Source organism: Lacerta agilis, chromosome 12, assembly GCF_009819535.1.
Source record: "Lacerta agilis isolate rLacAgi1 chromosome 12, rLacAgi1.pri, whole genome shotgun sequence".
Classification (NCBI taxonomy): domain Eukaryota; kingdom Metazoa; phylum Chordata; class Lepidosauria; order Squamata; family Lacertidae; genus Lacerta; species Lacerta agilis.
Window position 1 is genome coordinate 8,153,974 of NC_046323.1, and position 144,179 is coordinate 8,298,152.

The 144,179-nt window shown below is 43.3% G+C and overlaps 1 protein-coding gene across 1 annotated transcript; it reads right to left on the minus strand.

Moving 5' to 3' along the window:
• Window positions 1–24,736: 24,736 nt before the first annotated feature.
• Window positions 24,737–97,321, minus strand: STAC (SH3 and cysteine rich domain). Its single transcript, XM_033165700.1, has 11 exons — window positions 97,039–97,321; window positions 65,262–65,538; window positions 46,221–46,321; window positions 44,319–44,400; window positions 42,380–42,495; window positions 38,343–38,424; window positions 36,291–36,361; window positions 35,606–35,694; window positions 32,601–32,652; window positions 30,083–30,220; window positions 24,737–26,202 (listed from the first exon to the last, which is right to left on the minus strand). The coding sequence occupies exons 1-11, from the start codon at window positions 97,153–97,155 to the stop codon at window positions 26,104–26,106; spliced, it is 1,224 nt and encodes a 407-aa protein (XP_033021591.1). The 5' UTR covers window positions 97,156–97,321; the 3' UTR covers window positions 24,737–26,103.
• Window positions 97,322–144,179: the final 46,858 nt, after the last annotated feature.

Here is a 144,179-nt window from a genome sequence, read left to right on the forward strand (position 1 = left end):
GGCACTGCTATTGCTAAAGTTGCTTATCACTTAAGGAATGTGAGGCATTTCACTGGCCTAGAGTGTGACCTATGCAGCACCTTGTGCCCTGGTGTGGTTTTGTCACTATATGTCCTGATACCCTTAGGGGAACAGATGTAGTTCATTGGTTGACAGGGATGAGCTAATCCATCAATTCTGGTATCTCATTTTCCCATTCTTAAGTCCAGTTTTCCACATTGTCACATCAGTGCAATTTTTTTAATTAAAAAAAGTTCTCATGAAAATTCATGAGTCTTTTAGTGTGAATTTCTCCCAATATATGCATGTTTGTATGCAAATCTGCCAAACTGCTTACACTTGACCTCAGTGTTTGCATTTTTGTACATTTTACTTGGTTGGAGAACTACATTGCAAATTCCTGAAATGTGCAAATTAGGATAGTTGTGCTTCAGTTCTTGTATTGTTTCAGGAATTGCAAATTAGGTAGGTGCGAACTCTAGGAAAGGGCATAGAACATTGCTCTGCATACATAAAATCTCTTTTGACCAGCAGCTCTGGTGATAGAGGCATTCAGACCTAAGGTACTCGCTTCCATGTTTGAGTTCAGTGGCACCTGTCTGTGCTGCAATACCTGTTGCACCTGTGCTACAAGCTGGCTACGTACTCTGCATGTACTATTCTGTTAAAACTTTTTAAAATGCCACAGCCTCCTTTACTGAGCAGACTCTCCCTGTGAAGGGTAATTTATGTCCTAAAGGGAGAGGATAGTCCTTGTTAACAGCAATGATTTACGAATATCATCTGCTGTGCATGGTACGTGAATATTATGGTTACTGCACCAATTTCTGTTTGGGGGTAAAGAGCTTACAAGGCCCTAGACAAGGGACAACAGTATTGCTCTTTTGGAGAGATCCGAGCACATGAACTCCATCGCCAACTTTTGCAGATGAAACAGGATGTATAAAGACTGGCTATGAATGTCAGCAAAAGTTCAATGTTTGTTTATTACCCTTTGGAAAATTGCTTCGGCAAATTTATGCAGGTAGCTTTTCTGGCTGGATAAACATAGCAATACCACTTGGAGAAGCCCATCACATTTCTCACATCAATGGACAGCTTTCATCAGCTTTGCCCGAAACAGCCTCTGAAATGTCTGGGCAGTTAAAGTGAGCGACAGCTTTTACGGCGATGTCCATCTCCTCAGCGCATGCTGCCCATTCCTTGCTTAAAGCCTCTGTTGCAGAAGAGCACTTAGCCAACAATGGCAATCGAGACATTATCAGGAAATAGCAATGATTTATGACAGATATTATGTATTATGGGCAGAGAAGCATTACTTAGCTACTGACTGAAAATGAAGGAGTAATGGCAAATGGTCTTTTCCTTGGATACACAGGTAAAGGGCCAAAACCTTGCCTAGAGCATAATAAAGACCGACGGCTCAAAGTTTGATTCTCTTTCTCCCTTTTATTTATTCCTGAAAACTTGATTTATAAATGAGAACACTTGTTTCATTATAGAAAGAAATCTATCTGCTCTGTGCCCCCGACAAAATGATTTGCTTCTAAGCTGTTCTGCCTGCTGATATGCATTTTCCAGCCACATTTGTACACCAGCTTGTCAGTTCCATAAATCATTACAGATAAGTAAATCCTTCTCTTAACCTTTTGGAGTGATAGCGTGACTAATGTTTTCTGAAAAGTATTACTCCCAGTCTTGCTTGAAGGGACAGATGTGGATGACTCCGGACTCTGCATGACAGAACCAACTCTAAGAAACGGGCCTCGCTCATTTCACAGGTCTTGAAAACCCCATTCCTTGAATACTGTGTTATGCCAAAATTGTTAGCATTCATTGTATGATGCTGCAGCAAATATTTAGATTATGGACTGATCTTATTTAGGTCACCAGTTACTAGGATTTTTCTGAAGTGATTTATTTCATGATGCATCACAACCCCCAAATATAAGATACTCACCTGTTTGCCTCTCAAGCAATTTATCAGACTAGATCACAATCAATTAATTTGTTTGCAACAATCTTTTATTTATTTAACATGATTTATATACCACTTAATCACCAAAAAGCAGTTTAAGCAATTCAAACTTCCTACCTTGAGAAATTAGAAATCATTTTATCATTGATGTAGGTTATATAGTTGCATAGATGAGTTCCTAAATGGCAGTGGGCTTGGTTGTAGCTGGGTGGAGTCAATAGTTTTTTGTTTGCTCTGTTCTTGTTTGAGAAAGACAATAAAGTTCTTGTCTAGCTTTCCAACTTGTGTGCCTTCTGAGCTTTCCATGACATCTACTAAAGAACCCCTGCTTGTTGGCCATAGAACCCCCTTTATTGCACAGAGGTCTGGGGTCCTAACCTAGTGTATAGAGCTAGTGTTGGATGCAGGAGTTTGGGGGCACCCCCACCCCCATAACTGCCTTGCTCTAGGCAGGCTTTTACAGCAAGTTGTTTTTACTCTGAATTGTAAATCTTGCTTCTTTTTTAAAAGAAGCAGTGGGCTTAAAAAAAATATTTAGGACATCTTTTCCATTTCATATATTTAGTTTTGAATTAAATTGTGAGCTGCCTTATGTGATGGGAAATAAATAAATAGCTAATCGAAGAGAGACACTATTGTGCGGAAGGAGGAGGAACAGAAAGGTGCTAACTAGATGACGGTATTTGTTTAACAAAACTAAGTTTGCGCTTGAAGTAGCAAAGAACAAAACTAGATGTAAAGTTTTAAGTGTGGCAGACGTGGGTTGAATCTGCACTCACTGCCCTGAAAACTAGTCGGTGAATGTGTATTAAAACCACTTCCACTGTACTTAAGATGTTATGACTGACTTTGCCCTAATGGTGCCTGAGCAACTTACTCGGGAGTAACAGTTTAGGGTACACTTAGTTCAGACAGGGCCTTGGCTAGGTCTGTTGTGCAAAATAATAATATGGTTAAGGAGGGTGGAATGTAGGGCTTTTCCCATGCTTAGTCAGACAGGAAGCATGGTAAGTGTGTGATGTGATACCACAAAAGTCCTTCTGCACAATACCAATGATTCATCTAGTGTAGCATCCACTTTCTCACATTGACCAATAAGATACCTTTATTATTGTTGTTGTTGGTTGTTTATTATATTAATTCATTAACACAACATTAAAAATAACTTACAATCACAAAAATCCAAGCAAAAAAATGGCATGAGCTGCTCTCTGGGGAGGTCTACATATTTGTGTGGTCCCAGTGAGTCATAATTTGGCTTATTGTGTTATGTGAACCAGGCTACTAAAGCCATTAGCAGGCCTCAGTTAACAGTTCTCATGTCAGAATGTGAGAATTGCAGGAATACTAAGACAGGACTGCTCTCCTTAGGTAGAGTTGAAAAAAAAATCCCCTCTGGAAGCCCCACATTGGCACTGTTGTTGAAACCCGCTAAAGACTTGGCCCTGTAACATGGAAAGCAGAGTATCATTCTTGCGTAGTATCTGCCACAGAAGGCAAAGGCAGCATTGATGTGGAAGGCATTTGCTGGTTTACAAAGAAGACAAGCGACAAAGTTTGTTCAGTCATGAGCATATAATCCATCACCACAATGTTGCTTCGGACAATGGACTGACAGTTGCTAAATTTAGAAGCTGCAGTGTTCTTTGGAAGTGTGTGTGTGCGCGCGTGCGTTAGCACTCAATTTAATTTGTTGTCTCACAGAAAACATTTTCCTTTTCTGTCTCTTAACTCTAAAATTAATGTCATGTGCATTAATTTTCTGTTCCTTAAACTGGGCACAAAACTAATATAACGGGGTGCGGTTGGTCAAAGAGTACCAATGTTGAAATAACTCTGAACCATGTTTGATACTTCTGTAAACCTGCCACAGGAGTAAAGGTAAAATTACGTAGCAATGAAATTAATCGACTCTTCAAAATTCATTTCAAAATTTTCCGAGTGAATAACTTTGTCGTTGATTGGATAGTCTATGGATATTAAAATATTGCTCAGTATTCATAGAATAAAGGTAAAAGGTAAAGGACCCCTGCACAGTTAAGTCCAGTCAAAGGTGACTATGGGGTGCTCATCTCACTTTTCAGGCTGAGGGAGCCGGCGTTTGTGCACAGGCAGCTTTCCAGGTCATGTGACCAGCATGGCTAAACCGCTTCTGGCACAATGGGACACTGATGGAAACCAGAGCGCATGGAAACACTGTTTACCTTCCCGCCACAGTGGTACCTATTTATCTACTTGCACTGGTGTGCTTTCAAACTGCTAGGTTGGCAGAAGCTGGGACACAGCAATGGGAGCTCACCCCGTCGGGATTCGAACCGCTGACCTTCTGATCAGCAAGCCAGTATATGACATCTAGTAATATTTAATGGCATTTAAATTAATTGATAACTGATATACAATGTTATTTCAGATTTTACACCAGCTAAAATGAAAACAATAAAGATGGGTCAAATTTTGAGGTAAACTTTCACTTTCACATTCAAAATTAGAATTTTAAATCTGAGATTTTACATTCAAAATTTGAATGGTGATATCAGAAACTCTGGCAGGTTGTGTTGTCTTCAGCTCTAGTACAGGGCTATTATACGGTGGCTTGGTGGTTTCTGGTGTGAGATAAGAGATTCTGAGTGGCTCAAGTGATACTGAAGAGCTCTAATTTCTTGAGTGTCCCCTTTATTTGTGTCCTGCTATTATCAAAGGACTTTTTGCTTTGATTGAAGAGATATCATTTTTTATTAGTGAACAAGAAATGTGGAATTAAGAATAAGGGAGAACCAACCTTTGTTTATAAAGACTGTTGGGATTTAAAAAGTTAATTATTGGGAAGGATAGATGGTGTTTTATTTTCAGTTGCAACTGTTCCCCAGATGCTAATTTGGAAGCCAGAACAATATGTCCTTGCTCAGTGGATGCTCAGGTTGTAAAATAAGGCCACCATATGAATAGAGAAAAAGTTGTTGAAGGTCTGCTTTTTTTGGGGGGGGGGACAGGAAGCTGAGAAATGAATGTATTTCTATTATTAATTGCCTAATATGTATTAATTATTAATTACTCAATTGCCAACATTTTTCCATATCACAGTATGGGTCTCTTTTCCATGTTGACCTTGGCAATAATCCTATGAGATGGTTGAATAGGATGGAAATTGCGGATATGTGAGGGGTAAACTAGCATTTCCGGGATTCTTTATGGGAAGATATGATTTAAATGTCTGGCATGTACACAGCCTGTCCGTGCCAGAAGTATCCCCTCAGGAGTCAGATGGGTTAAGGGTATGTTGTCTTTCCAGAATGCACACGAAATAGTAAAGTGAAAACACGTGCATGCTATGCATACAAAGCAGATGATATATAAGTAAAACCAAGGGCAGGGGTACACATGCAAACCATACACCCCCAGATCCCCAGATTCCTCTCTGCATAGTTAAATATGAAAGTCTGAAGAAGTCTTCTTCAGACCTTCATAGCTATCACACAGACAGTGTGCTACCTGAATGCAGCTACAGTGGTTCATTTCTTCTTTCTTTACCTGAGAAAGAACATAGGAAGCTGCCTTTCACCGAATCAAACCAATGATCCATTTACTGAACTATGATCCCTCCTTTAAGTCAGGGGTCAGCAAACTTTTTCAGACCTTGTGGGGGTCAGGACTATATATATTTTTTATTTAAAAAATGAATGAATTCCTATGCCCCACAAATAACCCAGAGATGCATTTTAAATAAAAGGACACATTCTACTCATGTAAAAACACGCTGATTCCTGGACCGTCCACAGACCAGATTTAGAAGGCGATTGGGCCAGATCCGGCCCCTGGGCCTTAGTTTGCGTACCCATGCTTTAAGTGGAAATGACTGGCCTTTCCCCCTGCTCCTATACTGTACCTTGATTAAAATTGGGTGAGTGCCAGATGAAGTTGCTTTGGTGGCCATAGTTGGTCATCTCTGTTTTATGCCCATTTTAATGGAGGCTGATGTCCCTAGGACTATGTACTGTACTTCAATAAGGGGTGGCTTGATTTACAAAGACACTGGGAGTGTACAGCTCTTGGTGGCTTCAGGGGACTTTTCTAGCATTCCTGGAAAAGTTAAAAAAAACTGCTGACACCCCTATGATGTGTTAGTGTGTGTGTATGTTTATGGAAAAGATATAACAAAAACCTGCATTTTCTTTCACTCGCCTGTCCAAGGAAGCCACCTGTTGAGCTGCCCTGTTGTCCCCCTGTCTCATTCATCATTTTGGTCCCCTTTCCCAGCAGAGCAGGCTCACAGCTGTGCAGTGCAGCTGATGAAATTGCCACAGGGTCATGCGCCTGGCAGATATGGGGCCTTCCGGGTTGTGAGCTGTGGCTTCCAGGGAGAGTGAGGGGCTGGTTCTGTCAGTGGCTTCTCCAGCAGATCACTCAAGGCTTGTGTGCAGATGGGTTTACCCCTTTGCTTGCTTGCTGTGTCAAGAAATATGTTCTGTGTTTACCCCTTGAAGCAGCTGCAGATCTTCTAGGCAGTGACTAGAAGGAAGATTCTGTCAAAGGGTTTTTATTAGGTACTTTTAGGAAAACATAAGCTAACAGGCAAAGCTACTCCAGTTTACAAAACCCAATTTATTCCTCCAAAAATGCACTGTGTGCAGATGCAAACCTTTCTAGAAATGACTGTTTTTTCCTAGGTGTTTTTAAAAATAAGCCTTAAATGTTTTTAAGTATCTAGGTTCTCTTAGTGTGCTGGATCTTCCAATAGTAAGATTTTGACTTATTACTTGTATTGAAGGGGTAGGGCAGTGGGTGCCAAGTCATTTCCCTGCATACAATATATTTTCCAATCTTACATTATTTGCCTAAAATTTCCATACCTCTTATGATTTCATTTCTCACCAGGGAAAGGAGATAATCTTAACTCAATTATAATAAGTATTACATTTCTTTTACCCACCTCTGTAATTGGAAAACGGATCGGTAAAATAAGGAGATGTGAGTTGAAAGGCATTTGCATTCCAGAAAAGACGAGAAGCTTGTGTGATCAGGGTCGGCTTCTGTTAAATAAATTGGTTCGGGATTCATCAGGGAATATTATCACCTGGGTTACAGGTAGCATCTTTGAACAGGCTGTCTTGAAATTGCTTCCCGTCAAAATCTGCTCTCTGGGTCACTATTTTCTTGTTTTCTTTGGTTAATCGAGCAAAGCAATATAGCAAAAGAAAGGAGTGACATTTGGGGTTCTGGAGTGGCTTTTACCAGCCCACCTGCAGTGGTATGGATGAGCTTCTGACTTTGGCTTGCTTTCTGATGAGCTGAAGAGTTCCCCTTAAGATGTGTTTTCATTGATCTTGCCTGCATTATGGAATTCCAACCAGAGCCAGCCCAGTATGTTTTAGTGTTGAGGCAAAATGGGAAAGAGCCACCTCTGATGATGATGATGATGATGATGATGATGATGATGATTGTAAGGACGTTCAGTGGTTGCTCATGAGAAATCAGCCAAACGCAGAACTTCTAAAACTAAGTTCTTTATTGTGCAGATATTTACAGTGGAGCAAAAGTCCATCTCATCCCTCTGCAGAGTCCGGGAATGAACCCTTCCGGTTCTTTGTCCAGCAAAAGAGGCGCGGGATCCTAAACCCCCGCCTCCCCCTTCCACGTCTTTCCTGTCTGCGAACTCGGGGCGTGGGAAACTGTCCCTGTTCCCTGCTTCCCCCTTGGTGCTCAGGCTCTGCGATCTCTTCACAGCCCCTGCGCCGACTTCCTGCCTCTAACTCCCCCTCCCCACTGGAGGAATGGTCGCTTCCTGCTGAGGAGGGGGATGACGAACTGGTGAACAAAGGGGGTGGTTCCCTGTACTGCAGGCTCTCCCGGGATGCTACCTGTCGTGGGGAGGGGGGTTTCCTGACAATGATGATGGCATGTTGTGGGTATCAAGGAGTTAACGCTCTGTGTTAAGTGGAAATGCTGACTCATTAGGTATGAGTCCCCACAGAGGCACATTATAATAATCTAATCTGAAAGTTAGTCATACCCATAAGTTTAAATGGGTCTACTTTGAGGATGACTAACATTGGATAAAAGGTCTAATACTTGTAATGAAATTTTAGTGACATCTTTAGTTTTCTAAATGAATGCACAAGTCCTTTGGGTTCTGCTCAGCCCACCTGCACTTGCACTACAGAGTTTAACAGTTTTTGAGAAGTTTAAAGATATTTGTTGGAGCACCATGACATGGCTGTAATAACTCTGCTGAACCCTAAAGATGGCTTTTCTTGTTCTCTTGACAATTACTTTTCCCTTATTGCCTGCATGAGGATTTCTCATTGCGGGGTTGCTTGGGTGGCCCTGAGTTGTAATCAGTTATTATTCTTTGAGAGAAAAATCACTGAAGCATTTGATGGGGAAACTAAAACCTAGTATGTTTTACCTTGGATTTGCATACTGATGAGAAAGGGAGGGGGGAAAGGGATGTCATTAAACTGGTCCTACTTGTTTTGTCAGCATTATTTTAAGATTAGCAGAAATCACTCTGTGTGGAGGGGCTCAAGATAGAAAAGATTTAGATAGCAAAAAGTTAGATTTAGATTAAATGTTGGGGAAATCCTTTGAGCTGAACAAAAAGATTGATGCTGGAAGCATGAAGTACTAAAGAGATTACAGAGTTGCTAACACTCGATTGTTTCAAAGGTTATGAGAAGAAATATATGTCAAGAATAGTAGGCTATGCATGAAGTAGGGGGGGCATGTGGAGAGACCTAACCCTCCCTCCCTTACCTTTCCAGTGTTTTGGAAATCTATGGGGCCCATAATTTGGTGGGGTTCAGGGAAATGAATCACATCTTCTGAAATATTTTTTTCTTATATCCTTTGCTAGGGAGCACTGGATGACAGGCAACTTGGCAAATTCTGCCATAAAAACCTGGAATGTGCCTCAAACAGTGCTCTAAGGATCACTGCAGGTATATCATTTAAGGCTATGGACTCATCTACACTTGTTGGTTGTAATGTTAGAAATGTGTTATAACAACGTGGCACCAGAGGGCGCTGTAGAGCAGCGTGCCTTTGACAGTGGAAAACTGCTTTGAGAGTTATATAATGTTATGCCGCATAACGTTTTTACAGATCAATGTAGATCCAGTCTGTGTTGGCTTCTGGTCATGTGTCTATTATCTATCTCGATCTCTCTGTATGTAAAATCCATATGGCATGTGAGATGTTGGGCAGGAAGGATCTAATCTAGATCCGCTGCCCTAGCTCTCAGTTGGCAAAGAACTCTGAGTATAGTTTCTGCCAAAATCTTATAATGCTCTGATCAGTATGATACATAGGGAAACTAAGGTTCAAAGGTGGAGCAGGTGCTACACATGCTAAGCAAGCCAAGATGTTGATCCAATAAGCAACATGCCCCCTTGGCATAGCTGTCAACCTTCCCTTTTTTTTGCAGGAAATTCCCTTATCAGTACTATACTGTATAGACTATAGTACTGATAGGGGAATTTCCCCCTTGGGTGCCATTATATGGGAATAGGGTGGGCAAATGTTTGTTGCACCAAATGGGCAAGCAAATCAGAACTCCTTCTGGAGGGCTGGACCTGAGCTAACTGCTACCCCCAGTGTTGGTGTCTTAATGCCATAGGTGATGTAGGAGGTGACAGCTGCTGCTCTGAACCAAACAGGGTATCTGACTTCTCTGAAGATGATGTGGTTAGGGACAAGCTAGAAAGTGCCATACAAGATAGATATGCCCACATAGTTCATTGAGATTTAAGGAGCTTTGCATGGATTTCTATTTGAACAGTCATACTGTGACTTAACATTGTGCTGGCATTGTGACGGAACTATTTATAATGCCACTTTGTGTGTGTTGTTTCTGTTGTTGGTCTCCACCTGTCTGGAGAGGCAATGAAGTGCGCCTCCAGGGTGAAGTTGAACCGCTGGGGAATCACAGGGCCTGCTGTGGCTACGGAGACGGGTAACTTGTAAGTGCTGCCGTTTTGCTGTGTTAGCAGCACCAAAGTGTCCTGTCTGGGGTGCAAGCCTGGGCGGTATGTACCGGTATGTAGGTCCTAGGCTGACCTGACAAAAATATTACCCCCCCCCCGGCCTCACTGATGTGGTCCAAAGGGACTGTAGCCATTCAGTCATTGGCTGTTAGTTTTAATGTATTTGAATGGCTCTATAGTTAAAGGTATAGTTCCATAGAGGTTCTGTAGTTAAAGCTACTCTAAATACTTTGTGTAAAGGTAAAGGGACCCCTGACAATTAAGTCCAGTCGTGAATGACTCTGGGGTTGCGGCGCTCATCTCGTTTTAAAGGCCGAGGGAGCCGGCGTTTGTCCGCTTCCACAGACAGTTTTTCCGGGTCATGTGGCCAGCATGACTAAGCCGCTTCTGGCGAAACCAGAGCAGCGCATGGAAACGCTGTTTACCTTCCCGCCGGAGCGGTACCTATTTATCTACTTGCACTGGCATGCTTTTGAACTGCTAGGTTGTCAGGAGCTGGGACTGAACAATGGGAGCTCACCCCGTTGTGGGGATTCGAACCGCCGACCTTTTGATTGGCAAGGCGAAGCGGCACAGTGGTTTAACCCACAGTGCCACCCACGTCCCAAATACTTTGTAAGTTTCCTTAAAGTGTTGGTTTGGATTGAGTTCCTGCACCTTTCTTAAATAAACTAAGACATATTTTTAGAAAGTGATAAATTTGTCACGAGAAGAAATTTTGATGATACTTCTGATGGGGGGGGAATGTCTCAAATATTCAAGACATTCTTGGATCTGAACTTTCCTTGCTGTGATCTACACATGTCCGTGCTATTGCTTAGGGTCAAAGTTTTTCCAATCAAGTTGCGAGAGAGAGGTATTTTTTGAGACTCTCTTGCTGCAGTCCTGTTCATGTCCATTTAGAAGCAAGACCCACTGAATCCATTGGTACTTGTTCCTGAGAGTAAGCCCAGTTGAATCCAGTGGGACTTGCCTTTCAGTAGACGTGTATAGTAGGGTTACACTGCAAAAGAAGAGTTTATTAGTATTTAAAGGTTTGCGAAATTGTGAAAGTTAAAAGGCACATAATTCCAACTGCAAGTTTTCTGAAGAGCTAAAAACATTAATTAGAGGGCTGTATCGAGGTGAGTGCAGGTTAATGGAATTCATCAAATGCCAACTACTGGCCACAAAGCTATTCAAAAAGCTGCCCTCTTGTCCAGGAAGCTAGCTCAGAGATCTCATTGTGTATAATGAAACCACCCAACAAGGTTTTTATGAATTTGTGATCTGGTTTTTTATTTTCTTATAGTGAATAGGGTGGAAATGAAGCCTTGCTCTTTTTTTTTTCCCTAAAGAAGCCTTTACTTCAGACCTTGAACTGAATCTAACAGTTGGATTGGGCTACTTTCTGTGTTGAATTAGTGTGTGAACCAAATCTTGCAGTCATTGCACATGCCTAATAGATACCCCTCCCCAAAAGCTTGTACATTGGGGTAGCCAACATATGTTATGGGCTATATCTTCTCCTCATACCTGATCATTGGCCATTCTGGCTAGGGCTGATGGGAGGTCACCATTTTGGCTACCACTGTCATACATAAAAATTTGGTCTAGGACTGGTATTTATTAATCATGTATAATCTTGCACCCCAAATGCTATGCACACCTAGAAGTAAACTCGGCTGATTTTGATAAGAGTGGAATGGCAGGTTTGTTTATTCATTTCAGTAGTTATACCCCACTTTTCTAGGCCAAAGACATACTTAGAAGTATAAAATTACAACAGCAAGAAATCCATGACAGCAGTGAAACAGTGCAAAGAAGCACACTTATAATACCAGATAAAACACCTGAACTAGGGTCTCAAATTGGAAAAAAATGCACACCAAAAGAGTCTTAAGAGCAAAGAACAGCCAGATGAATCTCACTTGCTGGAGGCTGTTTCATACTTGAGGTGCCACAGTCAGAAAATCATTTCCTTTTCTTCCCTCCACCCTGGGCACCTTCGCTGGCAGGAGACCAATGGAAGGGGACTTGGGAGCAGAGCGAACATCCAAGCAATAATTGTCTGGCATTTTAAAGCAGTCCAGTGAACCAGACATGGCTTTCAGGTTGAGTGATTAGCTTTGAACCTTGTGTATTGCTCGTCATACAGAACTCGTTTTGCGTTGCCCAATTTCATTTTCTCTCCAATCTGCTTTTCTAGAGCCTTGAAATAAAACGTAATTGAGGAAGCCTGTCTCATATTTCCCCCCGAAGGACTAGAGTGGTAACAAAATAATAAAGGCTTTTTTTACTAATTGATGGTTTCTCTGGGGACATGGCGAAAATTAGAAAAGAGAACAAGAGGCCTCTTCCTTTGTAGCCTGACACACCTGAGTTGCTATGAGAGGCTCTTGTTCTACCTTTGTGGTTGTCATGTCTTGTGTGAACGGTAATATTGGAGGGTTTATGTTGCAAGCAAACCTATCCCTTATTGTACATTGTTCACTGCTGACAGATGAAAATCCACTCTTTACATGGAGAAGCAGCTTGCACTTTATGTGACCTTACACATTTCCAGGGAAGGAAGTCTTTGGAAAGCAGGTAGAGGCTGCCCTTTCTCTGCTGTGTTCGGCGGTGTGGTTGTTTGCTACTTACAAATGACTATTCTATGCAGCTACTAGTTGCTTTATAGACTTAAGCTGCAAACCATTGGTACCAACTGATACTTGAAATGTAGGGCACATTTGTTTACTGAGCCCTCTTAGGAGGGGAGAAACTATCTAAGCTAAATGGCCATCAGGTGTGTGTGTGTGCGTGTGTGTGTGCACACATGCGGTGTCGGGATACTATATCTGTTGCCTGAAATTTGAGCCATCTACATGTGCCATTAGTCAGACAACAGGAAGAGATCCTGTTCTAGGAGATAATTGCAAGTTTTATGTAGTGGACAGGATGACATGGGTTTCAAATTCAAGCAATAAAACACATTGGCTGGCCTTTGGTTGAACCTAACCCACTTCTGAATGTTGTGATCTTCTTGTATCTCTGATCTCTCGCTGTGTATGGTAAATGTCATGATAATCTTGACAGTGGAATCTTTGAAGGGAGTAAGACAGTTCTTCCCTTATGGAGTCTAGAGAATTTAGACCCACTTTTGGAAATTCCATGTGGCACATGTATGGCAGCTGCAACAGGGAGAGCACATAATGAGCTACTTTATGCTGAATTCGACCAGTTGTTCCTCCTCTATGCTAGGAGTTAGGACCCTCACAAATAGTTTAGATCAGGGGTCGGCAAGGTTTACCTCGCCTGGGCTGGTTCACTACAGCAGAGATCCCTCTGTGGGCTGGTGAGCGTGCGCAGCCACGATTTCCAGCATCTGCGTCTGCGAAGACACGATTTCCGGTGTCGGCATCTGTGCAGACGCGATTTTCAGCATCTGAGCATGCGCAGGTGCAATTTCCGGCACTGCTGAAGTGAGTCCCTGTGCCGCACTGTGCCAGTTTAGTGCAGCGCGCAGGGGCTCGTCGAGCGGGTGGCTCGGTTCGGGGGATGCTTGTGGGCTGGTTAAATGACCCCCATGGGCCTTAGGTTGCCTACCCCTGGTTTAGATGTTGCTTCCAGCATTCCTGACTGCAGGTTCCTCACCTCTGTTCTAGCCTAAATGCCTGTAAGCTGCTCTCTGAGGTCATCTTCAGGCTTGCTGCATAGAATCATAGAATTGTAGAGTTGGAAGAGACTCTGAGGATCATCTAGTCCAACTTCCTGCAATGCAGGAATATGCCACTGTCCCATACGGGGATCAAACTTGCGACCTTGGTATTATCGGCACCACGCTCTAACCAGCTGAGCTATCCTGTAATCCTTTAATAAGTTACCAAGGATTTATGTACAAAACATACGTCCTATTCCATCACTGAGTTGCTGAATCATTGTAACTACCTAATTAACAAAACTAATTTTCTTTTGCAAGAGAATTTCACCTAGAACATAGGTCTTCAACTGGTGGGTTCTCAAATGCATGTTTGGGTTAAAAGTGGGACCTGTGTCAGAAAAGTTTGAAGGTATAGACATATACTATGGATTCAGTAATGTTGTCCTTTATGTATCATGGGGTTTTAAAAATAAAAAATAAAAAACCCAGCCTAAATTTAAACTAATATATATGTATGTATATACACTTCTTTTCTTTTCCTGGATTTATTCTTCCAGGTGAACAATAGCTTTTGAGAATAAAATTGACTTTATTTAGACAAGTGAAATATCTCGCGGTTCAAACCTTCTGCCAGCATTTGTCTTGTTAAAAGCGTCAATAGAAAGCATTTCAATTTTTCATTCCTAGATAATAAAATGGCTTGTTCTTGCCTTTTCATTGAGATATATTGAGAAACTCTATTGAGGGCTACTTATTTTAATGGGAGATTCCTTGAGAATCAGCAACGCTCATTCATCCTTTTTCTTTTTTAGAAATAATGTCTTTCAGGAGGGATGTGTTGTTGCTATCTAGAGAGGGGGAAGGGAAATCTCTGTTCTGGCTGTTCTTGAATCTTTTGAAGCAGGGACATGAAAGATGTGAGTAATAGATGCTCTGAAAATATGTACCAGTATGATGAATTGACTTTGCCCTGGACTTGAAAGTCTTCACATATTATTCATGTTTGGCTCAGTAACTTCTTTTTGACCTCATAAAGCTAAGCTTCATGGTTGATAACAACATGCAGTTGCTATTTTAAATCTCTTTTGGTTTTTTTTTTAAAAAAGTATTTTTTAATTGAAGATTTTCTTGATTTACAAAGGTATGTGCAATGTCTCTCTCGTATTTTTTCCATGTAACATTTTTACAAATCAGTTTCGTTTGTTGAGACATTAGGAATAAAAGGGGGAAAGAGGTGAGGTGGGTGGTTACATCACAGTATAGAGGTGGTTTGTTCACTCTCCAGTGATGTTTGGACAACAAATACTGCTAACTCCAGAGTCTTGTGACATCTTAAAGGTTCTTGTATAAGCTTTCAGGTGGATCAGAATGCCCACTTGGTTGCATGGCAGTCAAGGAAGTGGTTAAATATAGAATACAGAGATGAGTTTGTTTGTTTTGTTTTTAAAGAAAGTAAAATAATGCAATCAAAACACTCGAGTTTTATCCACTGGAGTCTGAATAGAGACAACTGTTTCCTTTCCCACTGAAGGTGTTAAATTTATGCATCAATGATAAGATGTTTGCATCATTACCAGTTACTGTTGCTGTGAAGGTCATTTTGCATACAGTTGAGCACTTACTGTACTTTCTGCATGCCATTGCCATTTAACCTCAACCTTTACACACACACACACACATGCTTTTTTGGCACCCACGTGTGTATTTATATCTTTACCTTTACCTTTTACACTTCATGCATATGATAAGGTTTAGCCTTGATAAGTCTTAAAAACCCACAAGACTCACTGCTTCGGCTGCAGCAGATGACAACACCATCTTCTCGAAACACTACTATGTGGTCCATAAATGAATACAGTTGTTGTTTTTTTAAATCCCAGTTACATTGGGTTTGAAAGAAACTTCAAAGGGTTACTTTTAAAATCTGTTGCAACAACAGGCTGTCTGCCTCAAACACTAACAGAACAATCAGGAGCTAGCAGGATTGTAATTAGCTTAATGTCCCTGGAATGGCAATGTCTGATCCCTAATCACAGTAGCCCTGCTTGTTACTGGCCTTTCAGAGTTTGGACTAAGCCAAGTCATGCAGAAATGTCATTACTTAATTTCCTAGTGGAAATGTGACACAGTCCTTGCTTCTAACTCCTCCAGTTCTTAAAGATTGATGCTATGCACAGCCTGGGTCTGTGTGCTCCAGATAACAGAAGCAGGATAATTTTGCACCAACTTCCTTGTGCCAAATATTGAACTTTGATTAGAGGATGAGATTTATTCCAAACGATCCTGTTATTTAACAGCCATCAGGTGGTAAGAAAAAGTGTAGCTGAATATTCCATGCTCATTGTCCAGGAGTTGGTTCTCAGGCTGCTCATTTTCCACTCTATTGGCTGGATTTGAAGATGGAAGCCACTTGCCTAAGACTTAACAATCTCAGCCAAATATGTACTAAAAGGCAGAACTTATCAGTGAACAAAACTCACTTGAGTGGATGCTTTTTATAGAAATGAATGGGAATTAATGTGCCTGTTGTAGCTCTTGATGTGTGCATCTCCCTGCCCCCCCAATAGTTACAAAATTGGTCTCATAGGTAGTTTAATTTGTGAATTTAATTTGTGCAATAAAGTGTTTCTGGCATTGGTTTGTGTGTGGGAAGAACTACATTTGAATATCAAGGGTTAAATCAACACTTCTTGAATGGAATGATTTCACCTAAGGAACATGGATTTGCTATGAACACTGGAGTATCTGGGTGGAATTGCTGAGAGTACCTCAAAGCTCATTAAATCTTGTTGCTCTTGTGAGGGTGAGGATGGTGATGGAGAAAGGGTTAAAGTCAGGCTAGTAGTGTTAGGCCTCTGTCCAGAGTACTGAAATGTCTTGAACTTGCCCTGGACAGAAAGTCCTATAAGCTTGATGCAGATGGGCAACAAATGGTCTCTGCATACAACTAAGATTTAGAGACCGGGAATCTGCATCCATCTACAGTGCATTTGTATCCACCTTGCAAGTCAGACGGGGTACCACACATTGCCTCCATCTGTTCTTTTGCATTTGAATATGCATCATAATGTAAATGTGCCATCATACACAAATAGGGCAATTGATTTCTCAAATCAACAAGGGCATGTGAATTTCTGTCTTGCTTGTTCAGGAGCTGGGGCAAATGCTGTACTCCCTGGTAATGTCTGACGTGGTTCCTCGTGGCTGCTCACAGATGGCCAGCATGGTATCGTGGTTAGAGCGATAGTTTAGGGCTAGGAAGACCCAGGTTCAAATCCCCATTAAGCCATGAAGGGTGCCGGGGGAGCTTGGTCAGTCATGGCCTCTCAGCCTAACCTACCTCACAAGATTGTTGTTGAGTATAAACAAAGGGCAGAGTGTTTTGCTGCCTTCAGCTCTTTGGAGGAAGGGTGGGTATACGTTTAATAAATAGATAACATTCAGGGGGTAACTTTAATAATTTAATAATAATATTTTATTATTTATACCCTGCCCATCTGGCTGGGTTTCCCCAGCCACTTTGTGGAATAAGCACTCCCCTGCTGATTATTTTAAGACACCAAATAGCCCAGGTTGACACACAGAAGTCCTATTCATTTTTCTTTCACCCCATCTTATTTCACCTTTCCTCATTTTATTCGGCAAGGAAATGTCTTGCATCAATTTTCTTCTTATCAGCCAAGATCTGTTACCTATCACTTGCTCTTTGGTTTTCAAAAGGCAGCCTGACGTTGTCTTATTCATTTTAGTTAATTGCCATGGTTTGATGATCCCTCTTAAAATCCTTGGCAACTCTAATCCACTGCCTTGATAGGTGATTAATGACTTTTCATTCCCTTGACCACCGTGACAGACAGGAAAGTAATAAGTTGCCCCAACAAAGATCTTTCATCTAGCCTTCCATACACCTCAATCATTCCAGGAAGAAAGGAAAGAGTAATGAATGTTTCTGAGTTCTTCAAGAAAACTCAGATGTGTTGGTAGCAAATGTTAATTAAATGGGTTGTTTCAAATTAAATGAATAACTGAAAAGACTTTATTCTTTGTTCAGAATGGGGCTACAGGGCAAAACTAGATTTCATTAAGGGCTCGTTAAAAATGAGCCTACTTTTCTTTGCTAGAAATTCCAGCATAGTTCAGGTTTACTGCTTCTCTACCAATATTACAACAGAATCCTTACCCATGTACCCGGTAGTACCTTTTCTTTGAGGAGCTCAAGCTAGCATACTTGATTCTCCTCTGTTTAACTGCACAACAGCTCTGTGAGGTGGGTTGAACACAGTGACTGGCTCAAGGTCATCCAGGGAGCTTCCTGGCCAAGTGGGAATTCAAACCACGGTCTATTCCAACCACTAAGCCACACCACATGCTTGTTCGAATCCTGAGAGGCTCAGGACCAGCTAAGTTTAAGTTTAAAAGATGTGATGGCAAAAAACCATAGAACAGCAAAAAAGGAGCAGGGTTCATTGGAGAGAGCTTGTACCAGCGGTGGACAGGATTGTAGTGAGCTGGACTAGGACAGCGATGGGGAGCCATTTTGGCCTTGGGGGCAGATAATTTCTCCCACCCCATCCTGCAAGCTGTTGCGATGGCATGTGATTCACATGGGATTGGGAAGTCCTTGTTGGTGACGTGAAAGTCAGCTGGTTGTTCACCACACCTCAAACAGGGCGAGTATGCAGAGTATCAGCAGAGTATGCAGAGCCCTAGCAGAGTCTTCGGAGATTTCCCAGTCCCAGCAGAATATCTTCTTACAGAGTCCTCAGTTAAGGGAAAAACTTACCTCCCACATAGTTCAAAGTAACAAAGTGTTTATTGTCTCCACACACAAGACAAAGCTAAACCCTACGATCAAGTAGATCTATGTACAGATCCACTAACACTATCACCATGCTAGCCGACACTGCTGTGTAAAACTCACAGCCTCTTCCCCTGACTCCCATAGATTTAGTCAGATCCTGACAGTCATACAGGACAGCATCAGGATTTGCAACAGAACTTAATGAAAACAATGCCCCAGAGACTGCTATATCTGTCTCTACATTTTTTGAGCAATGGGAAGGTGAATGTCTCAGCCAACCATACACTCAGCCTCACTGGTGTTGCTATGGTAACCCAGAGCACCTGGCATCCCGACGTGGGGAATGTGCTACTCAAGACATGAGCCCAAGCTCTGTGTAATTTAACCCATCATTCATATGACACCAACAGTTGTGCCCACCTGTCAAAGTTGGCCTGCGGTGGGGGGTGGGGAGAGATAGTTATGGGGCAGGATTTAACACACCCCATCAGCTGAAGTGCAGGGTCTGAATTCCTGCTTTCTGCAAGGATCGGCTGTTTGTGCCAGTTCCCAACAGGGCATTGGTGTGGGGGGCTGGACCAAGGAGAATGGAACCCAGCTGATTGACAGGTGCATGTGGGCTTCAAAAAATGGCTTTGCAGGCCCAATTGGAGCACTGAGATTCCTCACCTCTGTGCAAGGACCTGGGAGGCATAAAGCAAATTGGGTGACCTTGGACCAGTTGCTCTTTCTCAGCCTTAGCCTACCTCCTAGGGTTGTTTTGAGGATAGTGAGGGAAGGGGAGGGAAGAAACCAATGTACCATTCCTTCAGCTCCTTGCAGGAAAAGCTGGAGTGTAAATCTAATTCTAAAAATCTGCATATCTGTTCTCAAAGCCACCTTGTTCATGAAGTCCCGGTAGCCCTGAAAAGAGTTAAAGCATAGCCTGAGCCCTGTCATATATTATTGGCTGCTTGTCATGGTGGTGCATTTGCGATGATGTGGATGTTAGACCCTGTTTCACTGGTGCCTCATGCTCAATCTCAGTCCGCTGCATTAGTGGTTCTAATCGATTTAGTACTGATGAGTTTTATTGCCCCTGGCCGTTTGTCGGGAGCGCTCTCTGCCAGCTGCAAAGAGCAGGCGAAAGGACCATAGTAATTATGATCTTCCTCTTTACAAATGGAATGTGACTGATTTACATGCCCTTTCTCTATCTCCTCTTCCCCGTCCCATTCCTCCCCCCCCCCTTGAGGCAAAAATCAGGATTCTCCACTCTCCGGTACCATCTAAGCTGAGTAATGGTCTGTCAGACTTTATTGCTCACACTTGACTACAAATTGACACATCACTTTGCCTTTTATGTGTCCCAGGTTGCCTTGTACATTTTCCACCACAATTGGAGCCCCAGCCATTCATCACAGATGCTCATATCTGTTTGATCAGGGAAATGCCAAGCTTCCTTCCTTGTAACATCCTCCAAGCTTAGAGGTCTATTAATTAAATTTGCACCCTGCCGATTGTTCAGGGAGGCAGCTGGCTTCATGCTCTGTATGAAGTTCAAATATCCCCCAGGTAGTTGGAGAATAGATGCCAGTAGTTTACAGACTTTTAAATCCTGGAGATAAAGTTCTTGAAGTTTCCGTCAGTACAAGAGCTCAGCTCTCTCTCCCCGCCCTCTCCCTGTCCACCATGCAACTCGCACAGCACAAAACAACCCTCTTACTGGTTTGCTTAAGGCCCATGGGTAGGCAAACTAAGGCCCAGGGGCTGGATTCGGTCCAATTGCCTTCTAAATCCGGCCTGTGGACGGTCTGGGAATCAGTGTGTTTTTACATGAGTAGAATGTGTGCTTTTATTTAAAATGCATCTCTGGGTTATTTGTGGGGCATAGGAATTTATTCACCCCCCCCCCAATATAGTCTGGCCCCCCACAAGGTCTGATGGACAGTGGACCGGCCCCCTGCTGAAAAAGTTTGCTGACCCCTGGCTTAAGCCCTCCTAGGCATATAGAGCCATGAATTGCCCTTCTGCCTACCAATCAATTTTGGATGTGTTGTTCTTCTGGATGTGTTGTTCTTCTGTGTATCCTTTTTTCTTAAGTGTATCCTTGTCCACCTCTGCTCTCCTGGTTTTGTTTCTGGCTTTTAGTCCTAATTGACCCAATTGTATGCTACTTTTAAAGGACTGTTGAACAACATTGGCTCAACTGCAGACTTTAGGTGCTGCTATTTATCAGTGTTTATAAATGGATTTAAAATAACAATGGTCTTGCTGGATGATTTATTTTTGTAGTTAACCATGAAGGATTTGCTGACAGTACATTCCACTTAGGAAAATGATTATTTGTCCAGCATTTTATACTTTGCTGAAATACGGCCGTGCAGGATTGCAAATGGAGTAGGTGTTAAAATGTGCTAACTGGTTTGTGCCAACAACGTAACATTTTAGTACTGAGACACCATGAAGATGTAAAGGGGATCTTCATTTAAATTAACATACCACGGTTGAAACAGAAATGTTTGGTTTTGGAAAGGTTTCGTAGTCTTTTTGTTAGATGTACAAAATATTTTAATTTAGCACGTGAGATTTCTAAACATCAGTGGAGGCAGGTGGGGGCTCCTTGGAAGAGCAATCACATTTTCTGGAATCACAGTTAGAGGGAGAGCATTTGAAGAAAACCGCCACCTCTCCTCTCACTGATTTCCCCCCTTAAAAATCACTCCGTCTGTTCACAACTTTGCCGCTGTACGTGTCGTGGACTGGCTTGGATGCAGAGGAGTAGTGGGAGGCCTGAGCTGCAGGGGAAGAAGGCTCAGAGCCAGGAGAGTGGTCAGAGGGAGAAGAGGAAGCCGACAGGGAGGAGGAAAGGTCAGAAGCTGAAGAGGTAACAGGGTTTAGTGAGCAAGAAGAGGCTGTGGCAGAGAGCAGTCCAGAATCAGAGGCAGAAGTGGAGGCTGGTGGCTCCAAAAAAGGGGCCATTGGCCCTTCCTAGAGTGAGATGATGGAGGGCCTCACCGCTGCTGCCATCATATAACAGACCCTCCAAATGTTCCTATTTTCCAGGGACAGTCCTGGATTTACAGAAGCCATCCCAGTTTCTGATTTGATCCTGGAATGTTGTATTGTTTTTATATATGTTGGAAGCTAGGGCAACTGAGTCAGATGAGCAGGGTAGTAGTAGTAGTAGTAGTAATAATAATAATAATAATAATAAATAAATAGTAAGGAATAGGAAATCCCTATTTTCATTGGACGCGGGTGGCGCTGTGGTCTAAACCACAGAGCCTAGGGCTTGCTGATGAGAAGGTTGGTGGTTCGAATCCCCACAATGGGGTGAACTCCCATTGCTCGGTCCCAGCTCCAGCCCACCTAGCAGTTCGAAAGCATGTCAAAGTGCAAGTAGATAAATAGGTACCGCTCTAGCGGGAAGCTAAACGGCGTTTCTGTGTGCTGCTCTGGATTTGGCAGAAGCGGCTTAGTCATGCTGGCCACATGACCCGGAAAAACTGTCTGTGGACAAACGTCGGCTCCCTCGGCCAGTAAAGCGAGATGAGCACCGCAACCCCAGAGTCGTTTGTGACTGGACTTAACTGTCAGGGATCCTTTACCTTTATTTTCATTGGAGAAATATTGGAGGGTATGATATAAATGAGAAGAAAAGTCATGGAGTGAGTCTAGGGAAAGTAAGCTGGGAGGGGGAGATGGGGAGATCAGCCACTGCCACTATCATCATGAAGAGGAGACAGCAGTGATTCGGGTGGCTCATTCTCTGACCCTGGCCCTGGTTAGATTGTGGAGATTATCAAGCGATAGGGTATGCCAAACACTATGCCTAAGAAAAAGCTATTGTATTTTGTTTATCATCACACCCTGTAAATTGAAAACGAGCAGAACCTAAAAGAGAGATGTATACATGTTTGATCACATGAGCATCCATTATCATTGCTATGCTAATTGATGATGTAGACAATCTGTTACAAAGTGGACCTTAGCTGATGTCACTAGATAAGTACAAAGTATTTTGGCAGAGGAGCAGCCTTTTGGGGGGACATAGTGACAGCAGGAACAAATGTCCCCATCTTAATTGTGCATTGCAAAGTTCATTGTAAAAAGAGGTACTTTGCGGCTGCTTAAGCAAAATGTGCTGATATAAATTGAGCAGCTCAGTCGAAACATGTTTGGTTGCATGTACCAAAGGCCCATACTATGACAAAACCCAGTGAGAGAAAAAACGGGGTTCAGCAGCATTTAGAGCTGGAAGATGCATTCTGTGTTCTTCGGGAAAGGAGGCGGCAGTGTGCACTGTAAGAGAACTCTCCTATCTAATGAAGAGGACAAAGTGCATGTTCTCTTTCCAATGACTGTGGGGTCTTTATTAAGCAGCACATTAAATTAGATGCGAACATCTAGCCTCTGAAATTAATTTTTCCTGTGATCCAGTGTCACACAAAAGCTCGTCTGTCCAAAACTAATCAGTTTGTTAGTGCTGTATCTGCTGTAACTGCAGACATGCAGGGCAAAGGGAAGAAAATAAAACCTTCCGTGGGGCACTAATTTACAATGTTACCAAGGTCCAATTTGTACATCCTGGTGCTCTATATACATTTGCCTTGGGGACACACGGGGGCTGGGCACACACCAGTGTTTAATGTGCATGTACATCACACAGATCCATTTTTTCCTCTGTACGTTTATGTGCACATTCATCCACACATGAGCATTCAGGTGAACTCTGTTTTTTTCTTTCACATCAGTGGGTAGTGCTTGGTGGCATGTATTAGCACATAACATGCATGTTGGATTTTTTCTCTCCTTACTGCGCTATCTGCAATTGTAGGCCCAGCCCACCCATGAGATAAGGCGAGGTGACTGCCTCAGGCACCTGCTTAACATTAAATAGCTGAGCACTAATACAAGCCTCTTTGATGAACCAAAGGAACATGAGAACAGTGATATGCATCAGTTTATAACAGTATGGTTAATTCAGGAATTTTTTTCTTTAAAAAAATCTTTATTTTATTGCTTAGTATCAAAAGAAATGAGACGTTGATTAAAGGCCATTGTGAATTGAAATTAATATTCATCTTTATCCTATGAAGCAGGATTGAAGGAGGAACTTGAAATTAACAGAAGCCACTGAAATAGGACAGAATCACAGTATGTTGCATTCAAGTAAACAGTAGCATGTATGGATGGATGGATGTATAATTTGACCTAGTCTTTGCGGATCAGAAGACACTAACTATAGTTTTTCGTCAGGCATTTCAGGACCCCACTTTGCTCAGATCAGTAAATGTCAAATAGAGCCATGGCATAAAAGAGGCTGTGTCGATAATGTGTCTAATGTTCTTCCCCTTTGTTATAAGGGACTTTTGTTTCCTAACACTAAGGCTGCAATCCCATAGCCACTTACCTGGGAGTAAACCTCATTGAACTCAGTGAGACTTAATTTCTGAGCAGACATGCATAGGATTACATTTTAAGTTGCCTGGTTTTCCTATGCAAAAAAAAAAAAGGATTTTTTGTGTGTGCAAACATATATATAATAAATTAAAAGATATGAAGCTGAATCCCCCTTCTCTTTTTGGGGATGGCTTTACTATTTACATGTTCAAGAGCTAGAAAATGGATGGAATGGTTGTCATCAGTGTCCAATTCTACTCCATAAAGTAACAGACAAACTTCTTCAAGCTACTCAGATATATACATGGACCTATGAGCCCACATATGGCTCCTGTTGTACGGATGAGCCATGCACACATTCAGCATTTCCATGTCGGCAAATGTAACTGCAGGATCGGGATGCAGGTTCAAAATCCAAAGAGTTGAGTATATGCTAGACACAGGAGCCCTTTGCTAAGTACAAAAAGTGGGCATGAACTTCCCAGCTGCACCATCTCTGGTAGCAAATACACACTGGGATTCAGCCACAGATTGGAGTGCAAGGCAATAGGTGAAGGTTGAACAGATGTACTTAGAGGTACTGGAATACGGCCACGTGCTTCTTGCTTAAGAGCTGCCAGCTAAGCAGTTTTCAAAAGTGTACAACTGTGGAATTGTTGTTTTTCTTCAGCAGGGGTGGCTAACCTGTGGCTAACTGCCAGATGTTCTTGGACTCCAACTCCCATCAGCTCCAGCCAGCAGAGTTGGTGGTCAGAGATCATGGGAGCTGCAGTCCAGCAATATCTCCTGGGCCTCAGGTTAGCCAACCCTGTTCTTCAGCCAAAGAGCTGAAGTGTTTTAAGGGGGGAACATGATTTTCTGTGGAGCTGTCTGCAACCCTTTCATCCTTTACAAGTATAACTCTCACCCCCTTCTTTTCCTTCCCTGATGTTTATATTGCCTTTGAGATTGTGTGCACGTTTTAAACATGCTGGTAAAACTTGTTCAAAGGGGAATTTCTAGATAGTTGATTTATAAAAAGAAGAACGAGAGGGGCTTGGAACTCTTAAAACAGTAAACGTTGGACAACAATACATTGCTTGTTACTTAAGTCTCTGAATTGTTGTGTACCTTGTAAATTCTGCACAGGCCCATAAATTCTGCGCAGCCTCAAGGATGATTCCTTGATGCAGACAGAGCTTCTGACTAGATTGCTCGTTGAACCACAATTTGAAACAGTGGGGGAAATTCTGGTTTTATAGTTGCAGTTCCCATCTGTGGCCAGATTCCAAAACTAGGCGTGCTTAAGTCTTGTAAGTCAATAAGCTAAAATGCGCCTAACTTTATGTTGGATTGTTTCTGGCATGTGCTTCAAGGTGAATTGCTAACACCTTTGGTCTTTTGAATTTGGTTGCATTTGTTCACAAATGTATTACCTCAGTATGTTTTTATTCCACTCAGTGTTTTTTGTCAGCTAGAATCGTATTTTCCCCTGTTGTGAAATGAAATTGGTTAACCATATAAACAGGAACATGCTATATACACACATATATTAAAAATATGCTCAAACAATATCAGAAAAATAGAAAAATTCTGCAACCCAGTTTTCCTACAGAAGGAAAAGGAAAAGACTATTTTGGACTAGGCCTGCTTTGGGGAAATAGTGCTTGTTCATCAGCTGTTTAAACATTTACATCCAACATGTGCTAAAATCTTTGCTTGTATACAAGAAACCCAAAGGACGTATAAGATCGCCACAGCAACATATATAAAAAATCACAGAGAAGTCCAGACCACAGACTGTTTCCTAAACCAACAGCTCCACAGTTCATCCCAAGTGAAAAAAGTCAGAAACAAACATTGTGCCGATTCTCTAAAACCATGGACAACATTTTAGGACCAGACTCACACTATATACTTCAAGCTGTAGTAATACATGGAAAAGGTCTGAACCCTTACTCATTCAATCACACTTCAAATGAGAAAGAAGTCCCAAACAGTTTTCTTAAGACACATGAACAGGGTGCAGATCTAAGTTTAGTTGTCTGTTCCCATGAGTGTAATAGTTAGCAGCCTTGCTCAAAAAAATTATCCAGTTTAACTTTTCACTTATTTTAAAAAGTAAACAAGCTATTCCTTTCCTAAGCCTCATGCCACTCTTGTCTGGCTCCATTCCTGATTGTTGTTGACCAACCATCTCTTGTTGCTTAAATGTCTGATATCAACTGATCATTGTGGTTGTCATATGATTTCCTTGGTCATCTGCAAGACTGCTTCGTTGAGGGTTACACAGTGCAAGATGAGGCAGGCAGGTCTCGCCAACAAAGCATCACAATTGCAGTGGTTGAACAGGGAAAACTCAGATGTTTTCTAGGGCATCTACAGGGACGAAGCCCTTTTTCTTTCCACTGCATACTTTGATAAAGCCGCCGTGTTCCTTTTCTGAAGTAATACAGATCTGTAGACAAAGAATGGAGAGAAAAGTTTAAACACCCCACACTCAATAACCACTTCTGTTCAGGAACCCAAATAGGTATAGGTGATGCTTCGTGGCTGTAAGGTCTGAGCTGAAACGGACCACCAGATTTCAAAGCCCACAACAATGGGATGCCCACCCACACAAGAAGCAATGGGGCCTGCATCATACCACTTTAGTAATCAGCTGTCCATCAGGCGAAATTTGTAACGTGTGCTTTCCAATTCAGCCTCATGAACATAACGTAAGATTTTCTCCTTCCTCCCATCCATTCTAACACTGGTGTGTGCCTTAAGTAGAGATCAGACAAAAGCAAGTTTCATGAGGCTCCTTGCATTGTGTGTGTATGTGGGGGCAGGGGCACCTGAATCCAAAACAGGCCTAATGAGATAGCCTGAAATCTCTTGCAATCTTCAAAGGTCTCCTTGTCTGATTTCCTGGGTATGATGAAACCTCTGGCTTTTGCTTGGCTGGAATGTTGCCTGCTGTGAAGTGGTAAGCCACACCAGTTGCTCTGCTCAGTTTCGTCTCTGGCCTCATCTACCATGGGCCTGTGGGCCTCAGTCTAAAAGAACCCCCCCCATCGCCGAGACCACATAACACCGGTCCTGAGAGATCTGCATTGGCTCCCAGTACGTTTCCGAGCACAATTCAAAGTGTTGGTGCTGACCTTTAAAGCCCTAAACGGCCTCGGTCCTGTATACCTGAAGGAGCGTCTCCACCCCCATCATTCAGCCCGGACACTGAGATCCAGCGCCGAGGGCCTTCTGTCTGTTCCCTCACTGCGAGAAGCAAAACTACAGGGAACCAGGCAGAGGGCCTTCTCGGTAGTGGCGCCCGCCCTGTGGAACGCCCTCCCATCACAGGTCAGGGAAATAAACAACTACCTGACATTCAGAAAAAACCTGAAGGCAGCCCTTTTTAGGGAAGTTTTTAATGTTTGATATTGTTGTATTTGGTTTCTGTTGGAAGCCGCCCAGAGTGGCTGGGGAAATCCAGCCAGATGGGCGGGGTACAAATAATAAATATTATTATTATTATTATTATTTTCTCTGCACCACCTCCCTGGATCTTCCCATGCCTTGGGCTCAGCAGTTCCTTTCTTCCCACATCTGTCATGTATTTAACTCCCAGCACAACATCAGGGGGATCTAGTGCAGAACTGGTCCCTATTTGTGGCTGCAGTGTTCAGGAAGCTTAGAGCACCGCCCACTTGTAACAACATATTGAAGGAGTTCTTTGTGCAATTTCTCCCCTAGGCCCTCCTAAAGTCGACGAGCAAGCCATGCTCTTTTGCATCCCTCTCAGGCTCCAGCTTTGTTACAAGGGTTTATATTATCTACTTGAAAGCAGAAGGGTACAAAGCTATATAAACACAAAGTGCTTTGCTTTCTGGGCAAAGCGACCCAGCATGCATTAGGAGGGCACTAAAAATATCTCTGCCTGTCTGAATGATGTTTTGTATTGCTGCTGTTGATATAACATTGTGCATAAAAACTTCCTCATTTCCTGCAATGGGCATTTTATGGTTTGTATGTGCACGTATTGCCATACATATATAACCCTCATTAATGTGCTGGCGAGTTTGTGTAAGAATGAGAAAAGGATACATTCCTGTTTGTCATGTTCAGGACCATTTTAAAATATCAAGGAACTCCACCTCAGGCTGAGCAAATGAAACCTTCAAATGAGTGTTCCTAGCAGTTGGTTTGGTTCAGTGATTTTTGTCGTCTAATGTCTGTATCAAAGAAAGAGAATGCAGCTCCACACTGTAAATTCGTATGTGCGCAACGTGGTCAGATAGGTTTGTCACATAAATATGTGAGCCAGCTGAGACCCACCACGTGGAGGCTCCTTGAAACGGCAGCTGACACAGGCAATGATCCGCCCATGCACAGGGTCTTACCATGCAAGCTGGTCAGCACTATGCAGTACATTTTCGTTCTGCCATGAAATGAATGCGCCAAATTCTGATAGGGTTGCCATATGTTCAGAATTTCCCAGGCATAGCTGGGATTTGGCAGTTGGAAACGGTGCCTGGGAGGAAATCGCCGAAATGTCTAGGACAGTGGTGGCGAACCTTTAGAGACCGAGTGCCCAAACTGTAAACCAAAACCCACTTATTTATCACAAAGTGCCCAAACTTTTTGAGCTTTTTTGGGGGGATCGCACAAAAGTTGCTTTGCTTTGGGGGGGGGCGCCCCAAAGCTGCTGAGATTTTTTTTTTGGGGGGGGAGAGAACAGAAATAAATGACAAATAATACCTTTGCTGGAATTAACATGCAGCGCTGACATCATCGTCTGCCAAAGCACCAAAAACACACACACACACAGCACAATAAGGGTTAAAAAAACGAACACTGTTATGCCCAATCAGAAACAACTACTGACGCAGCAAATTGAAAAGCAGATCAATCGCCGAACACAATCTCCAGCGACTAGCAAAAAAAAAAAAAAGTTCAAGGTTTCAACAGCGGACGCAAGCCTGGGGAAAAAACAACAACAACAGCACGGATGGGCCGATGGTGCGCGTGCCAGCAGTGAGGGCTCTGCGTGCCAAGTCTGGCACGCGTGCCATAGGTTCGCCACCACTGGTCTAGGATAATCCGGACGTATGGCAACCCATGCCGGAGGTATAGATTTTGGTGAATTTCCTTTAAAACAGCTCAAAAACTTCATATATTATTTTTTTGGCAAAGAGAGAGAGAGAGAGAGAAACAACAACTTTGTCAAAAGAAGCTCAACAATTTTTGTGTCCAGATTTTCACTTTTTGAAACATGGCAACCCTAAATTCTGAGCACACCACACAAGTTCATCTTCAGGGGTAGAGTGCCTGCTTTGTACACAGAACATCCCAGGTCCAGTTTCCAGTATCTCCAGTTGTGGCTGGAGAAGTCTTCTGTTTGAAAGCCTGGACGGTTACTACCAGTCAGTGTAGATGCTGAGCTAAATGGACCAAAGGCTTGATTTGGTGCAAAGCAGTATTCTGCATTGTTTTTGTTCATCTGCAATCCCTGGACTTTGGTATCCTCCCAAAACCGATTGCGCAAAAGGGCTAGATTGACCAGTGGTCTGACCTGCTGTCCCGTGTGCTCCTTCTTCCCACGGTAGTGGCAGAGTACTTGTCATTTCACTCAGTGCCTCCCCAAAATCCATTAATAGCATCAACGCATAGCATAATTTTGACTTAACTGGCTTTTTTTGTATGGGTATTAAAAAAAAGGAAGGAAAATTACTTGCTGTGACTGAGAGGCAGTGGAGTTGCTAGCAAGATGGACTGGCTTTTTAATCATTGCTTTTAATTAACAGAGACTGTGAACGACTCTTGTCCTATTATAGACTAGCTTTCTATTAATCTACGGTACTTAACTGCCTGGCATAAGCTGGACTGCCATGGGCTAGTAGGAAGCAGGAAGCAACAGTAATAAACAACAACAACCCCAGGTCCATATAATTTGCCATGGTAGTCACTTCCAGTTCAATTACAACTCAGTGTAAGCCCACTTCCTTGGAACGAATAGCTGATTTGCACATGCAAGTAAATAATTGACTATCACAGATCACACAAGTGTCTCTAGTGGAAAGTTTTGTGTCCAGTAACAGTGCTCCCCTTGTGGTGCCTAATCTGCGACATCCATTTCGCAATTTATCATGGGTGCTGTAAACTTCACACATGGCTGTGTGAACTTGCCTATTTATTTCATAGGTATGTATGCTAGGCACCACAATCTTGAATCTCCAATCATAATACATTCTCTTGGAAGTATGGACCATGGGATTTGGTGGAGCTAATTGCATGAGAAAAGTAGAGGTGTGATCACAACGTTTTAATGCACAGGAAGGAATTCCAGGTTTACTCACTTGATTCTCTTTCAGGGTTATCTGCCCCTGCTCCTTGCATCCAATAAACGTTCTGATACACCTGAAGACATGTTCATCTTGTTGTACTCTTTGAACAAAATTTGCTGGGAAAAAGCCAACTCGGTCTTCTATTTTCCCCTGCGAAGAAGGTGAAATGACAGAAGAAGAGTTATGCTGATCAGAAGGTTGGCGGTTCGAATCCTCGCAATGGGGTGAGCTCCTGTTGCTCGGTCCCAGCTCCTGCCCACCTAGCAGTTCGAAAGCACGTCAAAGTGCAAGTAGATAAATAGGTACCGCTTTGGTGGGAAGGTAAATGGTGTTTAAGTGCGCTGCTCTGGTTCGCCAGAAGCAGCTTAGTCATGTTGGCCACATAACTCGGAAGCTGTACGCCGGCTCCCTCGGCCATTAACGCAACATGAGCACCGCAACCCCAGAGTCGGACATGACGGGACCTAATGGTCAGTGGTCCCCTTTACCTTTACCTAATGCTCTTGAAGATGGTTTGGAAGCTGCTGCTACTGGTGCAGAATGCCGTGGCCTGATCTTAAAGACTTACACCGGTTGCTGGTTTGCTTCTGAGCCAAATTCTAGTTATTTATGCTGTTGCAGAAAGCACTAAATGACATGCAGCCCAGATATCTGAAGGAGTTACTACTCCTATATAGATATGGAGAGAGCCCTGTTGGCAGTTCTTCCATCCTATGAAGTTCATGGGGTGATAGGGTGTGAAAGGGTCTTTCTGCAGTGGCCCCCCGACTGTGAAATGACCTCCATTCTGAGGTTTGGCCACACTGTATATCTTATGACATCCGGTTCATTTTGCACGGGCTTTTGGGGGTGAAGGATGAGATCAGAATGTCCCTTCCATTTAATATTTACAAAGTACATTGTATTGAGTGGTACATAACTGCCCTGGGACTCCATGGTGAAGGGTGGGCTGCTGCATTGCGTTTTGTTTTGTATATATTACATTTTTAGCCTCCAAGGTCTAATGCACTGAGCCTCTTGGGCTTGCCGATCAGAAGGTCGGCGGTTCGAATCCCCATGATGGGGTGAGCTCCTGTTGTTCGGTCCCGGCTCCTGCCAACCTAGCAGTTCAAAAGCTCGTCACAAAGTGTGAGTAGATACTGTAAATAGGTACCACTCCGGCGGGAAGGTAAACAGCGTTTCCGTGTGCTGCTCTGGTTTTGGTGCTCTGTTGCACCAGAAGTGGCTTAGTCATGCTGGCCACATGACCCGGGAAAAAACTGTCTGCAGACAAACGCCAGCTCCCTCGGCCTGTAAAGCGAGATGAGCGCTGCAACGCCAGAGTTGTCTGCGACTGGACTTAACTGTCAGGGGTCCTTTACCTTTTATGGCATTCAAAGCAGTGTACATAGTTCTCCTTCCTCCCATTTTATCCTCAAAACCACCCTGTGAGGCAGATACAGCTGAGAGACAGTGACCAGTCCAAGGCCACCCAGTCAGCTATGAGTCCTAGTGGGGAGATGAATCTGAATTTATCCAGAGACTCTAACTGGTGCAGCACACTGTCTCTCACATTATGGTAATGCTCCCACCAAATAGGCGGATGGGTTGATTGCATCCTTCTGTTTCAGCTACTGCTCTGAATCAGCACCCCAGATTGAGAAAGAAGGGAAGAGCCCTTAAATTGTTGCAGTAATTTGCCAACAAGGCACTGCTGATGCTTGGGAAGTGGGGCCGTGAGGTTGCAGTTCAAGGTGCCTCTGGGGTTACTGCTGGCAAGTCTGCTTTTCTTCCACCCTCCCATCAACCAATGCCCCTTCCTTGCTGCTGCTGTGCCTTGCAAAGGCTTCCTTAGAATGTCAATAACAGGGCCAGATTTTGGTAATATGGCACCCTGAGCAAGGACAGAATCCCCTCCCCCAAACATTTCTTATTTTCATGCTAATTCACTTGGGCACAGTTGCTTTTTGTGGATCTTCTCAGTAGATACCCATATAAATATAGGTATTATTAATTAATTAATTAATTAATCAATCAATCAATTATGTGCCCTTTCTATGGGAGCCAGTGTGGTGTAGTGGTTAAGAGCGGTAGACTCGTAATCTGGGGAACCGGGTTCGCGTCTCCACTCCTCCACATGCAGCTGCTGGGTGACCTTGGGCTAGTCACACTTCTCTGAAATCTCTCAGCCCCACTCACCTCACAGAGTGTTTGTTGTGGGGGAGGAAGGGAAAGGAGAATGTTAGCCGCTTTGAGACTCCTTCGGGTAGTGAAAAGTGGGATATCAAATCCAAACTCTTTTTCTTCTTCTCTTGACTTTGTGCACTGTGCAGGGAAACTGTCCACACTGCCAGTAAAGTACTACTTTATATCAGCTACTGAGTGGCTACCAAGGAACAAAAGTGTTCCCTTAGGTCAGAGTTAAGCACACACCTTTCAAGCCTACAAAATGCTGCTCCAACGCACTGAAGCAAAGTAATGTGCACTAGTGCCAACACACACATGCAATGTTCATTTTCTTTCCACATTACTTTGGTAGTTGCGATCGTACCTTCCACCAGTCTTCATTTGAGTCCTCCAGAAGTGTGATCCTATCTCCTGGCCTACAATCAGAAGGCAGAAGCATTAGGAACACATTGTTTAGATAAATGAATGTGTATTACGTTGGGCATTTTGTTATGAGTTCAGTTCAGCAGAATTTTATTCATTCATTCATTCATTCATCCATTCATTCAATTTGTCTACTGCTTTTCATTCAAACATCCCAGGGTGCTTCACAACAGGAAAAATACAAAACGAGAACATAAAATACATAATAAAACCAAAACACACTAAGAACCCAAACGACAACAATAACAACAAAATATATTTCTTAAACCCTGCCCTTCTGACTGGGTTACTCCAGCCACTCTGGGCAGCTTCCAACAAAATACAAAGGGAGGGGGGAATCCTGCATCAAACATGAAAAGCTTTATTTTCATTTTAAAAGGCACAGTATGTCAACATTTTCTGTGTTAATTTACATTACTATTAGCTGGCTTTATTGAGTTTTAAATGGCGATGAATTGTGAGCTGCTTTGTAAAGCTTATTCAAGCAGAGCAGGCCAAGGATAATTTGAATAAAAATAGAAAGTTATTCTGTTTATGCTTGTTCATGTATAATGTTACCCATGAATTCCACAATTTCTTCAGTCTTCCAAAGTGACTTTAATGATGATTTTATCCATTTTATCCACATTCTGGGATTCAAACCTACTGATCTAAATGAACCAGCTGAAGTTCCCACTGTGAAGCCAATGAAATAAGCTGGTCATGATTAACTCAGGCCCTATAGCAAGGATGGGGAACCTCAGGCCTGGGCACCAAATGTGACCCACCAGGTGTCTCTGTCTGGGGCTCAGAACTCTCCCCAGACCATACCTCCTCTTCCTACTTTTGCTTTTGGTCCTGTCCACCACTGGCCTGTGGGAGGTTACCCAGAACCCCTCAGGCTGAAAAAGGTCCCCCAGCTCTTGCCTACAGCTTAAGCTAACTCTAGCAGGACGGGAATCATTGAGTCCTTTGATGCCCTCTCTAGATCCAGTGAACAATTATCTCAATTTTTCCTTTTGTTTTCACATCTACGTGCATCCCTATTGCAAAGTTCCTAAGCACCTCATGAGGAATCTTTAGTAAAATCCAAGTCGCTCCAATGTGACTGTTGGTTTAGCCAAACTTAGAGCAGCAGAGACAAATAAAAGATGATCCTGTGTCAATTCCAAAACGCCATTCTTCATACATGTCTAGTTTTTGGGTTAGCGCCTTGTTCTTGACGTAAAGTCATCACCATCAAATGTCAGCTACAGAAATGTTGAGAAAACTCTTATCATGTATGCCCCATGTAATCTGTTTATAGTCAGGGAGGAGCACAGCTGGGGGCTTGGAAATTAATATATATACTGTATGTTGAAATGTGATGGTGAGGACTGTTCATGCTAGAATCACAACAACAACAACAACAACAACAACAACAACAACAACAACTATCTGGGCCAGTGTCCTCAGTGGAAAGAAAGATGAATTCTTTCTCCTAAATGATTGCCAAAATGCATACTACTGGTTGCTTTTTTTGGGGGGGGGGAATCCTTCATCAATGGGAACTGCCTCAATATCATGATTTTTGAAATGCTAAACATCATCTGCTCCCCCTTCCTGATTCAGGAAAACACTCTGGCATATTCAAAACAAAATCGAAAATTCTTTCTAGTAGCACCTTAGAGACCAACCTGTAACTGGAACTCTGGCATATTTCCTGCTACCTGCGGCTCATATCTAGCTAAGAGTAAAAGTCTGAGGTCTGAGGCCTGTTTGATGGGAGAGCACTTAAGAAGGGAGGTGGAAGCATGTAGGGGGTGACTAGGCAACCACAAGACTTGTTCTTCAGCCCCAATTTTCCTTCTCCAGCTGGTCAGGAGGTGGCAGCTGCAATGGTTGGGGTGATGAAGTGGCAGGACAAGGTGGGTGGTGGCAACTGTGACTCTGAAATCTAATGCTGAGTAGTTGCCAGAGTGATTCACCTGATGACTCTAGCTCTGAAGACAAAGATTTTATCTAACTTAGGGCTGGGATTTACATTACATCCAAGCATCTGTGATGGCAGATAAATGGTTCTTTGGGCACAGGAAATGGGGATTGTGAGAGTGGCAGGATGAGTCAGCCAGAGGCCGAACACAAAACCCCAAAATGAAAAGTTGTTGGGGGAAGCTAGAGAAAGAGGGAAGCAATCCTCTCCCCTGCCGCTTCTCTGTCCCTAAGCGTCTCCTCCTGAAAGTCTTCTGCAGTTTTAAAGGGGACTGTTTATCTACTTCTGCATTTCGTTAGGTCATTTGTATATGAAACCATTGTCACAAAATGTGGCTCTCTTGGATTCATTTGTCTTGTCATTTTCGGTGAAGAAGGAGCAAGATGATGCCCTGTCACTACACCGAATAGACTTCTTCTTCTTTAAAAAACAAACAAAAAACTTTTATTTTTATCTAGACAATCCATTTTTGCCACACAGTCATGTATTGTCCTGCAAGTTCTATTTTTACATGCTGTGAATAAATTATCTGGGGATGTTGTGGTGGATGGAGCCTGAATAGCTGCAGAGGTAGACAGGGTTGTCATCTAGCCTCTCAGTTCAGCCTTCACTAACCTCCTTGAAGGCCACAACTCACACCGGCGCTCCTTAAGTGCTTTTCCTGGCAGGAATGGGTCCTTGAACATTGATAAAACCTCTTGCTTTCCTTGTCTGGAAGATGGAGAGAGACGTGTCTGTAGAAAGCGTGGCTGGAATACAGCCTACTGCATGAGCTTACTCTCGCTCTGTCCACTTTTGCTTCTGTCCCTACCTACTTTTTCCTTTGGCATTCAGCTCATTATTGGTGTGTGCAACCTGGAAAGTTCCCCTCGAGGAATTGTGGCCTTTGAGCTGGCTTGGCCCTGCTGTTACATGAACACATTTGCACAGCAGGTCAGATCTGCATCCTTCCCAATTCCCATTAATAAAAATACAAAAGTCTACCATAACTTCACCTCATTTCCAAGTCTTCGTTCTCTTGTGGTACAAATTTGTACAAGGCAACATAGGCATTTGTCTGTACTGCGTCTTTATTGAGAGATCCCTTCGGCGTGGGAAAAAAAAGAAAAGAGGATATATTGGAATCTGTTCTTTAACAGTAGCGCTTTGTATAGAACAAAACTGTAGACAAATTCAACCACATGCACTCTGAAAATGAGGTACTGATTTGATGAGGTAGGGTGGTTTTGTTTACGGAGCAATTGGGAGTAATAGTCAAGTTCGAGCCAAATATACTGCCGTGTTTATCTTAACTCGGCTCCCAGGTGGAGAACCCAAATGCGGGAAATCTATTATTTGGCGGTCTCTAGACTAATTTTGAAACAGAATTAACAAGCCGTCAGATTTCTGGATTTTGGCAGTGGGCTCCATGCTTTAGAATCTGTTGAATCACTTTGTCATGGACATAAATAAGGCCTCATTCATAGACACTCATAGGAGCCACTTTGCTACTATGTGATCCCAAACTGCCCTATACGTAAAAACCACCTTCATAGGAATGTGAAATTTAATTTCGGCTTTGTTACAGCACAGTCCTATATATATGCCTACTTAAATGTAGGTCCCATTGAATCCCATGGGGCTTACTCCCAGGAAAGTAGGTACAGAATTGCAGCTTTATTGTCACTTTAAAAAAATCACCTGTAGCATGGAGTTTATTTTCTTCGGTTCATCTCCAAAGTCCGTGGTACCATTTACTGAGTATGTGAACACTGTAATTAAGGGGACAGCAAATATTAGGACCGAAATCCTAGCTGCCAAACAAGCCAGCCATTTGTTTCACGTGTTTCTTTTATTCCAATGCTATTATCTTTCTGCTTTCGTTTTGTCATTTTGAAACTTCGCTCATAATGCGTAGCACCTTCTGCAAATGAAGTAGCAAAGCAGTTGACTCTGATGTGCTCCTATTGGCATTTCTGTAAGCCTTTAATGGGTATGTGGAATTGTCCACATCCACATGTGAACGTCAGTTGTCATCACGTTGCTCTTTAGCCCTCTCTACTCTACATCTCCACCAATGGTGAATCCTTGGTATTGCTAAACCCTGCTTTGGGGTTTTATATGCAGAGTACTGCAGCAGCTATTAATAGCATCTATGAATAGCACCCACACTATTAATAGCATCAACTTGTCATCTCAAAGAACAGTTCCATAATCAAAGGCAGTTGCATACTGTGTCTCTAGTGTGAAATGTTTCCATTAGCTCTTTGTAATGCCGGATGACTTCTTACCACCTGTGGCAGCAAATACAGCTTTTCTGTGGCCATGGACACCTTCATTATTGAATACCCCCCAGTAGCTGGCTCATGTAACAACTCTTGCTAGGAGATTTTTTTAAAAAAACCAAACAAAATGGAAATGATGCATACGTGCAAGAGGATCTCGAAAATTACACAAACTAAATTTATTTTAGTATCGGATCCACTACAGTATTGCTTTGAGCTAAGGAAGATGGTATTTTTTCAAGTAGCCAAAAAGACCAGAAATCAGCATTTGTAGGCTACCTTCCCCTGCACTGAATACTGAACCCCATCAGGCCACATGATGTCTCCTTCAAAAATGTTAGACATAAGAAACAAGGGAAGGACTGTGGCTCAGTGTTGGAGCATCTGCCTTGATGGTCCCTAGTTCCATTCCTGTTGTCTCCAGGACCGGTTGAGAAAAGTCAGTGTAGAATACGCTCAACTAGATGGACCAATTTTCCTAAGAGACCTGCCACGGAACGCCCATTCTGTCCCTAGCCCTACTTGTCATTTGTGGACTGGATTTCATGTTTGCATAGGAGTCGACATGTGTCTACACTCACGCTCAAACTGTGCAGTCTATAGAAGTATTAAATGCAGTGGGTGAAGACGGGTGCACCAGACAGCACGGGTGACTGCTTGATGTAAACCAAATCCCAAGATCACCTAAGATATACAGGTATGACATAGGATATGCCCTTGTACTGGGCTTATCTGCACTTACCTTTTTCCCTGCTCTTTCCAGCCGCAGCTCTGCACTTTAAAGCTCCATGTCAGAGCACTTGTTTTTTCCTCCAGAGGTTTCCCCGCAAAAACCTGCTTTTTAAAGCTGAAGTGCAATGAATGGCAGTTCGGGTTTTCCGCAGATTGTTTGCTCCAGTTCAACTTTAAAGAGCGGGTTTTCACAGGGAAAGCTGCACACACACAGAGAGAGCACTTTGACACAGAGCTTTTAAGTGCCTGGAAAGCGTGGAGGAAAAGTAAGTATGGTTAATAAGCCCAGAACATTGAACCAGAACATTGGCGCTGAAGTATATTCCTTTTCACAAACCTGCATGCCAGAAGCCTTGGGGACATGGGAACTTCAGGAACATGACAAAAGGTTTGTGCAGACAGCATGGGCAATTTAGTAAATATTCCAAGAGGAACATTTTATATAGTACCTGGTGTATAATTTACGTGCCGAGCTTCTGACTGTAAAGAAATCCAATGCTGTTCAAAGGAATGGTTAATGTCCCGCTGATGTTTGTTGGGACACACACAATCAGATCTGTCAACAAGTTACTCATGCAAGGCCAAGTCAGGTAGATCCCACAGGCAACAGTTTCTTTTAAAGGTAGAACAGGTGAATGACAAACAGGGACCTGAAAACATTTAGTGGGGATTATAATTATTTTTCCTTGGTTTGAAGATTGTTTGGGGCCACTGAACATCTGAGCTTTGCACATACCACTATTGCTGCGTTTCCTGTTTATGTCCAATACGCTTCCAGGACTATCACCTTCCTCGGGAACCTCTGCCAAATCTGATGTCTGTAAGAAAGGAGGAGAAGGGGTTTGAAAGCGTGAAAATGAGCAAAAACGAGAAATAGACGCACAAGAGATTGAAGCACACGGCAACAGCTTGGTGGTGGGTGTGGAAGGAATAGGGCGAAGTGTCAACAATGATGACAAAATGTTATTGAGAGGCAGAGTTCAAATATTTGATGGGAGAATAGCAGGACATTTGAGATGCGCTGTAGACCTAGATGCTGAATCTAATTCAAACAGGACTCTCTTATTTACACAGGAGAGGAAAATGGAGTTAAGGGGAAAGGACATGTGATTTTTTTTGGAGTTTACATATGCAGTGGATTATAATTCCATCATCTCAGCAACAACTAGCAAGGAGCACAATATAAATTATTATGCAACAAAATGTATTTATGACAGGAAGCGCACATGAAGGGAGATCCTGCAAGATGTCTGGAGAGTACAGTCTCTCTCTCTCTCTCCTATTTGCACATTGGGGCCTGAGCCATCTGGTGCCTAGGGAAGCAGACAGGTTTTGCACTACTGCAACCATGTCCCTTATTTCCATCCTTTCCCTAACAGGATATGCTCTGGAATCTAAAAGGTGTTCTCTGGAGTCTAGATTGCACTGACTGAGTCTGTTGAGAATCAAGTCCACCTGCTCATCTGCACATCACTCCATTTGCATAGCTCCACCCCCTTGCCTGCCTTCTAGGTTCTTTTTGGTGGTCACATCAGAACTTGACAAATTATCGGGAACTGGCTTCTGGACAGAGGTAGAGGTTCATAGATGCATACACATTAGATGTTGAACAGTTCTATCCCATGTCTGTTTACTTGTAAGAAACCTCTCCATTGTGACTGAGTGAACTGACAGGCCTTAGGAACAGCTCCAGGGACCCAAAGGCTAGCGCTGTTAGGAAGGTGTTGGATATCACTGTTAATATTACTGAATTGAAATCATTGCTTGGATTGCTATATTGTGTTTTGAAATGGATCGGTGCCAGAAATGTTTATTGCAATGATGATACGTTGTCTTGATCTTGCATCACTGTTGTGTTGTAGGCAGCTTTGGACACATCTAAGTGGAAAGGTAGCATAGAAATTAAAATTGCCACCATCAATGTGTGTCTTATCACAGTGATTTAAAATAACAAGTGGTGGCTTAAAAGGTCCCTCTGTTTCAGGCATGGCCCTCCAGATGTTTTGGGACTACAATTCCCATCATCCCTGACCACTGGTCCTGTTAGCTAGGGGTGATGGGAGTTGTAGTCCCAAAACATCTGGAGGGCCAAGTTTGGCCATGCCTGCTCTATACCTTCATGGATCCTGAAATCCCACACTCCAGTCATCTGAAGTACATGTGTTTTCTTCCAAATAAGACTGTGGTTTTAAGTACTACACACTTATGCGTAATCCACTACTTGACAGCCTGACTTGCCAAGGAGTAAATCCCACGACGTATTGCATTCTGTACTTACACCCACTCCCCATCTGATCAAAATTTCAAGGCAAGCTGGCAATATGTTCATGTTTTGCATGCTTGAGTAATCATTTATTACTTAACAGAAAGCTTTACTGATCTGACAAGAAACAATTACATTTGTGGAGATTCTGGTCTGTGGACAAGCTAAACAAATGAAGAGGAAAGTTCACAACGTTTGAACAAAGCTAGCATTTGCTTTGGGGAAATACAACATTCATAAGTTGTGAGGGTTTATAATAGGGCCATTTCAAGAAGCATAACTACTTTCACAAAAGTAAAATAGACATTTAAAACAGTATACAATAACAACTTACAGATTAAAGTTGAAATAGTTGCATGTACATGAAAAGACCTAAGATTAGACTAACATGCAGATTGACCCTGGGACACCCAGGAGGCCGGCTATGGCAGTTTTCCGGGGGGTATTCTGTGCCTACAAATCTGTGCGCAAAATCTGGCGACCATCCAGGTTCTCTGGTGATTTTTGCCTAAGAGGAGAAAATTGAGTTTTGGCTCGTCCGGAAGGTCAGCAAGCCTCACCAGATGGGGGTCGATGGTATCTCTACGTGCCTCTTCGTAAAAAGGACATTAAAAAATAAGTGTTCAGGGCTTCCTATTTCCCCTAATGGGCAGGTGCAAAGTCTCTGGGCACACGGGACTTTTCCAAAAGATCCTTCCAGAACCGGCGAGGGCAGAGCTGAGCTTCTGGTGGGAGTAAAGGCCCTTCTTGCATTTCTGGATACAAGGAAATGGAGGTATGCTGCCGGGACAGCAACATATCTCTCGTGTTCTGCAATTATGTAATCAGGGGACCTCAAGCAGTCCCGTTGTCTCTCTATGTCCATAATTCTTTGCCTGACCACGGATCTTGCTTGATCCAATCCCAAATTTAAGATGGCTTGAGGAGCAAGACCCAATTTCTGCAGAGAGTTCAGGACCGCTATCTGCCAGCCAGACTGGAACCGATCACAAAGAATCAGTGGAGCTATACCTTGGGGGAGCAATTTCAGTGTCAACCACTTATAGATTGATGTTAAGCTAATATGAGCCTCAACTCTCATCATCCCTGTTTCTAATCTAACCCATGCATTTGAAATGCATCTGGGGACTTGTAAGAGGGCTCTGAGAAATTTAGATTGAACTCTCTCAAGGGGAGTGAAAGAAGAGGACAGCGGGCCCAAAAAGGATCCATAAAGGAGCTGTGCCAACATTTTGGCATTTATATAAGGGACAAAAACCCCCGATTGAGTTCTAAAGAATTTGAGGATACAGTTAGCAGATCTTTCCCCAGCACTCCAGGTGGAATTAATATGAATGTTATTGGTTCCTGAGGCCTGGACCGCGACTCCTAGATACTTATAGTTCGAAACTTGTTCTAATTTGTGACCATGGAGTTCCCAGCTTCTAAGCTTTGGTTTTTCCACAAAAGCGAGAATCTTCGCCTTCTGATAATTTACAATGAGGCATTCCGTTTCACAACCGCCAGCCTTCTGATCGGCAAGCCCTAGGCTCTGTGGTAGGTTTGCTGAAATAATATTTTTAAAGCAGTCATCTGCTTTGCATGACCCCAGCACTGTGTACAGCATCATGATCCTATAGTAGGTCCAAGCTTCTGTTTTTCGGTTTTTAAAAAATAGAAATGCTGATGATCATTCAAAATCCTACCTGTGCAGCGCACAGTGAATCCATTTTGCAGAAGTAAGCATTTCAAGTGTTTTGAAACTGTTGGCTTCCCCATAATTATCAAAAATAGTTCTGGCCTTGTTTTTCTATCAGTGTTCTAAATCAAACCCATAAAATGGGATTTCCCATCTGTTCATTTTCTGTTTCTCTCTCTCTTACAGACTCATTTAAAGACTGTCTTTTTGTTTCGTTCTGCTGGCTATGCCAGCCAGATTCTATTGAGGATGGATTTTTATTCTATGGAATTTGCGTCAAAGCCCACTAGTGTGGTGTTTCTGATGGCAGTGACTTCTGTTTCAGTGTATCTGAAGAAGTGTGCATGCACACAAAAGCTCATACCAAGAACAAACTTAGTTGGTCTCTAAGGTGCTACTGGAAGGAAATTTTTTTATTTTTTTATTTTGTTTTGCTGTCTTGCTGTTATTTACTATCAATGCCTGTACCTTTCTTCTGCTGTCCATCTTTTCCAGTATTTTAAAATTGGGGCAAGGGTTTGTCTTCTTTTTTGCCTACTATGGGTGTCACTGTTTGAAAAACCACCATCAGCACTGTGTCAGGCAGGGTGATTATGAATGGGGATGCTCAGATCATGTTTTTTTTATTAGAGAATTTTAAATTACCAACCAAGGTACAGGCAGTGAAGCAGTAGCCTATATATCATTCCCAAAGAAATCAGGTGCCTGCAGAAGACGTTTGAGTAACTAATGATAAGAAGTGGCACATAACCAGGCACCCAAGTCCTTTCTGGGGAAAGTAGGTGGATATAATATGGAAAAAATTGGCAACAACCCAAAACAGCACACTTACTGAGTTCCTTTTTGGTGAATCTGAGCTGCTCCCAGAACTGCCTTTCTTCATTTTCTGGGCTAAGGAAGTTCCAAAGCGAAGTGTTTCATAGACAGGGTCAACCTTATTGCCACAAGCTGCAAAAGAATTGAAACACAGATAAGCAGGGAGAAAAGATAGGACGTTACAAGTTTTCCTCTTCCTCCTTGAAAAATATCGCTTATCCTTTCAAGATGGAAACTAACTTATCCACCTGGGCCGTGGACCAAAACAGATGTTCAGCGGTCGGTCCAGTCCGGGAACCTGGTCTCTGCCAAACATCTGGAAAGAGCGCCAATGTGATCATTATCAGCGCCACCTGTTGATTTGTATGCCAGTTTTCTGCAAAACTGTGCTTAAAGTAGCTCACAACGGATCGAATAAACAATAAGAAACAACAACAAACCCATAATGTGTTGTAAGGGTTCAGAATGTCAGTATAGAACCAGGGATGCTAATGTCCAAATGGGCATTCACTGGATGACTTGGGGGGGGGGTCCAGGCTTGTGCAGTGACTACTGTATATTCTGGTGTATAAGACTATTTTTTAATCCAAGAAAATCTTCTCAAAAGTCGGAGGTCATCTTATACGCCAGGTGGAGAATCTGCGGTTGAGTATATCTCAAACTCTATATTTTAACTGGAAAAGTTGGGGGTTGTCTTATACGCCAGAAAATACGGTACTTTTAATTTTGTCAAGATGTGGGCAACCCATATCTTGCTACTCATCTTTGACTTTCAGTTCATTCAAGGATGGCCCAAGACATTCTGGTGCCTGCGATGGAAAAATCTAAATGCTAACTGCTCCCACCGATCAATATGGGCCCAAATTCACTGGTAAGCTCACAGTGCTAGTGCACTTGGTAAACTCTTACTCATTTCAATGTGACTTGCAGAAAACAGAAACGCTACTAATTTTTTGTGCGCCATCCATGGGTCTGTTTCTTACTTGGAATGCCACCCCAGATTTGTCACCTGAGACCTCCCCTTGGCTAGTGACCTCTGCATTCATTTGAAATCCACGCCTTAGAGCTTCTTACTCAGTAATTTGATTAAGTTTATTTGCCAGTCACTTTCTTTATTCTGAGCCTTGCAACTTCTGCATCAGGGATGGGGAAGGTCAGAACCAAATATAACGCTCCAGGACTCTGTATCAGAACTCTCCCAGGCCATGCCTCCTCTCCCTAAATGCCTCTCATGAGAGCCAGTGTGGTGTAGTGGTTAAGAGCGGTAGACTCGTAATCTGGGGAACCGGGTTCGCGTCTCCGCTCCTCCACATGCGGCTGCTGGGTGACCTTGGGCTAGTCACACTTCTCTGAAGTCTCTCAGCCCCACTCACCTCACAGAGTGTTTGTTGTGGGGGAGGAAGGGAAAGGAGAATGTTAGCCGCTTTGAGACTCCTTCGGGTAGTGATAAAGCGGGATATCAAATCCAAACTCTTCTTCTTCTTCTTCTCTCACTGGCTCTGCTTTGCACCCTGTGTGTTTTTGCCTGGTTGGAATGTACCTGTGAACTCTGGTAATGCCTCTGGGTGGAAGTTAGAGAGGAGTGTCTGTAGAAACTAGCCTACTGCAGAAAGGTGAAACTTACATTTGTTGCTCTGCCTGCTTTGGCCCTTGGCCCCAGCCACCATTGGCATGTGGCCTTCAATGAAGGTTGTCTTGAAGAGACTGAAAATGATTATTCCCCACTCTTGCTCTGTGGAATGAAATGATGTTTGCTAGTGCTACCCTTGTGAAGTTTTTGTTCTCCAAGAGGGAATTACCTGGGCCCCCATGCAGGAACTGAGTCAAAGTCTTGCTTGTGACTAAGCATCACTCGCAAAAGGGCACAGAAGCCTTTGCGATATCAATGAACGCTACAACTTGCAGAATTGGGTGGCGGGGGCCAATAACGAAACAAGACTCTTATCTGAACTTACCAATAGGCATTACTTCTTTGATGCAGCCAAACTGCTCATGAATGAGTAGTGGAGAGCTGTAGTAACGGCGAAAACCTTTGGGCTAGAGAGTAAGCAAATGAGAGAGAGAGAGAGAGAGAGAGAGAGAGAGAGAGAATATAAGGCAATCACGACCCATTCAGTTCAGTGGGGTTGCTAGGTTCAGCAGGCATACAAAGAAGCTACAGTGATATGGTATATCTGCTAATTCTTTATGCAGAAGTCGGGAGCCTATGGCCCTCCCACGGTTGTTGGACTCAAAATTCCCATCAGTCCCAACCAACAGAGTCAATCGCGATGATGGGAGTTGGGAGTTAAACAGCACCTGGCAGGTGACATGTTCCCTATTCCTGCTTTACTGGGGCAACTTTACTTTTTACTGCAAAGCTGAAACTGAACAGAGTAAGTTCCTTCCTGTTGCTGGATCTGCATGGGATCTAGATCATAAGAATATATAAATTAATTTTTGTACTTTAGCATTCATACCGAGGGGAGACGTATGTTTCATTTTTAATTGGAAATATTTTGAAGGCTTCCCCTTCCTGGTAGATGTCCTCTTTTGTGGGGGTGGGGTGGGGGCAAGCTTCTATGCTCAATCGTGCCAATAAAACATCATTTATAACCCAAAAATACAAGGCAGCTAATAAAAAAAGACCAGCCAGAGTTAGAAGATTTAAAAGCCTAGTGTATAAAAATGTTTCACTTGGTGTCTGAAGGCTATAAAGCAAATAAATTAGATCTGACTAACTAGGTACTAATTATGCAAAGCAGATCCCTTGTATAAGCAGTAGGTGTTTCTTTTCTGCCAGCAAAAACCACTCTGTGGTGTGGTGAATCCTGGATGGATCAGCTGCACCCAAATGCACAAAATGGGGAGACAAAATGGGATTTCAGAAGGCACCATCAATTTAGCTCATGGGAGAGATAAATGCCTTTCCCCCCATCCACAGGAGTAGCCAGGCAGGAAGGGGTTTTGAAGGGAGGCGTTTTTTGCTCTGGAGGACCCCTCCCTATCTCCTCAAACCCCTTTCCTCTCTAGGAATCTGGTCTGGTTCATTTTAAGCCACAGAGAGAGCCAAGCTGCAGGATCAGATCTCTCTCTCTCAAAGCAGAAGCCAAAGAAGATGCTCGCTACACACAGAGGTGGGTGGTGGCTCAGTGACACTTCAGGTTCCCAAATGAAACTGGCAATGGAAGGCAAGGGAGCAATGCAAAGAAATTGGGCAGGGACCTAAGAGGGTTGGACACAGAGCAGACCACCCCCGTGTGCGCGATGTTGCTGAGCAGCTTTGCAAGAGTGTGCAAACGAGAACCCAAAGTAGGTTGCTGCTTTGCTCTTTCCCTGGCCAAGAGATGGAAGGAGCAATGAATGAAAAGGTGGAGAAAGATTTAAGGGTTTTTTGTTTCTTTTTGGCCGTTGGTAGGAAAGGCTTGCATTTGGGAATCTGGAACTCTGCAGGACAAAGTGAGAAGCTATGAGGGCTTAAGGGTTTTCAGCATGGGTCCTGGCATTTTGGGGGCAATTGGAGACTATAGGATAAGCAGTGAGCCCTCTGTAGAAATATGGGCCTTGGCAAATGCCCAACCAGTCCCGAAGCCATCCCTGCTGTAGCCCTGTCTGAAAAGCAACAACTCTTGTTTAACTGAGCCTGTAAGAGTCTATATTTCTTAGAGTTGGCATGTTCAGAGTATGATTTTTGAATCTGTGCCTAGAATAACTTTCTTGCTAGATTATCTTTTTCTAAGTACTGTGTGTTTCTTCAATTCAGCCAAGACATTAGGTGGGACCTGCTGGGCCATATCTCTTGCCCAGTCTGTTTTGTGGCTGTGTTTGATCCAATTACTGCCACACACACACACACACACACACAATTACTGCCTTACTAGTTTGCCCATGCAGCGTTGCTGTCCAATGCTCTCTGCACATCTGTGGTGAATGCTCAGCTTGCATGCCTTGCAGCGCAGTCCATGTTTAGCGTTTGTCCCTGTCAGAGGAAACAGAAATAATTTAATTACAGAATATCAATAGTTTCCATGCATCCAAGTGACCTCCCTCAAAGCTCAAACAGGTCTCAAACCTTACAGTACTTCACAAACACCCAGTCTTAATACAACTGTGCAGAATCCACAGACCTATGCCTGGTCCCCCCCACCCCCAACAGGATGGTTTACTTTCTCTTTATTTTCTAAAAGAGTACTCTACAGCTCAGCTGAGAAAAAGATCTCCTTGTTTGCAAATCATAATTGCCTCTCAAAACACAACCCTGTGTCTTATGGGAAAAGTTATGCATTGCTGTAACCACGATTTGATTTGCAATTGGCTTCATGGTTGTACATAGTTGTAATAAATGAATACAATGTTAGATTTTACAAAAAAAAAAAAATACAGCCCAAATGATCCAGTTTTTAACTTCGTCCCTTTCTTCAATCCTAGAACATCTAGTCGCTGCAGATGTGATGTTAAGAACAGATGTACTTGGGCAGCATACCTTAGTTTATCATTCTGCATTCAGAGTATCTTAAAGGGCAGGAATGGATAGCAACTTTTTAAAAATAAACATTAATAAGCTCCCTGGCCTGGGTGGGCGGGGCCAAGACTGACTCCACCTACAAAAGCTCAGGCTGCTGAAAAGGTCAGAGAGCAGCTTGACTGTCTCTTAGTGCAGACCCAGGTCATCGAGCCTGAGCTTCCACAGCTGTTGCCTGCCATGAACCACCACTGGCAGGATTGGCAGCAGATACGTTATATGCCTATGATAATATTTTATTCTCTTGCTAATTATGCTGTTTTAAATGTGCATTTTCTGTTTGACTTCTTTTGGTCATGATTTCTTTTGAAATCTTTAAGATATTTTTGTTGTTGATGATTTTGCTGTGTTAAACGTGCATACTTTAGTTGCCCTCCTTTGTAATATTTTATTTTGGTAATATTTTAGTTTCCCGTCAATTATGTTGCTTTGAATGTATACCTTATATTTGACTTTGTTCAGTAATGTTTGTTCTGGGTTGATTTATTTGATGTTTTAATGTGTTGTAAACCACTCAGAGACTTTTTCGTAAAATATAAAGCAGTATAAAAGTGAAAGGAATAATAATAATGATGATAATAAATAAAATAAAATAAAAAATCTTCAGAGGTAAGCCCACCTGAGTTCAATGGGGCTTACTTCCAGATATGTGTGTGTAGAACTGCAGTCTAATATATCATGGTCCTGATCCAGAAATAGAAGAAAAAGAGGATTCTTAGCAGTAGAGTCTACTGACACAAAAGATACAAGAAGCATCTGGTCATGATCAGGTATTGATTCTGTAAATCCCATGCACTGTGGTTCTTGAGTTACATCTTTCAGCTGGAACATGGTGTCCCTATGGCTAATCCTCATCACTCCTAAACGGTGCAGAAGAAAGACTCTCATCCATCAAAGCACATCTGTATGCCATCTCTGGGGCCATGGCAAAGGATTGTCGTTCCTTTTGTTGTGTGTGACTGTCTCTGGATCAGGAAGGACGGGGAGTGTGTGAGGGGCAGGGAGGGAGCCACTGGGCGCTGCAAGTTATTGATCCTATAATCCAGTCCACTTTTAGTTTTGAGCTATTGTCTTCCGCAGGGGCAATGTCATTACACTAATTCAGCCAAGCAAACTTTTGCTTTTGTGTGGCTTCGTGCAACTGTTGCCCCTGAAAAACGGTTGCTTTGTTACAGGATTTGGGGTGTACATCTATCAGTCTGGATGCCATCTTGGGGTCGCCCCCCCAAGCCTGTGGTTTCATGTCTCCAAGCTGGGATTCTGTAGAAAAAGAGATTCCTAAAGTTAATGCCATTAACTTGATGCTTCCAGCCAGGAACACCTCAAGCCACGTCTGCTAAATATCTCTTAGCAGTACGACCAAAGAGTACAGATAACTCACAATGTACACACGTTTAACACGTGCAGTTTCAACTTTTATGCAGCTGAGAACTGGCCAGTTGAAATCGCATACATTAAATGCATGGAAGGTGGAGAGATTAAAAGGTCTTTTGTGCAGGGTTTTCCCAGCACGGAAAGAGCCTTTAAGCTCTCTGCCTTGCTTACTGGGCTCCAAAAGAGCCTCGTAAGAGCCTCCCAGATCCCAGTAAGCAAGCTTGACAGTTTAAGAAACATTCTGCCTTGCTTACGGGGCAAGACATGGCACACTGGTACCAGATTATTTCTCCATCTAACCCAGAACTGTATGCTTTGATTGGCAGTGGTTCTCCAGCAGGGCCAGCCCAACACATTTTGTTGCCTGAGGCAAAGGATATAAAGGTGGCATCTCCTCATTCCACAAACATAAGATGACTGCACTGTACACTTTTGACAGTAGAGCATCCTTTTGCTGCACCTGAGGCAGCAGGCCAGCCTGGGGTAGGGCAAGCCAGGCCATGTGGCAATAGGGAAATACCTGGGGGCTTAGAAGCAACAGCTTAGGGCTGCTTCTGTCTCCTCCTCCCTGTCATTTGCTGCCTGAGGTGATAATCTCTCTTTGCCTAATGGTAGGGCCGGCTGTGTTTGCCAGGGTCTCAGGCAGAGGTATTTCCCAGCAGCTGCTGCTAGATCCTTTAAACTGCAGATGCCAGGAATTAAATTGAGGATCATCAGCATGCAAAACACATGATCTACCATTGAACTGCTGTTCTCCCTAACGTTTAATTTATGGAATAAAGAAGCTTTGGCAACTAGCAGCTTCCCTCTCCCATTTTTCCTTTTCCAAAGACAGTCATGCCTCTTGATTAGTGATACACTGGGATCCACATAAGAAGTTGCTGCTGTTTGAGAATATGCATCTGATGGATGGAAGTGGGACCTTTCATCTGCACTAATGGGGAGAGTGCATTATAGTCAGTTATTAGAGAGTCAGGGCAGGCAAAAGATGCTTTTTAAAAGGGGATCAGACAATTTCATGTGGGCAAAAAGCCACCAATGGCTACAAATCATTATGGCTATATGCATCCACCAGATTTCTGAGACAATATGCCTTCGTCGGTGCCAGTTGCTGGGGATTAACAGCATGACAGGACTATTGCCTTTCACGCCCTGCTTGTGGGCTCCTGAGGGGCATCTGGTTGGCTGCTGTGGGCTACAGGATGCTTGACAATGTGGGCAATTGGTCTGCTCCAGCAGAGCCCTTCTTATGTATTCAAAGGTGTACCCCAGAGCTTTCCAAACTGGGTGTCGGCAGCAGTGTGTAAGTGTGTCACACAAACACCCCCCACGCTCCTCCAGGGGCTGCAAAGGGTTTCGTTTAACCTCCAGTTTGCTAGCAAAACTGAATCACTGTGCCACAAAATGATGCAGGTCTAAAATGTGTGTCACCAGCATGAAGAGTTTGGGAAGCTCTGGTGTACCCTGTTCCCACTGATCCGCCTAAATAAGCATTTGCATGCCAAGTCAGAAATCAACTTTATCATGATGCTTCATCTGTTGAACTGCCCTCAGGCACAGCTGGCCTGGCAACGTGCAGTGTGGCATCCTTTTGTGCATATATAAATCTTCCTGTAATAAAAGCAGAATTCTGCAATGAAAATATATTTTCTGAAGCCCCTTTCCACAAAGGAGCAAGCAGTATTTTGGCTCTTCTGGCACTTGCCTCCAGATCTGTGTTGTGCTCTTAACACCACACAAGATACCCCCCTCCTTCCCACACATGTCTGAGCAGTGGAAGAGTTCATCATAGCTCAGTGCAGCCAGCTGTTGATATCATGTGACAGAGATCATGTGACAAGGAGAGGTTACTTAAGGAAGAACAGGTGATTATTCTATTCTCCTTTACTTTACTTTACTTTCCCCTAAATTGCACATCTGGATTATGTGTTGTTATTTTGCTTTTTTATGCTGGTCACTGACTGTAACAATAAAGGTTTGGTATTCCAGAAACGGGTTTACCACCCCAACCACTCTATCTGTGTAATGAAATCAAAAGACTGGACATAAGAATACAAACCCCTTTGCTTTCTGATGGGCGTCCTCTTACTGGGGTTGTTTGGATGTGGTTTTACTCAAAGCTACTTCAGGCAATCTATCAGCCTCGCTTACTTGCAGAAATGTAAGGAGCCCGCTTGAATGAACAGAGCAAGATTGGAGGAAGGGATTTGTACGAGATTATTAAAGCTCCCTCTGAAATTCAACCATGCTGGGGTTTGTTTTTTTTTTAATTTGACCATCTGTAAAACCAGCTCTTAACCTGTACTGAATTTCACAGAGCTAGATAAGAGACCTAATTAAGGGTTGCGGGGGGGGGGGGTTATCAAGCAGAAAATAACTAAAGAAATGGAAATCTCACTAATAGGATTGTTTTCAGGGATGAGGTTACCTTGCCTTTCAAGGAGCTGAAATGGGCTCGTGCTAGAGACAATTAGAGCAGCTGTTATTAAACTGTGTTTTTAAAATACTGTATTTTATTTTTTACTTGAAAGCCACCTCTCGATAATTGCTTTGAATGAACAGAGCTAAGTCAAAAATGAAACCTAAGCCAATCCTGTTCATCAAATGTTTCCATACAAAGTTTGTCTTAGAACCAAGGTATACTTCATGCAGCAAGCATGCTTTGTGGTCATGTGCTGATTCTGATGTACTGATGTGCGTTGTGCTCAAACACCAGAGACTGGGGCCTGCACAGTTGGGGCTGACCAATGCAGCCCAGCCGAGGCTCTGACAAATCTCTTACCTCCTTGGAGATGGGGAAAATGGAGGAATGGCAATCCATGCCTGACAGATTGAATTCAGGCTGGTGGGTCGCCAGCTGGACAGGCTTGCTGTCAAGTAGGAAGGAGAGATGTAACCTCCAACCTGATAAGAGGCACAGCAAGCTGGTATGAGGGAACTGGGGGCAGTCATGATTCCCTTGTGTAGCTATGTCCCCTGCCTGTCCCCTAACAGTTGGAAACCCAAGTCTCCCCTCCATGCTTTGTGCCACTAACTCTGATGCGTGTACATGAGATGTGCTTCTGGTATGTTCGCTGCGTGCTGGTCATCAGAGCTGTGAGTACGTGAGCGTAAAGGAAGGGAGAGGTAACAAAAGGAACTCTGGATGATGGCTGAGGCATAGTTTCAAGAGCTTTCTCCACCCCCTTTTAGACCTTCACTGAAGCACAGAGGAGGTGAAAACAGGATGGCAAATGCTGTCTTCACTTCTGACCTCTGCGGATTCATTTGTAGGCCTGCTAGGAGCACTAGACTTTTTCCTGCATGATCAAAACTCTGCTTTTTCTGAATGGAGAGAGCACTCTACGTGTACAGTTATACATTCAAAGGAATGCATGCTTGTCGAAGCTGGGCCTGCTGCAATCCTTGTCCTCCCACAACCATCGAGTGGATGAAGGTCAGAAAAAGTTTACTGGGGGTTCATTGACTGCTGTATGTGCTCCCCAACCCCAGAGTTTCAACTCATACGGCAAATGAGCACAGTAGGTAATCAAATGTTGAATCAGCCCCATGTCTTCCCCTTGTGAGTCATGCAGCCTATCCATCATTGATTTTAGTATTGCTGTATTTTTAAATGGCACATCTATGTTTGTAAGTGTGTTTATGACTCATGCCGGGGGGGGGGGAATAGCCAACTCTCTTGGAGATTGGGGTGAGATGACAGGTTCATGATATCACAGGTAGAAGCCAATCCTTTTTTTATTCTCCTAACTCAAACATGTAGAACCACAAAAATTTATTATGGAGCAAAAGATTGCTGTGTGTTTACTGCTTTCAGGAAGGAACACCCATATGCACTCTCTGTGTCTGCAGCACTACAGACCTGTGCACACGTATCTTTCTTCTGAAACCAGAACCATCCTTTTCCTTTAGGGACAAGAGATCTGCATCCGTTTAAGAAGTCAGCTGCAAGGACCTCAGCAGGCTGAATTCTAAATGCACAGACCTCTTTATATTTCTGTTACTTATTGCCGTTTGCTACCCGAGGGTATGTTCATAACAGCTTCAGAGAGAGGCTTGTGGGGCGCAAAGGCAGGCTTTGTACATTAAAATGGAATTTCCTTTAACCATTGAGTTTTTTTTCCTATCCAGCTGTGCAGGCTGAAGCACGAGCCATGTAGCCTGAGATCAGCCTTTGCCATGTTTCTGCCTGCCTCCCCCAAGTTGGGGGGAAGGAGAATAATCCCCCCCGAATACTATAGCTTACATTTTGCTGTCATTTCTTCATGTCTAAAAATTCTGTCTCATGTATTTTAGTACAGATTACAGCTTATGTTCTATTTTCTGATCTTCACCATTCCACCTACAGCTTGTTCTACAATCAAGAGGCCAGTATAGACCTGAAGATGGGCATCCTGATCTACACTAAGGAATCCAGAGAAGCAATCTATTTTTGTCAAGGTATTTAGCAACGGCACTTTTGTTTTGGTTAGATGTAAGCGATTATTTTGTATTTTACATAAGAACAAATGTGACCTGACTTAATTTATGGAACGCCTTTCGTACATTCCCTACAAGAATGTAAGTGGTGTATGTTTTGAAAACCATGAGACTTCTAAGACAACGATCCACATCTAAGAACTTTCTAACACACAGTTGCTCAAGTGTAAACCCCACTGAACACAGTGGGTTGTCTTCAATGTTAATCATACTCACAGCAGATTCATTGACATTACTTCCGGCGGCGACGCAATCGCCGGGTGGTCGAAGGCTGCTTCGGGTCCGAAGCGCCTTGTCCATCCCGGGGGTTAGGAGCCGCGCTACCGCAGCGCGCGGCTCCGGTTGGGGTGCGGGAAGAGCGTCCCGCACCCTGGGCTCCCCGGCTGCGCCCGCGGAGGCTCCGAACCCTTCCCTTGCCCCCCCTGTAAAGGGGGAGTGGGGGTGAAGGGACAACGGAGCCGGGCTTACGGGGATATGCCCCAACCGGGATGCAAATGCGGCGGCAAAGCCCGCGGTGAGCGTCTAAGTTCTACCTGTGAAGAATGGAGCTAAAGGAACCCGGTGGTCGTGAGTAAATAATCTTGGCAGAAATCGTGTTTTTGGAACGATCCGGGGGGAAGGAGAAAGGCAGCCTGCCTCCCTCCCTTCGAGCCTAAGAAATTAACCTATTTGAGGGATTGCTGCCACAGAACTGGTTACAAAGTATTTAAAATCGATACATGAGACTGGCAAACCTTTTTCTTGGGAAGCTAACTAGCGGAAAATATCTCCATTTAAAGTTGCGGTGTTTGCGCTCCAGCTTAGGAAAATGGCGACGAACAAAGAGACAGGAGAAGAAATATGATACCCACTTCCTCCTCCTCTGCCAGTATGTTGGGTTTCGTCCTTGAACTGGTATTGAACTCTGGACTAACAGATGAACAAAGGCTCACTGCCCTGAATGTGGAATTACTTTGTAGAAAAGTCAAAGTCTTGTGTGGGGGTCTGAAATGGAACCAACTGCCCACAGAGGAGGCTTACAAAACTTTTGACACTTTGGAAGAAAGTCTTGCCAAAGAGCTGAGAGGGTGGATGGAAAGATGGAAAGAAATGAGTGAGCTACTTCGGAGAAGAAATTCGCTTTTTGGGGGTGGCAGCCCCAAGGCGATGTCAAGATTTGCTATATCCAGTCCCCGAGGTGTGAGCTCGGGGGCCAGGGACAGAGAATTAAGGTATTTACAAGAAGAAAAGGAATGTTACAAAGAACCGGAGAAGCTGAGAGAGGAAGAGATGGATACCTCGGAGCTCGTGGCAAGGAGAGTTTTGGACTGTGCCTGGATCTGTGGACGTTTGGAGAGGGAAGCTGCATGGAAGTTCAGTGCTGATGCCATCAGGAGAAGAAGAATGGACAGAGGGGGTGTGGGGTGAAGTATTAATTAAAAATCTAAAGCAATCTGTTATGGTATTTTGAAATCGGAGGGTGAACACTGTCAACAATAGTTTGTTTTATTATTTGTTTGAACATGAAAGGAGATATTTCAAGTTTTTATGTTATTAGCAGCAGTTTAAAGGATAGAAGAGATAGATTTGATGAGGATGATTTGTGAGGATTTATGAGGATGTAGTATAAATAAAGTCAATTTAAGTGGTTTAAGTTTATAGATTAAGACGATTAAGATTAAGATGAAGATTAAGATGAATGTTCTACTTTATATATATAATTAAGTTTAATTTTTTTAAATGAAGAGGTTAAAAAGTAGATTATGGATATAAACTCGAAGGTGAAAAGGCAGGGGAAGTCAACTGTCAAGATTGGAAAAAGAATTTTTTTTTTTTGAGATGTCTAATTAAGAAGAAAAATCATGGCAATTTTTGTATTAGATGTGTAATTGTATTTGTTTTGTATGTGTATAAATGTAGGTGTGGTTAAGGTTGTATGTTGTTATAAGTAAAAATGTCAATAAATTCTTATAAAAAAAAAAGATTCATTGACATTAACGGACATCACTAGCTTAGGTCTACTAATTTTAATGGGTCCACTCCGAGACCTTACTCAAATACAACTCAGTGGGGCTTCTTTCTGAATAAATGTGAATAGAAGGATCACAAGGGAGAAACTCAACTCAGTTCATATTTAAAGGGGAACTTACCTAATTCGCACCTTTCAAAATAATTCATTGAACCAAATCAAAGTCATCCTTCAAAATTCACGCTCTTATGAATTTTGCAATGCAGTTAACCAGCCAAATAATGGTTCAATGCACACTGTTAGACAGGGATGCGTATTTTTTGTGTTTGCTGTGAAAAAAGTCCCCCCCCCCCGCCCCATACTGTAATGGAAGGTTTAAAAATCCAACACGAGGCTGGATGTTTTGGAGGTGTTCCTAAAATTGTGTGAGAGGCCACAGCAAACAGTGACTCATTAATAAATGTGACAACTTGTTTTGGTCCTGGAGATGATTCTCTTCACACTGACATCCAGCTCTTGGCAAGATCGGCTCTATGATGTCAAAGGAGAGCAGGCAAAGCATGAATCTCAATGTGCCCCAAGCCTTAACTCTTAGACTCTTTCTAATCCAATTCTGAGACTTTCTGGAATGCTCTTTGCAAAAAAAATGAGCATAACATTTAGGTTAATTGAAATTTGGATAATGAGGTTTTACTGGCTATATCATGGAGTACTTTTTATTTATTTGATTTAAATCTATAGACTATCTCTCTGCAAGCCCCTCACCAATTTTCATAGCAGCCATAGGTGCCAGCTCCTTGGGGCCCTGGGTGCTCAAGTACCCACAAAATTCCCCATGAAGGGACCGGGCACCCACAAATTTGGGTGCCAGGGCCATGCACACTGCAGGGCACCCACTGCCCCGGGCACCCATGTTCACGGGGCCAAGCTGTCACTCCTGACAGCAGCAATAACTATTTTATTCAGTAGGAAGTTGATTAAGCTAGACCTCTGACTTCTTCCAGCCTGCATATCATATGTCTGATCCAATTTCAAATTAAAATCTTTTTAGTTTAAAAATTAGTGGCCTGCACTTGTTTCTGTATGTCTGTGCAGTCATGCAGCTGTGCTTGTTAACAGGCATTTAGGAGCAATTATATATCTCAACCCTGAGAATAAAAACTTTAAAAGGGACTCATCGAGAAGTTGATATTTGTGCCTGCTTTATAACTGTCCCTGAATTTCCACAAGGGATGAAATTTTAGAAAGTCAAAATGTATGTAACAAGAAGGCCAAGACACAACACACAAATTCAGCTATAATATTCATGACGTTGTGCCTAGCAAACAGTTCTACCTTTGTGAGACACACCTTTTATTTGTACCTCGGATTACATACGCTTCAGGTTACATACTCCGCTAACCCAGAAATAACGCTTCAGGTTAAGAACTTTGCTTCAGGATAAGAACAGAAATTGTGCTCTGGCGGCGCAGCGGCAGCGGGAGGCCCCATTAGCTAAAGTGGTGCTTCAGGTTAAGAACAGTTTCAGGTTAAGAACGGACCTCCAGAACGAATTAAGTACGTAACCAGAGGTACCACTATAATGACTTAGGGCAGTTTTTCCCAACCCGAGACCTTCCGGGTATTTTGAACTACAGCTCCCACTAGCTGGTAGCCCTCTGTCAGCTACCTTCTTCTCTAGCCTAGTCAGATGTTTTGCAGCCTGCAATCCCTGTCAGTGGAATTCCCTCTAAGGCAAACATAAAGTGCAGCTGGAAGGGCCAGTCCAGCGACTCAAGCATGCAATGCCCTTACAACCCAAAGCAGAAGTCATATCAATTCAGCCATCTGCAAACACAAGACAGTGTCATTAGACCTAAAGGCGTCTGAATAGCTGCTCCTGGCTTCCCCTCTTGAGTGCTAGAGAAAACTATTGCTTTCATTTTTGGTCCACCTATACCCAAGTATTACCTCTTGTGTGATCACGATCATTTAGTATTAATGCATTTTAAATACTATACACGATGCACACGTAAGTAGAGAACGGTCTTGCTAATAAGAGGGTCAAACTGGCTTTCATTGTTCAAAACATGCCCACAATTTAGTGCCATTTCCCTGAGGGAAAGCAGAGCACCAAAGCTAACCGCTGTATATATAGTTTCACTCCTTGCCAGCCTTCGGATTCAAGACAAATTGCAGCATTCAGCAAGTGCCTTCTCAATATATTTCCATAAGTTGCTGCTAGTAGAGTATCAGACAGGGAGTGTGAGTTGCCCTAAAATGGTGGTGCTGGTGGCATCGCTTCTTTGCTGCCGGCAGAGGCAGCGTGGCAGGCAGGGCGCCCGCAGGTATGCCACTTGGGGGGCTCCTCCCACCTGAGGCAGTGGCTCCACCCTGCCTAAAAAGCTGAGCCAACTTTGCGTGGGACCAGAGGCGTAGGAAGGTCAGGTGGTACCCGGTGTGGAAAATTTCTTGTCACCCCCCCATTGATTCCCCCCCCTGCAAAAATGGTTTTACATTATTTCATATTTTCTTACAAAGGAATAATAACAAGTAATAATAATAATAAACTTTTATTTATATCCCGCCCTCCCCGGCCGAAGTTGGGCTCAGGGTGGCTAACATAACATTGGTATAAAATCAAAGAATGATTAAATTACCTCCTAAAAACATCTCAAAATCAAATTAAAGTCTAATTAGATGGCTTTCCACAGGGTTAGGGTTGGGAACAGTAAGTGCTCCACTGAACTGAAATTTCAGCCTTCACGACATAGGAAAACAGCCAAGTAAACAGCTATTTTGGTGGAGGAGGCTCAAGATATTAACCGATATGCATGAAATTTCATATATAGCTATATAATCCCTAGTATAGTAGGATAAGACCTTTGGAACAGGCATTTTTTTTTTTAAAAAAAGTTTTTTTTATGAACCGCCCTAGTAGGGCAGTAATTGTTCCTTGATAATTTGTCACCCCCTCCATTATGGAACATGGGGTGGCCTGCCCCCTATGCCCCCCCTTGCTATGCCCCGGATTGGAAGAGACTCTAATCTCCCCCCTCCACATTCAGCAGTCTTCTCCTACAGCTGTTCCTCATTGCCTGGATGAAGCAAGCAGCCATCATGACTAGCAGTCACAGACATCTGAAGAAGTGTGCATGCACACGAAAGCTCATACCAAGAACAAACTTAGTTGGTCTCTAAGGTGCTACTGGAAATAATTTTTTATTTTATTTTGTTTTGACTATGGCAGACCAACACGGCTACCAACCTGTAACTAGTCACAGACATCCTTAGCCTCTCTCGATGAATCTAGCCTCCTTTCAAAGCCATCTAAGCTTGCGGCCATCACCGCCTCTTGCAGCAATGAATTCTGCACACTGAGTATGTGCTGTGTGTATAGCTTATGAAGCATTACTAATGGTTATTTTCCTTTGCTTCTGGTTCCTTCAATCAAACTAAAAATAGGGGACAGAGTTTTTTGTGTGTGACAGCAATCACTCGTTCAGACCACTTCACCTCTTTCTCTCTCTTTTTTTTGGTGTCTATGGCAGCCACTGTGTGTTGGCACCTATGACTCTTTTACCAACAGAGGAATATACTGGCACCTCATTTTTTTACCCCCCCAAGCACTGGTGGTAATAATAATAATAATAATAATAATAATAATAATAATAATAATCAGTTAATAATTGGTCAGTTAATTAATTAGTTAGTTAGTTAGTTAGTTAGTTACTGTTGTATGAGACTACATATGGCCTGTTTTTGCCATCCTTGAGCTTCATCTATTTGCAGCTACTTCGCTTAAAAGACATAAAAGGCAGAAAACCTGCTTGTTCTGTGAGACCACCAGTAGAAATTTTCAGTGCCAGAATTTCAAGTGGAGTTCCATAGCCATTAAATTGGATGCAACAGATGAAGGTGAATCTTTTGGGATTTTTAGAGAGTAGGGAAGACACAAGGCTTCAGGTAAGTTAGCTGGTGATGCTGCAGGAAGCACAAATTCCATGCTGCACTTTTGTTAATCCAGCTGGGAAGGAAGATAGGAAGACTCCTAAGGCAGCTGTAGCAGGAGATTTTAAAGCAAGCTGTAAAATTTTACAAGGAACGGAAAGTCTATTGTGCCACTAAGGCAGCGTAGAACGAAATCGCCCATGGTATGGAGAAAATGGTATGGAGAAAATCAATAAAGCTCGTGCTCTTTCAATAATATCATTTGAGCCAGTTCTAAATGTGCAGCTACGTTCTTTTCACAATAAGAAAGTATACAGGTGCCTCAGAAGTCTGACATCTCACAAGAGAAGTTGTGTGCTGGGCTGCTGTAGCAAAAACAGCAAGAGCAATTTAGCAAACTAAAAGACTTAACAGATTCATTGCAGCATAAGCTTTTACAGCAAGCCTAAGAGACATTTATTGTAGGGAGAGAGTAGGTAAATGTGTGTATTCACACACAGAATTGGATTTGGAGTCCTCCCAACAATTTAAACAATTGCAACAAGTATAAAGAATTATAGGCAGGTCTACGGCGACACAACACATTTCACTGAATTGCAAAATGTAATGATACGTCTGGTGTGCCCACCTGGCTTTTCCAGGTGGATTCTTGGTTTCATAGCTAATGGTGATGTCAGTTGGGGTCTACTGAAAATGGCGATGCCTGCCAGGGCCTAAAGTCAATAACACAATGGGTTTAAAAAAAACCCCACCCAGGATGATCGCCATGTCTTTTGAAAGTCAAAGTCCCTCTGAATGGTGGAATTTCTGGGACATGACATTTTGGGAAAGCTAAGGAATTGGCCCTATAAATTAAAATTTCCAAAACTAACATATTTGTGTTTTTCCCCGTTCTATGATCATTAATTACCATCCAGAATGTGTCTTCTAGATCCTGATGGGTTAAAAAAAAAACCCCCAGTGGAAACAACTCAGTGTGTTCTTGCATGTAGGCATGCTAAAAACAAGCTTAAAATTAGAACTTATTTCCCAGGGACATATCTTTCTTTGGAAACAGCATTTTAAAAGGAAGCATTAGGAGTGAGCTATCTTCTCTGGAGACTTAAAAAAAAAAAGCAGCAGCAACAACAAAAGCTAATAGTTTCCCACAATTAACCTATGCTGCTCTCCGTCAGTTTCAGCGTGGCTTAGCTCACTTGTTTCAGCTGTAGCAGACTTTCTAGCAGGCCTACAACAGTTGCCCCCACACCTGAAACTGTAGGTGTACTGTTATTTTGCATGTAACTAATGTGAGTGATTGCCCACCCACCCACCCACCCACTGAGAGTGCAGAAAAAGCGCCACAGGTGGCATGAGTTGTATCAATGTACGTGGAACTAAAAGGGTTAGGACAGCAAACAGGGAGAGAAACTTAGAGTAGCATTTGCACATTTCTAGCATTGCAGGAGGTTACACTAGATCAGGGGTTGGCAAGGTTTACGTCGCCTGGGGCGGTTCACTCCAGCGGAGATCCCTCTGTGGGCCGGATCGTGCCCATGATTTCCGGCGTCTGCACAGATGCGATTTCCGTTGCTGCAGAAGCGAGTCCCCGCACCGCACCGGTTTAATGCAGCGCGCGGGGACTCGCCGAGCAGGCGGCTCGGTTCAAGGGCGGCTTGTGGGCCGGTTAAACGACCCCCGTGGGTCGCTTGTAGCCCATGGGCCTTAGGTTGCTGACTCCTGCACTAGATGACCCTTGGGGTCCCTTCCAACTCTACAATTCTATGACAAAAGTAGAACACCTGCATCAGGGTAGAGTTAGCACCTATTCTGATCAAAGTTCAGGGATGCAATGCTGAGTCAATTACTAAGTTAAGTTAATTGATTAAAATGCTTTTGACTGATTACAAAGGTTCCCCATCTTAACTGGGCTGGAGACTTACTGCCACGCACAGTAAGTTTGGGCTCTCAAACTTCAGTGGCGCCCTGTGATTGTATGCAAGGATGCCTACGTGGTCACCCGTGAAGCAGTTAATGCAGGGGAAGACGGATTAGGAACAGAGTTCAAGTTCAAAACACAGATAAATATTCATACTTAAGGGCTCCTGCAGTCTTCAGGAGAAAAATGGTTTATGCATCTCTGATAGTTTTCAATGATGGTTGTATTTTGAGGGGAGGGGGATCTAATTTATATTGCATAAAGTGAAATGAAATTGCAATTGATTACATTGCAAAACATAAAGTGAATGATTGCTCTTCCAGTTAAGGGGTGTCAAGAGAACATTCACTGACGAAACAAGATATATTATAAAAAATAAAAAAATCCTTCCAGTAGCACCTTAGAGACCAACTAAGTTTGTTCTTGGTATGAGCTTTCGTGTGCATCACACGAAAGCTCATACCAAGAACAAACTTAGTTGGTATCTTAAGGTGCTACTGGAAGGATTTTTTTATTTTTTATTTTGTTTTGACTATGGCAGGCCAACACAGCTACCTACCTGTAACAAGATATATTATGTACCGTATATACTCGAGTATAAGTCGACCCAAATATAAGCCGAGGCACCTAATTTCCCTACAAAAATGTGGGAAAGCTTATTGACTCAAGTATAAGCCGGTTCACCTTTGCCACTGTGGTAGAGGAGGAACGAGCAGCCCAAAGCAGCCCTTTGGGCTGCTCCTTCCTCTTCCTCCTTTGCTGCTGTGGAGCTCACCCCGTCGCAGGGTTTCGAACCGCCATTCTTCTGATCAGCAAGCCCTAGGGCTCTGTGGTTTAACTCACAGCGCAATGTTCCCTTGTGTTATACAGAGAAGGCTGGGATCCTGTCCTGTTTAAGCAGGAGCCAGGGAAAGTGAGCACCTGTGGGGTTTTAATACTTCCTTAACTGATAGGCTTTCTGCCTTCTGGGGTCTAAAGTTTGCATTTATGTGAGCAGTTCAGGAATGGAACAAGCTGCCTGGGGAGAGTAAAGAACCACCGTTCTTGTACACTTCTTAAGGAATGGTTGACTTGAGTATAAGCCGAGGGCAGCTTTTAAAGCACAAAAATGTGCTGAAAAACTAGGCTTATACTCAAGTATATACAGTAATCTTGGCTTTTGAGTTCCTTCCTGATTCTGCTGCTCTAACCAGTTCTGGGTAGACTGATGTGCACCAAAACATAACAATAAATTGGAGGGAATGCTTTCAGGGATTTGACACAGATGATGAGGCACAGTATGCAAAGAATGTGTGGAAAGTGAAGATTTTTTCCATTTGAGTCACTACAGGAAATGGACTTCAGGAATAGCATGGTTTTTGCTTGTTTTTTTATTATAAAAAAAGGATATATATTTTTCAGCACTTGTTTTCTTCAGTGGAAAACTGTCTGTACGTGAAAACACTACAGAGAAAGAAGGAAAGAAAAGGGGCCGGAGCACATCAAAGTACAGTAATAGCCTCATCTTTTGATGTGCTGGCTTTGCAGTTTTGGCCCAGACTGGCTCTTAAATAGTATCTTCCTGCAGAATCTTGATTCCTGCCTACCTCACCACCCCTAAAATACATTAATGTGTTATCTCAAGGGTGAATGGAAAAATATGACTAAACCAAACCAAACCAGACTGGATATAATATTGGACAGGGTAGGCTAGGTGGTTGGGAATGATCATTAGAATTGCTCTTTTACATTCCTTGCAAGTTCTATATTATTAGCCTACAAATAAATCACACAATAAATCATAACCAGTTTCAGCTAAAAAAGAGAGAGAGAAAGACTCAAGTGGTCATAAACATTCAGAGCTTGGGAACCTGCCTTGCATCCGCAAATACTCCGATTCTCACATTTTTCCTTTGCAAAAACTGAATACTTATTGTTAACCAAGCTATTCTAACAGCCTGAGGAATTAGAATATTTCTCAGCTTCATGGAATGTTACCATCATGCATAATCTGTAGGCCTCGGTGGCATCCTGAATCTGTACATAACAAGAGTCTCAACATCTTGTACAGGAAATATTAAACATAGCATTCTCATTGTATCTGCCTCTTATTAGGATAGGTTAGACAGCAAAGACATATCTGGTGAAAAACCAAGAAAAACCTTAGTTTCATCTGAAACAAAGGGTAGGGTTAAACTACTGCATTTTTCACACAATTATAATGACATAAGGAGGGTCCTCCAGATGTTCAAGGGGAATTCTCATCATCTCTGGCCATTGGCCATGCTGGGTGGGGATTGTCAAAGTTGGAGTCCAACAACATCTGCTGGGTCAGAAGAGGTTGAACCAGGTGATATGTTGATATCCTATTTTGCATGGAGAATTAAATAGCACGAAGACCCAGAATTTATTCCTAAATAAACACAGCTTGTGCAGAGTCCAGAACAAAAAGCTTCCACTCTTTTTGAATGATAAGCGCTTCTGGAATTGATTCAGGGATCTAGAATGTTTTGTTGGCATGCACAAACACAATTACACAAACATGTGTGTGATACATCTCTTTCTGTAGCCTCCAGATCCAGCCCTATATCTTTGTATTGAAGTTAACTTGCAGCCTTTTAAGTGCTTTATTGTTAAATATCCAGCATTCGCTTCCACTTTACTGTTTGTCTGCTTGCTTGGGGAGGTTCTGAAAAAAACACTATTGTTCCACCACATCTCCCCCAGTTTCCATAATATTTGTGCATGTGTTTTATTCTGAAAGGGCTGAATATGCCTCCAGACACATGTATGTAAAGGTCCAGGGATGTGTGTGAAAGTTTTTAGAGTGCACTAATCAAAGCACTGCATTTTGTTGCATCCTCTCCTCTGTCCCCAGGCCTCACGGTTGTCATTCAGTTTATCCAACAATTGTTGTAATGATCCGTTGGCAGTCGGAAAGACACCAGCTAAATTTATACACTGGTAAGAGTAAGAAGGATATTCTGGGTATTCACTGAATCTTGGTTGAAAAGAATACTAAGAAAAATATCCTTCTCTTGCAAAGCTCTTGCAAGTTTTTAAATTGCACACTTCAATTCAGAATATGTTTTATACATTTTTTTTATTCAAACTTGGATAGGGGGAAAGTATGCCCTCTTATCTTTGTAAATTTCAAACTCTCCTCTCAAATGCACTTCCACTGTTGTTGAAATTAACTTAAATATACAGAAAATATTTCCCAATATATATTTGGGGATGGGAGTTGTGGAGGGACGTGTAGCTCTTGTTTCTCGAAAGTCTACAATGCTCTCCAAGATCGGAATTCCCTTGATATTAATTTGCTCAACTTGAAAAGCCCCTGGCGAACAGCTTGGTGAAATAAGTGCTGCATAAGATTGTTGGCACTTTGGATTTCCACATTACCACTGGCAGACAAATCATAAGTGGGCAAAGTTAGGGTAAAACACCATTCAGTTAGACCATATCACAGAACAATCTTTGCCTAACCGGTACAGAAAACAGACTTATTTGCTTACATGAATCCTATCAGTGTGAGAACTTCCAACATATGCTGAAGGAAGTATCTGCTTATGAAACCTTGTACCAGTTATCTTCAAGATTATATTTATTGTTCCTCTTCCAGCTTCCTGCCAGATACCACTTCTTGGACTTCATCTCTCTTTCAACACCGTTAGAACTCTATGAATCTTTCCCATATGATATACTATTCTTTTCCTATAGAAGCACTGCTTCTTTCTTATAGAAGCATGGCCTCTAACAATCTTTAGGTTCTAGGACCATAGAAATACAGTACATTCTCAGAATTTGTAGATCATTAGGTTTATCAGGAGAAATGTTTGGTTAGCTCTGGCTAACATGCAGAAACACCACAGTGCACAGATGACATAATGATTCCTATATAATTCCCCTTCTCTATACAATTATTACCTCCACCCAAAGTCTCCACCCACCTTGCAAAACCACAGTGGTTCTACTTTGTCACAATTGGCCAATGATGTAGTCAGAAGATGGTTTTGAGTGTTCAGATGCATTAACTAGTCCAATGGAATCCCGTGTCAGTGAGGGGGAGATTAATACAATATATTTTATGGCATCTTGTGGCAAAATCTTAACCACTAGGGTATGAAACTATTAGAATCATCCAGTGGCGAACACAGCAAATATATCATAACCACCATGTCTACAGCTCAAGAACTTATTTATGAGATGTCTAGCAAGTAAAATACATAATAAATTAATAATCCACCTCTTATTAGTCTAGATGCTCTGATGTCACAGAAGGGTGGGCTAGCCAGGCATCTGAGCGCTATGAAGGATTTTAGAATTTCATTTCTAAATTTCAGGAATGTTTCTGAAAATTAAACTGCACAAATATTGTCTACAGGCCTAAGCTTTCAAGTGACATCTTAATTGGTGCAAACTGCTTGATTGGGTCCAAAGGACTGCAATCATTTCAGACTGATAGCATTTGCTGCTTAAGCCTCGGATGTGACATTTTAATGAAAAGCTTATATAGTTATTTGATTCCTATTTATATTATTCTGCACACTTATAAGATTCAGAGCTCTGGAATTCTCGAGGGACAACAAACCCTTCTATCATGATAAATGCATAAAAGGAAATGGATCCTTTGGACAAAATTTTGCCTTAGAGGTCTTGCATGCACATTTTAAAAGGGTCAAATAATCAGCCCAAGTTTTCTTTATCACATCCTGGAAAATACCATTGTACATCAGGTGCTTGGGAAGAAGCAAAACCATTCTTACCTACAATCATGTGGTTGCAGATGTCACAGAACGTAGGCTTTTTGAATATGTGCTCCTGGAAAATGTGAGTCTTGTTGCTTTCCTGTTGGTGTTGGACGATGGTTGGAGTAGATGTCTGACTTTCAGAGGTTGAGAGCTGGCCAGTTCTGGGGCTGATTTCTGATAGCAAATCTACCTGCAACTTCATGTCACTGTTTGTCCGCTGGAAAAAGTTGTCTGCACTTTTACTCCGTAAACTTTTGGTCTTGAAAGACAGCGATCGTTTCAGTTTCTGGAGCTGCAATGCAACAAAACATTGTTCAAATAGCAAAACTCATAGTATGATCAGATTCCTAATGACATGCAATTCTTGCTGACCGCAGTTGCATACAATAAACGTAATTCCAGTTACTGAAATTTGAATACAATCCAGACTGATGAGCAGCTTTGCATTGCCCCAACAATGCATTGCATATGTGCCTATTTAGAAATGGTTACTATGATTTAAATGACACACTCCAATGGGAAGTTCCTTGTGGAAGTTTTAGTGAAATCAATGGGAGTCGTCTCCTCTTGTGCAGTTCCCATTCTTTTCAATGGGATGATCTTCCTTTTCGATTTTGCTCTTTATATTATTTGGTTTTGTTCTATTGTGGGAGAGGCCACACATAGCCAGAAAGAGAACCTGCACCATTTTGTCATGCTTCTCCATGACAAAATGACATAAAGCAGGTAATGATGGCCACCTCTGAAGTCACAGGGGAAGGGCCATAGTTCAGTAGTAGATCATTGCTCTGCATGCAGAAGGTCCCAGGTTTGATCCCTAGGAGAGACTCTTGACTGAAACCTTGGAGATCTGCTGCCTGGCAGCGTGGAGAATCCTGAGTAAGAGATGGACCAGTGGTCTTACTGAGTTAAGACAACTTCCTGTGTCACACGTGTTCACAAGTACGGGAAGAGACACATTCCTAGGGACTTTTGCTCACATGCAAAATTGCTGTTTACTGCATCACACACCCCATTAACTCCCTTCCTAAACACACAAGCACCGTTGAGGTCTTAATTCAAGGATTTTTGAGATGAAAATAAATAACAGGACAAGGCGATAAACAGTGCCCTCCATCTTGTGTTTCCAGTCCCTTGGCTCTTTTTCTCAGAGAGATTTGCAGCCAGCTTTCTTCATACCTCCAGTGGGAGCGCTGAGCTTCATAACTAATCACCTGCCTACCACTGAAAGTGCTCCTGCAGAAATCAAGAGTCATTATCATTCCCCCTCGTTTGAAAACCAGAATTGCAGTTGCACAAGGTGACTGTAATGACATTCATTATTGATTTGCCATCCATTCCCACCATGCCACATGAGGTTAATTAAATGGTAAACATTATTCTTCTTCTACCAGGGAGAGAAACTAAGCAGTACAACTAAGTGCTTGTTTTTCTAAATAACAACCCTCTTGCTGGCTCAGCAATAGGCCCCGAGAAACTAATTTAATGCTATAAGCTCAGTTTCAGACATAACATGATTTGCTAATTAATTCCACAGAAGCCATTTGCCCGAATGTACAGAAATGCTAGGTTGTGTCTGGGCACAAAAGGAGGACCAGGGCAAATGGACTATGGATTAATATCGGCAATAGCTTCTATCAGAGTAATCCTTCCCATTACTTTAGGCCAGCCTTTGCCAACCGGTGCCCTCCAGCTATTTTGGACTACAATTCTCATCAGCCCCATCTGTCATGGCTTATAGTCCAAAACAACTGATGGACATCAGGTCAGTGGAGGCTGCTTTAGGCAACTATGTCAGTTATTGCTTCAGTTGCAACCAGGTTGTAGACTCGGACAGGACAGGAAGCATAAGGACCCAGTCTTCATGTTACTCCCTCCTCCCTTTGTCAGAAACTAATTTGAAGGATGTAAGGAGTGTGGTGGAGTCTCCTTCTTTGGAGATCTTTGAGCAGAGGCTTGACTGCCATCTGTCAGGAATGCTTCGGTGGTGTTTCCTGCTTGGCAGGGGGTTGGACTGGATGGCCCTTGTGGTCTCTTCCAACTCTATGATTCTATGAAAAGCCACCAATACTGGGACAGTTTGCACATCTCCTGGGTGGAGAGATCGGAAAGCTCTAGTTCAAGCAAGATAGAAATGTGGAGAAACAGTAGACAGAGGCCCTTGCACTTCTTTTTCCTTCTGTAACATTACGATGCCCAAGGTTGACCTCACTGGTGGGGGAACCCATTTACCACTAGGTTTTCCTTAGAGAACTTCCTGAGAGAAGTTTGTTCCTGAGAACAAGGACTCTGTCACCACTCAATGCCCTTTTATGTAGCCACGACCCTTGGCCTAGAAAGCACCCCTGCAAGACACACCAAACCATTGCACTTCAAAAACTGACCCATTGCTAATTAGTGTTGGGTTCCCCCCCTCTTTCTCTTATGAGTTCTTTTCAAGAAGTGATGTGCTTAGAGCACTCTTCCAACAGGAAACACATGCCTAGCATAGAGGTGCTCCTCTTGCCTCTGCATGCTCTGGGAATCGCCTGATCAGCGAAAGCTGTCTCTGGAGTCAAGGATACATCAATCTACCCATGGTGCAACTGAAAACCTTTGGGTACATGCATTTCCATATGCCAGCCTTGGGTTTGTATGAAAGAGAGAAATGTGCAAATATTTCCACTGTGCAGAGAGCAGCTGGATCCAAGGTGTGTTGCAAAGAATTATCAAAACAGCAGAGAGTATTATTGGCTGTTCACTCTCTACCTTAGAACATTTCTATACCATCAGGTGCCACAGAAAAGCATTAGACATATCAAGAAACCCATCGCACCCTGGTCACTGTTTCTTTGAGCTTCTGCCATCGGGACAGAGATACAGAACAATGAAGGCGAGAACGAGCCGTCTCAAGAACAGTTTCTTTCCTAGAGCAATTTTGACCTTATATGGAAACTCTGGACTCTGAAGTCATCTTATTTTATTTTTTATATTGTCCTGTACTGTACTGTGTTTATTAGTATTTTTAAATTATGTGGAGTGCCTTATTTGAGTTGATATAGTAACGGAGGAATTTCGTTGTTTCCCGCAAGGGGACAATGACAATAAAGATTTATTCTATTCTATTCTATTCTATTCTATTCTATTCTAGTCAGGGAGGAACCTAGGAAGCTCCCTTACACTGGGCCAAGCTAATTGTCCTCCTGGTCCACTCGTAGTTCAGTCTAGCTGGCAAGGGCTCTCTGGGGAGTCTGGCAGAAAGTGACCTCCAGGGGCAGCCCAAAACATTTTACTGCTTGAGGCAGATGGTGCGATGAATTCCCATATCAAGGTAGAGAGCAAGTCTTGAATGAAAGAAGAAAGGCTAAGACAGCAAAACCCCACAAATCCCCCATGGGAGTAAAATTACAACAGTATAGTAAATATTGTGACGCCTCTCCCTGACAGCCGAAATCAGCTGCCACTCTCTGCTTAATGGTAGAGTCTTTCCCAGGGTCTTCCCTACTTCACTAACAGCCCAAGATCCCTTTTAACTGCATATGACAGGGACTGTTAACCTGGGACGTTTAACATGCAAACCACGGGCTCTGCCTCAAAGCTCTCTATCTGGAAAGTTGCTGTCAGTCAATATTGAGCTAGATGAACCACTGGTCTGACTGGGTATAAGGCAGCTTCCACTAACTTCTTTGGGTCCCTCCTCAAGTGAGTAGTTTCGGACAATTAAGTAAATGGTTACTGAAAAATAATTTATCTGAAGGGTGCAGAGGTTTAATGAATTAACTCCTTTTCTTACAGGCAGAAAAGGTAGTTTCTCCAAAGTTTTAGGACACCAGCTGGATGGTGCTTTTGATACAGTTTCGTTTGCATGAAACTAAGTATGAATGGTATCCAAAGCAGTGCCACTATATCAGTTTATTGGAGTACAGCAGATCCTCTAGCGGCTTTTAAATTATTCCTAATAATAATAATAATAATTATTATTATTTATTATTTATACCCTGCCCATCTGGCTGGGTTTCCCCAGCCACTTTGGACGGCTTCCAACAAAATATTAAAAATACAATTAAACATCAAACATTAAAAACTTCCCTAAACAGGGCTGCCTTCAGGTGTCTTCTAAAAGTCAGATAGCTGTTTATTTCCTTGAAATCTGATGAAATCTCAAGCTTGATTTGAGGCAAGCAAAGTTTCTGGGATCACGTGTAAGCAATGATTTTGTTTGTAGTGTCAGAGCAGGGCTATACACAACACAAACATTTGGGGGTGTGTGTTCAGGTTCATGGGTTTGACTTGAAAGGAATAACCATGGGGGGGGGAGAGAGAGAATTGAAATTGCACACAGAGAAATCCTACTTGAACCATTAGATTATGCTAGCAAACTGGCTGCATTGATCTACCCTGGCCCTCGATCCCTGGGCAGGATGCTAAGAGCACCTGCCAGTTTAAAGAAATGGCTAACCGTTAATCCTGACATAGTACACGGTGAAGTTTCAAAGACTGCACTGTCGGAGTAACTTCAAGCATATCTGGATGAGGTATTTTCCTGCGACCCTTTTCAGTTGGGCCTCTGGCCTGGTATAGTAGCCTTGGTGGCTGATCAGGAATCATTCCCTTTTAGTACTTATAAACCTCCCAGCAGCGTTGGAGTGATTTAGAAGCCTGGGGCAGCTTTGATCAGCAACCTACTGTATCTCCAGGAGTTGCCATTAAGGTGGGAGCCATCCTCTCGACACCTGTATTACTGCAGCTTACTGGAGTGGGGAAGGGTTGCAATGAGATCCTTGGTATAACCTTTAAGCCTCCACAGTCTAGTACCTGAATCACTTCAGGACAGCCTCTCCTCATACATTCTCCCACACCAATTAAGATTCCGCACTGGGTGTCTTGGCTCTATGTTCCATCACTTTGTGAGCTGTATGAACTGAGCTCCAGCAAGGAGCAGGGCTTTATTGGTAGAGGCTCTGGGGCTCCAGAATGGCTTTGTAAGGGAGATTTTGTGTGTGTGTGCAAAACACACTTCTGATCATGCATTCAGCAGGGGATGCATGATCTTTGGTCAAATGGAAGCTGAAATCGGTGACGATGGGAATTACATTTGCTTCTGGTTCTGGTTCTCCTTTTCTAACTTGGTGTCCTTAATAGGGAATGTTTTGATTTCAGTTTTGGTTGTTAAGTTGTCTGCAGCATGGAATGAGATGGGCTGGAAATGCTTAAATTAAATTAAAGTAAATTAGTGTTATTATTGAGGTTGCTATTAAAAATAGATAAATAAATCCTGTGACTTGCCATCCTAGAAAAATCATCAAGTTTTTAAAGCTCATAATATTTCCAGCTCATTTTTCTTCTGGTTTGCTCTCCTCTGCGACACACATCAGTCACCCTTTGACCTTAAGCGCCCCAGGGGGAAGTTTCCCTTTTTAAATTATTGACAAAATAAAATAGGGAGTTCTAGTGAGTCGCTCACCAATCTTGGAATGATAAAGCTGTGATCAAGCAGAATTATTGGCAGGCAATGAATAAAGATGTGGCTTTCGTTCCTCCCGCTGTGCTGCTTCAACGATGTGCAAGTAAGCAAGGAAACCTATGCTTCAGAAAACAAGGAAGGACTTTTATGTCCAAATTTGCAGAGGATTGAATTCAGAGAGCAGAGCACCATGCTTACACCAAGCCATCACACTAGCCTACCTTGGTAAAGAAGGTGAAGGCAAAGGACCCCTGGACAGTTAAGTCCAGTCAAACCTGACTATGGGGTGTGGCGATCATCTCGCTTCAGGCAGAGGGAGCAGGCATTTGTCCACAGTACAGCTTTCCGGGTCAGAGGGACAGAATGGCTAAACCGCTTCTGGCGCAGGGGAAGAAATGGAGGCAGTGAGAGATTTCACTTTCTTGGGTTCCATGATCACTGCAGATGGTGACAGCAGTCACGAAATTAGAAGACGCCTGCTTCTTGGGAGAAAAGCAATGACAAACCTAGACAGCATCTTAAAAAGCAAAGACATCACCTTGCCGACAAAGGTCCGTATAGTTAAAGCTATGGTTTACCCAGTAGTAATGTACGGAAGTGAGAGCTGGACCATAAAGAAGGCTGATCGCCGTAGAATTGATGCTTTTGAATTATGGTGCTGCAGGAGACTCTTGAGAGTCCCATGGACTACAAGAAGATCAAACCTATCCATTCTCAAAGAAATCAGCCCTGAGTGCTCACTAGAAGGACAGATCCTGAAGTTGAGGCTCCAGTACTTTGGCCACCTCATGAGAAGAGAAGACTCCCTGGAAAAGACCCTGATGTTGGGAAAGATGGAGGGCACAAGGAGAAGGGGACGACAGAGGATGAGATGGTTGGACAGTGTTCTCAAAGCTACTAACATGAGTTTGGCCAAACTGCGAGAGGCAGTGAAGGATAGGCGTGCCTGGCGTGCTCTGGTCCATGGGGTCACGAAGAGTCGGACACGACTGAACGACTGAACAACAACAAATAGATAACTCTCTCTCTCTCTCTCTCTCTCTCTCTGTGTGTGTGTGTGTGTGTGTGTGTGAATGTAGTCAGTGTGGTCTAGTGGGTAGAGTCATAATCATAAGAGAAAAGCACTTATTTGGGGGAAAGCTCAGTGGCCACAGTGTTCATGTTTAAGCAACCACTAACATTAGAAGCTGTCATCTGGAATGAGATAACCAGAACAGATTTTTCCATAAATCTTCACAGGAACCACCGCTTGTTATGATTTTAAAATGTCCAAATATCAAACCATTAGGAAACAAACTCAGTGTAAATTTCTCACCCACTGCATCCTCAAAACAAATACATTTAAAGTCAAACCCCCTCATTTTATTCATTTTGTTTGTTCCGATGAAATTGATATAACATTTCACGCATTATAAATAATGAAAGGTATTAAGAAGATTGGATTCAATCACCCACTCATTTCTTTTCCTTCTTTCCCCCCACACATAAGCCAGCTTTGTTTACTGGATTTTTAGAGTAAAAACGCAACATTGAAAAATTTCTATAGCCATTGCCAGCTAAAGAGAGCCAGTGTGGTGTAGTGGTTAAGAGCGGTAGACTCGTTATCTGGTGAACCGGGTTCGTGTCTCCACTCCTCCACATGCAGCTGCTGGGTGACCTTGGGCTAGTCACACTTCTCTGAAGTCTCTCAGCCCCACTCACCTCACAGAGTGTTTGTTGTGGGGGAGGAAGGGAAAGGAGAATGTTAGCCGCTTTGAGACTCCTTCGGGTAGTGAAAAGCGGGATATCAAATCCAAACTCTTCTTCTTCTTCTTCTTCTAAATGTCCACCCTCCTCTGACTGATAGGACATTATTTTCTTTAAGCTTTCCTGAGATGCATGCAAAATAATCTGAATCTTGCATTGCAATAAAAAAACAAACCCCACACCAACATTTATCTGCAACCTTGAAATGTGTCAGGTAAACAGTTTATTACTATGGAAACTAAAGCATTTCCAATTTAAAGTAGTTGAAAGACCAATGTTACTCCAACTCACCTATCCCTTATAGACACACAAAGGCCCTGTTTGGCCACCACTCTAAATCAGGATTCCTTATCCTGGCACCCTCCATATGTTTTGGGCTCAACTCCATCATTCTTGACCATGCTGACCAGGACAGATTGGAGCTGTAGTCCAAAGTACCTGGAAGCCTGTTTTAATCTATAGTTTAGTGTGGTGTGAGGTATGGGGTCGTGTGCTTCTCTTTTCCTCTTCTGGGGCAGTTGTGAGGAATTGACAATAATTTGTTTCTGCTTTTCCTTAATCATTGCTGGTTGTGACTTTTGAACCAAAAAACTGTGGTTAATGCTAACTATGGTCTGGTTAACGAAGCCAGATGCATAAACCATGGTTTGAAGTTATCTGTTTCAACCAAACTGTACTTAACAATAGTTTGCTGGTTTGGACAAAAGTAACAAAAGTGGAAGTGTGAGATTCCAAATGCCTCTTTTTGGCTACGCTAGAGAAAGTGAGGGGAGAGCATGCAAGCCCAAGGTTCAATGCTGCTTATTCTGGCTCATTCAAAATTAGCCAGTGGTTGGTTCTTTGTGCAGTTCTACATGCACAAAGTCATGCATACACAGAGCTGCTCACTCCAGCAAAGTGAATGGCAAAACCTATTTGTACCCAAGTTCTACATGCATTCCAATGCACACACGGGACTCTGAAGCACTTCAATTTGAGGTCAAAGCTTATTCAAACAGAATCTTAGCCTGCAATCCTAAGCACACTTTACAAGCAGTAAGTGACACTGCACTCAGTTGGGTAAAATGCGTCTAGCACAGCATTGCATAAAAATATGGATGGAAAGTATTACTGTATACATGTAGCCCTCCAGAAGTTTTGAACTGTAACTCCCATCAGCTCCAGCCAGCATGTGAGTTACTTTAAGGTTGCTTTCCCCAGTCAATAATAATAATAATAATAATAATAATAATAATAATAATAATAATTTATACCCCGTCCATCTGGCTGGGTTTCCTGAGTGCTGCCTATCTGAGAGTAATGCACAGGAGACACCAGAATTAGCTTCATTTAAAACTAAAAGTAAATGTAAGATTATTATTTTTTAAAAAAAGGGTAAGATTTAAAGGTAATCGCAGAACGGGCCTGAATAGCATTCTAGATCAGTTCACTGTGAGGCCTCTGCCTTAGACCTGCTAACTGATATTAGCTCATTTGACACAGCTGATATTGTGCAGACCAAGCAGGCAAAAGCTGAACCAAACTTATCAGACAATGAATACACTTTGGAAAACAGGTACAAAGATGCAAGCCATGCTACAGGAGTAAGCCAGATGCTACAAGGAAGCTTCAAACATTCCCTGCCCCCAGACTCACACACCAGAGCCACAAGCAACTCACAGCAATGCATTTCCAAAACAATCAAGGAGCAGAAATTGATCAAATAAAGGACACAGCTGTTTTATAACAGGAGCTATTGGCCTTGCTGGCTGGGCTGATTCAAGTTGGAAGTTCAACAACATTAGGAGAGGGCACATGTTCTCCACCCCTACTTTAATATGAAAGCAGCAAACTCTTCCCATTCTCACCTATGGTTCACCTGTTGATCAAAGAGGCAGCTTCTACCAATCTGCCAGCAAAACTATAAGGAAAACACTCTAGTGTCCCAGTGCTAAGTCAAACCATGGTTTAGTGTGAATGAGAAAACATGTGGTTCCTGGAGAGAAGACTGCAGTTTGCTTTGTTCTCTGTCCAGTCCTACGGCTGATGTGCTTTGTGGTTTCATATCTGAATCTGGGCTTATGATTGATTTTGCTCCAGATGAACCAAGGTTTGTTTTATGGCTCACTGCTCATGGTTTGTGTGGAGAAGCTTGGATCTGGATGTAATGCTAAGCCAAATCATGGGTTACCTCACAGAAGAACAGCATTAGCAGAACCCATGGAGTGACTGTGGTCTTCTCTCGTGTTTGCTTATTTGCACTAAGTCCTGCTTTGACCCAGTGTTACATGTGACCTGTATCTGGTAGGGGTATTCCAGAGCGGGACTTTCCTCACACCAAAATGCATTTAAACGCCACTGGCTTCCATTCAGCAAAAAACTCAAATAGTAATCTGAGAAAGAGTTGGATTCCTTGGCTTGGAGTTGAATAATTTTTTATTTTTTTTAAATAAGGATGAAACTCAGGAAACCTCAAGAGAGCTGATGTCCCACTGTGCTCTGATTAGCTGCAGTTTGCTAGTGTAGCTCAGAAGGCCACCTTCTCATTTTGTGTAATTCATCCTTTTGCTGTAGCAATCACTTGAGTGACATGGTTAGATGCCCGCACCTGGTAGGCGTCCTGAAACCATTTGCAGCTTGCATATGGAAAGCTGATGATCTGAATTGTCAGTTTAAGGCGGGGGGGGGGGGCGTATCTCTAAGTTTAACCTTGGTAATGACACAACTATCTGACTTTTAGAAAACATCTGAAGGCAGCCCTGTTTAGGGAAGTTTTTAATGTTTGAAGCTTTACCGTGTTTTTAATATTCTGTTGGGAGCTGCTCAGAGAGGCTGGGGAAACCCAGCCAGATGGGTGGGGTATAAGTAAATAATAATAATAATAATAATAATAATAATAATAATAATAATACCTCAGTAGAATAAAACATTTTGACTGTTAAAACAGGAAGTCATATAAGCATGTTTGCTCTGATGTCATAGTAATTCAATGGGGAAATGATGGCATACAGCCCATAAAGTGATAATGGTTAGCCATAGGCCAAGTGGCCATTAAGGTTCAGAAATGTACCCTTAGTTTGTACACAGAACACTGCAGCATCTCCTTTGACATTTTTGCCCAAGCACGTGATGCGTTGGTACTGGCTCTGAAAATCTGCTATGGTTTTTTTTTTAAAAAAATAAAAGAAATAATTTTTTCTTTGGAAACTATGGATTTCATGTTCCTCCCAAGACCCAGTGATCCAGCTGAGTTCATTGCACTGACTTTGATATCTGTGAATAATGATGCATGTGTGTGAGAGAGAGGCTGGGGAGGAAACTGAGGCTCCACCCTAATCCATGTGCAAAGTTCTACTCAATGTGCAATGGTGAGGGCTGGAGCCTGCCATCTCCCACCATAAATGTCTGTTACCTGTGGATTTTGAACAACTGAAAGGGGCTCTTGACAGAAGGAGAGAACATATATCCAATGTACTCCTTAAAATTTTGTGTTTACACTAGACAACATAACCAGATTAGAAATTCCACTTCCCGGAAAATTCAAAAAATGGGCCGCTCTTAAGAATTTGGAAACCTCAACTCCTGATCTGAAAAAGGACTAGGAACTGAAAATACATACGAAGGGTACATGTTAAGCTATCAGGACGATTGAAAATGGCAGGTTATCACCACCAAGGACTAAATCTCCTTTATACAGGGGAAAGAAATGCAAGAGCATTCCAGAACTGACATATAAACTATTATTACCTCTGGTCTTGCCCGAAAGGTAGCACAGTGATTTGTAACCTAGATCTTTTTCCTGCCGAGATTGAAAATAGAGGTTGATAGATGAGCTCCATCCCATTCTCACAGCTGATTGCACTCCAGTGATGCAGCAGTACTAGCAGCCAGAGCTCCCGAAACTGCTGCAGCTGGGCAGCTAAGGGGCAGAGCGGGGTTACTCTTGGGGTGCAGGTTCTTTTTCCGGTGGGTACTGCACTGTCAGGTAGTGGCTGGCCACTGCAGCTGTAACCAATACTTCTACTGAGCCACGCTACTTGACAGTGGGCAGGCATGAGTGAGGGGGGGGGAGGCCTTCCAGAAAAGTCACTGCAGGACCTTAAGGGTCCCGTATTAAGCCTCTTGGGCTTGCCGATCGGAAGGTCAGCAGTTCTAATCTGCACAGCGGGGTGAGCTCCCGTTGCTCTCTCCCAGCTTCTGCCAACCTAGCAATCTGAAAGCATACCAGCGCAAGTAGATAAATAGGTACTGCTGCGGCAGGAAGGTAAATGGCGTTTCCATGCACTCTTGCTTCCGTCACGGTGTTCCCTTGTGCCAGAAGCGGTTTAGTCATGCTGGCCACATGCCCCGGAAAGCTGTCTGTAGACCAGTACCGGCTCCCTTGGCCTGAAAAGTGAGATGAGTGCCGCAACCCCATAGTCGCCTTTGATTGGACTTAACTGTCCAGGGGTCTTCTACCTTTTTTAACCTTTGCAGGACCTAATGGAAACCTTACTCCCCTCCCCACTCTCTGCAGCACAGCTGAACATGCCACCCACCTGCAACGCAGGGATAAGTTGCAGTTCAGTATCACCTGGAGGCCCTACCTCATTGCAGCGGTTAGCAGGTTTGAAGCATAGGAGGGAAAAGACAGGTTTGAAAGATGGGCCCCCACCGGCCTATCCTAATGGGTCAACCTGCCCCAGGGGGCTTACTGCGTGCAGCAGTGGTAATGACAGGAGTAACGGGCAAAAATAAATTTAAATAAAACAAGGACCCAGAACAGGCCCAGCTTCGACAATGTGTGCTGGGGTGGGCGCTGGAAAACACGAGCAACAGCAGAAGGAAGTGTGCACACTCAGAAGCCTATATTTCCTCCCCCCCATCAGCTTCTTCTGTCATTCCTTTTAATTGCAGTTGTATTGCTATCGGGCCTGGGCTGGAGTACAGGTGGGTTGGCATTGCTGTTAGCTTATCTTGCTGACCACTCCAAGCCCAGGCACGTGAGGATGTGAAGCAGCAAGGAATGGGGGCAATGAGACTCTGTAAGCTCACTAAGCACACAGACTCCTTACCTCCTTGCCTGCTAGTCCATCACTTCCACTGAGCTCAAGCATGACAAAGAGATGTAAGCAGGAAAGCGGTGTGTGTTTTGTGCAGCGGATGAGACTGCATGGGAAAGAGCACTTTAACAGACAATTAACAATTTCTTTAAAAAGGTAAAATATAAGCTCCTTCTATGCCTGAATCATAGAATTGTACAGTTGGAGGGGACCCAGAGGATCATCTAGTCCAGAGCTTTCCAAACGCTCCCCGTGCTCCTCCTGGGGCTGGAAAGGTGTTAAGTTTAACCTCCTGTTTGCTAGTAAAAGTAAATTACTATGTAGCAAAATAACGCATGTCTAAAAAAGTGTGTCACCAACATGAAAAGTTTGGAAAGCTCCAACCTCCTGCAATGCAGGAATATGCAGCTGTCCTATATGGGGACTGAACCTGCAAACTTGGCATTTTCAGCACTGCGCTCTAACCAACTGAGCTATCAGTGCTGAGCTTCGACGCGGTTGCACAGACACATCATTGGCTCAGCCCCAGGCCATGTAGCTCCTTGGTTCTCCCACTTGCATCAAACCCCAGTACATGGATGGGCCAAAAACCACATGGCCCCAGGGGCGTGGGCATCTGTGTGGCCCCTCAGCCCTTTTCTGTGTGCGATACCCATTCAATTAAAACAATCCCATTTTGCTTAATGTCTAAATGAAAGATCCTCCTGGGAGATGCATGAAAATCCAATCCAGTCTTCAAAATGCCTTCTTCCTGAAAAACCTTAGAATCCTCCTGATATAGATATATAAATTAAAAAGTCTTTTGGCATCCAACCCAGATTGTGAAATCTAGATTACAAATCTGACAGCCAATAGTGTTTCCTACCCTGCAACCTGTGGCTCCTCTTCCTTTGTAGCCTTGTGCATAAGTCAGAGGATATTGCAGTCTAAGCCAAACAAGGATGTACTGTACATAACCCCATAGCGTGTGGCTATTGTTGTTTACAGGAGGGTTTATAAGGGTATCATCCCATTTGCCCTTTTATTGCACTTTGAAGGGAAAAGGGCTGCTACCTCGAGATTAAAGTGGGAGAGTGTTAATTCTCCACTCTGTAGCACTTCCTTTCTAACTGTTTGCATAAAAGATACTCTGTACACAATCCCCTTTATGAGTCATTTTTACTCGTTGTCTTAAGTCAGCTCGCACTCTCTGTGTGCTTTTCCAGGGATGTGAAATGAGAGCAAATGCATGACCAGAGAGACTGATCAGGCGCTTGCTTTGCTGTTGCTTGCATTAAAAACGTCAACCCCAAACCCTAAATTAATGCTAACTTGTGGTATAAATTCCGCCCCCCCACCACAAATTTGCTTTTGTGTCTGCTTTAGAGGTGGCAGTTCCAGCAAAGTCCTCTAGAAAGTGAGGAAGTGAAGAGCCTTTCGGCAGGACTGCTGGCACCAGGTGATGCCCCGCTAAATGGGAGTAAAGGGCAAGACCAGAGTTGGAAGCCACCCAGAGTGGCTGGGGAAAATCAGCCAGATGGGTGGGGTAAATCATAATAATCATAATAATCATAATAATCATAATAATCATAATAATCATAATAATCATAATAATAATTGCCTACCCCCATGTTTAGGGAAGCTTTTAATATTTGATGAATCATTGTATTTTAATATTTCAACATTCTGCTGGAGAAGGGGACGACAGAGGACGAGATGGTTGGACAGTGTTCTAGAAGCTACCAACATGAACCTGACCAAACTGCGGGAGGCAGTGGAAATCAGGAGTGCCTGGCATGCTCTGGTCCATGGGGTCATGAAGAGTCGGACACGACTAAACAACAACATTCTGCTGGAAGCCGCCCAGAGTGGCTGGGGTATAAATAATAAATTATGATTATGATTATGATTGCCCGGCTTCTGAGGCTCATGTTTGTGCTTTATAACATTTTGCGTTTCATCTAAGGTAGCTAAGATAAAAGGTGCTCAAAGTTATTCTGGACCAAAGGGCTTCCTTAACTATCAGGGGTGCCAACTATAGGGAAGTCTGGGTGTCTGAGCACCCACAAATTTTTTGTTGTGGGTGCTCAGCACCCACATCGCAGGGGCCTCAACGCAACCTCTGGTGCCTTGTGAAGCACCGGGAGTCACGTCCGAGGTCTTGCAAGACCTCAGAAAGCAACTCTAAGGCATCGTGAGACCTTGGAGATGCTTTCCGAGGCCTTGCGAGTGCCACTGGAAGTCAGGTTCCAAGGCTGGGGGGCAGGTGACGTCATGACGCCACGCTGCAACATGACGTCATGACATTGTGCACACTGGGCACCCATAACCTGGGGCCCAAGTCAGCTCCCCTGTTATCTACACATGTCTTGCTCTTATGCCCATCCATAAGATAAATTTGGTAAGGTCAAGCATGTGTTGAAGAGATTTGTAGTCTAAAACATCTGGGAGGCACCAGCTGGGGGTAGCTGGTCTAGGCTTTCTAAGAGCGAAACAGACTTCTTCATCTAACTTACAGAAGCAATCCAAGTGCAGCTAACAGGTCTTTTATATATAACTAATGTGAACAGCCAGCCGTTGGTTCTGCATGCTTAGCCCTCAAGCATTCCAAGTACACTGGTGTAGTTCACAAAGCTACACTAAAGAAAACAATTTGAATTGGTCTATGGGCTGTGTGTTGTTTTAACGACCTATGTGTCCACAGTATATCCTAAAAAAGATGGGGAAGCCCTAATATTAACACAACAGTAGTCTAATGTAGTCAGGCTGAATACTGCCATTAGATCTGAAGGCAATTTTGGTTTCTCTCGGTTTCTTATTCTCCCAGTCTTAAGTTCATTTTTCCACTTTTCAGATCAGTTTCTGAATTATTATTATTTTTAATCTAATGAAAATCCACCAGCAATTAAGAGAGACTCTTTCCTAATATACACAGTTTTGTATGCAATTTTGCCCAATATACTCATTTTTTTCAGTTACAGGTAGGTAGCCGTGTTGGTCTGCCATAGTCAAAACAAAATAAAATAAAAAATTCCTTCCAGTAGCACCTTAGAGACCAACTAAGTTTGTTCTTGGTATGAGCTTTCGTGTATCTGAAGAAGTGTGCATGCACACGAAAGCTCATACCAAGAACAAACTTAGTTGGTCTCTAAGGTGCTACTGGAAGGAATTTTTCATTTTTTTCAAATCAGTTCTCTCTAATATAACTTATTTTTATTCTCACAAATATATGCACTTTGGGCATTCCTCCTAACCCATGCATTTTTATACCCATTACTTGTCTGGAGAACAGCACTGACGAATTTGGAGAAGTGCAAATGTCAAAGGATGGTTTTGTTTCAGTTCGTGTATTGATTCATAAAGTGCAAATTAGATTGATTCACCATTAAATGCAACCTGAATTAAATTTCTTCCCTATCACCCATTTATTTTCTACATTTGCCCTTTCTTTGTATAGTTCCGAAGGTGTTGATTTGTGCTTACTCATTTCCAGTTCCTTTACCTTTTCTTGCAACTTGGGCAGAGGACTAGAATCCAAGTGTTTTTGTCGTGAAGTTGCTAAGAGACTGAGTTCTGAATCAGATCTGAACAAGGAGCCGAGTCTGAGCAGGTACATCCTGCAACTGGCGTTCCTGGCGGTGAGGATGAGCCTATCCTCATACAGCTATGCAGAGCAAGATTTCTTATTTGGCTCCACTGCCAATCCCATGGAGGTCAGGAGCTGAAGCCAATGGAAATGGTCCCCCCCCCACTGCATAGGTTCAGTGAACATGTGGCAATATTTCTGAAAGGGGCTATCATTTGAAAACACAGAGCAGCAGAGCAGTCGTTACCACAAAGGGGTCTGTTGCTAAAGAAAGAGGCAGAACTTTTAAGGACACTGATGGAAATTCTCTCAAAGTAAGGTTTTCAGGGGAGGAGTAAGGTGGGATGGAGAACAGGATAAAATTTATATATCCGTAATTTTATGCCCCTGGTAGCATATTTCGCTACCAGTGTGGTGTAGTGGTTAAGAGTGGTAGACTCGTAATCTGGTGAACCGGGTTCGCGTCTCTGCTCCTCCACATGCAGCTGCTGGGTGACCTTGGGCTAGTCACACTTCTCTGAAGTCTCTCAGCCCCACTCACCTCACAGAGCGTTTGTTGTGGGGGAGAAAGGGAAAGGAGAATGTTAGCCGCTTTGAGACTCCTTCAGGTAGTGATAAATCAGGATATCAAATCAAAACTCCTCCTCCTCTTCTTCTTCTTCTTCTTCTTCTTCTTCTTCTTCTTCTTCTTCTTCTTCTTCTGTTATCAGAAATCTGAGTTTAGTGCTAAGAGTCACTGAAACCGACTGAGATATTTAATTCAGGTTCCTGAGCCACTTTGGAAAGCCCTTCAGTTAATGTGTACTATGGCACACCAACATAGAATTGTTTATACCAATTCCATCTTTGCTAGCATCTTGATTTTCTTCTTTTCTTCTTCTTGGATTTGGATGAGTTTCACCAAACACAGGGAAATAGGGGCAAGTGAATCAAAGTAACAACTGTATTAAAACAGGGAGAAGGGGGGTGGGAAATATCTCTAACAATGAAGGCTGCTTCCAGATGGGCATGTGTTGAGGGCTGGGTGCTCCTCATGCATACAAATTGTTGTAGCATCCACATGGTGGCTGTTGGCATAAGAAATGCCAGTCTGTATTCCTGCACACCCATTTACCCATCCAGACTTATTCGTTCTGGGGGAAAGCTGCTAAGTTAAAAGCAAAACCCTGTTGCAAACAACCTGTTTGTGATATTCACACGACCCATTTCCAATATTAAGCCCATGTCTGGAAACTGCTAAAGATAACGTGCTCACAGCACACTTGAGTTTCTCCAAATCCTACATCCAGGCCTAAAGGCAAAAAGTTACAGATTTGAATCTGAAATGTTGACAATCGAAAAACTAAAATCAGGGTGGGAGCAATTTTGATGAATTTTCACAATTTGGTCTAACCCTTCTCCTTTAAGGAGGGACACACTTTCTGTATGTGTATTTCACATTTTGGTTTGATTCTGAATATCCCTCCACTGCTATTATTGCACCTCTTGTCCACATGCTTATCCTTCTTTCGGGGCTCTGTTCTGTTCTTTGGGTCAAGTAGTTAGGAAAGAAACATTCAGTCTTCAGAGAGACAATGTAGGCCATCATCTCAAACAACAATTTTGCTGATCTACGAATCTCACTTTTTGTAGGATTTGGAAGTGCTGTCGGGGAAACAAGAGCAACAATAACCCCCAGGCTAAATGAATTTTCTCTTAGAAGCTGGTAGGGACAAAGTATAGGAAAAAAAATAGATGTAGCATATATTACTTTATACCAAATGAAAGAAATATAAGCTCCCTTCCTCAACATTCATTCATTGGACTTTGACCTGCCACCAACCTCCTCTGGAAAGGACTCACATGCCTTGCTATATGCTGGTCACTTAAAACTCTCTCTGCACGTACAGTATCCAGTTTTCATGGGAATGGCATATACTGCTTTCGTGCCTATACCTTGCTTAATCTATTCAGTATTTGGTACTAAGCAACAACCAACAAAACAATAGGAATAATTGTTTCAGGGTTTGTTAGTATGAATGTCTGGGAAATAAAGAAAGGTTACAACTGGAGAAAGAAAAGCTGCTTCTTTGTCAGACGTTAAGTATTGGGCAGCAAACATCTAGCAGAGATGGATTTCCCCTTGCTCATAGCAAGGCAGAAGCATCAATTTGTTTTTCTTGAATATGTGGCTCAGATTTAAAAAAGTAAGAAAGAACAGCCAAGTCTTTGGCATCTACTGTGCCTGGCAGTTCTCTGCAGACCTAGAATCACATATAAAACATCCCTCTCCTATTTTAAAAAAAGGGCTATCCATCTACTTTATAGGCTCCATGACACTCGACAAGACATGAACTTGGAATTTTGTTTTCTGCAAGGGATCCATCCATGCCCACTGCGTGAGAAAAAGAAAAGAATAAAGACTACGGAGTGAGGAGGCAAGAGAGACAGATTAGAAGAGGCATAGGCAAACTCGGCCCTCCAGATGTTTTGGGACTACAACTCCCATCATCCTTAGCTAACAGGACCAGTGGTCAGGGATGATGGGAATTGTAGTCCCAAAATATCTGGGGGCCGAGTTTGCCAATGCCTGTATTAGAACTTGGCTACATGGGTCTCAGGGAATTAGGTATTCTTGTTATTTGGAAAAACAAACAAACACCTCACTGTAAATTGAGCTTAATTGCCGTGAGCTGGTGAAAACGTGCACAGTAGTCATGTCTTGTGAAACTATTTTGTGATTTAGCATAAAGCCCAAAAGAGTACCCTGCAGTCTGGCAAGTTTCAAAGCTCCCCTCCTGCTCACTTTTTCAAACTTTTCAGCAAGGCTGAAGGGAAACGTACAAGCAAACCTCACCTCTGTTTTCTGTAAAGCTCTGTAGAAAAACCCGAGATCACCACTGCCCAAACAAACTGAGGTTTAATGAGATACATGGCAACTGATAAATGGGATCACATAACAGTAAGTACAGTGGTACTTCGGGTTAAGAACTTAATTTGTTCTGGAGGTCCGTTCTTAACCTGTCACTGTTCTTAACCTGAGGTACCACTTTAGCTAATGGGGTCTCCTGCCGCCGCCGCGCCACTGCCAAGCGATTCTTATCCTGAGGTAAAGTTCTTAACCCGAGGTACTATTTCTGGGTTAGCGGAGTCTGTAACCTGAAGCGTCTGTAACCTAAGGTACCACTGTACTATGTTACCCTATGTAAACACTTCTTTGTGTGCCTCCTTCACGAGAGATCTGGAGGGTGGCAACACGAGAACAGGCTTTTTCTGTGGTGGCACCCTATTTGTGAAATGCTCTCCCCAGGGAGGCTTGCCTGGTGCCTTCATTAGGTGAAAACTTTTATATTCAGTCAGGCATTCTCCTGATTAACATTCTATGGCTTTTTTTAAAATGTGTGTGTGGTTATCAGTTTGTTTTAGTTTCATTATATATTTTGCATTCTCATTTTGTATTTTTCTGTTGTGAATCGCCCTGGGAACTTCAGAGGAAGGATGGTATGCAGATTTAATTAATATAAACAAATGAACTTTAGAGTCACTGTTTTGTCTATGAGGGCCATGTAATGCTAACCTAGTTTAAAAATGAAAGCTGGGTTGTGTTTCGGTGTCTTCTTTCACATTCATGCAAGGGGTGACTTACCACTTCTTCATGGTATCAGCTTTAAGTGGCAACTAATAGTGCAAACACTACCTGAATGATACAGGATGCGGCCCATAAGGAAGCCATTTTGGTAATGTATGAATTAGGTTTCCATCTTCATAGGAAGGTGTTTAGAACAGTGTCCAAATCATTGTTGTTTTGACCTCTTTTAATTAAGAACATAGCAAGCTGCTTTATACTGAGTCAGATTGTTGGACCAGCATGGTGCAGTGTTAGAGTGTGAGACTAGGTACAGGGGTCAGCAAACCTTTTCAGCAGGGGGCCGGTCTAATGTCCCTCAGAGCTTGTGGGGGGCCGGACTATATTTTGGGGAATTCCTAGGCCCCACAAATAACCCAGAGATGCATTTTAAATAAAAGGACACATTCTACTCATGTAAAAACACCAGGCAGGCCCCACAAATAATCCAGAGATGCATTTTAAATAAAAGGACACATTCTACTCATGTAAAAACACGCTGATTCCTGGACCGTCTGTGGGACAGATTGAGAAGGCGATTGGGCCGGATCTGGCCCCCGGGCCTTAGTTTGCCTACCCACGGACTAGGAGCTGGGAGACCAGGGTTCAAATCCCCACTCATGCTTGTTGTGTGGATTAAATGAGGAGGGGGAGAACCATGAAAGTCATACATATAAGATTCATAATCATTTTCAACAGCATGCCCGTCATTTTGCTGTGACCGAGGTTACGGCTTGCTTTATCATAACAAACCCACGCCACCCCTCAATGCACGAAAGGATTGTTCTCCTGTTTTTATTTTAAAAATAGCCCCAAAGAATACATCAGCCAGAGTTGAGCATTTTACTCCCGTGAAGTCTGTGCCTAATTGGCATGTGCACCAGGTCAGCAGTATTCTGCTTTCCATTCAGAATGGTTGACTTTACTGAAACAAGCCTCATTAATAAAGCAGTGTGCATGTTAGGTATGAATAATGCTCCATTTCCCAATGCCATTTAAAAGCTTATCTACATCAAGCAAAGGATGTCTCCTGAGCTGCTGCTGACACTCTATATATATATATATATATACACACACACACATATATATATATATGTATATATATATATCTATGTATATATATATATATGTATATATATATATATGTATATATATATATATATATCTACAGACTCAGGAATTCAAACTGTGTCTCAAAAGCTCCTGAGGATGGTGGAATAACCTGATGGCAGTAGTTAATAAAACAGCTACTTTAGAGCTTGTTTACATGACGAGGGATAACAAGGTTGCATGAAAGATTGTTAATTTGCATCAACGGCCTCACATTAGGTTTGTTTAAATGCCGTGGGAATTCCAGACTGCAGGAAGGACACCTCCTGCTCCACCTACCCCAAGTCTTTTTTTCAAATCGCTACCTGTTTGTCGGGTAACTATTAAAATCCTTACCCGTTTGAATTTCATTGAAGTCAGCCTTATCAAGCATACAGACCAGGTTTGTGGCAAGAGAGGAGAGGTGAAAAACTCCTAGTTTTCTATGAAAGTCTTCAGTGTCAAGTTTGTTTACTGCGCGTGCAAGGAACTCAAAAGTAGAAAGACGCAAAGCGCTTTCAGCCTTGTGAAGAGAAAACAAGCCTAGGATGTGGTTCTTTAAGATAAAAGTTGTGCGCAGGTGTTCACATGAACACACGGAGGGTTAAACTGGGGGGGGGGCAACAAAGCCCTGCCCCCAACATCCCTAGGTACACCAGCTGCTCTTCAGATGTTTGGGCAATTAACGTAACAGGCGTAACCAGAAGGGGATTTTAATGTGCATTCAACTGAATGCACTTAGGTCACTTCCAGACAACCTGTGTATTGGGCATTCATCCACAGAGTTTGCAGGGATGCTATAGAATACCCAGTTTATTGAGCATTCATTCAGATCCATTTGCACAATGTTTGAGGGGCGTTATCTAATGTCCGCAGTTTATTCAGCTTTCATTCTGATTTGTTTGTGGGGAGGCTATGCAATATCCAGGAACTGCAATCCCACACCATCCAGTGTCTTTCTCTATCATTTCCCTTACCACAAAATGTCTTTTTTCGGGGGGGGGAGGGGTGACTTTACTGCACAAGAGCGCCAGAACCACTTGCACAACCGGAATTAGGCGATATGTGATTGAACCTCACCCCACAAAATAGTAACACTTGGGAAGTGGAAACATCTTGAAACCTCCCCATGAGAGAGAATCTTTGTTTATCAGGGTTTCCTAACGTGAGGGCTGTTTCTAAGCACATTCAAAAGGGTGTGCAGAACATCAATAGCTCGCATTGCATGCCCCCCCCACAATTAATTTCCTATAGCCCTCCAGATCCCCGAGAATTTGGCAGCAGTGGTGATGCCAAAGAAATTAAAACAGGCACCAAGAGCTTTTCAGGTTCTGCTGTCTCATGGTGGTGGATCCAGCATAGGTTTCTGTTGCAGAGGGTAACAGAAGAAGATATAGGGGAAATGGTGTTCAGTCATGAAAAATTGTCCTCAAATTGCTATCTAGGAGCATGGGTTGAAAGGCAACCCCAAGCAGTGTGTGTGTGTGTGTGTGTGTGTGTGTGTGTGTCTGAGTGTTTGGGTGTGCAAGAGTGGAGGAGCATAAGACCATGTAGTCCAGAGTTTAAAATTATGTATCTGCACCACTGAAGGGCATCCTAATATCAGTAACCCTTTGAGAATGACTGATACAAATTTTGTATCGCAGCACATCTGGTGCCCTCACATTGTACCAATGCTTGGCTTGCCAATGGACGTTCACCTGTGTGAAAATAGGTATTGCTTTACTGCACTAGAGTTTCTAATACAAGGATGGGGAACCTATGCGGAGCAGGCTGATTTCTCAAAAAAATAGTGTCTGTACACCCCTCCCCCCATCATACCTCAGGTTCTACAAATGCTAGAAACTTTTATTTTCTAAGAAAGCTTGGAATCTGGTGATAATGGTTCATTTGGGGGTTCACTGGTTGCCTCCTCTTGCCCCCCCTCCTGTGGGTACCCATTCATCTAATCCAACATTTTGCTGCAAACGGCCATCAGCCTCTAGGAAGCTGGCAAAAAAGCCATGAAGGCGACAGCTTTGCCCTGCTGCTACCAGGATCTGCTAGAGGTGTGAAGCCTATAAACATGGCTTCTCTACAACATTTTGCAGGAAGGATTCAATTGCATATTGAAAATTCGGCTTTGTGCATTAAAGTAGATTAAAGCATTTTGGTGCAACACTTCCTACTCCTTTTTCTTTTCTTTTTTTAAACCAGACTTTGTCAAGTGATGAAAGGAATGGGGAAATGCACTAACAACTGATTAATACGAAGATGTATAACCACAGGCTGAACTTTGGCAAACTTAACAAGATTTATCTGTCCTGGAGGAGGGTTAGTTGGGATTTTGTTTTTGTATCTTTTTCTTGTAATTGTTGTTACATATTGGTAATAATGAAATAATATATTCAAATAAAATAAAATGGAACCATTCGTTAGTGGGACAATATTCGAATCTAGGCAATATGTACAAGTAAAGAGGGGGAGATACATTACACGCCGATACCTCAAACAAGACAGAAGTTTAAAATCAGTTATCCATAGATAAACACCAGCTCTTCCTTGCTCGGTGAATGGATACACCTTGAAAAGTTCACAGTGTGTATGTCCAGTTTAGTATCTAATTAACTCCCTCCTCGGTATAAGAAGTCTCATTTATGCACAACATGTACTCACCATTTTATGCAGACGTATGGAAAACAGCTCTGGAAGAGCTGGCTGTTTTCAAATCCTCTTTGGGAATATTTTGAAAAGAGTTTCCCTCCTTGAAACTGAAGTTTGCATGCTGAATGTTTTCTCAGCAGACTGGAGGATGGATGAACATAGTCTGCATGCCATTTCCTTGCCCTTTTAAAATATTCAGTAGCTAGTAACCTATCCGTCACCAATAGAGACTCAAAAGGTATTAATTCTATTATGCAGGGGAAATCTCCGTGCAACTCTATCGGTCAAACACACCATGACTTAAAACCAATTAGCTTCAATAGGATTGCAAGCTGGATAATCTAGCTCAAGAGCTGGGTCTTCTCCACATATCTATATTAGAAACTTAACTTTATTAGGATGTATTTGCTACCCATTAAGTGTATGGGGGTATGGGTTTGTGGGTGGGTGTGCCTACAAATGCATAGCAGTCTAGGGAAATTCTTTGAAGACAATGTTTACAACAGGCTGTAAATGAATCTCTCTCGTACTTTCATTAGAACTGTGCTGAGCATAGGGCATAGGGCTTTAGGAAGCTTTGTGCAAATCTTTGACAGGTGCCAATCGCCTGGCATCAGTATGACATCAGATGATTTACCCGGCAGTAGTCCTGCCCAGGGGTCTCACCCAGCCCTACCTGGAGATTCCAGGGACTGAACATGGAACATTCTGTGTGGAAAGTGATGTTCTACCACTGAGCTGTGGTGCTTCCCAAAGGGCCGTATGCAGTGAGCTGCTGTCAGTGCATGATTCCTGGGGTGGGTTTTGAACCCTCATTCCAGGAGCTGCTCTCTGAAAGTGTCCTGCCGAGGGAGCTATGTGGGTGTTATATAGGGTGCAGTGAAGTAATAGGGGCATTCCAAAAGGTTTTTTTTAATTGGACCTAGTCAAGTGAGGAACTCAGACACTTTTATTGCTTTGCAAATAACAAAAACCAGAACATGCTGTAGTGCACAAATGTCCACAGCAGCCAGCTTTATGTTTTAGCACAAGGGGGTAGGAAGAGGCACATGCTGTGAAAGGAGACCCTGATTTTATGCAGTAGGCGATGCATTAAAACATAAGCAGGGAATCTGCAACCTTCCAGATGTTGCTGGACTCCAACTCCCATAATCTTTGGCCACAATGACTGGGGCTGATGGGAGCTGGAGTCCAGCAATATCTGGAGGGTCACTGGAGGCTCCCCTTCACCATATTAGAATCTAGGAACAGAATACTTGGTTAGAGTTTGAGTAGAATTTTTCTAAAGACGCTGCGCTCAACTCTCAGCTGTGGCTCCCAGAAGCTGTCAGTAATAATAATTTATTATTTATAACCCGCCCATCTGGCTGGGTTTCCCCAGCTACTCTGGGCGGCTTCCAACAAAATATTAAAAAATACAATAAAATATCAGACATTAAAAACTTCCCCAAACAGGACTGCCTTCAGATGTCTTCTATAAGTCAGATAGTTGTTTATTTCCTTGAATCTGATGGGAGGGTGTTCCACAGGGCGGGCGCCACAACCGAGATAGGTCCTCTGCTTGTCAGCACGCAACAGCGGCCACACTTCAGGAATGGCTTTGACTGGCCAGCTAAACCATGTGAAGGTGGCTGATGGGTCTCAAACCCACAGTGAGTTAGAGACTTCCCCTGCATGTGAAGACAGATGGAGTGGACAAGACCAAGAGTGGGTCCAATGGCCAGGAAGGTGGTTTCTGAACGTCTTATAGTGAGGGCAAATGGGGCTCATCAACCTGAGAAGGCAGCTCATCGAGGAGAAGGAAAAGTCAGGTCCTGCCTTGTGTTGTCATCTTTGAGAGAAGAAAAGGCTAGGGAGTAAATCCAGAGTGCAGTCCCTAAGACGGTTGGATGGTGCTTTGTACACCTCCTTCTGGCAACTCCTGTAGCTGGTGCTAAACGTATTGCTCTGCTTTCCTTTGGACGACATCAGTGAGGCCAAAGCCCAGGCACTTCCATGCACTTTGCCCTGGGGAGGCCACTTCTGTGCTGCTAAAGCAGCAGTTTGACTTCACCCTGGAGGTCCATTGTCTCTCAAGACAGACAGATGCCAACAACAGACAGGGAGCCTAGTATGACTTCACTTAGAATAAAATACCCTTTTCCCTGACTGAATCATAGTAAAGCACTGATAAATTTAACAGGAATGTGGTAGGATTCTACAGAAACCGCTCTAAAACTCTGATGCAATGTCCCAAAATTGTGAACAGACCATTACATTCCAATAATTACAACGCCAAGATAAATTCATTTCTATGATTCCTTGGGCTATAATTTTTAAATTGAAGCTTAAGAGACAGGAGTCAGAAGAGACAAGTAGAAAGATGTGAATGAACTGTTATAGGAGAAAGCATTAACTGGCCAATCTCTGCTGAAAGAGAAAAGTTGAAAACTCTTCCACAAGTCAGGATTTGCTCCATCCCTAAGAATATTGGTAAACAAAACAAACATATTGGACTCATCATACTCTACTAAAGCATGGACTGTATGCTATGATTTCATTCTTTCATCTGGCCACAGCAGTATGTTCTAGTTGATACTGGATGGATGTCTACATCACCTCAATTTTATATTATATAGAAGAATCACAAAACCAAGCCGTAAAATCTATAATCTATCATGTAATAAACTATCATGCGAAAACTAAAAAAGGGAACAAGTAAACAACAAGCAAGTATTACCCAAGATCAACACTGCACTTCAAACAGTAACTCAACAAAAATATCCCAAGTATATTATAAAGGTTAAGAATTCGTGTCAAATAGCATAAATGCCTGTATACAATAGAACATAGATAAGATCCAGTCTGCCACCTATATAATAAGCTGAAGCAGACAGGCAGACAAACAAATAGATAAAAGTAATTAAAAGAAATAATTCGGGATTGTTGCTAGCAATGGGATCGGATATATTAATGGCCCAATATGCTGTCTCCATAGGATCAGGTTTTATGCTACGATGCAACAGGTGGCGTGGCGATGGCTGCTGACTCCAGCTCCTGTCCAAGTCCTAATATACCGGTAGTAAGTGTCTATTGGCAAACACCTCCCTAGCTTCTGCAAACCACAGCTTTTTAGGTTTAGGTTTTATGTGCCATGTATATATATATACAGTAGCAAGGTACGATGTAATAGTAAACAGAGCACAACCATGCAACCTCAGGGGTGTCTGTTACTGCTTGTTCCACTGAAGTTCAAGTTAGACTTCATTCAACCGATCAAGGCAGACCAAGTTGTGTGACCCTTGGCAGTTTTATGGGCTGGAGTCAATACTAATAAACGTACTCAGACTGAAGCAGGCTGCATGTGTGTGGTGTGAAATGCTAATCAGATGTCAGCAAAGTACCAGTACGTCATTTGAATAAGGGTAGTAGAATCTGGCCTGTAATTTTTGGGAGACTCATACCTAAATCCAAGACACATTTGCTTAGAGTGATGGAGAATTCATGACCAAGTACCGGTATGTGTGGTTTGGATTGCTTGCAGGCTGCAAGTGTTTTCAAAACAAACATTAATAGGTTTCATTTGCAAGTAACCCTAAGCCATGGTTTGTCTTAGACAACTTGCAGATGAGCAAACAAGCCACGCTGATTTGCCCAAGCTTGCCTTGTGAGTTACAGCAATTTAAAAATACAGTATCAAAATGAGTTTTAAACAGATTGGTGCAATTAGCACAACTCAGTTCCACCTCCCACCCCAGTTCAAGCTATCTGTAACTCACAGCCATTTCTCACAACCAGCAGCATCACATGGTAACACTTCATCTCGACTGCAGCCCGACAGTTGGAGAGCGCATGTTTGGAAGGGGGTAGGGGAAATCTTACTATACAAAATAAAACTGGAATGTAAAGGAGAGACCAGTTTACGTTTCTTGCCAGCATGCTCTTTGAGTTTGAATGCATCAATGTATTAACCCACTTAAAACCTTCTTGAGAGATCTGCATTGGCTCCCAGTACGTTTCCGAGCACAATTCAAAGTGTTGGTGCTGACCTTTAAAGCCCTAAACGGCCTCGGTCCTGTATACCTGAAGGAGCGTCTCCACCCCCATCATTCAGCCCGGACACTGAGATCCAGCGCCGAGGGCCTTCTGTCGGTTCCCTCACTGCGAGAAGCAAAACTACAGGGAACCAGGCAGAGGGCCTTCTCGGTAGTGGCGCCCGCCCTGTGGAACGCCCTCCCATCACAGGTCAGGGAAATAAACAACTACCTGACATTCAGAAAAAACCTGAAGGCAGCCCTTTTTAGGGAAGTTTTTAATGTTTGATATTTTTGTATTTGATTTCTGTTGGAAGCCGCCCAGAGTGGCTGGGGAAATCCAGCCAGATGGGCGGGGTACAAATAATAAATATTATTATTATTATTATTATTCTACCTGCAGCTGATTCATTTGGTGAAAAACTTGGTAGCTAAGTTTGTAGAGCCTGAGACTCTTAATATCAGGCTCATGGGTTCGAACCCCACATTGGGCAAAAGATTCTTGCATTGCAGGGGGTTGGATTAAATGACTCTCGCGGTCCCTTCCAACTCTACAATTCTACGATTCAGTGATTCTGCTGATTGGCATTCTGTTATGGTTTAGTGCAGGGATAGAGGTCTAAACCACTGAGCCTTTTGGGCTTGCAGATTGAAAGGTTGGTGGTTCTAATCTGCGTGATGGGGTGAGCACCCGTTGCTCTCTCCCAGCTTCTGCCAACCTAGCAGTTTGGAAGCACGCAAGTGCAAGTAGATAAATAGGTACCACTGCGGCAGGAAGGTAAACGGCATTTCCGTGTGCTCTGGTTTCTGTCATGGTGTTCTGTTGCGCCAGAAGCGGTTTAATCATGCTGGCCACATGACCTGGAAAGCTGTCTGTGGGCAAACGCTGGCTCCTTTGGCCTGAAAGCAAGATGAACGCTGCACCCCATAGTTGCCTTTGACTGGACTTAACTGTCCAGGGGTCCTTTACCCTTTACCTTTTAGTGCAGGGATGGGGAACCTGTGGGCCTGCAGATGTGTTGGTCTTCAATTCCCATCAGCCCCAGTCAGCATGACCAATGGTTTGACAGTTGTAGTCCTACCATATCTGGAGGGCCACACATTACCCATGCACGGTATAGTGGTTAGAATACCTGACTAGGCCAGGTTCAAATCTCTGCAACAGTGAAAGGCCAAAGACTTCCCGAGGGATTAGATCCCACAAGAGACATCCAGCAAATCTAATTATAAATGATGTAGGCTGAATGGGGCAGGAGTGAGGGAAGAGTTATGAAAAAGTGTCCAATTGCAACTATCCATTAAACAGTAATTTGAAAATAATTGCACCAAGGATCACTGCAATCCCTTCTCAAATGACAGGTACTTGGCAATAAGCCTCATTTATTTCAAAGAACTTTTCTCAGAAAGTGAAAAAGTGCCCACTATGTTCTCGGCTCTCTCCCAGCCTTCTTTCTAAGGCCAGAAGGAAATAAGAAGATCTGTAAGAACAGTTGCTTTAGCATGTTTCCATGAAACAGTGCTAGGACCACACATGTAAAGGACCTGCAGGAGCAGACACCCTGGAGCTCAGGTCTCAGAGTTAAGGCCAAAAGGCAGCCACGGAATTGCAAAAGCAGCCACCTTAGTGCTGTGTTTACAAAACTGCATGACTTTGACCTTAAATCTGAGATCTGTACTCCAGAAACGAAAGCTGCCACGTGAGTGTTGCACCCATGGAAACAAAACATCCAGTTATGATATCTGCCTGTTACACTTGTGGGTAGGGAAGAGGGAGCAGTGTACTGTACTTCCCTCCCAACCCCTAATTATTTATCTACAAAGCGGGAGTATAAAGCAATTTCAGATTAAGCAGTAACCAGCAGGATTCTGAAACATTGGGGGGGGGGCGTGTTTCTGTTCTCTAACCCTCTTAACATGAAATGCCCCTGTCCAGGCCCCTGGCCAAGATAGAACAGGGGCCTTTGGAGAGCATTCTGGGGTTCACAGTGAAGTAGATAAAGTTTCAGGGTGGATGAATAAAAAGGACACATTTTCCCTTTCCCCTTTTCCTGAAACCTTCCCCAATTGTGCTATATAACATCAAAGGCTCTGCAGGTGAGGAACAAGGGGGCCGCCCCAAGGCGCAGGGGGCCAGAGTGGAGTGCAAGCGTTTGCAACATGCTCGCCTTCTCCCGTGAAAGGGAGCATGCATGCCCGCTGCCTGGTCTATGACCGTAATAAATTGATTGATTAATATAACATCAAAGGTCACCAGTCTGGGACTGGCTGCCATCCTTTAATATTTTTTAATAAAATGAACATATCTAAAACTTCGTCATCAATGGCTGCAGATGTGTACTAATAGTACAACCCCAACATGTGTTTGTTCGAGCCAATTACCAAAAGCAAAACTAGTTTCCCACCTGATAAGAAACAAACTCCAGAATGCCCCACGTAGTTTATCATTTCTTTCCAGATTTAACACTGGAGGGTGCAATGGTGACTGAAATTGGTTTCAATGGCAATTGGTTTCAAACTGTTGATTATTTGTGGAGCCAACATTTAAATTTTGCCTAAATGAAAAAAACTGACCAAATAAGAATACAGATCTTTAAAACATGTATTTCCAAATGCAAATTTGAAACCTGAAAGAGATTATTTTACTCCTCATTTTGTTTTGTTTTTTGAGTGTTGTATGAATATTAGGAATACTGGCATCACAGCAATAGCACAACAAAACTAGTAGCACTTCTTACGTTCTTCATTAGAATAAAACACCAAAAGTACTCCACAAATATGCTACTAAACAATGCCTGATGTTTAAAAGCCGCTTTGAGTTTTGAAGAACTATTGTGTCTGGCTGAAAGCAAAATTACCAGCATCTGAGACCTTGTATCAAAGCCTGAAGCCCAACAACACACCAGTGCTTACATTTGTGTTTTAACATGTGTGTATTTTGAGGGGTGGATACACACACAAAGACTGAATTCAGCATTGTGTGAAATATATTGATGCACAATATTTCCTGGGTAACTCAGTTGGTTAGAGAGTGGTGCTGATAATGCGAAGGTTGCAGGTTCAATCGTCGTATGGGGCAGCTGCATATTCCTGCATTGCAGGGGGTTGGACTAGATGATCCTCAGGGTCCCTCCCAACTCTACAATCCTATGATTCTATGATCTAAAATACTTTGCTTTGTGCCCAAAGTGCATACACCCCTCCACATCAAATCATAGTTAGTTACTATAAAAGGTAAGGAGAAAATGAAACCCTATTTATATTTCCTGAGTTTAGGCTACAATCGTGTCATCAGTTACCACTGACCCATATATGTCTCCCATAGATTTGGAAGGAAGTAACACATCAATAGCTATAATCAGGACTGTACTGTGCTGTAGCCACAACAATGCACAATCCCTCTTTGACAGCATGGTGGCAAGTCCATTTGTCCACATGACCTCCTCATTCAAAGCACAAACTTCCATTCTGCTGAGTACCACCTTTGAAGTGCCAGTTAGGATCATATCAGCTTCCACGAGGATGCTCAAAGGCCTGTCAAGGCGGCTACAGCGACTATTACCCATTTTACCCTACTAATAGTAATACTATTCCGGAGGAGCGTTCCGAATCTATTCCACTTGCAACAGGAGGGGGTGACTGTAAAATGGCACCACTACAGTCAAGGTGCTCATTTCGGAAGGTGCTGCAATCCTTTTCAAAGGGCGTGCCAGAGAATTGTGGCACGCCACATCACTAAAATCCGCTATGGCAAATGTGTGGGTCAGTCTTCTGTTGAATACCAGGGCACAAGGTCCATGAGAAGTTGCGTTTATCAGCAGCAACACTAATAGCTAACAAGTTGTTTTAGGTAACTCCTGCCCCTTACGTCATGCTCCCTTTAAACAGAAGAGCATCCTTGTTCTGCTCTTCGTTCTGCTCACTTACAGTTCTTTGTTTCTAATTCAGGTAATCCACTCAGAAACTTCTCACCTATTGCATCACTTAATTTTGAGGGGCGGAATGCAGAACAGAAGCATCATTTTCCTCAATCAGGTAAGCCAAACCAGGCCAATAAAATAGGATTTTTTTGCTGAGGGAGGGGGTGATACTGTTTATCATACTCTTTATTTATGTTGGAAGCCACCCAGAGTGGCTGGGGCAACCCACTCAGATGGGCGGGGTACCAAATAACAAAAATTATTATTATTATTATGGGTGGCAGTTCTTCCCCTACAATAGCAGCTCTTCAGCTAGACTTCAGCTACTGACCTATTTATCAGCTGAATGGCAAAGTTCCCGGAAAGACATTTTTTTAACATACAAACACACACACACACACACAACTTTCCTATAATAAATCTGCCACAGTCTATTTCATGAGGATCAACACGTGAAGCCAGAGCAACCGGAGTGCCAAACAGAGGAATGGTCTGACAGAGCGCTTTGAAACCTCTCCCTCCAGAAAATAAATGCAATAAACAAACTAATTCCAAAACCCAGCCAGTTGTCCCCGTCCCCGTCCCCCCCGGGTTCTTTCCCAGCTCCGCCAGGTGAATGGCGAGATCCCTCCTCACCAACATTTTTGCGGGCACAAAAGGAGGACGGGCACGTAGCGCGCCTGGCCACGGAGAGAGATCGATCCCCTCTCCCAATAGGGATCCATGGATATGTGGACGGAGCAGGACCGACCTTGGATTCCTGGCTGGTGGTGGAGGCAGGCGAAGGCGGCTGCTCGGGGCTCTCCGGGTCGCGGTCCTTCTCCACGTCCTCCGGGCTGACTTCTGTCGCGTCGCTGGGCGGAATCATGTTGGCCTCTCGGACGGAAAAGCCTCCCGTCTGGGGAGGCAGGAGAGCTCCGGGAGCCGCTGGTTTTTATTTCACGTGCTCCGGCTTCGCCATTCCTGCCCGGCGAAGGAACTCTCCTCCGGCGCGGCGCGGTTCTTATTCGCAAGTGGGGGAGCTCCTCGCCGCCTCCCCAAAAAAGGCTGCCCGCCTCCGCCGGCTTCCTCCTCCTCCTCCTCCTCTACCCTCCTCCTCGTCTTCTCCTCCACACACACGCCCCGCACGAGGGATCACCCCCCCCCTGCAAGTTATGGATAGCTCTCTACGGGCGGGAAAACTGCTCCGCGCCTTCTCCCCGCGTCCGCCGGGCGAGGCGTGCCGAGCGGGGAGTGAGCCGGCGCATAACGCGTGGAGCCGCGGAAGGAGCGGGGAGGAGGAGCCCGGGCACCTGGTGCGGAAGCATGTGCTGCCGTAGTAGTGGAAGGGGAGCCATGTGCAGCCCCACGCCGCGCTGCCGGAGGAGCCCCCGCGAAAGCGGAGCGCGGGAGGACGTGCCCACTGCTGCTGCTGCCTCCGCCGCTGTGGATCACATTCTGGATCACGCTTGTCTTTCTCCAGTCTGGATCACGCTTGTCTTGCTGTTACAGACTTGTCGAGTTAGAAAGGGTGCCGAGGGTCATCTAGTCCAACCCCCTGCGAGGCAGGAATCTCAGCCAGACAGGTGGCCCTCCGACTTCTGCTTAGACATCTCCCAAGGGAGGAGAGTCCATCACCTTCGGAGCTTTACTGTCAGAGAGTTCTTCCTGAGATTGACTTGGAATCTTCCCTCTTGTTGTTGTTTATTGAATTTATATATAATTCTTCCCACTTGTAACTTGAATCCATTGGTTGGCGTTCTAGCCTCCGCAGCAGGAGAAAACAAACTTGCTCCCCATCTTCCCTGTTTAGCTATTTGACATGGCTATCATATCGATTCTTGATCTCCCCTTTCCCAGACTAAACATGGCCAGCTCCCTCAACCATTCCTCATAAGGCTTGGTTTCCCTCCTCTGCACACGTTCCAGCTTGTCAATATCCTTTTTAAATTGTGGCGCACAGAACTGTCTGGACATAGTACTCCAGTTGTGGTCTCACCAATGGTCTGTTATTTCCCTTGACTTCTGTTGATGCAGCCTAGAATCATAGAATTGTAGAGCTGGAAGGGACTGTGAGGGTCATCTAGTCCAACCCACTGGAGGGCAGGCTCAGGTACCTGCTGGTACAGGTGTACCCACCCCTTATGGGATGTGCAGCCTGGTTCTCTTCATGCTTACTAGAAAATAAATCCCACTGATGTCAGTGGTGCTTCTTGCCATGTGCTGCAGCATATCCCATTAAGCCAGCTAAACTTCCTTCAAAGTAAGGTAAAGGTAAAGGTACCCCTGACCATTAGGTCCAGTCGCGGACGACTCTGGGGTTGCGCACTCATCTCGCTCTATAGGCCAAGGGAGCTGGGGTTTATCCGCAGACAGCTTCCGGGTCATGTGGCCAGCATGACTAAGCCGCTTCTGGCGAACCAGAGCAGCACACGGAAACGCCGTTTACCTTCCTGCCGGAGTGGTACCTATTTATCTACTTGCACTTTGATGTGCTTTCGAACAGCTAGGTGGGCAGAAGCAGGGACTGAACAACGGGAGCTGATTCGAATCACAGACCTTCTGATCGGCAAGCACTAGGCTCTGTGGTTTAGACCACAGCGCCACCTGCGTCCCTCCTTCAAAGTACATTAGTATAAAATCAGGCAACAGCAAGTTTTCACACAGAAGTGCGCAATAGGGATGATTTAAAATGATACATTTATTGCTCTGATAGCTCATCCTTCCCCTTCAAGGAGCTCGTTGTTGATCAGTCGTTCAGTCGTGTCCGACTCTTCGTGACCTCATCTGACTCACATTCCTTTTATTCACACAACACCAGCCCTGTGAGCTTCATGGCTGAAAAAGGACTTGAACCCAGGTCTTCTAATTTGTAGGCAAAAGCTAATCATGAAGTTACCCATTCTAGACTAAAAGGCAAGGCGGATGAGGATGAGGAAGGGCAATAGCCTTTATTAACCTCACTCTGAGCTCCCTCAGATGACCTGTTTTCGAAGCATTCAGCCTGACTTACTTGCACAAAGGAGATTCTGACTAAATATCAGGGAGAACTTTCTGACAGTAAGAGCTATTCGACAATGGAACGGTCTGCTCATTGCAGGGGGTTGGACTAGATGACCCATAGGGTCTCTTCCCAACTCTACAATGATTTATGATTTATGTGAGCTGTGCTATTCTAGCTGCAGGATCTAGGGACAAATATGCACTGATGAGACAAAGTCTGTGACAAAGGATGATGCTTATTTCCTCACATGTCACGGTGCATGAACACTCAGGGATGCCATTTTGTGTGAAGCAGACAAGATGAAGATGAAGATGCACAGGGGCCAAGGAAAGGTCAAATAAGGCATGCCTGTGCTTCATAGGGCAGCGTCTACAGGTTGCTACAGTGACAATGCTAGCACTCAGGCGACTTACTAAAGCATATTACCTCTGTTATGAAGGCCTCTGGCATTAATACACATTCTTTATTCTGTCCTTGCTCTCTCCCTCTCTGGTTCAGTTCAGAGGCTCTTCTACAGACCATGGTTTGGAGAATTGCATGTATCCTTTACTTCCCTCCTCTCACTCAAATTCCACCCTCTATTTCCTGTTTGCTGTGACCATAGTTTCCTGTGACTTCAAAATCAGGTTTCTGAGGTTAGCGCAAACCTTCAAGCCATGGTTTGCAAACTCACTTCAAACCACGGAGAAAGGGAGAACTTAGATTCTTTTCCCCAATCCTGACTTAAAAAATAATAATCTACAGCAGCTTCATTATTAATGCAGCTTGTTTAGCCATGTACATTGTTTAAAAAGCATCCACAAACCGAACTGCATAATACTGATGATTTATATGAGGGAGAAGGCAGGAAAAGGATCAGCATGACATTGAAACTCTTGTTTGGATTGTCAGATCTGGCAATTAAATAAAAAGCTTTTTCACTGTTAAGCAAAGCGCTGCAGAAAGAATTCACAATACATATGGCATCCAACAGATCTGTTAACAGTCAATAAATGTAGGGCAGAACTGCAAAACAGCAAGATGTCATAGCCTTACATAGGAACAGAAGAGCCTTCTGGATCAGGCCAAAGGCCCATCTTGTCCAGTGGCCAAGCAGACACCTATGCAAAGCCTGCAAGCAGACTCTCATATTTGCAACAACCCTCTTGTATTTGCTATTTCCAGCAAAGGGCATTTGGAGGCATACGGGCTCTGAAAGTGGAGGTAGAATAACCACAGTCACTAGTGGCACTGATTTATCCTTTTGCGAATTTGCCTAACCCTTTTTAAAAGCCAGCCAAAATGGGTGGTCATCACTACCTCTTGTGGGAGGAAATCCCACCGCTCAATGTGCTGCTGTGTGAAGTACTTTCTTCCATCTGTCCTGAATCTTCCAACGTCATATGCTGGGTATGTTTAGCCTGGAAAAGTAGAGAATGAGAGGAGGTATGATAGCCATCTTCAAATATCTTAAGAGCTGTTACGTAGAAGATGGAGCAAGCTTGTTTTCTCCTGCTCTGGAGGGTAGGACTCAAACCAATGCCTTCAAGTTAAAAGAAAAGAGATTCAGACTAAACATACGGAAAAACTTTCTGACAGTAAGAGCTGTTTGGCAGTGGACTGGACTCCTTCAGGCGGTTGTGGACTCTCCATCCTTTGAGGTTTTGAAGCAGAGGTTGGATGGCCATCTGTCATGGGTACTTTAGCTGAGATTCCTGCATTGCAGGGGGTTGGACTAGATGGCCCTTGGGGGTCATCATCAGATGTGCATGAGTTCAAGTGTTAGGAGAGAGGGAGAATAACTATTCTCTATCCACTTTCTCCACACCAATCTATCTCTTGCACACCTCTATCAAGTCCTCTCCTATTCTCATTTTCTCTAAACCCAACAGCGCCAAATGTTTCCTCACAGGGGAGTTGCTCCACCCCCTCGGATCATTTTTACCTGCCCTTTTCTGAACCTCTTTTCGCTCTACAACACGCCTTTTTGAGGGAGGTGACCAGAACTGTGCCCAGCGGTATTCCAAGCCTGAATTTGTATAGTGCCATGATGATATTGACAGTTTTGTTCTCAGTTCCTTTCCTAATGACCCCTCACATAACACTTGCCTTTCCCACAAGCGTCACACATAATGGCTATTCGTTTAAGCAATCCTGTCCAAATTTCCCCACCGGTGGCAGCGCCGAAGTCCCCAGCACCACAACTGCTGATACAGCAGTCTTTGCTAACCGGGACCACAGCTCCCATCAGCTGCGGCCAACGCAACACAACTGTGTCCCAGAGTCCGACAGTGTTGTGTGATTGCTACATATTTATAAAACGTAGAAGCTGAGCTGGCACAGAGTGACTGTTCAAAATAGCATCGGCTTCCTCCAAAGCAAGCAGCACCCACAAGGCACATTTGTGACCGACAGTAAAAACTCAAGTGTGTTCCTTTCTGGCTACTTCACAACTGCCAAACTCTTCTTCTCTGCCAAACAGGATGGAGGCTCAGTAGTTGTGGTACCCTCCAGATTAGTTGTTGTTAGACTATACTGCCCATCATCTCTGACCATAGGTCATGCTGGCTAGGGATGATGTGACTTTTGTTGGAGATTCATTCCCCGTGTCTGAAGTCATGGGATTGTTATCTATCACATGACGGTGTATGCTTTCATTCCACAGAGTGGGAAGTGATGGAGACAAGATATCTGTGTTACTGTGTTCCATGTCCTTTGTCCTTTCTCTTTGCTGTCCGATGCTAGAGAGAGAGGGAGCCATTTTGCAGTGCTCCGTGCGTGTTTATATGTAAATAAAGTAGATTAGCCAAAACGCTGAGTTGCTGAGGTCTGTTTACACATGCTGCGAAGACTCTGCGGATCCCTGAGTATGCTGATGCTTCTTGGTATCAGTCGCTGTGATGTTTGGGCAGAAGAAAGTTTTTGAAGCTCCCGAACGATCGACCAGGAGGGAGAGAACATGCCAGTCGGGCATGTGTCTCTGCTAGGGTACTACACAAGAGTAGGACCCACCTGCCAACAACTTTGAGTACCACAAGACTGGTAGAGCCACAGGTTCCTTGCCTCTGGGTTATGATATGAAATTTATGCTGGTTGGATTTTTAATCTCACTGTGGATTTACATGGTACTGTTGTGTTATCGTTAAGCTTACTTTCTCCTAGAGAATGTGTTTTATTAGGAGTCTCTGAAATCTACTCAGTCAAACAAAGAGATAAACACAGTGATTCGAACTCTGAGTGGATGCATTCCTTGTAAAAAAAGAGAAATGTGTTCCTTCCCTGAACTCATTCACAGAGGCTGCTCAACAGTTAACGGCTTCAACATTGTGAAATCAACCTAATTTCCTTTCTTAAAAATGAAACACGTCATGCATGTGTTAAGGACCATGTCATGCCATTCTCTGGCTTCATAAAAAGTAAATAAATTACCAAATTAGTACTGACACCTGCACTCTCCCTGCTCATCCAATTACTCATCTGACAGCTTTGACTGAATTGTCAGTTCCTTGACAGTTATCCCGGAAAAGATGACTAAAAACATTAAGTCGCAAAATGTCTCTCTTCCCTCCCCCCCCACTCTTATTTGATAGTAAGTAAGGGAAACAGAGTAAGGGGACGACAGAGGATGAGATGGTTGGACAGTGTTCTCGAAGCGACTAGCATGAGTTTGGCCAAACTGCGGGAGGCAGTGAAAGATAGGCGTGCCTGGCGTGCTCTGGTCCATGAGGTCACGAAGAGTCGGACACGACTGAACGACTGAACAACAACAACAACAAGGGAAACAGAATGCAGAGAATAGCCGTGGGGCAAAGGTGCACATGTGCAAGCATGCATTTAACTGAAAGTAATGCAGGTGGACTGCACCAGCATGCAGATGTGCAACTGATTTACACCACTGCTCTTTAAACTGCAAGGGACATTATTTGTGTCATTTAAAGTGACCTTATGGCGAGGAAGGAAATTGGTTTTAGAGCACATGCTCCTCCATCAAAGCTAAGGTTACCAGACGTCCCCATTTCCCGGGGACAGTCCCCAGATTTACAAATCAGTCCCCTGACAAAATCCTATCATTCTGACTCATTTCACTGAAGTGTCCCTGGATTCATTGAAAAAAAAAATCTGGTAACCTTAATCTAAGCCAATTGCTCGCACTTCATGATCCTTTAACATTTGCAAGCCCCTCTGCCATGGTTTTAACCTGCGTCTGCCCTGTGGAACACCCTCCTACCAGATGTTAAGGAAATAAACTACTATCTACTTTTAGAAGACATCTGAAGGCCGTCTGTATAGGGAATTTTTACAGTGTTGATGTTTTACTGTGCTTGATGTTTTAATTTGTTGGATGGCACCCACAATGGCTGGATTAACCTAGTCAGATGGGTGTGATAATGATGATGATGATGATGATGATGATGATGATGATAATAATAATAATAATAATAATACTGTGCTGTGGTTTTAAACTGTGAAGGGACAATGCAAGGGTTAAAGCAAGGGTTAGGAACCTGTTTCCCTCTTGGTGTGGTTGGACTGGAACCCCACCAGCCCTAGCTAAGATTGGCAACACTGAGGGATGGTGAGAGTTGTGGTCTGATGACAACGGCAGAGCCGCTGGTGATCAACCTTGGCTTAAGGAATCTGGGAGGAAAGGAATTGGGTTAGGAGGCCCCAACTCTCATGAGTGAGCTCTATTTGAGATCTTGTTTGAAATGTTGGCTTACACATAATATGAGCTAAGTGGCAGACCACATGCTATGCATGCAAGAGGTCTCGGGTACCCAAATGCTTGCGCCTGCAGATGCTCTGAGATCTTCAGCTGAGCCCTTTCTTCTGGTGCCATGGCTATCTGTGGTGCAGTCGTGGCTACAAGATGGTGGCCCTAGGGTTGTCTCTCTAGGGGTCCCATCCTACCTGTAAGGACGACCCCATTCAACTCTGCCCCTTCCCCTTTTGGCCCAGGGTGCTGCATGCAACATCCTGGGCCAACATTTAAAGGTGGGTAAACTAAAAACTGCCCATCACCTGCAAGTCCCCTGGCCCTCTCTTTCTGATGAAGGTGAGCAGTAAGTCACCATGAGAGACATGGAAGGTCACTTACAATGAGGGAACATCTCACCTAAAAGTGAAAGAAGGGAAGGAGCGGAGAAAATGTTCAGACAGGGCTTATTAGGAGCAAGAAGTGCTTTGAGCATTAGGGAGGAGAACGGGAACAATCTAGGAATACATAAATGTTTTGTGGCTACCCACAAAACAAGGTTTCGAGGCCTAAAGTGAAACGGAACATTTCTTAGTAAAAGCCATAGCAAATTAAGTTCGAGTGATATCTGGTTGCGACTAAAATTAGAATCTGAAATAGGATTTTGAGCACATTCATAATGCAACGGGCAGTGAGTGGAACACACATGCCTGTATTAGTTTCACAGACACCTTATGACTTTGCATTTACTTTTGATATTTTGTAAGCTATATTCAGATATAAAGTTAGCAAAGTCAGCATTTATTTTATTTTTAAAAAGAGGAAGAGACAAAACAGGAAAGGTTGAAGCCTGCCTTTGGCTCACATTGTCTGAATCAGAAGCCCAGGTGCCTCATCTCATGTGTGAAGGGGAATGGTGAGAGGAAGACACTTTGTGCATGCTCAGAGGCTCCCTCTTTTATTACAACTTGTATGTTCCAATGCCAAACCATGGCACTGAAAGGAGATTCTGGGTCTAAGTTCAGATGAAGCCGTAGGGAAGATCAGAGCCAGTTTGTCCATGAGGAGAGGGGAACAGAAGTGCAAGAGGTAATGCTATGCCCTGCCCACCACTGCTGCCATCCTGGTGGCATTCTGGTGCCCAGCCTTGCCGCTTGTCTTCTCCACCACTGGCTCCCAACTGAGTTTGGTGAGAGCCAGGGAATTCCTGTGTGGCAGGTTGCCGCTTGGTTCCTCAGCCCCTGGCTGCTGCTGAGTTGGGTGAGAGCTGGGCTGCAAAGGTGTCAGAAGCGATGGTGGAGTGGGAAGTGGGGGGGGGGGGAGAGACAATTCCTGTTTCGCCTCAGGTGGCAAAATGGGACAGCCCGGCCCTGGGTAAGGTCATTAAATTGGAGGAAGGGTGATAGCTCAGTTGGTAGAGCATGAGACTGTGAATCTCAGAGTTGTGGGTTCTAGCCCTACATTGGGCAAAAGATTCTTGCATTGCCAGGGGTTGGATTATATGGCCCTTGTGATGCCCTTCTATAAGGGCCATGCATGGGGTGGGGCTTGCCTTAAACTATAGCTCTAACAGATTCATTGGAAAATAAAGAAATTCCTTCCAGTAGCACCTTAGAGACCAACTAAGTTTGTTCTTGGTATGAGCTTTCGTGTGCATGCACATGAAAGCTCATACCAAGAACAAACTTAGTTGGTCTCTAAGGTACTACTGGAAGGAATTTTTTTTATTTTTTATTTTGTTTTGACTATGGCAGACCAACACGGCTACCTACCTGTAACTAGATTCATCGGAATCCCCCACATCCTACTTGCTCTGATAAATGAAATATGATACGTGCCACTTGCTTGCAGAAGCACTCCATGGAGTTTGTGGATTGCTTAAAAGGCTCAGAGCCCACACTCTGACCAATACAGAGACAGCTGCATGGCTGCACTGCGGGCCGTACACCTGTGCAAAACATTACACAGGTATGGGATGGTGCAGGCATATTCTGATGTTACAATACATGACCACTCAGAAGTATTGTGGCTTCCAGGTAAGTAGATATAGAAGGGGGACCCTATATGGCACCTGCCATATCTTGTCGGATTCAAACTCCCACCATCCTCAGCAGCATGGTCAATACTCAGGAATGATGAGAAGTGTGGCCCACGTCTTTGTTTCGCCGACTCGTGGACGTCCTTGAAATTGTGCCATCCGCAGAGCCGGAAATCAGCTTGAGTGCTTTAAAGCTAATTAGTCACCTTGGTGATGTACCACTTGATATCCCCCCCCCCCACATCCTACTGGCATTTCCAGTGTGGGTCTGTTCCCACAAACATGCTTCCCTCAGTGTTAGGCCTACTAAATGATAATTTTTTTAACGGGGGGCAGGGATCAAGTTCTCATAAATTTCAGCTGGGTCATTTTGGCTGCAATAAGAACTCGTGTAGTAATTCTATAGCTGCTCCATTGGGAAAATCAATGTGCTCATATCCGCGGGTAAATCCCATGGCTATGCTAGGAGATGAAACTGAACGAGTGACCTCTCAGGCTGAAAGCAGGAGCTTTCACTGGCTGACCTATAAAGCTATTGGCTTTTTAATGGTGTTCTAATAGGCTTCCAGAGAGCTCGAGGACACAGGAGTAGAAGTCGGCTCCTGCTGTGTCTGGGAGTGTTGCTGTGTCTGGCTGGGATCAGCCTTGGCTAAACTCCCGGGGCGCCTTGGGGCCATTTCTTACACCCACCAATCGCACCCTCTGTTCTAGTTTGGGTTTGCTCATCACTTTGGAGCAGAATAGGAATTCTGGCAAGCTGGTTTTTCCACCTACTCTGTACTGGATTCAGGGGGTGTTGGCGTTTAGGAGATGCTGCTGTTAAACTTGCCAATTTGGTTGCAGGGTCAAATGTTGCTAGGGAAGTGTGGGAAAGGTTAAGGCTGGCCCTGTTTCGCTGCCTGAGGTCCACCCCCCCCAAGCCTCACTTACTGGGGTCACACGGTGGTGGCTTCTGGTGAGATCCCACAAGAACTTGTGGAACTCTCATGAGATCTTGCTGGAAGCTGAAGCCTCTGCAGCTGGGTGGCTCCCACAGTGGCACAGCCTCACGGAATTTTGCTGCCTAAGGTGACTGCTTCAGTCTGCCTCATGGGTGGGCCGGCCCTGAGGCTAGGTGAACAGCCTTAGGCACATTTGAAAGTGAAGGGCATTCCCAGAGACCAGCTGCTCCGGGTTGTAGGGCTTAGATAGGATAATGAATGTTCCTGAGGCTCACCTGTGGCATCTCCCCAGAGTTGGGAAGCACTGGTGAGGGTGGAGCAGGATAGCCTCTCTATGATTTTATAGATCATAACGTGGGGCCCAGGCTTTGGGGGGCATGCCTTGGAAAGGGCAAGGTTTGGTTCACCCAAGGGAGATGCTAAGTGAGGTTTTGGCTCCTCTTGTTCCCCCTGCAGATATAGTTTACATAAAATTGTGTCCCTAGTTCAACCCATCCCTTGTGTCTTGATTTCTGGTCCCAGTAGCAATCACGGTTTCTCAACCCAGCAGACACCCTCAGCTGCCTCTCACTAGAATCTAGTGGCTGATGTTTCTTTAGGCAACCTCAGAGAGGTCCGCTTTTTGTCAACTGCAGCATTTTTGCAATGGTTGCCCTTGCTGAGCAGAGTTTTCACAGAGTTTTCATATGGGAGGAAGACGTTCTTGAGGTACCCTGATCCCAGATTTTAGGGGTTTAAAGGCTATAGTCAGCACATGGACTTCAGAGCAGAAGCAGAGGGGCAGCCATCAAGGCTGGTAGAAAATTGCCATACTGTAATGTGGTCCGTATAGTTAAAGCTATGGTTTTTCCAGTACAGTAGTAATGTACAGAAGTGAATGTACATTACAGTACATGTACAGTACAGTAATGTACAGAAGTGAGAGCTGGACCATAAAGAAGGCCGAAGAATTGATGCTTTTGAATTATGGTGCTGGAGGAGACCCTTGAGAGTCCCATGGACTGCAAGAAGATCAAACCTATCCATTCTTAAAGAAATCGGCCCTGAGTGCTCACTAGAAGGACAGATCCTGAAGTTGAGGCTCCAGTACTTTGGCCACCTCATGAGAAGAGAAGACTTCCTAGAAAAGACCCTGATGTTGGGAAAGATGGAGGGCACAAGGAGAAGGGGACGACAGAGGATGAGATGGTTGGACAGTGTTCTTGATGCTACCAACATGAGTCTGACCAAACTGAGGGAGGCAGTGGAAGACAGGAGTGCCTGGCGTGCTCTGGTCCATGGGGTCACGAAGAGTCGGACACGACTGAACGACAACAAATGTGGTCTACCCTGCTGACTTCTGGGAGAACTCTAGAGGCAGTATTCTGAACCAGGTGGAGATTGCAGGCTGTCTTCTGGGGAAATTCTATCCAAAGTGCAATGCATTAATACAACCAATGTCTAGAGCATGTTTGGTCAAGGCCAGATCTGATATATATGGTTCTTTCCTTTGAGACTAAAGTCTTTGCAGATGTGGAAGGGGAATAATTCTTAATGAACATACAATGAAGTCTGTCTGTCTGTCTGTTGCTAAGTTTTGTGTTTAAGTTAGCTGCCTTCCTTTCTGACGCAGACAAAGGGCTCATGGGTGGATATGTTAAATCAGGTAATTGCTGTTACTCATTTGAACAATGAAAACTAATTCCCTTGAATTACTTTTATTTTTGAACAACTGGGAAGTGGTTCTTTTCTTCTTGTGCTACCTTTAGAAAGTTTCCTACTCCCATCAGCACCTGCAGCATGAATATTTTGGTTAAAAATATAATCTTTGTATAAATCTCTGGACCATTTATTATTTATACTGTGTTGGACGTCTCTCAGTCCCAGGAAGCATTTAGGCTTGATCGATCAATAGGGCCGAATGAAAGACACAGAATAGTTCCTCCTTTCTGTTGGCTCCATGTCAAATGCAACCTTTTTTTTTTTTTTAAAAAAATAGATCATTCCTCATGAGCTATGGTTTTTCTGTTAGGTGAGGAATAAGCACTAGTTGCTCTGCATTCAAATAAGATTTATTATTTAAGTTTAGTACCTTCACGAATCACTGCAGTGCATTTCAATTCTTACATGCTTGGAGGCAACTGGAAATGTTACGTTTCCCTAATAGATTGAGTCTGCAATCCTAACCCCATTTACTTGGGAGTAAACCCCACTGAATTAATTAATTCCATTTATTGTGCACTTCCTCCCAGAGGAGCACAGGATGGCAAACAGCAAGTGATAACGTAAAACAAACAAACAAACAAAAAACCTTCTTTAAAACAAATCCAATGTAGATGCAGATTGGGGAAGATCTCAGCTTAAAAGGCCTGTTGTCAAAGGAAGGTCTTCAGTAGATGCCAAAAAGACAACAGAGATGGAGCCCGTATAATACTCAATACTCTAATATTCAAGGGAAGGGAAGGAAGATTCCTTCATTATGTGGATTGGGCTTCCTGATGAGATGGTACCTGCAGAAGACCCTCAGTGATTTATTTGGTATAAAGGAGATGAGACTATATTTTGGGCATCCTGGTCCTGAGATGTATAGGGCTTTATTCACCCAAACCAGCACCTTGAATTTAGCCCGGAACCTAATTGGCAGCTATCTGGCAGAATTAAATTGCTTATTTCTGAAAAGACATGGTAAGGAACGGCAGTGAAACAAGATTAAGCTGGTGAAAGAAGTGGTAGCTTCCCTGAACAATTCAATAATGCATGTTTTGATAATTAGTGAGGAACAATTGAGAACAGCAACAAAATCTTGCAGTGTGGAGCTCTCTCTGTTCAGCCACTTCAGTTAATTCCTCCCCACCCAAGAGTCTATCTACTCTATGCCCTTTTTATGGAGGGGCGGGGCTCTCTCAGGTGTTGCCCTCAAATATTTATTGTGCTTCTGCTAAACCTGAGATTCCCTCAAAGCTGCCCACTGGGATCTGCTCTATTCAGGAACTCCCAGATGTATTTGGATAGAACTTTTGCTACAGTATGTCTAAATGGGTCAAAACTATGCCTTAGAATATGTGACAGCAAAGCTAAAACTGGTGATGCTTGAATTTTTCCTTACACCCAAAAAGTCAATATCTGTTTTATAAATGTAGCAACATAGAAAGGAATCTCTCAAGTTCATTTTATTTTTTAAAAGAAATGCAGCATTTTAAAAAGGAGCACTGCTTTGTTTAGATTGGCACTGCCAGTTCTCTTAAAGGTCAGTGATAGTAAAGATTCGAAATATTCAGTACGTAGTGTCTGCGGTCTAATATTTTTGAGCTTGTAATCATTTTCTTTAGGAGCATTGATTTAATGTTCCTGCCACCGTTAAAGCACTCCTAGACCACAATAACAGACATTTGGCTATACATCACATTTTGAAAATATGATTAGAACAAATTTGGGTAGTCCTTAGGGAGAAAAATCACATGGATCTTGCTGGAAAATCAATTGTTTTAGTGAGAGAACAGAATGACTCAAAGCTCTCCTTAATTAACCAAGGAGCTGTTGCACAACTTCCATGTTCAGAAGACAGTTGTTTGCCCTTTCCGGCAGATTTAATCCAAATTATATCCATTCTCCCTCCATGCCAGTAGACAGTGTTGTATATTGTTCTTTATGGATTTGAGAACATTCTGTGTACACAAGAAGCTTCCCAGTAACCAAGTTGAGTGGGAGGAGCAAGACAGCAGAGAGGTCAGCGCTGTGAAAGTGCACTGGCAGAGCCAGTCCTTCTGCTGGTGTGTTTGTACAGCGCTGAGTTCCCCGCCGTCTTGTCCCTTATGCTCCATTTTGGTAAGCAGCAGCAACTCCACCTTTGGGAGGACAGATAAGCGTGGCTCCCAGTATTGGTGGGGCCATTTGGAGAGAGTCTCCGTTGATGATCTCATTATGCTGGCAGTTTAAGGTGGGAGAGGGCCTCCCTTTGTATACCTCAGACCCAGACCATCTATAATATATAATAATAATATTTTTTTAATTTATATCCTGCCCATCTGGCTGGATTTCCCCAGCCACACTGGGTAGCTTACAACATATAAAACACAACAAAACATCAAACATTAAAAAACAAGCTATCCTATACAAGCAACAAACAAACAAACAAATCAATAAAAACCAACAACAACAATAATAACAATAATGACAACAACAATAATAATCAGTTTACCGTTATACCCAATTTAAAATAACCACCAACCACAACTAAATACTTAACCAACACCAACCCAACAAAAATGAAACAGAGGAACCAAAATTTGAACTGTTTAAAACATTTTAGTGAGTTACCTCAACCCAAGAGTTGTTCCAGCAATGTCCCAGTGGCCTCCCAGGAGCCTTTTAGATGTTCAGGGTGAGTGTGGGCCTCGCCCCCTAGACCAGGTGGAAATGGGCCTTGCAGGTCTTTCTTCCAGCACTCACAGCAGCAGCATCTACTCAGATTGTGTCAGGAGATTGTGTATTTGACTATTCCTCCACTTATTTATTTCTAAAAAAACACAACCTTTTGCACTTCAAAAACAGAACAGAAAAGCTTGTGTGGGAGACGGCTATACTAGAATCTTTTGCCTCCAGCTTGTTAATTTCTGATCACAATGATGTAATGAATCTGAGTCACGCATTCTGTCAATTACTGACATAACTGATAAGACTTGAGGGCCGGAGCGGAGAGCCTGAGGACCTTCCAAATTCTGTTAGATGCCAACTCTCATCAGCCTAGCACTGTCCAACAACATCTGGAAGACCTCTCCAGCTTCTTCCTCACTGCTCACCTGGAGTGACAGTTAAAATGCCTGACAAGTTTTCTTCATCAGTTTCCAAATCTACCAGGTGGATAAAAAACAAACTTCAACTGAGGGTAAGTGTCCAAATCCTGAAGGATCACAATCATGTTCATTGGAGAGCCTTGACGACAGTTGATTTATGGCCTGCATTTTCAGAGCCAGGGTTGCCAATTTTTGAATCAAGCTATAGCTGTACCTTTAAGTCCAACTTGAGACTGGGGGATCTACAGATGGAAGCATTTCACAGTGTTGAGTATTGCTTACTCATTGTGGCAGATATTTAAGGCAGATATTTGCAGCAGCCAGTTCAAAAGTTGTTCTGAGGATGGGGACAAAGTCTTATGACCAATAGTTGAAACAGTGGCTAGATATAAGGAAATATGAAAGGGAGATGCAATAGTTATCTTTGAATATTTAAAAGGCTGTCATGTAGAAAATGGAGCAGACTTACACTGGTACATCGTGTTACGTACTTAATCCATTCCAGAGGTTCGTTCGTAACAGGAAACTGCTCGTAACATGAGGCTTGCTTTCTCTAATGGCGTCTCCCGCTGCTACTGTGCTGTCGGAGCGTGACTTTCACTCGCATCCCGGGGCAAAGGTCGCAACAAGGGGCATCTACTTCTGGGTTAGCGGAGTGCGTAACCCACAGCATTCGTAAGGGGGATGGTACGTAACACCAGGTACCACTGTATTTGGAAGGTAGAGCATCTGCCTTGCGTGTAGAAGGTTTCAGAGAGAAACTGCTGCCAGTGTAGACAATCTGAGCATTCTCTATTGCTTCAGAGACCTGGTGAGAACCAGGGGGTGGAAGATCACAGAATCATAGCATTGTAGAATTGGAAGGGATTCCAGGGGCTGTCTAGCCCAACCCCCTGCAACGCAGGAATCTCAGCTTAAGCACCCAGGACAGATGGTCCAACCTCTGCTTAAAAACCTCCAAGGAAGGCTGCTCTTACCATCAGAAAGTTCTTCCTGAGGTTTAGTTGGAATCTCCTTTCTTGTAACTTGAAGCCATTTGTTCAAGCCCTGCCCTCCGGAGCAGGAGAAAGCAAGCTTGCTCCATCTTCCAGAGATGCAGAGAAGCAGATTCTGCCTACGGTAAATGGTAGGAGGAACATCCTAATAAGAAGACCCAGCCAGGATACTTCAGGATACTGCTGGAGATACTTAAGCAGAGGATGGAAGGCTTGTTGGTTGGTTTCACATTGCATTGTAGATCCTGCATTGAGCAGAGAGGAGCTTGGACTAGATGACATAGAAGGTCCCTTCCAGGTCTATAGTTCTGAGATTCTATTCTATTCTAGTCATCAGTTGGATGAAGTGGGCAGTAAAGATGAATGATGAATATATTTATAAATAGATATGGAACAGTGGGGGTGTTTTATAATTTATAAAGTGAGATGATACCACGGTGTGCTCTTGTTCCTCTGTTTTAAGCTCAGCAGGGGAAGCCCTGCTGGTGAGGCTGCCCAGTTGGCATTGACTCGTGACAGAGCCTTCTTGGTAGTGACTCGTTATTTATGGAAAGGTGTGTCCATCTCCCACATTATTAACTCTCCTGTTAGATGGCTGAAATATGCTGTTCCTGGAAACTCTGAAGTAATTAGCTGTGAGGATAAGTGGTTGTTTTAAATGTTTTCAACTGTTGTCATTTTTTGTTGTTGAAAAAAAATGCATTGCTTTGCTATTTTGTTGCTTGCCATCCTGTGCTCCTTTAAGAAAAAACCAAATGTATGCATGTAAATATGAACACATAATTTGTTTCCTAGTCTTGTGTTGAGGAAGATAGAATTTGAGAAAGGTTTATTTCCAGATGTTCTTTGGTCAATTAAATGTGTTGGCACTAGTGGAGAAAATGAGGTACGATGGGTGCGGTCCGCCCCGGGTGTCATCCCTGAGTGGGGGTGTGCACAGCTCCGAGTGCCGGAGGAGCAAGCTCTGCCTCTGTGTGTTGGTCCTGATTCTGTACGTGTTTTAAATCCTATTGTTTTCAGCTGTACTTGCATGTATTTAGAGTCAAAGATCCAGGTATACTTTACAGGCCAAAAAGAAAGGGAGAAAGAAAAGGAAGCAGATATACTATTTAAGACATGGTCCTTTTATTATCAAAACAGACAGTTTAAAAACAGCAGCATACCACTTACTGCAAACTGACTCTCCCCCACCCAGACTTGTGCACACAGACACGCACACACTGTTCCTCACCAGTTCCGGCTTCTCTGAAGTCTTCGTCTCCTTGTTATTTTGGCTGATAAGCAAAAGGGTGGATAAATTGCATGTCGGTAATTCAGGCTTACAATTACAGGTAGGTAGCCGTGTTGGTCTGCCATAGTCAAAACAAAATAAAATAAAATAATTCCTTCCAGTAGCACCTTAGAGACCAACTAAGTTTGTTCTTTCGTGTGCATGCACAGTCTTCTCAGAAGTACTCAATGGCAGTTACTCCAAGATCAGTGGGATTAGGATTTTAATTTTAATAGAATCATAGAATTGTAGAGTTGGAAGGGGCTCCAAGGGTCATCTAGTCCAACCCCCTGCAATGCAGGAATCTCAGCTAAAGCATCCATGACAGATGGCCATCCAACCTCTGCTTAAAAGCCTCCAAGGAAGGAGAGTCTACAACTTCCCAAGGGAGTCAGCTGCACTGTCGGACAGATCTTACTGTCAGAAAGTTTTTCCTGAGATTTAGTTAGAATCTCCTTTCTTGCAACTTGAAGCCACTGGTTCGAGTCCTACCCTCCAGAGCAGGAGAAAACAAGCCTGTTTCCTTTTCCATGTGACAGCCCTTGAGATATTTGAAGATGGCTATCATATCTCATCTCAGTCTCCTCTTTTCCAGGCTAGTCATGCTCAGAGTAGACCCACTGAAATCAGTGAGACTGAAGGCACATTTGTTTCAGTGTATCTACTCTAGGTACAACCAAAGCTGTGTACACATTACCAGCTTAAAAGACAGCGAGGTGGCTCTTTTTCTCAATTCAGATTGAAGCTGAAGTAAACACCGTATTTTATAAGAATAGATGCAGAACAGATACAGACTGTGGGAGCACATATCAGAAATTAAGTTCCATTGAACTCAGCAGGGCTTCGGAGTTTATATGTATGGGACTGCATTGCCAGTAAATTAAACTTTTTATTGGTCTGGTGATGGGAACAGTAAGAGTTATAAAGTGGAAGCGTTTGAAAAAAGCTGTTAAGAGGGGAAATCTGAATGAATGTGATCAAATCTTCCTCATTGATTGGAAGAAAAACATTTCTTCCCCATTGTCTCCTGCAAACTTTCAACCCTCTGCTTTTTTCTAAAACTGTTGCTGTGCATTTCACGGAAAATGTTAGGCTTACCATCAACACGTCCTTTTCCGTGTGGTGGTTTAGAATACGTTCTGATTTCCAGATATGTAGGAAATAAAAGGCCAGCAATACAACCCCCTCCCCCCCACTGTCTCCAATTAAACGAAGTGTTAAGGGCAATTAGTGTAGGAATATAAATCCCACCCTTCCCTCGGAGAGCTGGTTTTAATAAAACATACAAGTGATAGAACCTAATTAGAAGAAAGACAGGAATAGCATTTTCTCTTCTAAGTGTCTGAAACAAGCCATCAAAAGGAAATATCCAAAGGAGAATGTTGTGACTCAAAAGGTTAGGTGAGATGGAGACTGCACTGTGCTGTAGAACAGGGATGAAGGAATCTCCAGTCAGGGAAGTCACAGTTCACCAACAACTGGGAGGCCACAGCTTCCGTATCCTTGCCCTTTGAGATCTTAGTTCATCCTAAGATCCATCCATAAAATTATGCAAATTAAATTGATAAGTGACGGTTGGCTGAGGTCCAGGTGAGCTAGCGAACAGATCTTGTACTTTTAACAGTTGTGCAGAAAAGGGAAATCTCTGCAGGGATTTGTTGCTGCAGGAGACGAGAGCAGCTGGTGCCTGTCAAAATTTCTTCCTCTACATCGCTGTTGATGACAGAGGAGCTCACAGCAGATAAGTCCAGGTCCTCTGGATGGGGTTGAGTAGCCCCATTATTTGCTGCTATCTGCTATCAGTTTGTTTGGAATCATCATATTTCCCATTAGGGATGGGAACTGGGGGGTTGAGGAGTAGGTAATGACATTTCCCAAAGGGTACATGTTTATTCCTCTCTTTATGAAATCAAGGGAAGTTAACTCACTTTGACTGGCTCCTGCCATAAATGTCCCTATTATATTCTTGGCTTATCAGTATATATCATGTGGCCCAGCATTAATAGCAACATTTAGAAGAATGTGAGCGCTTCCACTGCTGGATCTTGGTACGGAAGTCTGGGTAGGAACCTCTTAACCCTTGATAATGATCTTGAGGTTTTTGCTGCTTATTAATATGAGTAGAAATAATTCTGTGTTGTTGAGCATAAATGGGTAAGAACTACCAACTGTAGGCATAGTTGTCAGCTTTCCCTTTTTTTGCAGGAAATTCCCTTATTCCAGTGCCGTTTCCCACTGCAAAAAAAAAAAAAGGAAGGATGACAGCTATGATTGTAGGTCTTTCAGAACCGGTGTTATATGGTCTCAGTGGCCACTCCAAGTCACCAGTCTAGCTGCCGCATTCTGGCTTAGTTGTAGTTTCCGGGTCACCTTCAAAGGTAGCCCCACATAGAGTGCATTGCAGTAGCCCAAGCGGGAAATAACTAGAGCGTGCACCACTCTGGCGAGACAGTCTGAGGGCAGGTACGGTCTCATAAAATAAAATAAAATAAAATAAGGATTAAGGGGTTTTCTCAGGACAGTGGAGGATTGGTGTGCTGGTGGTGATACACACCCTTGTTCTGATAGGAAATGATCTGCCATGGGGAGGAGAACAAAAATGGGGGAGAGAAGAGGGTCATGGGGGAGGAGAGTGAGAAACACCCCTATTTTTCCCCGGGGAAAGGTTGGAGGGTATGTACTTGAGAGCCCACTGACAATGGAGGCGCCACACTATCAGGTCCTGCTGTGGAAGAATCTTGACCCTGGTGATCTCTTAAAGCAACGAACTCCCCAAATTAAGATTGGTGTCTCTGTAAAAGCAGCCACCATTATTGGCTGGAAATATATTGCTTTTCCTTTTCACTGGAACGATAATACAGGGCTTCTATTGATTTTGCTCAGATTAATTTTGTGGCGTGGGATGTTCTGCTTGTTGTTTGTGCTGCTGCTGCTGCTGCTTTGAAATGGAGATAAGGCCAGCAGACCATCATCTCGGGTTGGATGAATGTGTCTACAGTTAATTAGTCTCAATATTGATTTTCTGGGGTTTTTGTTTGTTTTGTTTTGTTAACCACTTGCCTGATGGATGTGGGCTTGTCATTAGCTTGGTATCAAAGAGCAATCTTACACAAAGAGAGTGAGTGAGAATTAGACACAATGGGAGTTGGAAGTGAGAGAAGTTGACAGACATGGCAAAATAGGGAGGGGTGTGTGAGCGGAAACTGGAGGAGAACTTGACTTACCTCTTAACCAAATAAAGTTAGTTTGTGGGGGAAGATTTATCTGTTGTTTGTTTCATTTGCAAGGTATGAAACTGTCAAAACAGCGACTGCATCAATTATATAATAGAACCTTGCCTATTAGAGACATATGCCTATTACATAGAGGATAGATGGGGTTTCTTGTAATGAGCGTGTAATTATAGCTGGCTGCCGTGCATAATTTATGTGCAAAAACTATTTTTTGTACTCTTGGGCTGGGAATGTACCTGTAAAATCCAGGATGGAACTAAGCCTGTAAAAGTACATTTTTGAGAAACTACATTTTTTGTTTCCGGTGCCTGAGGGTGAACCGCTGAGCATTTGGAAGCCCTAGAGATGGCTTTGTTCTGTCATTTCTTCCACTATTTAAAAGTAACAGGATATGCTTCTTGACTGGGCAAACCATGATTAAGTGTTCACAGAAGCCCCCCCCCCCAATTCCTTTTATTTTATTTTATTTTATTTATTGATACACTTAAAAGACAGCCCTGGAATTGATTACTGTCAAAAGCTCCTACTTGATCACTTGAGAGTGACTGGCTCAAAGGAGCAGAGAGAAGGTATGAGAGAGGGATGGATGAATCTTGTCACTTTCTGTCTTTTTCCATTATCATTTTCCCAATCTTAAATTCAGTTTCTCCATTTCTGCATCAGTTTGCAATCTTTTGAACAGTCTGCATGAGAATTAGCATGCATTTTAGTGCACATGCCTCCTAATATATGCCCTCTTGTATACAATTTTGCCTTATATATTGCATTTTTCCCATGGTATTATCTTTAATACATGCATTTTTGTGCACACTTCCCCCCTAATACATGGAGTTTTTCTTTTTTTACACATTTGGGATTGGAGAATTGCCCTACAAAATTCAGAGAATCTTGAATGATTTTTAGTTCCCATGCATGCATGCATCAGGTAGATTTGCCTGAAAATGCAATTTGAATTGATTCCCCCCCTGCATTCAGATGTGAGGATCCCTGGACCCAATAATATACCCCCCAAATTACAAATATGTATTACTATTGACTTGTAGCATTGGCAGTCAACAATGGGGCAGAGGGCCTCTTTTTTCAAATATGCTTTCACCATTCTGCCTGTGTCAACTGATCAACAACTGGATGGCAGACTTGGTTCACAAAATGAGGTGTTAATATTTAGGGGTGGAATGCTGATAGCATGCGTTTATACTGCAATGAATACTTGTCAGCATTGGTTTTGGAAGCTTCTTTCAGGCAGCTCATTTTTTAATCTAGCAAACAGTAATTTCTGCCAGCAGTGGAAGTGAAGGGAGATGACCAAGTTCCAAGATCAATTGTTCTAAAATAAAGGCTGTGTTTCTGTGAATTCCGTAATATATAGACTGCTAGGGTATGGGACTACTTGATATGAGAGACAACTTAAGTGCTTAGGTGTTTCTTCAAAATAAGCCAAGAACTTAGAGAACATTTATGTCTGCAGAAGTGGTGGCAAGGCCGCAGGGCCAGCTGCACTATTAGGTAGAATGAGGCAGCTGCCACAGGCGTGGGATTTTGGGAAGGGGAATGGAGCAGTGGCAAGGTGTTGGAGGACAGAGGTGTTATATGCCATGTGACCAGTTCTGCACCCTCCCCCAGCCACTCTGGGTGGCTTCCAACATATATAAAAACATCAAAAAACATTTTTAAAAAACACTTCCCTATACAGGGCTGCCTTCAGATGTCTTCTAAAGGTTGCATGGTTACTTATCTCCTTGGCTCGGGGGTCACATAACTCCATACCCTCCAACATTTCTCCAGTGAAAATAGGAACGTCCTAAGGAAAAATGGGACATCCAGAATCAAATCAGAAACCAGGATAGTTTCTGTAAATCCAGGGCTGTCCCTGGAACTAGGGACACTTGGAGGGTCTGAGGATGCTGTCCCACCAACTATTTGAAATAAATTCAACTGCCAGTCTCGTTGGTGTCTATACATGGAAAGGATTGGGGAGGGTGGGTTGCTACCTGCCCTTACGCTTGGCAGCAAAATATTCTGGGCTTGTCCCTGGGCTAGAGGTGATGGAACATTCCATGACTAGTTTTGCTGAGATGAAGAACCCTGAAGGGGCACGATTGACCAGCTTCATCAGGCTCAATGTTATTCCTTCTGGCACCAAGCTAAAGGAGGGGTGAGGAGCCTGAGGCCCTCCATCTGGCCCTTCCCATAAGTGGCATGTGGCCCCTGGAAGATTGCTCCATTTGGCTCCTCCTGCATTCCAGCTGGCGATTGCAAGATCTCTGTAACTAAGACCAAGTGCCTCCGTTGCATTTGACCACTGACCTACTTTTCCTTTTCTGTTGTGTCTTTTTGATTGTAAGCCTGAGGGGACGAGGGACTGCCTTGTGACTAATATTGGTAAACCAGCCTGGGAGTCTTTGGGTTGGTGCCCCCCACACCAGCTGTAGTATGGAGCTCAATTGCTTTAAATAAATAGAAAGATGGAGCAGTTCTCTCGTGTGCAAGATCCAGTGACAGGAATGGGAGCCCAGTCAAAAATATCCACAACAGTGCGCTTGTTCCGTTTGGAAATTTGTTCAAGCCAAATGGAAGTGAATGGGAGTTGTTGAAGAGATGTTGCAAATGTGCTTGAAAATCCCAAGGTATGTCTGCTGCGCTCTTGTGTGGATCCATTCATTTCAACAGGATTTGTGGAAGAAACCTTTGTAGTGGATTGTGCCCTGCCAATGCAGGGAAAATTCCTTCCTGGTTCCGAATACGGCAACCATCTAAGACCACAGCAGTGCTCGCTGACCTGTAACGCAAGATGTTAACCTGCAAGGAAGGAATTATTGACTTGCTGACTGGAGAAAGTGAGTTAATTAGAGGGAGGGAGGGCGGGTGAACCTGCGGGGAGAGAGAAACCAAAAGGGGGATGGCTGGGCGGCTCTGCCGCTTTTACCTGGCCCCTTGACCCCACCCCCGGCCACTGTCCTTTGTCCTCCTTGGCCGGGGGCTGGCCCCAGGGGCCCACCTGAGTTGTGGGAGTGAACCTGGCCAGGCGTCTGTGCCCTGTGCCGCAAACCCCGCCCACCTGAGGAAGGGAGGGCGGAAATTGGTAGCTACCATAATTTCCCCAAATTCCAGCATTCAGGTGGTGAGCATCATTGCTTATGTAGTTGCAATGGCCCCACCCATATACAAGAGGGAGGCATCATCTGGCAAGGGAGTGTGTGTAGGAGCTAGGCTGCTGTAAAGGTAAAGGGACCCCTGACCATTCTGTCCAGTCGTGGATGACTCTGGGGTTGCGGCGCTCATCTCATTTTACTGGCTGAGGGAGCCGGCGTACAGCTTCCGGGTCATGTGGCCAGCATGACTAAGCCGCTTCTGGCGAACCAGAGCAGCGCACGGAAACACCGTTTACCTTCCGACCGGAGCAGTACCTATTTATCTACTTGCACTTTGACGTGCTTTTGAACCTCTAGGTGGGCAGGAGCTGGGAACGAGCAACGGGAGCTCACCCCGTCGCAGGGATTCGAACTGCCAACCTTCTGATCGGCAAGCCCTGGGCTCTGTGGTTTAACCCACAGTGCGTGTCCTCACTTTTACTCCATCTCTGCTCTGTGCCCCCCAAAAGGGTGCCCCACAGTGAATGCCGTCCTCAGACTCAGAAACATTCCCCATTATGAAATGGAATGTGACAGATCTGAAGCCCTCGAACATAACACGGCAGCTGGAAGCTGTGAGAAGCCTTGGTTTCCTGCATTCTCATAGCTATATAAAGGGAGCCACAACAACAGTGTTAAATATTTATCTTTTAAAAAGTACCCTTCTCGCCTATATTTTTCACATTAGCGTGATTATAAAGGGTAAGCAAATAGCTCATTGGAAATCCCTGCTGTGATGGGTTTGTTGTTTGGGTACACACACAGACATCTCTTCCAAAGTCATTGTGTATGCTTCTAATTGAAATGCAACTCATCTAACAGTAATTAAACAGAGCTGACTTCCATATCTCTGCTGTGCTCAGCTATGCTGGAAATTGTAAATAAATATTTATAAAACATACCATACTATAGATAGAAAACAAACAATTTGCTCAATTATTTTAACAGGGGGAATGATTCAGATTAAATGGGCTCTCAGTTCCCCAAATATGTCTCAGTCAATTCAAATGTGAACCAGCTGCAGACTTGAATGACTGGCTAAATGACACATTCATTCCAATAAGAGTGTAAATTGCCCTGGTTTGAGTCTCTGTACAATTCATGCCTTTATTTCTGCACTTTATTTTCTTTGTCTCCAGACTGTTTTTTTTTAAAGAGTCTTATATTCGTCTATCTCATGTCACTATCTATTTTGACATATGAACTGCTTATTTGCATGCATGCTTAAATCAGGACTGATGGATTATTTTTATTGTTGACATGAAGTGATAATGTTTCCTTCTGTTATATTTGCAAGATGGGAGGGAGTAGGTTGGGTCCCACACTAAGGGAAAGGTGGGGACTGTTTGGCTATCTGGATGTTATTGGACTTCAGTTCCCATCAGCCCCAGCTAACATGGCCAATGGTCAGGGATTATGGGAGTTGTTGCTTTCTCAGTGTTGCTGGACTACAGGTTACATCCATCCATCATTTTACTTGTATGTTGCCTTTCTATAGTTAGAACTATGCTCAAGGTAGGTTACAACATGATTGTTAAAAAATATAATTACAAACATAACAAAAGTAGTCGTATACGATAAATAAAACATCGAAAAGCATACAATCAAATTGAACAATTATTACATAAAACATAAGATCTAAAATAACAGCAACAGCCCCCGCCCCCCACCAAACACCCTAAACAATACCCGAGTCTGTTCAATAGCCTCAGTTTTTGTAGCTGGAGTCAGTCAGTGCCCCACCTTCCCATGCCAGATAGAAAAAGGCCTACAGGGCAGGGAGCAGGTCTTCCAGGACTCCCATCTAAGACAGCCTCTCCATCCTGGTTTGAAGGGCTCTCAGCCAAGCCTGACACACATTTTTATGGTCTTCAGGTAGAAGCTCGCTTAAACTGCTCCAGATGTCATATGCTGCAAATCATGAGCCATCTGTCTGCGGAAACTTGTCGTGCAGCTCTGGTATTTCTTCTCCACACTACTATAAACAGCTGTCAAAAGCAGGAGATAAGAGAAAAATCCCTGTGGAAGCCAATGTACCACTACTCACATGGGACCATAATGGTCTCACAAGGTGGATGCTGTATGTGGAACATATGGTCCTAGAATAGAGAAGTGGAATCTTTAAACCTACATAAGTTGTTGGGATTCAACTCCTGGCAACATAGCCAATGATCAGGGAAGATGGAGAGGAGACTCCAGCCATACCTGGAGAACTACAGATTCCTCATCCCTGCCCCATGACATAGGCTTGGATCCTAATTTTTTGCTTTGTGTCCTTCCATAAGCACAAATCTCCTTCTGTTGATGGAGCAAACCGTTTGGGTCCAAACCAGCTTGTGTCACCAGTGCCCAGGGGTTTGTCAGCCAAATCTTTCATTTATCCAATTAATCTCATTATCCACATCTAACGGGACATATACAAATGTACTTTCATGATTAAGAGACCTGGGAGAACAAAGAAAAAGGAACAATTCTACCATTTGGAATGCACAGCTTTGTTCTGTACTTATCCAGAGGGTGATGGGGATGGAGAGCATGGATAAAAGCATAAATGATATACCCCTTCTGTACCAAAATGTCAGATGGGAAATACATCAACTTTATTCCTGTGGCGATCTTGGCCATGATTTTCTTTCCTGGGCCCAACTGTTCTTCTGTGTCTTCAGTTAGAGCTTATGTCTGATTACTATTCAGTGAGTGAGATCAGTTCACTGCCTGTGCAAAAAGGTGTGTGTGTGTCAATCTGAACTTATTCTGTGCTTATTATTGTATTATATCATGGCATAAGTAAGAAGACTGACATAATTAAATATGTCAGGTGACTCTATTATGAACTTTATTGAACCCTGGAACCAGTCTGAGCTCAAAACATGCCCTGGAAGGCATCCGGGGAATATCTTGAGTTCCTCACACCTCATAAAGGTCAGTACATGTAAATCAAGTTGCCACTAAAGTCTGTTCAACTCCTGAATGGATGGCATCAAAAATAATAGTGAGATAATCTTAATGCAGGACGCAGGCAAAAAACAGCCAGGTTTAGTCAATTGCTCACTGGAACATATTCTTTTCAACCTTTCGTTAAGCAAAACACATGGAATGGGGGGTAGGCAGGAAACTCTAGAATAATAGCACAATAACTATGGAAATTATAGGAATTCCTCACCTCAAGGCTTCCCTCCCTTCTCCATTAGGAAGTGTGATGGAAATTAGGATCAAGAAATCCCTCGATTTTCAAGTTAGTTAGCTCTCATAGCTGCAACAGAAAGGAACTTACTCAGAGCTCCCAAGGAATCAGCACATGTCCGTTTCACCTTAAGGACAGGTATATTCTCCCCACTCCATTTCTGTCTTACTTTTAGTGTGAGTTCTGTGGCAAAATAAGTTGTCTCATTGATGCCAATTATGACTATGCACTGGGAAGGGGGGAGATAGTCCATGGACCCATCTTCCTAGTTTCTGCCTCCCATCTCAACCCTTATGCTTATTTAAAATGACACAGCCTTATTTGCTTCTGTGTAGAGGCCGTTCATAATGCTCATGTACATACAGGAGTTTTAGGATAACAGCATCATGGAGAGAAGTGTTGGTAGGAATGGTAATAAGGCACAGTATCAGGGATCCAAACATTTGGGATGTACTTTGAGTGCCACTCTCTTCACATGTTGAAGTATCAAGAATGAATGGGGAATGAAAGGAATGCATTCCAAAATTAAAAAGAAGAAGAAGAATGGGTTTATTATTTATATATTACAAAAAATAAAATTATAACAACTCAAGTTACATATCCATATTTAGAGATTTCTCCAAATCTCTGGACTTCCCACCTTCCCCTCCATGGGTCCTGTTGTACACTCTCTCAACTGTATATTATTTCATAATCCATATTTTGTATCTCTCCATATTGTCCATAAAATTCACTACATTACAAGTGTTATTAAAATCCCGCTAATGTTTTCATCTGCTTACAGTGGTCTCCTAGATAAATTATATTTCCCCCCCATTTTTTATTGAAATTTTTATCTTGGTTCCTGAGCTTTCCAGTCATTTTTGCCATGTTGGCATAGCCCAACAGCTTGGTTTGTCATTCCTCTCTGGTAGGGACTTCGTCTTTTTTTCATCTCTGGGCTACTAACATCCATGCAGCTGTTGTTGGATACATAAAAAGTATTTTCTGTTCCTTTGGAATGTCGGTACCTGGGGTTTTCATTTTTGTTCTTAAGGGGGTAGGTAGTAGAATGCTTGAAAATGGTATGCAGTTTGAATAGAAAGCAGAAGACTTGGCCAGCAGCAGAAGACTTGATGAAGTCCCCCCTTGAAATAAAAATGACTGGGAGTAGCAAAAGCTATTCCTGAATCACTTATGAAACAAATGTCATTCTAACAAATGAGTAATGGGGGGGGGGAAATGCAACTTTTAGTAAGAAAAATAGAGAAATGGACATTGCATGTTTAGACCTTTAACCACCCCCTTAAATAAATTCAGACAAGACTCAAATTTGAGTTTGGTTTTTGGCAGAATTTAGGCCACAACTTTATTGATTACAGCAAGTGAGTGGTTGCATAGGCTGTGGTTCAACTAGATCCCTGCACCGTTGCAGGTAGCGCTGACCCAGGGCACCAGCATAGGTCAGCCTAGGGTGAACACCTGGAACAGCGGAAAGCCGGGGGCAGGCTAGTCCACCACCCAGATGTCCCCCTGGACTCAGGCATGGGCACAACCCCTCTCAGGGTCGACCAAACCACTGAGTCCCTGGATTCCTTTACTGGAACACCCTTCACATAGGGATGGCTAGAGCATTCTGCCACTCCTATCACCTGAACCAGAGCCTATCCACAACCTTACAAGTTGTGACGATTTGCTATGCATCAGGCAAAACCCAAATGGCAACAGCCAATCAGCCAAGTGGGAAAATCCCTGCCATGCCCCTGTCCCAATTACAGATGACACACAACGGCATAGCAAGGTCAAGTGCAAGCCCCAAATATAGGGAGAGGTGGGTGGGTGTTCCGATGCACTGGCCCAAAGAGGAAGCTCAGGGACAGGTGCACGAGCTTATGTAGGTCCCTCAATCCAATTGACTAGCATCCCATTGGTCTGATTACTCCCAGCATAGAGGGACCTACCAATAGGGTGTTGTGGCTATCCAATCAAACCCACCCACAACACAGGGTTTGGTTGCCAGGTCGCACCGCAACACGTGCCCTCTTTGAGGGAGGACCCGATTTCCCTTTGCCCACTCACTTTAAGATTGTGGTGGACTATGAGCCAACTTCAAGTGCACTTGCTGGCTGCTAGAGTTCTCACAAAAGATGGCCTGATTCAGCAAAGCACATCTTATGGCCTTAAGAAAGAGTGCAACCTTGGGATCATTTAACACAGATTAGTTGTGCCTTAATTGTTAAGAGGTCTTGAATACACAGTAGTATTGCTTTGTAAATGTAACACATCTCAGCGGATCACAGGGATTCTAGTAAAGGGGAGGAAAGCAAGTCTATGCAAGAGTGAAATCAGCACAAAGTAGGCTGTTTCATAAGAAACAGAGAGAGTTGGATCCTGGTTGCCAGGATGAAAGTTTGGCCTAAATCCTTCCTCTCCCAGTCTCTCAATGCGGAAGCGTAAATTTAGCTAAATATCTGTGCCCCCCTTTTTTTCCTGAAGTCGCAAAACTCATCCCCAAGCTTATAGGTAAGATTTCCCCAAGCGCATAAAAACAACAGACAGCAAGGACTGTATTCTATTTTGTAGAACTAATTACTAGAAGGAGAATCTAATTAGGCTAGAGCATTTAGGGCATAGAAGCAAATGACTGAAATTGCTGGGTGTACACTTGCCTGAGGCAAACACCGCACTCAACACATTTCTAGTTCATGACATTCCTCCTCCTACACTTTACGGAGCCTCCGTTCATTGTGACTCTGCATATTTATTCTCCTTGCTGACAGCCATACATGCAGTAGGAAATGGTTACATGGCAAGGGTTTCAAAATAAAAAGCAAAATTAAAATTTGCTTTTGCTTTTGGTTTTTTGTACAGATCTTTTGAATGACAGCCTCAAGCCATGCTTACAAAAAGCTGTCTGCTTTCCACTGTACTTTCCAAAGTGACAGAATTTTAATTGTTGTTGTTGTTCAGTCGTTCAGTCGTGTCCGACTCTTCGTGACCCCATGGACCAGAGCACGCCAGGCACGCCTATCCTTCACTGCCTCTCGCAGTTTGGCCAAACTCATGTTAGTAGCTTTGAGAACACTGTCCAACCATCTCATCTTCTGTTGTCCCCTTCTCCTTGTGCCCTCCATCTTTCCCAACACCAGAGTCTTTTCTAGGGAGTCTTCTCTTCTCATGAGGTGGCCAAAGTACTGGAGCCTCAACTTCAGGATCTGTCCTTCTAGTGAGCACTCAGGGCTGATTTCTTTGAGAATGGATAGGTTTGATCTTCTTGCAGTCCATGGGACTCTCAAGAGTCTCCTCCAGCACCATAATTCAAAAGCATTTTAATTAGGCCCAATCAAAACTTTGCAAAGTAGCAAACAAGCTACAAATCTGGAATGCCTCGCACCCACAAAACCCCTTAGGCTCTCCTTGATGTCAGGGCCTTAGAAAGCCATGGTCTTTTACTTTGAGAGATTTATCTATTAAATGCTAAATAATAACAATAACAATAAAATTATTTATACCCCACCCATTTGGCTGGGTTTCTCCAGCCACTCTGGGCGGCTTCCAACAAAAGATTAAAAATACATCAAAACACCAGTCATTAAAAACTTCCCTAAACATTGCCATGCATGTGCCATTGATTCTGCACTTGGAAAAAAAAAACTTAGGAGGAAATTTTTTTACGTATGTGGCATCAGTAGCAAAGACATCGGTTTCGGAGGACCAACTTTTAACCTCTGCCTTAGCTTTCCTAATAGGGCATCTACTTACATTTTTTTAGGAATCCACACACCTTAGTACTTAATATATATATTTTTATGGCAAGAGGCAATTTGGCACTCTAGTTCGACCATTTGTTGAATTTTAATAATAATAATAATAATTTCAATAATAACACAATAATTTTAACTTGTGGAAATTAATGGAAAGACCTCCATGGTATTGTGTGGCTGATTCTAAAGTAGGCCTGGACAATGTATCGATACATCACCCAGGTCCGGTTTGAGGGCCAGAGTGCAATGGCGCCTTCACCCAGCAGTATATCACAGGGGAAGCTTGCCAGCACCTGACTCCCTCCGCCGCCAGCCCCCGGTGCATGGAGGGAGGAATGAGCTGCCTTGGCCTTGGCCCCGCGAGGCACCAGGGTGAAATTGCCTCTGCTCCCACTGAGAGAGCTGAGGCAGTTTCACCCTGGTGCTTCAATGGTGGTGCAGCTTGCTCCTCCCTCCGTTTTTCAAAATTGTGATGTTGGGCTGGAGATACGTCACGATGCTGAGAAGCCGACATCACCCAGCCCTATTCTAAAGACATTTACTTGGAAGTGAATTTTACTGATTTCAACTGGAAATCGGGTTCTACCATGAGTAAGAGCACGTGTTGCGATTGGGACCTGGCAAGACACATCCCTTCCTGTAGGGGTGGGGCCGGTTGCCAGCCTTAGCAGCTATAGGGCAGAGAGGAGTTACTGGGCAAAAGTAAATGTTGCAACTTGTGATGGACAGCTTAGCGTCCTATATAATCCTCTGCATGCAGGGTGAACCTTCTCTTGGCTTCGGCTTCTGATCACCCATCCCGCCCCCCCTCTTTTTCTTAGGCCTCTGCGCTTGACCTTGCAACTGCCTGTCATGGGGTCGTCTGCTTTGGGGCAGAGGCCCAGTAGGAATTTGTCCATCTGGCTGATTGGCTGTTGCCATTTTGGTTTTGCCTACTGCAGTAGCAACTTGTCACAACTTGTAAGGTTGGCGGTTAGGCATTGATTCCTGTGTGGATTGCTGGTTTGGGCGGTGCCCATCCAGAATCATGATGATACTGGGAATTCCGTTAAAGGAATCCGGCGACTCTTATGCTTTGTCCGAAGGCCCCGGTAGGGGTTAGGGCCGTGGCCGAGTCCCCGGGACCATGGGGAGAGGGTAGCGTGTATACCCCCCGCTCCTTAACTCTCCTCAGCGGCATTCTCCCAATTGCTGGTTTTAGGCCAGCCTCTGTCCCGGTAGGACAGTAGTCTGAACCAATGCTTACGCAACCACTCACCGAATTTGTATTTAAATAAAGTTGTGGCCTAAATTATTGCCAAAAACCCAAACAAAAATTATGTCTCCTGTGTCAAGTCATTGGGGGGGGGGGTGGCTTGAGGTCCTCGATACGCAATGACTTTTAACTGAAGTGCTCTTAAATTCAAATGATGAGCTTCGATCCAGTAGGAATTCTTAGTAACAAAGTTTCATCTTAAGTACTTTATTAACAGCGGTTTAATGTTAGAGAGATGCAGTAATGAATGGACAACTCTGTCCAAATATAGGATCTTATTAAGGTTTCAAAAAGAATATGGAACAAGCAGAACTTTTTCAAACTGTTCCATTACTTTTACGTATTATTAAAACACTAATTAGTCCATTGAGATTGTCATCTTATGCTCAGGGTCACCTAAAATCCAACCAATCTGAGCTACTTTTTAATTGAACTCAATAATTATCTCAGTGTTATTCATAGAGAGTGTTATTATTTTTTTAAAAAAAATAAGGCACACATACCATTTCTCTATTAGTCAATCAAAACTTCAGCCTATTTTTAGAGTTTCATGGAATAATTATTTTAGTGAAAGGGTACAGAGGTTACAATAAAAAAATATAAATTTAAAATAAATATTCCCCTCTCAAAGAAATGCTCTTGTATTGTTCATTTAAAAATCAGCAATGTTAATGTATCCTGCAATATTTTATTCAGTAACAGCCAATCCTTTTAGTTGATGGCCTATAGTTGACTTGAATTTAGTACACAGAAAAAAGACCAGTCTACTTATTACAGCAATTTGTCCTCATGGCAGGTGAGGTCTCCACCCCCATCGTTCAGCCCGGACACTGAGATCCAGCGTTGAGGTCCTTCTGGCGGTTCCCTCATTGTGAGAAGTGAGGTTACAGGGAACCAGACAGAGGGCCTTCTTGGTAGTGGCGCCCGCCCTGTGGAACACCCTCCCATCAGATGTCAAGGAAATAAACAGGTATCCTATTTTTAAAAGACATCTGAAGGCAGCCCTGTTTAGGGAGGTTTTTAATATTTAATGCTGTATTGTTTTTAACACTCGATTTGGAGCCGCCCAGAGTGGCTGGGGAAACTCAGCCAGATGGGTGGGGTATAAATAATTATTATTATTATTATTATTATTATTATATTATTATTATTATATTATTTTCAGAAAATAGGGAGGGTATCACTGATGATGTATCATACGAAGGCACGAGACTTATTGGATGGGACAGTAAGAAGTAGAATGGATGGTTTGTCTTGCTTTGAAAAGTCCAGAGGGAACTCATAACCCTGGAGTTGTTGAAGGGTTTGAAACTTCAGTGGGAATGGTTGTGTGCATCACTATATGACGCATTGTCATTCCATGCTGTGGCTGTGGAGCTTTCTTTTGGGTAGGATTTGTCTTAAATTACATTGGTCTAAGATTGACCAATGGAACAAGGGATTGGTGGTAGCATCATTGGCAACTACACTCAATGTGGGGGGTATTGAAGGAATTGCTATACTGTGGATTTTGAGATCTTTATATATTCTCCTCTGTTAATAAAGTAGGTACTTATGCTATTAAGGAAGGTGGAATTGTTTTGTCTTCTTCCACATATGATCCTTTGGCTCAATCTGATGTTCATTATTTGAGGAACTCTTTTTATATTTTAATTATTAAGAAGCCAGAATTCCTACTGAGATAATACACACACACACAGCACAGGGCAATCTCAGCAAGATTAATTTTTCTTATGGTTGCACATCCAGGAAATGGATTGCTGCAACCGCCTGCCATGTTCACTTGGTGTTTTGCTTTGCTTTTCTATTTAGGGCTAAGTTGCTCGTCTTTATAACTTAATAACACCTGCGCTTTTGCTTTTGCGAATTAATGAATTGGCTCAAAAAGGACAGGGGCCCTTTAAAAAATGAATGGGCTGGCTTTAATGTCGTTATAGAGGAAAGATCTGTGAAGTGTAAAATTAGGAATTTTGCAACATACGCCATTGGTGTAATGTAGAAACGACTTTCTAGTGAAGAAAGTAAAGTGGGGGGGGGAGCACTCTGAGGGTCCAGTGGTATCATTATGATGATTTATGCAGCACCATTAATGCACACAGCAATGTAACAAACACATTACTGCAATTTTAATCAAAATCTGAGATGTAGTAGTTAATTTTTTTATATAAAAAAATAGTGTGGTGATTTGTTGTGGAACAACTCCATTGAAGAAGATAACAGTGGTTACCCAAAATAAAATAAAATAAAAAATTCCTTCCAGTAGCACCTTAGAGACCAACTACCGTACGTTTGTTCTTGGTATGAGCTTTCATGTGCATGCACACTTCTTCAGATACACTGAAACAGAAGTCACCAGACCCTTAAATATAGTGTTTCCAGCAGTAGTTTCCAGTAGTGGTTACCCAGACCTTGTGGCTGGTTTTGAAGTGAACCCCATGACAGTTCAAGCTTCAGAGCCCCCCAAAATGTTGGTCTGTTGCTGCACCGTCCCTGTCTAAACATAATTTACTACAAAGGAAATAAGACAGAGAGCAGGGAGAGCAGATTCTTAAAAATAAAACTTGCTATTTTAGCAAGCTAACCCTTTCCCCGGAGTTCCGCTGATAGCACTGATGATATTAGAACACAAGAGAGCTATTTTGGCAGGAAAAGGTGCTATGTACTACAAGGATTCAAGTTGTCAAAATGGTAGCAATCATTTTGCCACCATCCAAGTAACAGATGGAAAAGTATTTGCAATTAAAGCTGTTTGTTGGAAAAATAGCACCATCTCCAAAGCCTTACTTGGGCAAAACCAGCAAGGCATTGGGGTGCCAGCCTGAAGACTGCTTCAGCCCCAATTGCTTTCAAAATCTTGATTACCGGTACCTAAGCACACAGTACTTTGTACTTTTGAGGGGTTGCTTTCAGTGGAAGGATCTTTTTTCCCATCAGCCAGTTGTCCTGCATTTGCCAATGATGTGAAATACCCCTGCTATCCTGTGCGTTGGCAACTGTCTGTCTCAGAAGACACTAGAGGAATGCGCCTTTGTGGGTGAAGTGGTATTTCTTCTCTATGCGCTCCTCCCAGCGGCCATTCCTTTTCTGGTCACTGCTATGGATGCGTGACCTGTCTCTCTGTCTGTCTCCATAATGGGATCAGCCTTTTCTATGCTTCCTAAGTGGTGTGAGAGATAGTTCAGCTGAACTGAAATCTGCCTTCCTATTTCTCAAAAGTTTTATTTCTCCATGAGAGAGGCTTCCCTTTTTCTGCTGATTCAAAGAGGACATTAGAAAGTGGCGCTGTGGTTTAAACCACAGAGCCTAGGGCTTGCTGATCAGAAGGTCGGCGGTTCGAATCCCCATGACAGGGTGAGCTCTCGTTGTTTGGTCCCAGCTCCTGCCCACCTAGCAGTTCAAAAGCACATCAAGTGCAAGTAGATAAATAGGTACCGCTCTGGCGGGAAGGTAAACGGTGTTTCTGTGCGCTGCTCTGGTTTCGCCAGAATCGGCTTAGTCATGCTGGCCACATGACCCAGAAGCTATATGCCGGCTCCCTCGGCCAGTAAAGCAAGATGAGCACCGCAACCCCAGAGTCATCCATGACTGGATCTAATGGTCAGGGGTCCCTTTACCTTTACCCTTTAAAGTTATCAATTTATATAGTTGGTGTGTTTAGACATGAGATTACCTGGCATACTGCAGCATCCCCAGCTGTCCACACAGCCCCCTGGGAGAAGGTACCTTGTGACATTTCCCTCTAGGTTTTAGCTGAAGATGGCCATGATCTACCAAGTGCCTGAGCAGTTGCACTCACTGCTTTTCTTTTTAAAGGAAGTGATTAATTTAATTCCTCAAGCACTGATTTGTGCGGAAGTCAAAAGACTTCACCTTAAAATATAATGACTGCCAGAAAAGCTTAATCTAGGACATCATGGGGTTTTCAGGAACTGCTGGCTCTCAAGAAGGCTGCGGGATTATGACCACCTGAAAAATGACTTGCAGAATGAAAAACAGAATCCATTGAACCTCCTTGAAAACAAGGCAAGCGATCTCATCCACACCTCATTTGAGAATCTGTGAGAATTAATTGACTGAGAATAGTTCGGGGTGCACAGAATAAATTTTCAGCACAACACTAGTACGAGATCTTCCGGAAGTATCCTAAATAGTTCTTCAGAGAAATGGATGGATTATAGACTTTTCTGCCATTGGCTCATCTATTCAATATTCATTCCAGTGGTGACTGTTGCCCATTGAAACCGGTAGGGCAGAAGGCAGAGAGACCAATAGTAGGTGGAACCAGAGCCAATGGCAAACTGTGCCAATGGGTAGTTTTAATTTTGACCCCATCCTCTTCCCCATGAAATTCTCCATGAACAACACTAGGCCTAAGGAGGGGGAAGATGATAGGCAATGTCACTCCCCACCCCCATCCCAGATTGGTAGCAAGTAAGAAGGCAAGTGGGGCTGGGGATGAGAGAAGACTGGAGGGTCAGTGACCCATTTGCCTTAATGGACCATTTGCCTCCACTAGTTCAGTTCTAGCTCCTTTCTAGATCTTTTGTTATCCTAGTAGCTGAGTATAGTCAACCATTCACAGAATTGACCCAAAGTGGGTTGTCTAAGCAGCTTCCAGGTGCCACTGGCATTTCCTCAAATCATTACAGTGATGTCATGAACATGGGTCAGTGATGTCATTATTGGCACCACCCCACAGGCAACTGCAATGTTGAGTGGTCAGTGTGTGTCAGTAGGGACACTCCTAACGTTGAGGAGCAGTTAGGGCTGGTTTCTCATTCTCCTCTGGTTGCTAAGCCCACAAACCACAATTCCTGCTTTAACTTCCCTCCATATCTTGATCTCTGGGATCTTAGAGAAAAGCTGTTTAGGGAATGTGATCCTAGAGTTCTTTTGAATTTTAAGAAAAGCAGGCTCTAGATTTGGTGAGGGTGTAAATCATCGAACGGCTACTGAGATATTCATGCAAATAAATTCAAAGTGTGTAACTGGTTAGAATGATCAAGTGGGCTGTTCTGTCGGCCATGAAGAGTCCTTCTGTACCATTTAAAACTGAGACAAAAACAACACAGATTTTATTTGACAGCTAGGAATTCTCCAGTACATAGCACTTCTCTTGTCAAAACTTCTTTCTTAGGCATTAGTGTCACCACTGGCATTTGTTTCAATAGCAGCTTCTTTCTTAGTTTTTTTTTTAAAAGATTTTATTATTTTCTACATTAAACAGCAAATACACAATACATCATACAAAAAACAATTGACAAAAACAAAAAGCATAACAAACACATTAAAACAACGAAAAATAACAAAAGAAAACTTATACATACCTACACAGGAACACTAAATGAATAATTATTTAATTCTAATTTCAAATCTTATCTGGGGACTTCCCCTGTTCTCTCGACTGCGTTCAGTACTAATATACTTTGGTAACTTTGTAACTATTTTCTTATCATTCACCATTATTCTTAATAAACTTTCAAAATACTAACTAATCATATATATTTCTTCTTTCTTAGTTTTTTCTTTCTTTCTGTACTCTTGGATTGGCAGCAAGTGAGGGAGATAGGAAGAAGGGCAGCCTCTTGCAGTTAGGCAGACCAGAGACATGCCGTCTGGACCCTACAAGTCTGGATGGAGGAGGAAATCTGCTTTAGCTAGCCTGCCAGAATTCTGCTCCACTGTTCTAGGGTCCAAACTTCCTATTCTTTTTACTTTCTCTATATTGAACAAGATATGTCTGTTTCAAGTACCGGTAACTAATAACACTCCAGCTTTTGTTTCCTCATATTTTCATTGCTGGCATATTTTCCTTTTGTTGTTTCATTATTTCTCTTCTTTTAGCCAGATAATTTCTCTTTTTTATGATGACTCCATACATCTCTCTCTCCTCTCTCTCTCTCCTCTCTCTCTCTCTCTCTCTCTCTCTCTCTCTCATCTCCCCGCCCCTCTATCCCCATAGTGGCCTCTTCATCCAGCGTGAGAGCCAGTGTGAGAGCCAGTGTGGTGTAGTGGTTAAGAGCAGTAGACTCGTAATCTGGTGAACCGGGTTTGCGTCTCCTCTCTTCCACATGCAGCTGCTGGGTGCCCTTGGGCTAGTCACACTTCTCTGAAGTCTCTCAGCCCCACTCACCTCACAGAGTGTTTGTTGTGGGGGAGGAAGGGAAAGGAGATGGTTAGCCGCTTTGAGACTTCTTCGGGTATGATTAAAACGGGATATCAAATCCAAATTCTTCTTCTTTCTTTCTTTCTTTCTTTCTTTCTTCTTTCTTTCTTTCTTTCTTTTTTCTCCTCCTCCTCCTCCTCCTCCTCCTCCTCCTCCTCCTCCCTACCTGTACTTTATTTTCCCATTCCCCATCCTCTTAAAAATAAATCCTTAACAACAACGAAAGTCTGAAAGTACTGCAAATTTCCAGTTGAAGACCAATGAACCAGGCAATATTATTTGTTGTGGAAAATGGTCTTATCTAAACAGTTATTTTAAAATACTTTTTATACAGTCCTTTTTGCTATTTGTTTACTTTGCCTTTGATTGTGTTATGATCTCTAGCAAGAAAAATAAACAGGCTGAAATATTCTCTCCTGCATCAAATGACGTCCCTCCTCTAATAAGCTGCAAATATTGGCAGTGGATTTTGAATGGGTTGCATTTCACATTTTAGGATTGTGAACTCTCAAGATATAAAACCGCACTTGAAACAACAAATGGAAAACATACCTTTTGTACGTTTCCAGTTCTTTTTTTTAAAGTGCATCTTAAATTAGATCACAGTGCAACTCTTCTTGGGCATTCATAAGCTTTCTTTTCTATTTGTTAAGTGTTTTAAGACACCCAGTCCTTCCACGGGCCTCAAAATCCTGTTGCACTTGAAGAGGCAGCAGTTTTGGACATCAATAAAAGCAGGGAGGAAAGATGTAACGGGGGGGGGGGGGGAAGGCTGGTGGCATTGCAGAAAGGTTGAGCAATGAAAACAATTTAGCATCGAAGTGTGTTCAAACAAGGAAGCAATGATCCTCTTTTAATGGCGCTGGATATGCATTTCATCTGAGCCAGCCTTATTTACTCAACCAAATCTTTCCTCTCTAGCTATAGAGTGGCGTAACAATCCACCTTTTGTCTTAATTCTTCTTTCTCTCCCCTCTCCAAATAGGAAGCTGCCCAGTCACTCCAAAAAAGGCAGATGCCATATATGCTCAGCACAACAACAGGGGCTGCGTCATATTACTCTCCCTGTGTTTTAATAACAACATGAAGCCAGATGCTGTTGACTTTTGTGTTAAATGAACCCGTGACTCATGGCAAAGTCAATCCCATAGTACTCGTGTTGGGGGAAGAGAACGTTGCAGTTGATGGTGATTGAAAAGCTATTATTGCAGAGTATATTTAAACAGGGCAGAGTGATGACCTTTAGCCAGCGTAGAAGACAGATAAGAGGCATGAACCATGGACAATTATGGTAGCTTTTTACACAATCAAATATTACCCCTAACTAAAGTAGCTTATGCGTTAATTAAAATTTCAAGTGACTAGCATCACACGGGCAACGTACGTTGGGATGTCTGTCTAAATATAATAGGAAACAGTACTTCTACTCTCAGGAAGTACTGGTTTTTCTCTGCCCAAATCCAGAAGTGGAATCCTAACAAGGGTCCACTTCCTACTAGGCTGGCCACATGCAAAAGAAAACAGAGATCTTGCTGTGCAGAAGGAGGAGTTTCAGCAGGTGGAGCTGGCATTACAATGATAACTAAGCATTCCATGGCTACTGAGCATGCTCAGTCTTCATTGGGAAGTTTAGGCCTCCACACTCCAACTTTTGCCAAATTATTATCATTTAATCCTGTAAACCTTTATAGTACCCCCAAGCCTACTGTTGTTGTCGTTCAGTCGTTCAGTCGTGTCCGACTCTTCGTGACCCCATGGACCAGAGCACGCCAGGCACGCCTATCCTTCACTGCCTCTCGCAGTTTGGCCAAACTCATGTTAGTAGCTTCGAGAACACTGTCCAACCATCTCATCCTCCGTCGTCCCCTTCTCCTTGTGCCCTCCATCTTTCCCAACATCAGGGTCTTTTCTAGGGAGTCTTCTCTTCTCATGAGGTGGCCAAAGTACTGGAGCCTCAACTTCAGGATCTGTCCTTCTAGTGAGCACTCAGGGCTGGTTTCTTTGAGAATGGATAGGTTTGGTCTTCTTGCAGTCCATGGGACTCTCAAGAGTCTCCTCCAGCACCATAATTCAAAAGCATCAATTCTACGGCTATCAGCCTTCTTTATGGTCCAGCTCTCACTGAATGAATGAAAAAATGGCAGCCTACTGTTACCTGCCATTTTTTCATTCATTCATTCAATTAATTAATTAATTAATTAATTAATACACTGCCATTTATCTGAAGATCCCAGGGTGGTGTACAACACTAAAAACATAATTTACATACCACAACAATAAAAAAACCAATGAAACAAAGGTAGAAAATAATAACAGCCCCCCAAATTTTAAAAGGCCATAGGTTGTTTAATGGACGAAGGTCTGAGCAAAGAGGATTGTTTTCACCTGGTGCCTAAAGACACATAATGTCACCAGGTGAGCCTCTCTGCGGAGAGCGTTCCACAGATGGGGAGCCACCACAGAAAAGGCCTGTTCTCCTGTTGTTACAATCTGAACCTCTAGGGGAGGGGGGACACAGAAAGGGTTTTGGATGACAAGTTCAGGGTTCAGGTGGGTTCATATGGGGAGAAGTGGTCGTTAAGTACCTGCAGGCACTCTCCTGCCATTGTGAGGCAATATTGCTAACCAGAATTGTGGTGGGGCAAAATGTCTACCTCCCCCTCCATGGTTTCAACCAGATTTAGACTCTCCAGGGTGCCTATTTGTTAAAAAGAAATCAGTTATGCAACTAGCATTTTGTTTGGCTCTGAATCCGGCTGCACCTACAGCACAATCCTATGTACTATGTTTTCTAATCAGAAATAAGTCCTCTTGAGCTCAATGGAACTTACTCCCAGGTAAGTGTGTATAGGATTTCTTATAGTCTAGAGTGCTCTGATCTAACCCTGTTGGGACATATTAGTATTGACATACTGTAGGCTTTTTGTGACTACTCTCTGGTAGATCCATTGAAATAAATGGATCTAATGTAGTCATGCTTATTAATTTCACTGTGACTACTCTGGGTAAAATTTAGGTGAATACAACCACCAATTCACAGTGTGAATTTGATCAGCCAGGCTACATTTTCCAGTTGCTCATGTCGTGTTTCCTCACACCCTAATATGCTCTTGAACCCTGTGTCTTCCTGCCATAAAGTAAAAAGGAGGCACACGTTTGATTGACACGGGCTTTGAACTACAAGCGCGAGTCTTATATTTCATGTGTTGCATTGAAGTTGATTGTCACCATGTTTCTGTATTGATTTTGTGATCAAAGGCCTTTTTTGAGAGGTTCATAGGGTGAGATTCTTTATAAATATGCATATTTATACCTTTTGAGTCTTGATAAACGCTTTGTGGCTTTCCAGAATTCCAGACTTGCTATCATTGCAGAAAAGAATATTAAAATTTAATTGCACAATCATTTAAAGGTATGTGGCATGCAGCTAAATGTAAAACAGGGGCAAATTATCTGTTTTCAGACCATGCATTTTCCAAAACTGGGGGAATTGTTTCTTTGTACAACAAGAGACCTAGAGATGTTTTTGTTAAGACTTTCTCACAAGGAGAAAATATCATTGTCAGTAAAAGTAAAAATATAATAATTTTCCAACTCTGTGTGGCATCAGAAAAAAAACGGCTCCGTTCCATGCAACCAAGCTGTAAGGGTCTTTTTCAATATTCATATTTGATGCTTATTTGCCCTGTGTTGGGAACACCAATGAAATACCTATAAAAACTGAAAATGGATAAAGCATTGTTATGGGCCAGTGCGGGAACAGGGATCCCTGTTTGCCAGACAGTGGCACCACCTTGAATAAAATATTGAGGTGACCTGCCCCTCTGCCCCCCACTGGAAGGTCGCCAGAAGGATGCAGGAGGCAGTGCTGAGTGGCTGAGCCAGGGGGTTTGGCCAGGGGATGACAGCAGACCCAGCCCGCACAGCACCCCTCCTCTCCTTGCCCAGATGCCAGCAGGCAGTGGCCAAGCCCTCCCCTGCCCATCGCAGAGGGCTTGGGGTGCCAGGTCAAGGTTGAGGCTGTTGGAGGGGAGGAGGAGGGAGGGAGGGCACCCCGGGAGAGAGGGAGGTGCACAGGGAATCGGGCGCCTTACGGCAGTGGAGAAAGAGGCTGGGTGGCTTGGCACAGTTAATTTTGGGGGGCCCTGGGGGGTCTGGGCCCCAGATTTTCGGATGCTGGGGTTCCATCAGAACTGACAGGCTGAGTTTAAGATTGTCATGAAAATTCAGCAGCATTTTACTGCTTATTTCTCCTAATGCACACATTGTATGCAGTGTTGCCTAACATACATATCTTCTGCAAGCAATTTCCCCAATATAATGCATTTTTGTTATTTTCACGAATATATGCATTTATGCAAACTTCTCCCTAATATATGCATGCTTGCGTACATTATTTGGTTAGAGAACTTCATCACAAAATTCGGAGAAGCATGAATTCTGAAGGATAGCCTTGTTTCAGTTTGCAAATTGTTTAATAAAGTGTGAATTAGTTAGATTTGCCTTTAAACATGAACTGAAATGGATTTCTTCCCCATCTTTAGTCCTGTTCTTCTGCAGTGGAGGAAAGATGTACCCTTAGCATTATAGCAGTCTGGTAATGAATGCTAGCTGCACTGTTAGATAAAACACACAATGCTCCTCACCTTCACTTCCCTTTCACTCATCTTCTTTTTCGAAGGAAATGATGAATATTTGCATAGGTGAGCCAAACTGCCAAATCTTAGATCAAGCTTCAGCTGAAATGTATTGATGGTAAACTAGACAACCAAGAAATGAGAGATCAAATGTGAAAATAACAGGGATAGACCAGATAAACTATGGGTTTACACAAGACCCCAGATAAACAGTGGAAGAAGAAGGAAATCAGTAAATGAAGAGCGGCTAATGACTAAAACACGATGGGCCATGTAGCTCAACTTATCCTGTGAGTAGAGATTTAGAATGACAGCTCTGTACTAATGAGTTTTTTTAAACTCAGGAAACAGATTAACCTTTTGGAGGCAAGTTTCTCCCCACAGTTGGTGTCTGTCTCGGTTGCATTTGCATTCTGAGAGATCTGAAAGGTTATCTTCATCATTGCAGCTCAGCAAATAATTTGCAACAAATAATGTTTCCAGTGGTGTCAGACTTAGAAGGTGTCAACCTGAATCCAAATATTCCCGGTTCCAACACTCGATAGCAGAAGTATGACGATCTCCTGAAAATCAAGACTCGGGTATTGAAAATGAATGGGCATTGCATTGGAAGAGCAGATTGCTTTGCATACAGAAAGTCCCAGATTTAATCCTTGCATCTCCGAATAGTGTTCTCTCCTGAGAGAAGCCCACTGGAGCCCAACACTGTACCAGGCAGGCAAACAAGGCAGCATTACAATGAATTTATTACTCCACTTTATCATGCTCCTAATCATTTGGATGGAACCTTTGAATTTTTTTAATTTATTTTTACAATACTCTCGCGTATTTTTACGGCAGTTTTATGGAGTTATTTTATTTTATTTTATTACTTTATTTATGGTGTGATTTTTGTATAACCCTGATGGTTGTAATAAATGCTTTTCTGTATTGTTGTTAGGTGCTTTGCATTGGAAGGGAAGAATGCAGGCTAGGTATATCTTGTATAAATAAACTGCATGGCATGTGTCTGGTTTGGTTAGCAGGTTAGACAGATCTCCAGAGAGGTAAATCAGCAAGCAAGGGGAGTATTAAATCATGGACAGAATTTCTGGGAAAGCTGTAGCAATTACAGACTACTGGACAGTGAAGATGAGATGATAATGCTATTATCTGAACTTTAGCTGGCAATGAAATTATGCCATTAGACTGCAACAATATTGTAATGCCTTGCTATAGAAGAGAAGACTGAGCAGCAGAGCTTATGCTCTGCACAACTTGAGGCTCCAGGTTCAATCCCAGGCATCTCTGTTAAGGAAGGCTTGTCCAAATTGAAAGGTTCTCAGATAAGAGTGCTGGGAAGAATCCTGTCGGATGCCTCTGAGAACCATCACCAGCCAGAGTCCTGGCAAGGCAGCCCTAGGCTACAGGGACCAATTGTAAAGTGGCTTCATACGAACCAAACAACAAATAAGACTGTAAATTAGTTACTGGCCTAAGTTCAAGGTACTAGCTTTGGGGTATAAGCCTTGTTCTGTTCCCAATAAGCATGGGACGCCTTTGCCCCTCAGTGCTGTGGCCCATAGACTGCAGCAAAATACTGGGCAAGGTTTTGCCCAGCATCTTGTTTGTGTGGTAGGCTCATGGGAAAAAGCTATCCCATGAGCCTTTGCAAAGGGAAGGGGAAAGCCTATATAAGGCTGCTTTCCCTGGCGCTCAGGGCCATTTGTATTGATAACTTCCCAGTTCCCACCCTTCCACCCTCAGGTTAGAGCCTTCACTGAGCAATGTTGGGTTGCTGGTTGACAGGGCAGGAAAGGATTCCCCCCCCCCTCTCTCAACCTGATTGGCACTTGGCTGAAGGGTTTTTCACCTTCCCCTCATTGATATTATGGCCTTCCTTTGTTAGGCAAAGAATGTTGCTTGTATGAGGGTGGAAATGGCACTGGGCAGGATCAACACAGTATGGGCGGCCCCCATATGGGGCCTGAGGGGAAGATTGACCATGGCACCCCCAAGCTTGGTGTTGGGTGTCTGCCTGGTTGGAATCTGTATCCTGGTCACCCAGTGAGACCTTGCTTGCTTGGCTTGCACCATAGCAAGGTTCAGCACTGGCCAACTCCCATGGTACAGGTTTGGGGCGGTCCAAACCTGGTGGATCAGTTCCATCAACATGGGGCTTGTGGAATGATGAACTGATCATGGGACCCATTGCCATGCCAACCCTTGCCCCGCCTGCTGCTGCCAATAAAGATTGGGCCTGATTTCATTCCATGACCGTTGTACAGTCTTGTTATTTTGCTGCTCTCATGAGTCACATAATGCACCTGCCTGGGCAAAGGCCTACGCAGCTTGGGACAAGAATACCTGAAAGATTGGGTATATAAGGGGTGAGACAACAGGAAGTCCAGTCCACACAATGCAGGAATCGGGCCTTTAGTGTTGTGGCCTCCAGCCTTTGGAATTTCCTCTTGTTGAATATTTGACAGGCACCATCTATGTCTTGTCCTTTCCGTGTCTGTTGAAGATCTTCCTCTTTCAACACACCTCTTAGGTGGAGATCTTCCCATTCTTTGTCTGGAATTGTTTTAAAGATTTTTTTGTTTTTTTGTTTTATCATTTGTTTGCCACCCTGGACTCCTTTGGGAGGAAAGGTGAAATATAAATTAATAACTAAAATAAGACCAACAACATCTCAATCAAACTGTATTATCCAAATTGTCTCATGGGCACCCACCACCTCCTTTGTGCCTAGATGTATTTCAGCACAGGATCTGCATGTGTCTATCTTTATTTTGGCTTGTTTGTTCTTTATCTCTTTCTTCAGTAGACAAGGCAAGATACTGTACTTGAAACAAGTTCATATCATTTGTCAGTTTCGTTTATGTAATTTGCCATGACAGAGCTATTAGTGGTTAATGTTCATGTTTCTCATTTCATCATAGGCCATGGAGCCTTAATTGAAAATATGCTAATTGCAAAGCGAAATGCTATTTTTAGAGATGCAAATGTATTTCGACCAGCCAATTCATTAAAGTGAGTTGTGTGCATTCTCAGAGATAAGCTTTGTTGGCAGATCAGTTGGGCTGACCGTACCTCCCTGAGCTTTATCATGGCAAACAAGCTCCCCTTTCATCTTTGCAGTGATATTATCCTGCCCAGGGTATGCTCACATTGAGAAGATGTGGTTTCGTTATGAATCTCTTGCTTAGATTGTTTCTTCCTCTGTGTATGGATATAGCATGAGCTGCTGGATCTGTGTGCAGCAGCTGCCTCTTTTGGTGAACCACTGGACTGTGGGTAGCAGAAATATCAGTGAAAAACCTTCAGGCCCAAGACTGACTCTAATGACCGCTGGTCAGGAAGGAGCATGAAAGCTTCCTGTTTCAACTGAGTCTTGATTGAATAATATTGTCCTCATGAGCGCCAATGTGCTCCAATATCTTTGGTCAGGCTTGCCTTGCTCCTGCTTCCTGGTTTGTCATTTGGTCCTGAGTCCTAGCTTCAACCACAGCTTCAGAAACTTGGTTCCTGGATGCCTCAGACTGCTGTTCATGGCCTAACCTTGATGAGATCATGCATAACTCTGGACCTTTTCTTTAGACTGATTAGACTTTCAGACAAATCTTTAAAATACAACTTTGAGCTATATTTACTCATGTATATACAGAGGCATGCCTGACGCATAAATGTGTGCCATTTGAATTTTCCACAGCTGAACATTGATGGGTCAAAGGCCCATCTAGTTCAGCATCCTGTTCTCAAGGTGGCCAAACAAACAACAACAAGCGGGACTTGAGCGCAACAGCTCCCCATTTGTGGTTCTTAGCAGCTGGTTTTCAGAGGCATTCTGCCTCTGACAGTGCAGGCAGAACATAGCCATTGTGACTATTAATTTGTCATTAATTTGTCCGAATTGCTTTTATTGACAAATGGTCCTATGGGAGTGTTTTCAGTGAGGGAGCTCATGACTACTGATGGAGTTACCAGGGGCTCTGTGGATGCTGGCTTTGCAGTGTTGGTATCAGGGACTGGGCAGATGAGGAATGGTGGAGACCACTTTCCCATCCTTACCTTTCCGGGGAGGAGGAAAACAGTATAGATTTACAACAGGGGTTTGCGGGAGGTGGCAGCTCAGAGGCAGATGAGAAGGAAAGTTGGGAAATCATGGGAGAGCCCAAGCAACACCCGGCTGACACGTTGTCATTCGAAAGCATTCCAGACCCTCCATCTCCCAGAACCTGGTGAGCCTTAAAAGTAGGAGAGCAAAGAGCTCAAAGACAGAGGGCATGTAGCAGCACCTGTAGAGGAGGTGTTGATGGTGACAAATGAGGAAGTGGTAGAGACAGGGGGTGGTGGAGATTCACTCTGGACATCACCATTATCCAAGAGGCTGGGTTCTATAACCTCTCTCTGTAAAAACTGAAATAAAAAAGAATGGTAAGAAACTTTTCCTTGTCTTTATACTTTCCTGGGCATCCAGCCAGGAATGCTGACAGGATCCTGACAGTTGGCTGTCCTTGTGCGTTCCGCTTTGCTGCTGGAGGAACACAGAGTCATAACCATGTTACACTGGCACAAACCAGGGGTGTGGCAGCTTCTGCCACAGCAGGGCCTCACAGCTGGCCTTTAAGGGAATACCAACTGGATTGTTGCCCTTTGAAGGCTATTGTCACAAAATAAGAATGTGGCGGGAGCTACAGCTGTTGCCATATTTACACAAGCCCGAAGAGGAAGGCAGAGACCTAGCATGATTAGTGTCATCTCTCAGATTATCGTGACTTGATTAATCTTGATTAATGTCAAAAGAAGGTGTATAAAATGTCAAGGCATTTGCAGGCACTATTCATTTGTGTGATTAAAAGAACCAGTTAGAACATCATCTTAGCA

What these genes read in the sequence shown, in the direction of transcription:
- STAC (XM_033165700.1), bottom strand. Translation starts at nt 97,155, where the DNA reads ATGATTCCGCCCAGCGACGCGACAGAAGTCAGCCCGGAGGACGTGGAG. An exon ending in CAAAGAAGTAATGCCTATTG is followed by an intron (nt 42,496 to 44,318) that starts GTAAGTTCAGAT and finishes ATTCTTTTGCAG; the next exon opens with CTTGTGGCAATAAGGTTGAC. An exon ending in ATTCACCAAAAAGGAACTCA is followed by an intron (nt 38,425 to 42,379) that starts GTAAGTGTGCTG and finishes CCTTTCTTACAG; the next exon opens with ACATCAGATTTGGCAGAGGT.